Here is a 144,179-nt window from a genome sequence, read left to right as displayed (position 1 = left end):
TATAATTGAGCTATGAAAATCATTTACAAGTCATGCAAATACTGATTATTGTTACAACCAAAATTATGCTGTAGAAGTGTTAAGTGTGATTTACATCTTGGAGGAGGTAGGGTGCAAATCCTCAGTTTGCATAGGGGGGATATCAGTAAATAACATGTAAAATGAAGAAAGTATCTAGAAATAGCAAAATAAGCATGTTATTTAGGCTTATGGAGTTAATTTTTTTTTTTTACAAAACCCAGCTACAGTTGTCGAAAGTGCTTGTTTCTATGGCCTGTGAAATGTAGTGGGAGGAGAGGACTGTTGCTTCTTTGTAATGTGACTTAGAGAACTATATGAGCCTTTGAACTATAAGAAGAGCAACTTCAGTAAATATAAAGACAATGTAAACAACTTCAATATACATTAAGAAAAATAGATCTACTCTTAAATGTCTCATTTAGTTTGGAAATAAAGGATATTTCTTTAATAGTTTGACATGTCACAAGACCCCTTTGGACTCCAAACAAGCCTGTGCATTCCCATGACATCGTCACCTCAAGGAGAGGTGCACTTGAAAGGCTTAGCAGAGACCCCACTTCCCCCACTTTTCTTTTCTTTTTTAAATTAATTAATTATTATTTTTGGCTACGTTGGGTTTTCGTTGCTGCGTGCGGGCTTTCTCTAGTTGCGGCGAGCGAGGGCTACTCTTCATTGCAGTGTGCGGGCTTCTCATTGCAGTGGCTTCTCTTGTTGTGGAGCACAGGCTCTAGGTGCGCAGGCTTCAGTAGTTTTGGCACTCGGGCTCAGTAGTTGTGGCTCACGGGCTCTAGAGCCAGGGTCAGTAGTTGTGGCACATGGGCTTAGTTGCTCCGTGGCATGTGGGATCTTCCTGGACCAGGGCTCGAACCTGTGTCCCCTGCATTGGCAGGAGGATTCTTAACTACTGCGCCACCAGGGAAGCCCCTCCCCCACTTTTCTGAAGTGTTCTCTAGGGGTAACTCAGATAAAGCCAGCTATTCTAAAACTCTTGCATCTTGGTTCTGTTCCTATTTCACATGATTTAAGGGCAAGCTTAGACAGCTTGCTGTCCTTCTCTAGTCTTCTTTTTCTCCTTTAAAAAGATCACCTACTTTAAAACACTGATATGTCTAAAAGTAAACACTAAAGAAGAAATCGGGTCGCGTAGTGGGTGGTAAATATTTTGAAAGGTTGGGAAAGAATGCAGGAATTTAAGTGGCTGGGTTTGCTGAAACCATCTTCCCATCGTGAATTATATTTTACATGAAGCAGTGTATGAGTTCTGTCTTTCAAGTAGCTACAAGTGTACTCACTATAGAAATAGCTAGCTTCTAATGATCATGACAGTTTTTAGGCTTTGGATTGAAAGCATAATACAAATATCACCAGTGCTATTGACTGCAGAAAAGTGTCATGGTTAGTACTAAATTGTGCCTTGATTATTTTTTCTTTAAATTTATATGAATTTTCCATTTCTTTGTCTAGCTGAATTTAAAATGAAGCTAACACAAACTGTTTTAAAATTTGCTATTGAACTCATGAGTTATTTTTCAAGAGCCTCAGGAGTTTACGGAAGGCACTCTGAGACATAAATGAAATTTTATGGAAACATTTTAAATACATTTCTGACTACATTTATTCTGAATTATTCACCGTTAATTTTCCCCAAGGCAATTTCACTGTGACATGACACACACATTCTCTGTGGCCTATACATTCTTTTGTAATAGGCAGTTTGGGGTTGATGTTACTTTCACATATTTAACTTTACCTCGGTCTCTTAATCTAGCTGCAATGATGAGTCTGTAATTAAAATAAACTTTCAGTTTGTTAACCTTTCAGGTTAACATGATATCCTGAATTTAATATTTACACTCCATCTACTTGATGGAGTTTACAGATTTGAGCACCATGAAAGGTAGGACACAGAAGGTTAAAACAGAATCTTACTGAAGAAATCAAGAGAAGTAAATAATGTCAGGCACAAGAAATGAGCAGATTATAATGCATGGGAGAAAGTCTATTTCTAACGTTTCTCAAAGCGAAGGCTCCAGAGGAAACAATGTATTTGATAATGTTATCTTTTTTTGACAGCCCAATGCCCACACATAATTCATGCAGATGAAATATTTCCCTAAGCAGAATTGGCTCTCCTGGCAGTTGGAACAAAAAGGAGCATGCAGAAACTTATTGTGTATAAATGACATTAATTCAACCTAGAACCAATATTTTGAATTATGTTTCTAGGACTAAGGCAGAAATTCTGTTTCACAGGATGATTTTCAATTTTCCTCCCAATAAAAGGTAGAAGGGGAGACATCCAATAAAAGCACTTTGAGGTGGGGGAATGGAAGGAAGGGGATTTAATTGAATGTGATGCGAGTATGATCACCAGGAGAGAGGTGATGAAGCTGTGGTTAGTAACAAGTGACTAACCATGAAGGCAGGTCTGGGTATTGGTTTTTGTACCGAGCTACAGAGTGATATAAGCCTGAGTCTCGGGCAGAATATGAGGCCTGAAAATTCTGTGTGTGTGTGTGTGTGTGTGTGTGTGTGTGTGCGCGCGCGCGTACACACGTGCGCGCAGACACATCTAATAACAGAGGATAGAGAAGGCAGAGGAGAATGGACCCATGAATATCATTGTTTAATTAGTCAAAGTTTCCAGGTCAAGGGCTCCTGTGATTTTGATGTTCAGGGCCGGGACTTTCAGGCACCGAGATGGGTTATTAAACTTGCTTTTCACACCTTGATCCTGGCTTTCTTCTATTAAACAGAGACTTCTTTTGAGCATTTTAATGTCTGAAATCCAGATGAGATAAAGAAGAGCTAGGAAAGCTGAGAGAGCAGACAGGAACAGATTTTTCTAGGAAGTGGGAACAAGGGTAGGAGTGCGGCCAACAGTGAGAACATCTTGATTTTGAATCAGTGGGGTCCTCAACTAGGCGCTCTCAGGTGCCCCCTGTCCTCCACATAGTGGGATTGGTTCCAGAGTCAGGCATGGGGGAGCTGACACAGGTGGCCTTTGAGAGACTCAGTAATGAAGGTTAGATGTGGGGGTCAAGGTGAGGAAACATAATGTTCACTGTCATAGTCATCAACAGATATTACCCCCGGGCCTTGTCTTTACGGCACTAACAGTTGGAATTTTTCCATATGCTTTTTTTTTCCATATGCGTATATAAACACTGTGTGTTTATATATCTGTGTGCATTGTGGCCGCATTACCCAAAAATTTGCTTTTTAGGGGAGAGGATCTACAGTACCTCTCATACCTCGGACAGTTATTCTTTCTCTTTCCTATGCTTTCCTGACAATTGTGGAGATCTCTGATGGTTAATTTTATATGTCAGCTTGATTCGGCTAACGGACGCCCAGATAGCCAGTAAAACATTATCTCTGGGTGTGTCCATGAGGGTGTTTCCAGAATTTCCTAGGATTTGGTTTGGTAGAATGAGCAAAGAAGATCCCCTCACCAGTGCAAGTGGGCGTCATCCCATCCATTGAGGACCTAAATAGAACAAAAAGGTGGAGGAAGGGTGAATTTGACCTCTCTGCTCAAGCTGGGACATCATCTTCTCCTGCCCTTGGGTATCAGCGCTCCTGGTTGTCAGGCCTTCAAGTTTGGACTGGAAATATGCCTCCAGCTTTCTTGGGCCTCCAGCTTCCAGCCAGCAGATAGCTGTCTCAGCTCGGTGCTCTATAATCACTTGAGACAATTCCTCATAGTAAATCTCCTTCGATATATCTCTGTGTATCCTCTTGGTCCTGTTTCTCTGAAGAACCCTAATACAAGGTCTTTTAAAAATATTTCGGTTTTTGTTTTTGGTGGGAAAGAATTGTGTGTGCATATGTGAGAAATATCACAACATGTAATGTAATGTAAAATGTAATGCAAATGTAAAATGTAAAATTAACTAAATGAGCATTTCTGGGAACACAGTATTAATTTATTCCCCAAATAATATCCTGTCTTTATTATATGCTGGAGATAAATTAGTGACCAAGACAGGCAAGGTTTCTGCCCTCATGGAGGTTACATTCTTAGGAAATCTTTGGGTGTAATAAGAGTCAAAGCTAGAGATGGAGATGAGAGGATGTTTATGTATACAGCAACATTATACACACTAAGGGCCAGCTTATAGAGCTTGAATAATTACAACAAGGAGGAAAAGATGATTTATTTCAGGTAGGAGAGCTGTGTGAACAAAAGCACAAACACAGGATGTAATGAGGAATGGGCTTATTTGCCTGGGTCTTGTATATAGGAATAGTGGGAGACAACATTTAAGAAGTAGATAGAACATGGAAGTGACATGATAAAATTGGTGTTAGCACAGTTGATAGGGAAGTCAAATCAGGAAGTAGGAAGCTGAAAAAGACCAGGGCAGACTGAAGGCGATGCCAGTGGGAATGAAAAGTTAGTGAAACATATAAGACGTTTGAAAGGGAGACTCAATAGACTTCAGACTAGTGAACGTGAGGCCAGAAGGAAAGAGAGGAATCAAAGAGTACTCCAGCGTGTCAGACCTCAGTTGTAAGATAATGAGGTGACATTGGTACAAATGGAGAAATCCAGATGGGAGATAGAATTTAGATAATGCAGTCACGGCATTTGGAAATAGAAGAGTTTAACTTTATTTCAGCTTCATTCCCCCGCCCGCCCCCGCCCAAGTTTTCCTTATCAGCATTTTCATATATACAGAGAAGTTGAAAGACTAGTACAATTAGCACCTATATATCCCATACATCTAGATTCTAGATCCAACAATCTCCATTTTGCCTTATTAGTGTTATATCTATCTATCTACCTACCTACCTACCTACCTATCTACCTATGTTTTTGACTGAACCATTTGATAATAACTTGAAGGTGCAATAAAACTTCATTCCTAAATACTTTTGCATGCATCCCCTAAGAACATAAATTTCAGTTTTGAAGGAGATTAAAACCTAGGGTGTTTCACTTAGTGGTAGAAGCTGTATCAGAGCATCAGGTTATCTGATGGTCAAATCCACTATTTTTTCCTACCGCATAGCTTCTGTGTTAAATAAGTTTAAATAAGGTGTTCATTGCTTGGAGTGTTTAGACATATAAACTAGATTTGGGCAAGTAAGAAACAATATAAGAGTATAAAAGAGATCTAGTAAGATTTTATGGATAGAAGACTTTGAGAGCTCAAAAAGGAGAGGATGAATGCAAAGAACAATGGAGCAGAGATTTTATTTTCAGGGGAGAAATCTAATGGTTATATCCGGTGGTCCTTGGTGATATCTGACCATATGGGTCATATGGCCTAGGGAATTGGGAAGGTAGGCCAAGACCACATCCTGAGGTAGGCGTTTTTCTTTTTCTTTCTTTTTTTTTAAATTTAATTATTTGGCTGCGCCAGGTCTTATTTGCGGCATGCGGGATCTTTGTTGCCGCTTGTGGGATCTTCGTTGCCGCTTGCGGGATCTTCGTTGTGGCATGCGAGCTATTTTAGTTGCGGCATGCGGGATCTAGTTCCCTGACCAGGGATCGAACCCGGGCCCCCTGCATTGGGAGCATGGAGTCTTAACCACTGGACTACCAGGGAAGTCCCTGAGGTGGGCTTTATAGACCATCTCCTTTGTTTTTTGTAATAATCATAACTCCCACTGAAGAAAGCAGTATTTTAGATTGATATGGAGGTGTACCTAGTGGTGACATTATTTTACTACTGTATGTATGTATGTGTGTGTGTGTGTGTGTGTGTGTGTGTGTGTATATATATATACACACACACACACACACACACACATACACATATATATATAATTCTTTTTCAGATTATTTTCCATTGTAGGTTATTACGAGATATTGAATATAGTTTCCTGTGCTATACAGTAGGTCCTTCTCGTTTATCTGTTTTATGTATAGTAGTGTGTATGTGTTAATCCCAAATTCTAATTTATTCCTCCCCCCCTTTCTCCATTGGTAATCATAAGTTTGTTTTCTATGTCTGTGAGTCTAATTCTGTTCTGTAAATAAGTTCATTTGTATCATTTTTTTTAGATTCCACATATAAATGATGCCATATGATATTTGTCTTTCTCTGACTTATTTCACTTAGTATGATAATCTCTACATCCATCCATGTTGTTGCACATGGCAATATTTCACTCTTTTTTATGGCTGAGTAATATTCCATTGTGTATATATATATGTGTGTGTGTGTGTGTGTGTATATATATAACACATCTTCTTTATCCATTCATCTATCGATGGACAGTTGTGTTGCTTCCATGTTTTGGCTATTATAAACAGTACTGCAGTGAACATTGGGGTGCATGTGTCTTTTCAAGTTAGAGTTTTTGTCTTTTCCGGATATATACCCAGGAGTGGGATTGCAAGATCATATGATAACTCTATTTTTAGTTTTATAAGAAACCTCCATAATGTTCTCCATAGTGGCTGCACAAGTTTACATTCCCACCGACAGTGTAGAGAGGGTTCCCTTTTCTCCACACCCTCTCCAGAATTTATTATTTGTGACTTTTTGATGATGTCCATTCTGATTAGTGTGAGGTGATACCTCATTGTAGTTTTGATTTGCATTTTTCTACTAATTAGTGATGTTGAGCATGTTTTCATGTGCTTGTTGGCCATCTGTTTGTCGTCTTTGGAGAAATATCTCTTTAGGTCTTCTGCCAATTTTTTGATTGGGTTGTTTGTTTTTTTTGATATTGAGCTATATAAGCTTTTTGTATATTTTGGAAATTAATCCCTTGCTAGGATTAATCATTTGCAAATATTTTCTCCCCATCCATAGGTTGTCTTTTCCTTTTGTTTATGGTTTCCTCTGCTCTGTAAAAGCTTGTAAGTGTGATTAGGTCCCATCTGTTTATTTTTGGTTTTATTTCCATTACTCTAGGAGACGGATCCAAAAAAATATTGCTGCGATTTATGTCAAAGAGTGTTCTGCCTATGTTTTCGTCTAGGAATTTTATAGCATCTGGTTTTACATTTAAGTCTTTAATCCATTTTGAGTTTATTTTTGTATATGGTATTAAAGAATGTTCTAATTTCATTCTTTTACATGTAGTTGTCCAGTTTTCTCAGCACCACTTATTGAAGAGACTGTCTTTTCTCCATTGTATATTCTTGCCTCCTTTGTCATAGATTAATTGACTGTACGTGCATGGGTTTATTACTGGGCTCTCTATTCTGTTCCATTGATCTATGTGTCTGTTTTTGTGCCAGTATCATACTCTTCTGATTACCGTAGCTTTTCAGTGTAGTCTGAAGTCAGGGAGCATGATTCCTCCAGCTCTGTTGTTCTTTCTTAAGATCGTTTTAGTTATTTGGGGTCTTTTGTGTTTCCATACAAATTTAAAAATTTTTTGTTCTATTTCTGTGGAAAATGACATTGGTAATTTGATAGGGATTGCATTGAATCTGTAGATTGCCTTGAGTAGTATAATAGTGACCCTGTGACCTCTCAGTGGGTTGCAGTTGTGTTGTTAAAGTCCTGGTGAACTTGAGAGAGCTATTGGGAGAATAAATCTTGTTATGAGGAATAATTGAAGCTCTTGGTTATTCTCTTAATGTTGTGACCCAGGAGAACTTGACTTTTGGGGAATGGGCTTCCAGAGACTGATGTATGATTTATATGCTTAAAATAGTGAAAAAGATCCATAAAGTATTTACAATTGCAGGAAAAGGTGCTTTAGTTCAGACATTTTTAGTGCATTTACCTTTGCAATTGGTTTCACATCTTTTACTTGGTGTTCATTCAATACAGGCTAAGTGTTGGAAGACTAAAATTTGAATCATATAGAGAGTGCCCTCCAAAAGCTTACGGTCTAAGATTTGAGTGCTCCCCAAATTCATGTCCACTCAGAGCCTCAGAATATGACCCCATTTGGAAAGAGGGTCTTTTTTTTTTTTTCCTGGCTGTGTCGTGTGGCTTGTGGGATCTCAGTTCCCTGACCAGGGATTGAACCTGGGCCGCCACAGTGAAAGCCTGGAATCCTAACCATTAGGCCACCAGGGAGCTCCTGAAAATAGGGTCTTTATAGATGTAATTAGTTAGATTAAGTCTTACTGGATTAGGATGGGACCTCATCCAATGTGACTGATGTCCTTATAAGAAGAGAAGAAGACACACAGATTCACAGAGATATAGAGGGGATAATGCCATGTGAAGACAGAAGCAGAGATTGAAGTCATGTGTCTACAAGCCAAGGAACACCAAGGATTGCTGGTAACTACCAGAAGCTAGGAAGATGCATGGCACACCTTCTCAGAGTCTCCAGAAGGAACCAACCCTGCCCACACCTTTATTTCAGACTTCTAGCCTCCAGAGCTGTGAGAATAAATTTCTCTTGCTTTCAAAGACTCAGTTTGTGGTTACTTTTAATGGCAACCTTAGGAAACCAATACAGATTCTAAATCAAAAGATTCTTAACATTCAGGCCTTTGTTTGCTGTTATTGTTAATTTTTGATTAAAGTAGTCTGCAATGGAATCTAAGATACCACACTAAAAAAGTATCTGTGGTCTAAAGCCAAATGAAATACTATTCCAGAGTAGGTATTGACTCTGAAAATTATGCATATAGAGATCAATTTCCCATTTGATTTGGTTATCAGGAAGAGTTATTGAACAAAAATGTAACATACGTTTCTTTTAAATGAAAAAGTGCTGCTAATTGAAAAAAGAAGCAAAGTATTTTTAAACAGGGACAAAATTTTTTTCCCAAGAATCATTTTTATTTATTATTTAAACTTTTTTTGTATAGTATATTGGATGTTTTTTGGTGGGAATTTTCTACCATCTTATTGTTTTTTTCTTTTTCTTTTAAGACAAAAGTCAGGGGTTATACATTCTTATGAAGACAATATAAATACCATATTTGGAGTACTGTAAAATGGAGTTTTATAAAAATAGACTTGTGAGTCATGTGCCACAATGTTCACTGCAGCACTATTTACAATAGCCAGGACATGGAAGCAACCTAAGTGTCCATCAACAGATGAATGGATAAAGAAGATGTGGCACATATATACAATGGAATATTACTCAGCCATAAAAAGAAATGAAATTGAGTTATTTGTAGTGACGTGGATGGACCTAGAGTCTGTCATACAGAGTGAAGTAAGTCAGAAAGAGAAAGGCAAATACCATATGCTAATATGTATATATGGAATCTAAAAAAAAAGAAAAAACAATGGTTCTGAAGAACCTAGGGGCAGGACAGGAATAAAGACGCAGATGTAGAGAATGGACTTGAGGACACGGGGAGGGGGAAGGGGAAGGTGGCACGAAGTGAGAGAGTGGCATGTACTTATATATACTACCAAATGTAAAATAGATAGCTAGTGGGAAGCAGCCGCATAGCACAGGGAGATCAGCTCGGTGCTTTGTGACCACCTAGAGGGGTGGGATAGGGAGGGTGAGAGGGAGATGCAAGAGGGAGGAGATATGGGGATATATGCATATGTATAACTGATTCACTTTGTTATAAAGCAGAAACTAACACACCATTGTAAAGCAATTATACTCCAATAAAGATGTTAAAAAAATAACAACTAAAAAAAAATAGACTTGTGGAAATGATCACTTGAGAATTAGGGGAAAAAACCTAATATTTACAAATAAATAGTAGTCTCTTGGTCTATTTATTAAGCTCACTTTTACTCATCTATATAATGAGGGCCATGTCATTGTGACATGAGCTTCTTGGTCACTATAAAATCAGAGCAGCATTGATGTATTTGATTGAGTTGTTAATGATATATTACAGGTACTTAAGTTTTCACTTCACCTCATATCTGCCTTTAATTTTACATTTTTTCACCTCTTGTTCAGAGGGTTTTAGGGCTTACAATTCCCTGTGTGATTCTGACTCTGGAATGATATTCCCAGCACCATCACAACTCACCTTTGATAAGCCTCTCCTCTCTGGTACCTCGTGTCTGCTCAACATTGCAGCAATCTCAGGAAGGCTTTTGGCTCAAGTCTCTAGACTCTAGGTTGATGATTTAATCAAAGATGCAGCTGAGTGCTGGCCTTAGTTCAGAAATCCTGACTGAGCCTTCAAATCTATGCTGCCCGTACATTTTGTGCCTTTGTTCAAGAGGACTGACATTGTTTGGTCTTGTGCCAACCCTGATGTAGAACTGGGTCCGTTCACTGGCTTCCACAATAAAGCCAGTCACACCAAGCATATCATGAAGATTTGCGGCTCATGAAGTAAGGTCACGTACAGCATAAGCATTTACTTTGAAAAGCAACCATCACTACCCTTGCGTCTTAACTCAGAATTTTCCAGCCCCTACTGACAGCCGAGGCTTCTTTCTTTCTACGCTTCTTGTGTACGGTCTTTCTGGGTCCTTTACTTTTCTCCTGAGATTTACCCCTTGCCCTTATCCTCCTCCTCTTTCCCCTTGAATCTTCATATGCCTTTTTTGTCTTTATTACAGAGAGCAGTTCAATCCAAGCTTTTATTTCTAAACGTGGCCATGGCCAAGCAGAAAGCAAAGAACCTTCCAGATAAAAGACCTACTGCTTTTTAAAATTATTTATGAAAAATATTTTTTGCCTTTTAAGTTATAATCCATAGGCTCTGATCACTTTCAAAAGCAACTCCAACTGCAACAAACTCATTGAAAGAAATCACAGTGTATTAAGTTCTGTGTAAAGTGTCTGTTCTACTTTGGCAGTATGCAATGTGGGTTTTAAAATCTAGGGTGTCGGGCTTCCCTGGTGACACAGTGGTTAAGAATCTGCCTGCCAGTGCAGGGAACACAGGTTTGATCCCTGGTCCGGGAAGATCCCACGTGCCGCAGAGCAACTAAGCCCGTGGGCCACAACTACTGAGCCTGCATGCCTAGAACCCATGCCACCACAACGAGAAGCCCGTGCACTGCAACGAAGAGGAGCCCCTGCTCACTGCAACTAGTCCTGTCACATGAATTTGAACTATGATTTGAACCATCATCTATACTGCCAATCCACTAAAGGAGAATAAGTTTAGTAGGATGTGACCCAAGTATATTCAAAATTAATTCATCTTTCTGACTTATCCTGCTAATTACTCTGAAATCGGTCTTTGATAATATAGATTAAAAAACCTAGATCACTGACTTCTCTTTCAACGGTATAACACATTCTGGCTTTTGTAAGAATTTGGCTTCTGAATAACAAATAGTACTATGGTCCTTCATGCAACAAGGCAGTATTTCTCATTAAGATGGTCATTGACGGTCACCATCTGCAGATACTGCAGATATATGTGCTTTAAAAGCGTAGATGAATGTTAGTTATTGCCTTTTCCCTGGGGTACCCATTCTACTTAAATGTTTGCTTTGTGAATTGAGATGATGCTTGTTGGTTTTATAGGCTGACCAGATCACGCTTTACCAATATAAAGTGTCTGCTATTTCTGTACACTCGGCTAATTTCTTTAGTTGCTGTAACCATGTGGCTTCACTCCAGAGTTTCCTACGTTATGCTCTAGAAAGTCTCTTTTGCCTGCTATGGATGATATGAACTCAGCCAGATAACTGTAAAGGGGTTATTAGGGAGTTGTAAGGGATTACGATAATAATCACTTTCTCATGGGCTTGCTGAGCTGAATGGACATTCACATTGCTAGAGTTTTCATAACAAGGTCGGATTATGATCGAAGATTTAAAGCAGGGAATCTTCTTGTGCCATCTTGTGCTGCTAGACTGCAGTATTATCTCTGTAATTGAGTGATTTTGCCAACAGTGGCCATTCCAGATACTCAGTCCTTGAAGACAATTGGGCAAAAGTGCAGTTTGGCCAATTTTGATGTTTTGTGGTCATGCCAGTTTGCTCTGATGTCCTGCCAGGCATCCCAAAGGCTCTAAACTACCCATTTTCCCAATCTGAGGTTTAACCTCCTATCCAAATGCTAGTTGATGGAGAATATTCGTCCGAGTGACCATGTAACCATTGTAAGTTGCCTGTAAAGTTTATTTTGCGTGAATTAAAACATCATTTTTTGCTTTATTCAGTTCAAGTGAGCATATACCTCTTGTACTGACGAAAAAAATTAATTAACAATTTTTTTAGCGCCCAGGGCCCCTGACCCTGTTCTATACACTGGAGGATTATGGGGTGCTATTGTGTTACTTTCACTTAATAATTAGAAACGGTATTCGGGAAAACAACATTCTAACTGTGGGGGTGAAAAATGAATACAAGGGAAATAACCTGAGATGAACAGGCAGATGATCCAATCCAATCAGCCTATAAAACCACTGAGGTGGAACTGCCCCAACTGCGACAATGAATCAGATGGACAACACACAGTCTCCTGAGGTACACATTCCCCCTCTGACATATTAACAAGCATAGACACACCTGCTCCAGTCTCCTCGGTACTATCTAAGCCACGATTCCCAGATGCCTCCAAAGACAGGCATACCATTCAGATATTCTTTGTTTGCCATCCTGGCTCACTGTAAAGGAAAGGGCACAGGCTTCAGAAGAGGAAAATTGGGGTTTGTATCTCAGTTCTACGGCTAGCTAGCTGCGGTACTTTTGTTACGAGACCTCTCTGGACCTCAGTTTCCTTACCTGTAAAATATGGAGAACAATGCCAATGTCCATGAAATAAAGAACACTGTGCCTGGCACACAATGGCCATACACAATTTTTAATTCCTTCCTCGTTCTTTCCTCTTTTTCCTTTTCCATAAAATCTAAATTTTCACCGTAAGACGTTGAGATAAGAGCTCGTGCATTTCATCTGGCTTGGCCCACTCTTTGGCTTCAGTTGCCAAGGTGTGTACACCCATGCCTCATGCCCTCAGGAGGTCTTTGGTGGACTGGCACTCTCCTTCGTTAACCTGCTCCCTATGTGCCATGCCCTCCACATCGCAGTTGCTCCTTTAGATGTGCTCCTTGTCGTAGCCCCTTTGTCCTCCTTGTACATTCTCATGAACCCAGAACATGCTTCAGGCACACTTAACAAGAATGGTAACAAATCTCATATGTTAGGGCCACTTTTCATTTCTCAGATGACTGGGTAAAAGGAAAAGAGTATAAAGTCTACTTCTAAGGTATGCGGTATGCTTGTGGCAGCAGTGGCTGGATTGCAGAGCCAGGCGAGACCTGTTTACAGAATGAAAGACTTGGAACCAATGGAGGAGAAACTTAAGTGGGAGAGAAACTTAACAACAAGTGGAGGAGAAACTTAAGTATTTGCATATTTCACTAATCAAAGGTTAGAGGGAACATCTGGCATTGAAAACACCGTTGGAGCTATGATTGGTATGTGGGGGGACAGGTATGTGGGACAATACAGCATAATAAAGCGAAGTTTAAATCATGGCCTTCCTCATCCCTTGCTGTGTAAATTGGGGGAATTGATACCCTTCAATCTCCACATTTAAAGAAATGTGTTGAAAAGAGAGCATAATAATGATTTTACTTTGGGGGATGTTAAATGAATTAATGGTCATAGAATGACTAGCACAGTGCCTGGAACTTAGTAAGTGTTCAGTAAAAGTGAGGTGTTGCTGTTATCCAAGGCATTCAAGGGCAATAAGCAGAATCATGGAGAAATGCTGGGCAAACCAGAGTTCTGTACTCCTCATTGGATTCAGCTGACTTGGCCATCTTTCTTTGTTTTCAATATGGGCTGAAATCTGTTAGCTTCATTTGTTGATTGTAAGTGCTAGTTTAAGACGATTAAATAATTTCCAAGCAAATAATTTTCAACGGTTTGATGGTGTTACATCACACAGGAGGAGTATGCCACATTCAGCTAATGTTCTCAACATTGAAACAGTTTATAACTATTAAAAATGTTAGGGCTTCCCTGGTGGCGCAGTGGTTAAGAATCCGCCTGCCAATGCAGGGGACACGGGTTTGAGCTCTGGTCCGGGAAGATCCCACATGCCGCGGAACAACTAAGCCTGTGCGTCACAACTACTGAGCCTGTGCTCTAGAGCCTGTGAACCACAACTACTGAGCCCGTGTGCCACAACTACTGAAGCCCGTGCGCCTAGAGCCCATGCTCCTCAACAAGAGAAGCCACCGCAGTGAGAAGCTCGCGCACTGCAACGAAGAGTAACCCCCCCCCCTCCGCAACTAGAGAAAGCCCGTGCACAGCAACGACGACGCAACACACCCAAGAATAAAAACAAACAAATTAATTAATTTAAAAAAATGTTATATTTAAAGCATTAAAATTAGAGGAATAACCTGCAACCATATTCCTTCCATTTGCTAAGGAGATGAGTTTTGAAGAAAGTAATTAGCTAACCTGTGCCTAACTATATCTTCTTGGTTTTATGACTCAGGACCTTGTAAAATGAAGTAGGTGACACCTTCTAGCTGATTGCTTCAAAGATTTACGGGGCAATAACATTCTGTTTAGGTGTGTGAATTTCGTGTTGCTTGTTTTTAGATTTCTAAGTTTCCTTGCGTCTATGCCACAGTTAGCTGGCTTCCTTGCAGCCCAGACTAACCAGTGCTTTGTAAAAAAGAGAAAAGGGCTATTTATAAGCTTGCTAATAACTGCTTATGACATTAGGGCTGGTTTGAATACAACGGTGCAAAACTGTCTTAACTCTGCTCAGAAAATTCACTGTAGTTAACATCTCAAAGCTTGTCATTTTCTTGATATTGTGAGGTATTTCTGTGGATTTTAGGGGAACACAGGTCAGCAAGAGGGGCTGTCCAAGTCCCTGGAGACCATGGGCACGTCCTCAGAGTGGTGGGAATTAAGATATTACAAAGATGAATCCTTACCGTGAGAGGCTGGAACCCCCTAGTCTTGTGTTTGTGGATATTAAAGCAAACTTAGCACCAAACTTGTCCAATCCTAAAGAAAATCCTCATGTTTTTTCAGGCAGCCTGAGAACTTGGCCCAATTTTTAATTTTCTTTCTCTCCCCTCCCTCCCTCCCTCCCTCCCTCCCTCTCTCTCTCTCTCCCTCTCTCTCCCTCTCTCCCTTCCTTCCTTTCCTTTTAAAGTAGAGGTTTTCTGTAAAAACTTAGGCAAGAATCATCCTGTTCTGGCTTTTATTTTATGAAGTATAAAAACTTTTCATTAAGATCATTTAGAAAACAGTCATTAAATCAGCTGTGACCCTCTTGTACTTTTAATTAATTAATTTTATTTTATTATTTTTGCCTGCGTTTGGGTCTTTGTTGCTGTGTGTGGGCTTTCTCTAGTTGCATTGAGCAGGGGCTGCTCTTCATTGCGGTGCGCGGACTTCTCATTGCGGTGGCCTCTCCTGTTGCGGAGCATGGGCTCTAGGCGCGTGGGCTTCAGTAGTTGTGGCACATGGGCTCAGTAGTTGTGTTTCACGGGCTTTAGAGCACAGGCTCAGTAGTTGTGGTGCACAGGCTTAGTTGTTCCACGGCATGTGGGATCTTCCTGGACCAGGGCTCAAACCCATGTCCCCTGTGTTGGCAGGCGGATTCTTAGCCACTGCACCACCAGGGAAGTCCCCCCTCTTGTACTTTTACTTGTAAGTGTCTGTGGTTTGGTTTCCTAGTATCCATAGAATCCTGATGGAAACTTTTGACGGCTGAATGTCCTTTTAAGCTGTGCTCTGGCTGCTACCCAAATTCTTTCTCATTCTCTTATCTCAAGAATCCTTTTTTTTTTTTTTTTTTTTTTTGGGTGGGGAAAAAAGGGAGCCTTCAAAGGATATTCAGAGTGAGAATTTAAGAGTCATGTCTCGATATATATAATATAGGGGAGACGGGGAAGATGGTGGAAGAGTAAGACGTGGAGATCACCTTTCTCCCCACAGATACACCAGAAATACATCTACACGTGGAACAACTCCTACAGAGCACCTACTGAACGCTGGCAGAAGACCTCTGACCTTCCAAAAGGCAAGAAACCCCCCACGTACCGGGGTAGGGCAAAAGAAAAAAGAATAAACAGAGACAAAAGGATAGGGACGGGACCTGCCCCAGTGGGAGGGAGCTGTGAAGGAGGAAAGGTTTCCACACACTAGGAAGCCCCTTCGCGGGCGGAGACTGCGGGTGGCGGAGGGGGAAAGCTTCGGAGCCACAGAGGAGAGCACAGCAGCAGGGGTGCGGAGGGCAAAGCAGAGAGATTCCCGCACAGAGTATCGGTGCCGACTGTCACTCACCAGCCCGAGAGGCTTGTCTGCTCACCCGCCGGGGCGGGCGGGGCTGGGAGCTGAGGCTCGGGCTTCGGTCGGAGCGCAGGGAGAGGACTGGGGCTGGCGGCGTGAACACAGGCTGAAGGGGGGTAGTGCGCCACAGCTAGACGGGAGGGAGTCCGGGAAAAGTCTGGAGCTGCCGAAGAGGCAAGAGACTTTTTCTTCCCTCTTTGTTTCCTGGTGCGCGAGGAGACGGGATTAAGAACTCTGCTTAAAGGAGCTCCAGAGACGGGCATGAGACGCTAAGGCTGCTGCTGCCGCCACCAAGAAACCTGTGTGCGAGCACAGGTCACTCTCCACACCTCCCCTCCCGGGAGCCTGTGCAGCCCACCACTGCCAGGGTCCCGGGATCCAGGGACAACTTCCCCCGGAGAACACATAGGCAGTACACTGTATGACATAAATCACAGCAAGATCCTTTTTGACCCACCTCCTAGAGAAATGGAAATAAAAACAAAAATAAACAAATGGGACCTAATGAAACGTCAAAGCTTTTGCACAGCAAAGGAAACCATAAACAAGACCAAAGACAACCCTCAGAATGGGAGAACATATTTGCAAATGAAGCAACTCACAAAGGATTAATCTCCAAAATTTACAAACAGCTCATGCAGCTCAATATCAACAAAACAAACAACCCAATCCAAAAATGGGCAGAAGACCTAAATAGACATTTCTCCAAAGAAGATATACAGACTGCCAACAAACACATGAAAGAATGCTCAACATCATTAATCATTAGAGAAATGCAAATCAAAACTAAAATCAGGTATCACCTCACACCAGTCAGAATGGCCATCATCAAAAAGTCTAGAAACAATAAATGCTGGAGAGGGTGTGGAGAAAGGGGAACCCTCTTGCAGTGCTGGTGGGAATGTAAATTGATACAGCCACTATGGAGAACAGTATGGAGGTTCCTTTAAAAACTACAAATAGAACTACCATACGACCCAGCAATCCCACTGCTGGGCATATACCCTGAGAAAACCATAATTCAAAAAGAGTCATGTACCAAAATGTTCATTGCAGCTCTATTTACAGTAGCCCGGAGATGGAAACAACCTAAGTGCCCATCATCGGATGAATGGATAAAGATGTGGCACATATATATAGTGGAATATTACTCAGCCATAAAAAGAAATGAAATTGAGCTATTTGTAGTGAGGTGGATGGACCTACAGTCTGTCATACAGAGTGAAGTAAGTCAGAAAGAGAAAAACAAATACCATATGCTAACACATATATATGGAATCTAAGAAAAAAAATGTCATGAAGAACCTAGGGGTTAGACAGGAATAAAGACACAGACCTACTAGAGAATGGACTTGAGGATATGGGGAGGGGGAAGGGTAAGCTGTGACAAAGTGAGAAAGTGGCATGGACATATATACACTACCAAACGTAAACTAGATAGCTAGTGGGAAGCAGCCGCATAGCACAGGGAGATCAGCTCGGTGCTTTGTGACCACCTAGAGGGGTTGGATAGGGAGGGTGGGAGGGAGGGAGACGCAAGAGGGAAGAGATATGGGAACATATGTATATGTATAACTGATTCCCTTTGTTATAAAGCAGAAACTAACACACCATTGTAAAGCAATTATACTCCAATAAGGATGTAAAAAAATATATATATAACATAAAAAAAAGAGTCATGTCTTATAGGAGATACAGTGAAACTACTTTTGCTGTATTGAAACCCTCTGTTCCCTCATAGGCAGGAAGATGGGGGGCTTTTTCAAAAATAAGATGATCTCCCCAAATGGCTTTACCAACATCTATTGGTAAACTTTTGTAATAGAAAAGTAAGCCTTGACCACAGGAAGCAGGAAGATCTTTAGTGGTGCCAGAGAAGATGAGCAAAGTTTATGGCAAGCTTTTGGGCGCTGGGCCTAATAAGGAGAGAGGTTGCATCTGGGTTAAATAGCTACTCATTCTGTCGCCAGTGGAGTTGTCTTCTGTAGTTAAATGTGTGAACGCTTGCTCTAAATCTCGGTGTCCCAAGGTGGTTCCGGGAGCAAAGTCTTCTATAATTAATTGCATGTGTATTGCCATTCACTTGGGAGTCAGGTGATTACTCGCCTGAGCCTTACTCTAAGACATTACAATATCAATAGAACTACTGGTTTTAATTAAAACTTCAAAGTGTATGCCTGTTGAAATATTCATTATTGCACCGTTGATTGTGAGAATTCAAAGTCCTCTGTTTTTCATATAATAATACTAAGGCCAAATAACAGGAGACAGACTTTGCAGAATATTCTTCTTTCTTCCTAGAACAGTGAAATGTTTCCTCGTCTGCGTGCATGTGTGTGTGTGCACGCGCACTTAGTATTTCTGGTAAGTGATTCTGATTGGACTTTTCCTTTGAACACTTAAAAATGTTTGTCCACTGTCAAAGCTGGTAGACAAAATAAAATGAGACAAATGGGAGAAAAGACGTGAAAAGGCAGAAGTATAATCCTTTCATTGCCAGTTAATTGTATTCTAATCTTGGTTTAGTCCAACTGTTCTGTACTGTGTGTAAAACATATTGATCTTTAGTATAAAGCTCCACGTGAATATGCTTAATTAAGAGATTTAGAGGAAATAGAAGGGGAACTAACACTGTGTGGAACGGGGAAGCTGTTGATGGGACTGTTTTGGATGTGGAGACATTTGAAGGCTGTCGGTGGTTTATGGGCCAAATGTGTCAAATACGAACTACGAGGGACAGTAGGGATGATCCAGGCTAGACCCTTCATTTTACAGATTACATTCCTCATCATCCTCTCTGGTAAGTATTGTTTGATACACTGGAAGTGAAGAAATCTTCGATCAGGTAGACTATCTCATTCAGTTTGGCACTATTTTTTGAATCCAAGCTTTTCAGGTTTTCCGCACAAAATATAGAGAAGGGTGTGTGTGTGTGTGTGTGTGTGTGTGTGTGTGTGTGTGTGTGTGTGTGTGTGTGTGTGTGTGTGTGTGTGTGTGTGTGTGTGTGTGTGTCTGTGTGTGTGTCTGTGTGTGTGTGTGTTGTGTCTACAGTCTTTGTGGCCCTACTTTGCTCTCTGACATGGAAAATAAGGTTCTGAAACTTGGTGAGAAGCTAGTCATTAAATTATTGCTACTGTTTTTGAAGAACGTTGATTGTGCTGTGGTGTTCTTCCCCCAAAGCTTTTAATGTAGGGTTTTATTTTCATGGTTTTGAAGTTTTTGGTGGCTCCATTAGGAACATTTCTAGTGAGGCTGAATCATACTCAGACTATCACTTCCTCGCTGGGGAAAGGACAATGAAATTATTGGAATAAAAACAAGATGCTTCCGAAAAACAAAAATATGCGGTTTAATTTGGATGGATGTTCACGGCTTAAGCAGCAGCAGATGGAACAGGTAGGCTGCAGTGTCGCTACAGATTTCTTTACGGGAGAGAAAATCTGGTCTTGATTACTTCAAATCTAGGCAGTCTCTGGAGAGTGGTTTCAATTAAAACTTTCCCCGTAGCTTCAGAGACAAATCTTTTTCTTCTTTATTAAAGTTGGTTTGGGGAGGAAACTTTTGAAACCAGAAGGAGCCATATCATTAAGAGTTTAGATTCAGTATGTGGAAAGCAAGATTAAAAAAAAAGAAAATCCAGATTTTCTTTGTAGGTTTCAAGTGAAAGCAATACTTTAATTATAGCAGTATTTTCAGATAAGATAAGCAAATACCCGGACCAATGGGACCTAGTTAGAACATCAGAATAGGAGCTCTGACCCCGTTTGTAATTTGTTTAATGACTCAGGGTGAATATCATTCATCTTTTGACTTCAATCTCTTAACTAAATTAGTGACCTTCTTCCCTCTCTTCTCTTCTCTTCTGTGTCCTGTGCCAAAATTTCTTTTCACAAAATGACTTGTTATTGGTGTGGCACTAGACCTTGAGAAATCCCTTGATCCTCTGCTTTGCCCTTAACTTGAACCAAATTTAATTCCCAGTGTTGAAAAATTGCTATTCATCCAACAGTTTCGCAGTAGATATTCTTGACACTGTCTTTAGACAGATTAGAATTTTCACTTCTTTTTGGAAGACTTCAAAGGAGGTGGTGATTTGCTCTTTTAAACTTATCCCAACATTCAACAAACCTTCAATTTTTGAGTTTAATTTTTATTTACATTTTAAGGTAAGATTTGTATACAAAGAGATGTGCAGATATTAAGTGTATAATTTGGTGAGTTTTGACAAATGCATGCAACTGTGTAATTCATACCCCTAATCAAGTTGTAGAAATTTCCATCCCCTCAGAAATGTTGTTCATGGATCTTTTCAGTTAATCTTCCTTCCACAAATCAACAACTTTTCCAGTATTTTTCACCATCAATTAATTATTTCTATTTAGAATTTCATATAAAAGGATTTATACAGTATGATCTTTTTGAGTCCATCTTCTTTTGCTCAGTATAATATCTGTGACACTCATCCATGTTGCTGCCTAAATCAAACGTTTGTTTCTTCTATTTCTGAATAGTATGCTACTGTATAGATAGATCATAATTTGTTTATCCATTCTCCTATTGATATTTGAGTCGTTTTCCAGTTTGGGCCTATTACGTATAAAGCTGCTATGAACATTCTTATACAAGCTTTAATTTTAGTTTGTTTCTTTTCTTTTTTCTTTCTTTCTGTTTTTTGTTTTTTTGCTTTTGGTGCATTTTGGAAGGCAGTCCCTAAGGTAGCCGCCAAAGATCCCCACTTTCTGGGATTCATACCCTTGAGTGTCACCTGCACTCATTGACTCACTTCTTTTTTTTTTTATAGATTTATTTAATTTATTTATTTTTGGCTGCGTTGGGTCTTTGTTGCTGTGCGCGGGCTTTCTCCAGTTGCGGCGAGCAGGGGCTACTCGTTGTTGTGGTGCGTGGGCTTCTCATTGTGATGGCTTCTCTTGTTGTGGAGCACGGGCTCTAGGTGGGCGGGCTTCAGTAGTTGTGACTCGTGGGCTCTAGAGAGCAGGCTCAGTAGTTGTGGTGCATGGGCTTAACTGCTCCAGCTCAGTATGGGCTTAGTTGCTCTGCAGCATGTGGGATCTTCCCGGACCAGGGCTCAAACCCGTGTCTCCTGCAGTGGCAGGCGGATTCTTAACCACTGCGCCACCAGGGAAGCCCTACTCCTAGTGAATAGAATACAGCAGAAGTGATGAGATGCTATCTCTCACTCTCCCTTGACCTGTCAACTGTGGGGGGGAGCCAGCTTTCATGTCATGAGATGACTCTAGGGAGAGGCCCACATGAGTAAACTTGGGAGATGAACTGCTCAGGCCTTGGCAACAGCCACATGAATGAGCTCAGAAGCTAATTATTGCTGAGTTGCACCTTGAAATGACTGCAGCCCTGGCTGACACCTTGATTGCAACATCGAAAGACACTCTAGCTTGAACCACCCAGCTAAGCTGCTCCTAAATTCCTGACACCAGGAAAATAAGAGATAATAAATGTTTTTTGTTTCCAGCCATTGTTTTTGGGTGGTTTCTTACACAGCAGTAGATAGCTAGTACAGTCCACTCAGTGCCCCTGGTGTGGTTTTATTTTTTATTTTTTTCAGTTTTATTGAGGTATAATTGACACACAGCTCCGTATAAGTTTAAGGAGTACCACGTGATGACTTGCCATACATATACTGTGCAATGATTACCACAATAAGTTTAGTTAGCTTTCATCTCATATAGTTATGGAAAAAAAATTTTTCCTCGTGATGAGAACTTTTAGGATTTACTATCTTAGCCACTTTCAAATATATCATATAGCAGTGTTACCTGTCATCATGTCGTACGTTACCCAGTACTTATTCATCTTCTAACTGGAAATTTGTGCCTTTTGACCATCTTCCTCCAGTTCTCCCTCCCCTCCTTCTTCTGCCTCCGGTAACCACAAATCTAATCTCTTTCTGTATGAGTTTGGGTCGGTTTTTAGATTCCACGGTGTGGTTTTAAATCAGTGCTTCTATATTGATTCCTCGGTGGAGGATGGTTTCCTAGGAGCTCTGTGTTTCTCAGATCCACAGCTGGTAACAGAAGTTAGGGTCATCTTTTACAGAGAAAACTTTATGTCGTTTCTTCATGCATTTTTGGAAAGTGGCTAAAGAACTTGTTTGTTGTTTTTCTCAAAAGGGAGTTTTATTTCATCTTTATTGTGACGTAGCACAAACTCATTATTAAAATATTCAATTAATAAGGAAGAAATAAAGAAAAAAGTGAAAATCATCCATAAAATCACCACGTGAACACAGTAACTGCTAAAATTACACTGTTCGTTTCCCTAGATTTTTTTTCCCATAAAAAAAATATATGTGCACGTTCACACACACATTTTCACAAGTGTGATCAGACTAGCCATGCTCTTTTAAAATCTCCTTTTTTCCCCTTCACAGTAAAATCTGATGTTATTTCAATGCCAATAAAGGCAGACCTACATGATCATTTTAATGGTTTCATGGTGTATCAGCATTTATCCTATTCTCTGCCTTTGATCACTTACATTCTTTCCCCCACCGCCCCACCATTTTCTTTCTTTTTTCTTTTTTAACAATTATAAAAAACTGTTGATAATCATCCTTGGTCATTCTTCTTTCTGTACTTATCCCATATTTCCTTAGCATAAAATTTATCAAGCATATATTTCCAGAAGGGTCTTGGATAAATATTAAAAATTTCCATTCAGAAGGATGGCACTCAATATTCGAATAGAGCATCCCTCCCACTTCCCGTCCCCCGTAAGCTTGAAGACACTGACCATTATCAGACTTGTTAATATTTGGCAATGTGATGAACAAACATACTCTTGTCTTAACCTGCATTTACTTCATTGAAAGTGATATTGAACATACACTTTTTATATTTTTCTTGGCCATGTATTTTGTGAATTGTTTATATCATTCGTTAATTTTTGTGCTACGGGAGTATAGTTTTCTTCGCTGATTTGTAACTTTCCCCTTTCTCCCTCTCTCTCTGCATAGATAGATAGATATACACACATACATACACACACACATATTTCTTTCATATTGTAGTTTGACCTTTAATTTTAATAATAATGGGTTTGGTTGTAAAGAAATTTTACATATTAAATTAGTAAATTTATCATTTCTTAAACAGTTCATACTTTGGCATGATACTTAGTCTTTTCCACTGCAATATTATAAAAACACTCACTTCATTATTTCTGTTTTAAAGAGCTATTTGTGATTTCATTTTTTATATTATCATTTTGCATCTATATTTTACTTTTTACATTTTAAAAACTTATCATGGTTATATTTTTATATTTAAAATGTTTAATTGATCTGGAATTTATTTATTTTAATTTATTTAGACTGCGCCGGTCTTAGTTGCAGCATCCATGCAAGATCTAGTTCCCCGACCAGGGATTGAACCCAGGCCCCCTGCATTGGTTGTGCAGAGTCTTACCCATTGGACCACCAGGGAAGTCCCTGGAATTTATTTTTATATAAGGTGGGATATAGGGATCCAATGTAATTTTTCCCCAAACTATTGACCAATTATCCCAACATAATTAATTGAATAATCCTTTTTTGGTTACCAATAATTTTAAGCATGCCATTGTGACTTCCCAATTAATATGCATTGTAAATATGCATCTCCCCTCACATACCTCCCTCAGTACTAATTAGACTTTTACATGTCAATTAATAAATTTGTATTTTGAATTGTAAAAGTGTGTTTTCCCTGCATTTGTATCTTTTCCATGTCCTCCAAATGGGAGAGAACATCCAAAACCTACCTACGCTTTTTGTACGTGACTGAAGTTGTATCTCAAGCCATATTTATACATTGACTATTACTTCCTTATATGTAATAAAAGGATGTGGTATAGAAAAGAAGAGGATTTTCAAAAGTGCATGCTAATTAATTTCGCATTAAAGTTGGAATTGAAAATGTTTAAATTACTTTTTTCTTTAAATTCCCCTTTGAAGACATTTCAGTGAATTGAAATTTTATGTGTAGGATACAAGTAAACTTCAGCTTTCAAATATTTGGCTTTTTAACCACCTACATTTTATATGTTAGCTATTGGCCGCCTCAGCATATTTCAGTAATTAAATTCATACTTTTATACGTGAATTGAAAACATTTCAAGTTATTGAAGAATGAGTTGGCTTACTGGCAGCGGTTTGCATCACACCATCTTTGTTATTTTAATCAATTATTTCAATATTATTCTTCATTGCATGTTTGCTACTAGTATTTTAAAATGAGAAGAAAATTTGAAAAAACAAAAATGTCATTAATGTTGGCAAGATGCTTTGGTCTCATAAACTTAGTCATTTGAGAGAACAGCAGTATCGTGCTGGAAATGGTGATTCTTTCTCCTCAACAGCATGGATTTATGCCAGTAGACCATCTGAAGAAAAAGAATACAACTAAAGAAGATAAACAATATGTGAGAAGACTGTGTCCAAGACACAAAGTGTAATTAGCACTTTTATAATTTTTTTTTTCGTTTTCTGAGAACAGAACCTTTTAAAAACAGGTTGTTAAATCCAATTGACATGTTTCAGTTCTCATTTTACTTGACCTCGTAACATTAACCGTTTCTTGAAACCATCTCTTCTCTCGACTTCTGTTCTTCACATCTCCTCAGTCACTTCTCTTTCTCTTTGCATTTCATCCTCTTCTTTCCCGCTTTTACATGTTGGAGTTATTTAATGCTTGAATTTCAGTCATTTACATCTCTCACTCTATGCTGTCCCTTGATGATCTATTCTAAGCTTGTGGCTTCAGGTTTATTCTCAATACACATGACTTACAAATCTAAACTGTAGCCCTGAAGCCCCTTGTGAAACAGAAACCTTTATGTCTGCCTGACTACTTAACATTTGCTTGCTGATGACCCAAAGACACTGTAGGTACCTGATGTCCAACCAAACTCGAATTCCAATCTTTCTTCCAAATCTGTTTTTCTTTTCTGGCACCTTACTTCAGTTTTGCAAGCCAGAAATCCACAGTTATACTTCATATCTCACTCTCTCTCAACTCCATAGCCAATCCTTCAGCAAGTCTTACTGATTTTACTTTCCCAGTGTCTTCTGAGTCTATCCACTTTTCTTCCTCCCAGACAGCAAACGTGATCTGTCATCTCTCAGTCTCTCTGCCCAAAACTCTTCAATAATTTCTTTAACTCTTTTAGGATAAAGGCAAGGATTTTGTTGTTTGTCTGTTTGTTTTTAACTTTGCCTACAGCCCTACGTGGCGTGGTTTCTACATACCTCCCTAGTCTCCTTTTTCTTTTTTTAAAAAAATTGTATTGAGTTATAATTTACATACTGTACAATTCACCTGCTTTATTTGTACAATTCGCTGATTTTTGGTATTTTTACAGAGTTGTGTAACTATCACCACAGGCATCACAGGCATAGAGGTTTTTTTCTTTTTTCTTTCTTTTTTTTTTTGGCTGCACTGTGCGGCATGTGGGATCTTAGCTCCCCACCCAGGGATCAAACCCGTACCCGCTGCACTGGTAGCGCGGAGTCTTTTTTTTTTTTTTCAAATTTATTTATTTATTTATTTTTGGCTGTGTTGGGTCTTCGTTGCTGCACACAGGCTTTTTCTAGTTGTGGTGAGCGGGGGCTACTCTTTGTTGTGGTGTGTGGGCTTCTCATTGCGGTGGCTTCTTTTGTGGAACACAGGCTCTAGGCGCGCGGGCTTCAGTAGTTGTGGCTCGTGGGCTCTAGAGCACAGGCTCAGTAGTTGTGGCACACGGGCTTGGCTGCTCTGTGGCATGTGGGATCTTCCCGGACTAGGGCTCGAACCCGTGTCCCCTGCGTTGGTAGGCAGATTCTTAACCACTGCGCCACCAGGGAAGTCCGGTAGCGTGGAGTCTTAACTACTGGATCACCAGGGAATTCCCACGTAGTCTCCTTTTTCACCTGTTTCTCCCATGATCTCAGCGATCTAGTCTCACAGCACTTTTTTCTGTCAAAGGATTTTGCATAAGATGTTCTATCTGGCTGGGACATTCTTCTCGTTCTTCTTTCCAGAGTTAACTCCTTCCCATCTCATCTTTGTCATTCTCTCAGGGAAGTGCTCCCTGGGGAAGTCTTTTGTCTCTTTTCAAAGATCTCTCTCCTTGGCCTTGCACCCATTGTTTCTCAGAATTCCTAGGTCTTGCTTCTTGTCAGATATCACCACCTTCTTTTCTTTTCATATATGGAGAATTTGAGGTCAGCTACCTAATATCTCCAAGCTTGCACACCTCCAGCCATTTTTAATACAGTTGTCAGGCATGCCAAAGGCTGAAATGCTGGGGACGAAATGTCATTAGTTCTTAGCAAATTAAAGATCCTAGAGCTACACAATACACCCTTCTTAAAAAATAAGGTGTCATCAGAGAGAGATGTGTTGATCATGAATAGTTATACGTGTGTGAAACACTTCTTTGTAAAAGGTGGGTGAGAGAGGTGCATGTTTAAATCCTTATGGTAAAGATCTTGTTAGGAGGAAGAGATGAGCATAGAGAGGATAGTCTCTGGGGGTGAGTTTCCTGAAAATGAGGGAGGAGTGATGTATCAGATGTAGGTGGCATGGCTGGCCGTCTCTTTTGAAGCAGGAGGAAAGGAGGTAGAGGAGTACAGTTGTGGTAGATTGCTCCGTTCAGCTTGGTTGATAACCTCAGCATTTTATGTGAACGATCAGACATCGCCATCTTTTAAAACTGGACGAGAGGTAGGGATCAGAGGTTTGAAAAGCCTTTGCTGCAGGTGGGAGTTGAGCAGAGAAACGTGAGAGGATGTTTGGTAATCGTGGAGGTTCCAACTCAGGTTACCATTGTGAATTTATTATGGTACAGTGTGCCGCATCTGGTGACCTCGTCCAGCAGCACCCAGCTGACCTGGTGCAGGCTTAGAGAAAGCAAATGTTTGGTTTCATCCAGATTGGGGGTTTACTTAGCTGGATATGATGAAAGACAGATGGGCAATTGACTTTCACCTGTGTTTTATTGTTTTTTTTTAAATGCTAATTGTGGATTCTATTGTCCACTCAAGGAAGAAGATGAAAAAAAGCAGAAAGGCTAACAACTGGAGAAAGGTGAAAGGTCGATGGCTTTGTGTTAAATGAGGAAGAAGTATAATGAATAAAAAAGTATTTCATTTCCCATCAACGTTTGGAACTGTTTCCCACTGTTTATCTGAAACTTTAAAAATTGTTTGTTGTGAATCTCTTATCAGCATACTGTAATTTAGTTCCCATGTCTGGAAAATGTTACAGGAAGTGATAAGCTAATTCAATAATGTTTCATCCAATTCTAGATGTGAAATTTGACCAACCTCTAAAAAGAGTCTTCTTGAAAACCTTTCCTCATTGATTGGGTTCCTCTTACCTTTTCTTGTATTAGCAAAAATAAAGGAAAATAAATCAGTCAAGGGTTCAACAGCAAACAAATGGCACACTCAAAGGAAAATAATTTGCATTGAGGGTTTATTTAGAAAGGAGTTATTTCTAAAAGTGTGTCTGGATGTAGTGGAACCTCAAAGGAAATTGCAATGACCTGAAGCTAGTTAACAGCTGAGCTTTTAGCATCCCTAAGTATAAAAGGATGAGGGGAGGTTGGCTTCTATCTACAAGGATAGACAGTCCTGTAGAGCTGGCAACCTTTGGAACTGAAATGACCTTTAGTCAGTGGATATGACTAGGCCACACAGACCTTGGGGGTATAGAATATAAATACCCTGACCTCACTGTTCTCTTTCCCTCCAATCTTCTCAGGGTTTCCAATTGGCTGAACTCAACTGGAAAGGAATCCTGTTGATGAGGTACATACAAATTAGCTCTTTGAGGCTCAGAGCAAGGTGGAGAAGGGTAGAACATGGCTCTCAAGGGCCAAATAAAAGACATCTGGCACATGGATGGGGGAATAATAGTTTTATTCCTTTTCTAAAGTCAGATCATATTTTAATCTTTTGTTACTCTTAAAGTGAGGGCCTAACTATGCGATCTTCCATTCTCTAGTCTGTTCAATCATGTATTCAAAGCTTGCCGTCTATGTGGTGGATACTGTGTTAAGGATTGGATATAGAAAGATGCATAAGACATGGTTCCCACCTTTGAGATGCACTGTGTAGTGGTAAAGATAGATATAGGGACTGTATGGATATTGCGATTTTATTATGCTTATTATTACTTATTATGTTTACTATTGTTTGATATCTAAAGTCTGAAGAACGGAGAATGTAAATTTTTGCCTGTGCATGTGTGTATATGTTTAATGTGTATGTGTGTGTGAAAGTTGCTTGAGGGGAAGGAATGGGATTTCAGTCAGTCACGCTTATTACCATCTGACTAATTTAATTGAAACATCACTTTGATTACATCATTCTCTTTTCTTGAGAACCTGTAATGACTTCCTTTTAGAGGAATTCCCAGAAGCTTCTTTCTGCTTTTCAGAGGCCTCCATCCTTTGGTCCTACCCGACCTCTCCAGTTGCATTGTCCAGCCGCCCCCATTTGAGATCAGCAGGTTTTTCTGTCCCTCTTAGTGTTCTGCAATAATTTCTGTGATTTGTGTCCTGCCGACCCCTCTCTCCCCCAACTTAAGTACCTTTTAGTCTACTGCTGCTTATCATTCAAAATTGTGCACAAATCCTACCTTCTCCTGTTAAGTCTTTCCCAGTATTTTAATTCATAATCAACTCTTCCATTGCTCCATTTTGCTGGCTCTTATAGTCAGTTGTCCAGTGAATTTAAGCTTTAGATGTCTTGCATGTGCTGATTTTGCCTCCACAGGTATACTCTGGGCATGTCTATCACTCCCTCTGTGTTCCCTGCAGCACCCAGGAACGTGCTGAGCTTAATAAACACTTAGTTGAGAGTGTCCTGTGAAGGTACCAGGGAAAGTATGCCATTGCTCTTGGAAAAATAACTCAAAGGAGATGCTTTACCAATTGAGGACACTCACTGTGTATGAAAGAGCAACCATCATATTTGTTTGAATCACTTGTTCATGCTGTTTTATTGATGTCGATCTGCTGTGGAGGTTAGATCAGAATAGATAATAAATTATGACCTTTTGCCATAGCCTGTGTAAATGGAGCTGGCCTCCAACTTCAGATGTAATGTATTACCAGTGTGGAGTACCTCAACCCAAATTATGATCAGCCCACACTTCCTTTGGCTAGTGTTGTTGGGCTCTATATGAAGTCCTTTCAAGTTTCCTCTCTGTTAATTTCCTATTTTGAATCTATATGTGTGGAGTCTACCACGTAGGGCTCCATTAAAAGCATTCATGTAACTACTTCCTCTTCCCAGGCCTGGTTTGCTCCCTCCTGACCTCCTTTTGGAGACTTCACCCTCATGTTTAAGTCCCTCCTCTCCTACATGTATTTTCTTTTAGGTCTTCCAATTCACTATTTCTCTAGTATTCTTTTCAACCAAATTAGAAAGAGCTAAAATTCCAAAGGAGAGGACTATTTAAATAAAATATGCAATATCTGTAGGATTTAATAATGTATATTAGAATATTTAATCAGTGTTTATTATATGCTAAGAGAGAATCAGATGATAAACTGTGTACAATATTGTCTCAATTTTATAAAAATATTACAAACACATGTGTTTTCATAAAAACATAAGAATATTTACCAAATAGAATTAGTGGGTTTTAAGTGTTTTTTAGCAGACATTAATGCCTTTTTGCAAATATTTCTGGCTCTCTGGGTAGATGGTAGGATTGCACTCAGACATTTCCTTTGACTGTAAGTGTGACCATATGACTTGCTTTGGCCTATGAAATGGGAGTGGGATATATGTGTCACTTTCAGGTGGTACTTTATGAGACATCTCGAGATTTATGTTTCCCTCCATCTGCTACTATAGCCATAGAAGCACTCGTCCAAATGATGCTTCCATTCGCCAAGTTTCTGAGTGACCGATAAGTGAGGTGTAACCTTCGTTATGCTAACCTACAGAGACTTGGGAGGTTTTTTGTTACTGCAGCATAATCTACTACATCCTGAGTGGTTTCCAGATGGCACAAATAAGGAAGAAAGAGGACAGGAAAAACCCCCTGTGACACCACACTGTAGATGTGTGGTGCCTTTTCAGGGCAGTTGTGTTTTTGCATAAGCTATGCCAATTTGCCTGCTTTTTTTTTAATACTGAAAGTAATCCTGATAACTGTAAGTGATCATAAAAATGAACTGAGTCTTGTGAAGAACCATATTCCTTTTTTTCTGCCACAGTAGTCCCTTATCAACGTTGGTACATTGTCAGGAATACTGCTACTCAGGGTTGACTCTAAGCAGATGAAGGAGTAAGTGGTCTGGGGCGCCCTGAGCCTCTCCTTTCTGTTACCTTCATCTACCCCTTCCTTCTACTAAAAAAGCTATCGTGTCCTCGTTAGCAGTGGATAAGTGCATTTAATGCTCTGCCAGCTTAAGAGCACTTCATACGTGTCTTCATTATGTTCTTAATTATTTCTATTTTCCTTAGGACAATATTCAATTCCTAAAGTATTTCATGATAAAATGAAAGGTTAAAAAAGATACTTGTGTAGTTCTCTTCTTGTGTGCACATACAGTGCGTTAATAGAGGAAATGATAAAATTTGTGAGGCTTTGAATCAGTCATCTGTGCATATTAACTTAGCTCCACTGAACAGTGAACTCTAGAAGATCAGTAGGAATTTCTTTTGAGACATATAGGAGGCAAAGAATTTACAGAAACTATTCTATATTATAAACGATTATTGTGAAAGAACAGTGAGAGGATTTTAGTGTTTATTGCATCAACATTTTCTTTTGTTTTGCTTTCCTCTAACTCTCACCAACCTATTTCTATTCACACATTATGATGCATAAGCTTATCTACTCAATGTCAGTTGTAAAAGTGTGGCATGGCATTTTACAAAAATTGCAAAACACATATTATGCAAATTCTCCTTAGCATCTTGAACATTAAAAGAATGAAGAATAGTGTCTTCATAAATTCATTTTCAACTGTCAGAGCCAAGACTCATATGACCTTGCATCTCACAATTAGGATTGCAAAAGAACTAGCTTCGACAGTCAGCCAACTCCATAAGAGAAAGGAAAGAGCAATTTTAAAAGTCAAAAACCATGCCGTGAGACTGAGGCAGGCGATGAGGAGGTGGCTCTTCTTTTGCAAGCGAAACTCATCATTACAGAATGACACCTTTCAGGACTGAAATTTTCAATCCTAGAAAAAGTAATAAAGTGAAGTTGCCAAACAAAGATGGGGCTTTCATGCGAATGTCTTTGGTAATTAAGGGGAGGGTGCTAAATGTGCAATATTCCTTCTAAGCAGAATTGTTTCTAAATTCAGGGGTATGTTCACACTGCAGTCTATGAGGCAACAGCTGTTCTTAAGAGGACGCTGTCAGTGTTGATAAGTTACTTTTAAAACTAAATCTGTTTGCTGAGCTCATGTTGTTTGGGAAACTATAAAGAACGAAATCTTTAATGCATTTTTTTTTTCCTTTGAAAAAAGGGAAAAATCCTATCAATTGCAAGCAAAAGCAGTTTTAAGAAAAGCCCACAACCTAGAGACATCCTAGGGTAAGCTCATTTATATGAGGGAGGGAGGAAATCACAAAGCAGTTTGGAATTCTGAGTCCTTAATCTGTGGGTAACAACATAAACTCTGAAAATGCACTGATTGCGTTCTTTTAGCTCTTTGTTGTCGTGACTTAGTGCAGGACTGAGAATTATTTTGAATAGCTGCCCTTTTGTTTGTTTTTCGGGACACACTATTTATTGTGAGTCTGTTCGTCGAGAGTGATATTCTGGCCAAAACACTCTTGGACATCATCCTTTTCTTTATTTCATATGGTACTTTGGGCATTATTTAACTACCAGAGTAGAACAAAGTATGTAGTGTCTAGCGTCTGATGGGACTATACAATTCTGGCTTTAGGGAAAACATGTGAGAAATTATTTTCTCTTTTTAGTGTGGTAACGCTGCTTCATCCTACTCAATTCCATAATTGTTTAATCTTATTCAAGGGCCCAAACCACCCCACAAGGGAGACCCAGTCAATCACATTCTGTATTCTTGTAATTTTTGTCTTTTTTACAAACTAACCAGCTCCTTGTCTCATCAGCATGGGGGCCTTTGACAGGTATAGAATCAGAGTGCTGGAGAGTATATTTTGTAAGGTTTCCTAGTCTAACTTCTATTAAATACAAATTTCTGTCTCGTATGTTTGACTGATGATCTAGTCTCTGCTCAAACCTTACATTTGGGGGCAGTTTTAATCGTTAGACAATTTTCTCTTCTATTAAACAAAAATAGTTTTACCTGTAAATTTTTACCTACTAGTTATAGTTTTGCCCTCTGCACTAACAGAATAATCCCGCTTGGTTGCATAATTAAGGACTGTGAACCCAAACCTTAACACAGTGAGCGTATCAAGAGCTCAACTCGAGGTGGAAGCAGCTGCCAAGATGGTGAATCAGAAACAGAAAAAGAGGGACTTCGCTGGCGATCCACTGGTTAAGCCTCTGCGCTTCCACTGCAGGGGGCGCAGGTTCGATCCCTGGTCGGGGAACTAAGATCCCACATGCCGTGGCCAAAAACAACAAAAAAATAAAAAACCCTGATGACCGAGGAACCTTCATAGCATCTCTGAATGCAGACCTTCAGTCCTCTTCCATATTCTAAGAGAGAAATACAATTTATATTTGGAAGAAAAAAAACCCCTCGAATTTGGCATTGGAGAGTTAGAGCTTTTTTCCAGAAGAAATGATTGAGGGTGTTCAGCTTGGAGATAGTAAGGATCGAGGGAGACACGATCAGCTTTGTGTAAGGTATGTCCCATGTTGGAATGACTGTTGGGTGGAAGAGTAATTAAGCTTTTTGAATATGGCTCCAAAAGGCAAAATTGGAATCAGTGGCTGGAAACCAGTGGTAGGCAGAGTCTAGATGAACCAAATGATGAATATGGCCTGTTCCTCATTAGGAGAGCGTTTAAGATTGAATAGTTGGATGTGATGACCTCTAAGGAGCTATGGAACTGTTATAAATCTAACAGGAATGTAAAAGAAATAATAATATATTTAGAAGATATATAATATTGTGTAGTTATGAAATACAAGGAGTATCAAGGTGGGAGTGTAATGCAGAACTGTTAGATGAGGCTGAAAGGAGGGAGGAATTAAAGTAATTTGGTGAATTTAGGATAGATGATCTGGCTCATGAAAGGTAATGGAACAGTAATTTTTAAAAAAATCAATTTTGTCATGATATAATTTACATAAAATAAAATAGACCAATTTTATTCACATGTTGATGAGTTTTGACAGGCTTAGGCACTTAGGTAACCATCACCACAAAGTATAGGAGATTTCTACAGCTGTCCCCAAAAGTTCCTTTGTGCTCCTTCCCCTTCAAATCCCACTTCAGGCCCTGTCTGGCTTCTTGTAGCCAGCATAATGTTTTTGAGATTTGCACATATTGCTGTGTATATCAGTAGTTCATTCCCTTGTTGTTGTTGTTGTCTGTGCAGCTTGTGGAATCTTCCCCGACCGGGGATTGAACCCAGGCCCCTGCAGTGAAAGCGCCAAATCCTAACCACTGGATGGCCAGGGAATTCCCTCAATAGTTTATTCCTTTTTATTGCTGAGTAGTATTCCGTTGTATGGATATACTGCAATTTGTTTATCCATTCATCATTTGATGGACATTTACGTTGTTTCCAGTTTTTGGCTACTGTGAGTAAAGCTGCTATGAGCATTCGTGTCCAAGTCTTATTGTGGACATATGTTTTCATTTCTCTTGGGTAAATACCTAGAAGTTGAATTTCTGAGTCATAGAGAAAGTTATATTCAACTTTATAAGAAAACACCAAACTAAGCTCCAAAGTAAGTAGTGTATGAGAGTTCCAGTCCTCTCACGTCCTTGCCATCACTTGGTATGGTCAGTCTTCTTAATTTCAACCATTCTGATGGGTGTGAAGTAGTATATTACTGTGGTTTCAGTTTGCATTTCTCCACTGAATAATGATGTGCATCTTTTCTTATTGCCATTTGTATATCTTCTTTCATGAGGTTGGGCCCGCCTTTTCTAAGGTAGCTGTCAGAAGGCAGATATAACAGTGACAGGGTACTTTTGGTATCCAGAGCAGGGTTAGCAAACTTTTTCTGTAAAGGGCTAGATAGTAAATATTTCCAGCTTCGAGGTCCATATATTCTCTTGCAGCTACTCAGCTCTGCCATTGTAGCATGAAAGCAGCCACAGACCATACACCCCTGTGTGCTGATAAAACTTTATTACAAAAAAACCAGGTGATGGGTCAGATTTGGCTGAAGCCTGATCTAGAGAAATGGTATAAGTCCACTTTTTGTGGGAAATAGTGCCTCTGCTTATCACATCATTTTCAGAAGTTAGACACAGCCTTGAGGGGAAATGCTACTCTGCACTTAATTCTGCTAAACAAATGAGAATTGGTAATGGTGAGCGCTAAGGAAAAGAGGGCTGGCCATCCTCAGGATGGCCTTCATATATCTTGAGTAGCTTTAAAAAGTGTTAGATATATAGAAATGCAACGTTTATGAGAAGCAGGAAGAATTAGCGTCATCACCAGTAAGTGATGTTCATCACCAGTAAGTCCTTCTGAGTCTGTCTGCGAACCAGTCCAGAGGGGTATGGGTAGCTTTGCCTTTCATCACTCTGGTGCCAATTCGTACTGCAAGGAGTACTGAAAGGAGGTTTTTGCTCCGGTGTTCAGGTCATATACGTTAGAACTTTGTCTCAGAAGTCGTAAGTTGTTTTCCCCCTCTTGGTAATTCATTTACAGCACCTTTTATAAACTGTGAACCTTGCTCATGGTGAGTTTGGGTCTGAAGTGTTCATCTGAAGAAGAATCTATTCAAGTCTAAATCAGGGTTGGGTAGAAGAGGAGACATTTTTCTCTAGATAGAAGATCTATTTGATTTCTCTCATCCTTCAAGAGAGAGACCATGTTTTTCCTAGTTGACTCCTAATAGCTTTTCTCTTATCCATTCACTAGGTTCAACTGTTTTTTAGCAAATACAAAGTTAAGGTAGAAAAGCCAATGATGCAAAGGAGATGGATGGTCATATAAACAGATTTTATGATAAGCTTAAATGACCCCCTAGAAAATGGAAGCCAACCAATTTTATCTACTCAGACATTTTTAGTGTCTGAAAATCCTGAAATTTTTCCATTGGCCACATGCCTGCCTATTTGGCCATCCTTTCCTCCTGCCTGCTGTGCTCATCATTTTCCTTCTGTAAGGTTTAGAGAATGCAGTTATTTGCTGGCAGAAAATGCTTTCAGATATTCCTCTTTCCCTCTGCTTGAAACTACAATTCCATGATAATTCTTCTCAATTTAGAATTTTTTGTCAAATACTTACTGTATGACCAGCTCTGTAGCAAATTCTGTGGGGTATACAAAGATAATAAAACACTTGATTGCTATTTTCCCAGTGTTTAAAATCTAACCAGAAGTGAAACAGAAGAAAGTTTTATCTATTAATTTTATTGTACATATTGATTAATTTCCTTTAGGCTTGTAATTTTCTTGGCCTAAGAAGATGTTGAAAGTTCGAACGTTTTTTTTTTTTTTTTAATATCTTTATTGGGGTATAATTGCTTTACAATGGTGTGTTAGTTTCTGCTTTATAACAAAGTGAATCAGTCATACATATACATATGTTCCCATATCTCTCCCCTCTTGCGTCTCCCTCCTTCCCACCCTCCCTATCCCACCCCTCCAGGTGGTCACAAAGCACCGAGCCGATCTCCCTGTGCTATGCGGCTGCTTCCCACTAGCTATCTACCTTACTACGTTTGTTAGTGTGTATATGTCCATGACTCTCTCTCGCCCCGTCACAGCTCACCCCTCCCCCTCCCCATAACCTCAAGTCCGTTCTCTAGGAGGTCTGCGTCTTTATTCCTGCCTTACCCCTAGGTTCTTCATGACATTTTTTTTTCTTAAATTCCATATATATGTGTTAGCATACGGTATTTGTCTTTTTCTTTCTGACTTACTTCACTGTGTATGACAGACTCTAGGTCTATCCACCTCATTACAAATAGCTCAATTTCGTTTCTTTTTATGGCTGAGTAATATTCCATTGTATATATGTGCCACATCTTCTTTATCCATTCATCCGATGATGGGCACTTAGGTTGTTTCCATCTCCGGGCTATTGTAAATAGAGCTGCAATGAACATTTTGGTACATGACTCTTTTTGAATTTCGGTTTTCTCAGGGTATATGCCCAGTAGTGGGATTGCTGGGTCATATGGTAGTTCTATTTGTAGTTTTTTAAGGAACCTCCATACTGTTCTCCATAGTGGCTGAACCAATTCCCATTCCCACCAGCAAGTTCGAACGTTTTGTTAGGATTTTGTGTCCAACTCATTTATCTATTATGATTAATTTTCTTTTTTCAATCATCAGAGAAGGCTAGAGATCATGGTCGTCTTCAAGGTGGGGACATATCTTTCATAGCTTTATTCATGAAAAGCATGGTGCGTGGTATATCTCAAGATAAGGTTCTTGAATTAATTTGAATTGGCAGAGGTGTCATTGAAAAACATAGACTTGTTTTGGGTGAAATATTGGGTTTAGAATCACCCAATAAGTGAATCAACCAGTGTAACTGATTCACAACGTAAAAGAGGGAAAACATATTTAGAATACGTTTTTGTTTTCATGTGTAATAAATCTAGTGGTAAAGCACTTTAGGAATTGTTACTTACCAAAATATTTTGAATGATTTAGGGAGTTAGGAGTAGCCAAAGTACTAAATATAAAGATAATGAATACAGATACCGATAAAATATGTAGAGACGTATAATCTAGTCAGAAAATGATTTATTCAGGTGGAGAAAGAGGGTGAGACAAAATGAAATCGTTCCTCACCTGTACCAGCCTGTGAGGAATAGAGCCATTTGCTGGTTTTAGGTGCCAGACCCAGAAGTAGCCTCTGCTTGGCATGAACACTGTGGACAGATTAGAACATCTCAGTGAACGTTCTGAGTAAGACTTCTTGAAATTTATTGCATCTGACCTTCAGAACTCTGACATTTTTCTTTTCTTCTTACCACAATGACTCTGAACATTTCATTTTGTAAAGTAGATTTTGTGCACATTGTCTGTGGAGTCTAGGTTAAAAAATAAATCAGAGATCACTTCAGGCTTTATAGGTGTGTATATTTACTCCTTGAGAGCATTAATAACTCAGAGAATGGACGCATCCCTTGTCCACTCCCATCTCATCTGACTGTGTCAGTCCCTCACTGCCTGCCTTAACTGATGCTATGAGGATGGGGGAGAAGCTATGTCCTCCCCCCTCCTTACTCATCCCCACGCTACTTATACTATACATCTTTGTAATCCTGAATTAGAGAAGAAGGTATAAATTTTGCTCTACAAATTTATTTATTCATTTTCTCTTTCAAGTTGTTGGTTTGAAATTGACATTTCAGTATAGTCTATTTTGCCTTCGAGTGTAGAGCTTAGAGAATGTTTTTCTCTTCCAACTCTGCGTGGGAGGTCAGTGTGATTATAATGCAGATACATACACGTGGGTAGAGAAATGCACAGGATAACCTTAACAATTCCATAGGCCTGAGATTTCCAGGCCTTTACAGCAGAAAGTCCTTGAAATTGTCATTGAGCTTTGGGTAACCTTTCAGGATAAGATTCTGCTGCCAGTGAAACATAATGGGTTTTGTCTTTATTTATTCTACTTTATTAAAATGAATATAAGTAATCTCTTATAATGTGTTATCTTTTTTTACCAAAGAATATACTTGACAGGGGTGGAAAGGGTAGCAAAAAATAGCCTTATTGGTCCTCTGATGAATATATGCAAAAGTAAATCTTTCTTATGTAGCTCCCTTGAATAAGCATGGCTTAGCTATTACACCATTATATCTAACCTTCCAATTCAACTACGTTATATACATATGCACTGAAAAATAATTTTGAGATGTATAGTCAAAAAACATTTCAAAAGTAGAAATGCATTTAGACTTAATAGATATTTAAGTGACTTGGATTGTGGAAGACTGTTCTGGGGAGTTACAACACAAAGTATTTATTCGTCTATTAATAATGCAGGTATTAATAAAATATGACTCAGTAGATTGTAATATCTGAAAGTACATTAAAGATATTTTTCAGGGTAAAATACGAGATTATTAGTTTCAGGGCTTTGCGTGTGTTTAAATGAAGCAGTGGGGCATCCCTGGTGGCGCGGTGGTTGAGAGTCCGCCTGCCGATGCAGGAGACACGGGTTCGTGCCCCGGTCCGGGAGGATCCCACATGCCGCGGAGCGGCTGGGCCCGTGAGCCATGGCCGCTGAGCCTGCGCGTCCGGAGCCTGTGCTCCGCAACGGGAGAGGCCACAACAGTGAGAGGCCTGCATACCGCAAAAAAAAAAAAAAAAATGAAGCAGTGGAATTGTTCTCAGACTTTACTTAAAACACTGAAATGCTCAGAGTGAGTGGAGAGCATAATTTGATTTATGTATTAGAAATCTTATCCCATTGTTTGGGTATAATAGGCAGGATGAATGGAAGCCGAAACAATCTGGAAAGCAGAAGTGGGTGGCAGGTAGGGGCCAAGAGGCCAGGCAGCATGGAACTCTGACATCTAAGGAAGCTGGGGTGGATGGATTTATGTGTAGAGTTAGAGAAGGTTGAAACCCAACAGGAGATTGTAGCTCTGGAAGGACCCGAAAATAGCTCCGGACTAGCAGTCCTTGTTCCCACCTTATTGTGCATGAGTCCCCTGGGGATCCAGTTAAAATGCAGATTTGACTCACCAGGTGTGTGGGGGGAGTGTGTGTGGGGGGGTGTGGGGGGAGGGGGGATGCACTTCTAACTGGCTCCCAGGTGATGCTGATGTTGCTGATCCTGGACCAACTTTGAGCAACAAAGGACCAGGGGGCATTTTCCAGCCACTTAGGGAAGAGATCTACAGACACTGAAAGGACCAGCTACAATTTGCATTCTTAAGCCATAGAATATGGCTGAGGAGAAACCATTCTCCCGTCTCAGGCACCCCTATGACTGCTGAAAGAACACGGAAGCAATGACAGAAGTGCCAACAACTCCTACAGTGGCAGCACTGGGCTCTCTCACAGGCTCATGAATAATAGTAATAGTAAAAATAATAATAATAATGATAGCAGCTTATGTTTATATGGGGTTTGCTGAATCCAAGCATGATGCTAAGTGCTTTCCATGCAGGTTTCATCTTCATCCTCACACCCACCCTGTGAAAGAGGTACCATTATTATCTATAGTTTACAGATGAGGAAATTGAAATTTAGGGGATAAGTGATGTGTCAAGATCACATACAACCACTCAGGATTCAAACCAGGATTATGACTACAGAATTCATGCTTTCAAACATTTTCTAAGTGCTTGCTATGTGCCAGAAACATTTAATTAAATCCAACATTTGAGAGGGGGAAAAGGGTGTCATTGGAGATAACAGAAAATAAGGTTCAGAGAGGGGAAATGATTCACCCAGGTTAGAATTATTTGTGTTAGAGTAGGGATTCAAAGTTGGGCTGTGTGACTCCAAAGCAGAACAAGGTTGGAGTAATAACAGAGAGGAAGCTCCAACAGCCACAAAGGAGTGTTTAGGAGTAATTTGAGAACCATCAAGAAGGAGAGGATCTTGGGAACTTGTAGTCCAAGTAGCACTATCTTGGGAGGCTCAGGAACCAAAGACATTTTGGTTGCCATCTAAGCCCTTGCGTTTCCCTCTCAGCGCTGGCATCACCTTGGAAAACAAGGTTTGCAGTATCATCTAGAAAAGAATTACCTATTCGAACAACTATATACAGTTTAATAATTCCACTTGTCCCTTACTTTACCTCTCGCAAATTAATGTTAACCAGTATTCTCGGCAATAGAGCCGGTCAGCCAAGGAAGGTTGGATGAATGTAGATGTATGTCTACATAGGTATACAACTGGAGCTTATTCAAAGTTCATTTGCTATTTCAAAGTTGCAGCCAAAACTGTTTGCATTTAAATCAATGTAAGCAGTGGGCAAACTACTGCATGAGTAAATTTGTTTCTAAAAAAGCTTTATTCATCTATCTATCTGTCTGTCTGTCTATCTATCTATGTATCTATGTATCTATCTAATCTCCTCACAAAGAATGATGCTGAGGATAAAGGATTATACTCTACCAAAATATATGCATCTAAATTAGCTTGTCCCTCTAAATCATGGAGTAGCACAGTATGAATAACTACCGAATTTCTAGATTTGGATTCACGTGACTTTTCATTTTGAAAGAATTTTAGGTTTACAAAAAAGTTGCAAATGTAGTACAGAGTTCCCATATACCCTTCACTCAGTTTCCCATAAGGTTCATATCTTAGCACTGTACTACGATTATCAAAACCAGAAGGTTAATATTTCTACACTGCTATTAACTAATCCACAGATCTAATTTAAATTTTTCTCATGGTCCCACTAATAACTTTTCATTGTTCAAAAAAACCTTTTGAACTTATTCTCAAAGATTGTTCTTAATGATGACTTAAGGAATAAGGAGAGGAGCAGAGACACAGGGAAGAAGGCGTGGGTGCAAATGGAGAATGTGTACACACGTGCTTTGCTGGCGTGGGTTGACTTGTATTCCCTGAAAGATGTTGAAGTGCCAATCCCCAGTACCTGTGAATGTGGCCTTATTTGGAAGTAGGGTCTTCGCAGATGATCAAATTAAGATGAGGTCATTAGGGCGGGCCCTTATCCCATATGACTATATTCTTATGAAAAGGAAATTTGGACTCAGAAGCAGACACACACACAGTGGAGAATGCCATGTGAAAATGAGAGTTATGCTGCCATAAGCCAAGGTACTACCAGGAGCTAGGAGAGGAGCCTGGAACAGACCTGTCCCTATTGCCTTCAGGGAGAGCATGGCTTTGCTGTCACCTTGATCTCAGACTTCTAGCCTCCAAAACTGGGAGACAATGAAAATCTGTGGTTCAAGCCACTCAGTTTGTGGCACTTCGTTATTGACAGCCTTAGCAAACTAATACATTTGCTATGCTTGAGAAACCAGCTGAGGCTTGGGTACTTCTTTCATGCGCGTACTGTTTTTCCTGTGGCAGTTAAGACACCTGGAGAAGTAACCAGCCAGGCAGAAGCAAGGGACTGAGGGAATGTGTGAGCAGACACCGTTAGGGACTGCTATCACACGCAGAAAAGCACAAGGGAGAGTCCCAAGGGAGAATCACAGAGCTGAGGATGGTAAGTGGTGAATCAGGTAGGGATCATGTGCAGGTTGGGTGGAAACCACTGTCAGCTTGGTGGTGGCAGTATGGGTTCTGGACCATCCTTCCTCATGAGACTTACAGTTTTTATGATATACCTTCCTTGTATTCCTTCTGCTATCCTAGAATCCAGAGTAATCATACGCGTCTCAGCACCCTTAAGGACATTTCAAAGGATCTGTTACAGATTCAAGGTCATATTAATAAAAAAAAATTATAAGGTGTTTGGCACAAATGAAGCGTCACTTCAATAGTGGTATAGATTCTCAACATGACTCTGTAGAATCAGACAGCAGAGTTCTGTTTTTATTAATTTTGGGGGGGTGACTGTTGAAGACTTAGAAAGTTCTTTCCAAATTTGAGTTTTTATGATTTTTATCATATGTCTATTTTAAACATCACTTGTATTTCTGTAGAGTCACACATGGTGTTACTCTATTACCAGATGTTTTATACTGCTTTATCAGGTGGGTTATGTATTGGGAAGTATAAATAGGAATGGACCAGAGCATTCAACAAAGCACAAAAAACCCCATGTATAGAAAACTCAGTGGGTGAGAGGAAGCTAGAATTGTTACTGTGAACTCATCAATTAATCCAAGGATCAGGAATTCCTCTTTTATGAGCATTATTTATTTTCACAAAATTAGGCTGATAAAAATAAGAAATCTTTTTTTGGGGGGGAGGGAAACTGTGTGCGTGTGTGTGTGTGTGTGTGTGTGTGTGTGTGTGCGTGCACGTGTGCAGACACGTGCATCCACAGAACTTAAGAGCCCAGTACTTTTCTGTAGAAATAATCTGTGATTTTACTAGAGCTGGCCCTGGCCTTAAATACTCGTGTCATCTTTGTGCCACGCTTGATACTGGAAGACTTCCCAAGGCCAGAGTACCTCTCTAGAAAGTGAGACTGGCGTATACATGTGCTTCTGCCTCTTCTGGGGCAGGGGAGTCATCTGGGAATAGCCCTCAGCCAATGTTAGTCACTGAGTCTTTTGGCATCATCATGGGTGTGTTGAAGAGTGATTCTGCAACTTGTTGGAAACTTTTAAGCAGGCTTATGCTCAGGGGGAGATGGCTGTAGAAATGCAGGCACCTTGGGGGTTCGGTTGGCTCCAGCAGGTCTTATGATAATGGGACTGGTTGTCCGGGACAGCCTGGTTCTTTCTGGAGCCTAACAAGTTCAAATGGAACTGAACCAGTTCGGGGAATGAAGCAAGTAACAGCTGTTTGACTTCCTGCTTTCAGCTAGCTGTGAAGCTTCCAATTTACCTGGCAGTGTGTGTTGAATAAATAGGAAAATTTTATCCAAAATTTTTACCTCGGAGTTAAAATTCCGGGAGGAATAGTTAGCTTTCCAGGAGTCCTCTTCAAATTGTAATAAACCACCTGCCTTCAGCAGGCAGAATCCACAGAAGGAGAATATTGGCCAACACAACTGCTCACATTTAATTTAATTTAATTGCTCACTTTCGCCTCCTCTAAGAACTCCATATTACAGACTAAGTGGTCATCTTCTTACTTAATTGTTAAGGTGTTAGTCTTGGGTCTCTTGAGTTATATTTATTTTTCTTGAAGAAATGTGGATATGATAAACTTATTTGTGGATGACCAGAAAGAACGATATGAAAGCTCTACTTAGAATCTATTTGATACAAGAAATAATTTTGGGAACCTTATGACTGAGTGTCCAGATTGATAACTGGTTTTAAGAAAACACAAATTTTATATAGGATTACAGGGGTTTAATATGCAAAGAGAGATAGAAGGAAATTAGGCAAACTAGAAGGAAATTTCTAGGTATCTGACATCTTCAAGCAGAATATCATAATTGCCTGGCATCTGCATAATATATATCTTTTATACTATTTTATACTATTTCTTCTGTTTTTCCTGCTATTGATTTTATTTATTTACTTATTTTAAATTTTAAAAAAATTATTTTATTTATTTATTTTTGGCTGCGTCAGGTCTCCGTTGCTGCGTGCGGGCTTTCTCTAGTTGCAGTGAATGGGGGCTACTCTTTGTTGCGGTGCATGGGCTTCTCATTGTGGTGTCTTCTCTTGTTGCACAGCACAGGCTCCAGGCGCGTGGGCTTCAGTAGTTGTGGTGTGCAGGCTCAGTAGTTGTGGCTCACGGGCTCTAGAGCACAGGCTCAGTAGTTGTGGCGCATGGGCCCAGCTGCTCTGCGGCATGTGGGATCTTCCCGGACCAGGGCTTGAACCCGCATCCCCCGCACTGGCAGGCGGATTCTTAACCACTGAGCCACCAGGGAAGTCCCACCCTGCTATTGATTTTAGAATGCTATTGCTCTCTTCTCACTTCTGCTTTGTCTATAAATGTAGGTAACCCGGGTGTGATACTGTGATTTGTAGTCAGAAATATATATTGGTCTCTACCCCTGGCTCCTGCCACAGGGCTCCTGAAACCCTTGTAAATTCCTGGGTGATAGGAATATCTTTTGTTCTAATAAGCAACTCCGGCTGGGCTCCTTGTTGGGGACTGGTCACTGGAAAGACCAAGACGTGATTAGAAGCTTGGAATTTTCAGCCTGTTTCCCCATTCTCTTGAAAAGGAAATAAGGCTGAGAATGGAGTTAATGATGGATCATGCCTGCCTCCATAAAATCCCCAAAGTATGGGGGTTCAGAGAGCTTCCGGGTTGGTGACCATATGGGGGTGCCAGGAGAGGACATGGGAGCTCTGCGCCCCTCCCCACTTACCTTGCCCTGTGTATCTCTTCCATCTGGATATTCATCTGTATCCTTTATCATGTCCTTTGACATAAGTAGTAAACGTAAGTGAACTGTTTTCCTGCATTCTGAGAGCTGCTCTAGCAAATCAGGCAAACCTGAGGAGTGGGTCTTGTAGGACTGAATCCTTTACCTGTGGGACGTGATGCTACGTCCGGGTCGTGTCAGAATTGTTGAATTGTAGTACACCCAGCTGGCGTCACAGAGAATTGGTTATTGTGGGTAAAAACCCAACTATATTTGGTGACCAAAAAATGTTAGAAGTGTATTTTGTGTGAGTAGTAAAGGAAACTCACAGTAAAGAGAAAGTAGGGAAGACCTGGGTTTTTCCTTTATACCAGTGGAAACCAGAGTGTTTCCTTATACTGGGGTGAGCAAATGTGAAATGCCAAGGTGCAAAACTGCACTCGATCATACCACACACTGGTAGATCACACAGATGGTCACTCGCTCCCCCACTTTCCTCTCAGCCCTAGAAGACAGGCAATACAATAATTTCTCCTGCTGTTCTTTGTAGTAGATACATCTGTGGTTTTTCCTAAACCGGGGCAAACTACATTCCTTTGAGGCAACTGAGACAGCACATGGTTGTCCCTTATGTCGAATGAGATTTGTCCTTGTAGTTTATGGTGCGGTGGACATGATATTTCCAAGTGATGTTTTTACGTGTCCAAAATTGTGACTATTTTTTCTCTAATTCAATTCATCCTATTTCTATTTGAAGCCCCTGATCTTTCCAGTGGCACAAAACTGAAATGCAGTGAGCTCTGGGCAAGTGGTTATTTAAGGTTCGAATGCACTTCATTAAGAAATTTCCTTCTTTCTTCTCAAGATGGCAGCCAAGTTCCAGGTTGACGTAGCACCACTGCCTGGTGGCACCGGGCTTCCAAGCTGTGGTCACGTGACCTGCGCTGGTATCTACTGAGGTCGACCGGGCTGCATGTCTTCAGCTGTGGTCACTCTTCCTCGTTGGCATCAGGCGAGGTGTCTGTGTGCCCACTGGTGCTCTGGGTCTCATCAGTACCACAGGAGAAGATATTTGGCTTTTCCCCAGGACGTGCAGTGGTGGCAGGGAGCAATTGCAAGTCTGCAAGACTGATTCAGGCCTACTGCGCTTTGTGCGGTGGTGACTCAGGCCTGATGGACCAGATTCCTTCTCTGCTCTCAAAACCTTGTCTCTCGGTTTTATGATACTCACTACACCTCACGGGGATTGGTTCTATCATGATAATCACTCTTGCAGGGTAATGGTAGCCTCATGTCTTACAGCCTCAAATCATGGTGGTATGGGCGTCGTGTAGGTTAAAAAGAAGTACAGGATGGGGTGAGTTTGTGTGGTGGAGTTTACAGGCATATCAATTAATGCTGAAAAAGTTCATCCTGCCGTAGGAGGTTTACCAAGTGAACTCGAGGAGGTCTCAGCTGCTGTAGGGGAAGGATCCTGTTACCAGGAACCAAAATAAATTGAATGGAATAAATGTGTGGATATAGGAGATGTCACGTAGAGGTGCTTGAATTGGGACACTGGATAGGGAAGGTTCGGGTTTATATGGGCAGGAGAGGAGGGACTGAGCATTCTGCACAGGGATTGAAAACAGAGTAAATAGAAGATTGCAAAGCAAAACTGAGAGTGTGTGTTATTTCTAGGCATCACACACACACACACATTTATTTTTTTGCTAGAGTAAATGGAATTTTTGCCCATTATATTTTCCAGCTGGTTACTGCTGGTATGCAGAGAAACTAAGTTTTTAATATGGACATAATATAAATGACAGCTTACTCAAGTCTCTTGTGTTTTAATCGTTTTTTTTCTCAAGCATGCTAAGTTTCTTCTCTACCTGAGCCTTTGCGTGGCCTGATCCCTCTACCCGAAACATCTTTCTCGCAAGTCTTCAGATATCTAATTCCTTCTTGTAAATGACGGTGCCGTATAATGATCGAGACTGTACGCTCTGAAATCAGACTCTGTGGATTCAAAGACCGCCTCCACCACTAAATAGCAGGGTTGTGTAGCCTCTCTATGCTTCAGTTTTGCCGTCTATGAAATGGAGACAATACACTTATCTCCTACAGCTGTGAGAATTAAATGAGTCAATCCGTAGTATGCGACACATAATAACTAGTCGTCATTACGGTCATTCATGAGTTAGTTATTTGTTCACTCTTTGTCTTACTTACTGTGTAATTTAAGTAGTCAAAGAGTATTTATATCTCTATGAGTTATTCTTTCTTTCTTTTTTTTTTTTGCAGTGTGGAAGTTAACTAAAAACTCACTATTGCCAATGCCCACCACATTGATTATATAGATGTTGGTGTCCACAGTACTCACACAGTTTCATTATTTTGAGAGTGAAAAGACATACTAAAGCAAGTTACTGATATTATCACAAAGCGCTACAGCAGCATGGCTCTGATTATACCTGAACACGGGTTCTCCAGTTTTCTTTGGGATCGAATGTCAACATTAATATGCTGTTACCTTAAGCTTTATTTTTATTCTCAGAGGCAACGTTCCTTAACAAAAGACACATTGTATAGGTTATTGTAAGCTTCATTACCCTGGACCCTGGCTGCTCTTTATAATTTAGATCAACATTTATTGACCATCATGATCCAATTGACTCATTTGGATTCAGTCAATATGATCAAACTGCTGTAAATCTCAGTGGAATAAATTTATACTCAGACCTTAATGACTTATTAGATCGAAAGCTTTATGAAGCAATTCAAGCAATATCTCATTAGCTCCATTAGTTCTATCATTCATTTGACTTGGAGGTTCTGGCCTTGGGTGAGTAGAAGCTAGAAGCAGAGTTTAAGCAAAGTTTTATAATTACATTGAATTCGAAGGTGTTCTAGCGGGACTTCCCTGGTGGTGCAGTGGTTAAGAATCCGCCTGCCATTGCAGGGGACACGGGTTCGAGCCCTGGTCCTGGAAGATCCCACATGCCGTGGAGCAACTAAGCCCGTGCGCCACAACTACTGAGTCTGTGCTCTAGAGCCCGTGAGCCACAACTACTGAGCCCACGTGCCACAACTACTGAAGTGCACGCGCCTAGAGCCTGTGCTCCGCCACAAGAGAAGCCACCGCAATGAGAAGCCCAAGCACCACAACGAAGAGTAACCCCCGCTCGCCGCAACTAGAGAAAGCTCCGCATGCAGCAATGAAGACCCAACGCAGCCGAACCTAAAAAAAAAAGTTCTAGCAGAGCTTTTTTTCTTTCTTTATTTTTTTTTTTTCTAGCAGAGCTTTTGACATCAAGCATTGCAAGCCACAGAACGGATAAGGATTAGAGGCCAGCATTTCAAAATGGTAAGTCTTCTGAAGTGGTTCAGAATGAGCCTCCCCAAGATGTGCCACCTTGGCCTGTGGATTATTTTGAACTAAAGGCAGTGGAGACCCTGGGGGCTCAAGAGAAACCACTGCTCCTCCCTTAGCTAACTGGAAGAATTTAAACTGGGGGTCTTTCCCAGAATGAGAATCACTACCAGAGATCAGTTTTATCTGAGTTATCCATCTATATAGCGGGGTAAATATTTAATTACCAAACATCTACTCTTATTCTTCTTGTCCTGTGAACTGCCCTCCTCCCCTTTGAAGCCCCAGACACCTTTCTCATTCCTTAGCTCAGGATGGCATATATACCTCACTTTACCTTTCTGTACTGGAACCTCTCGTGTATGTGGGGTTCCTATACGTACAACATTTATCACTTTGTTTTTCTCCTGTTAATCTGTCTCATGTCGATTTGATTATTAGACCAGCAGAAGGACCTTTGAAGGGTAGAGGAAAATTCTTTCTCCCCAATACTTTCAACACATACATTTTCGAGACCTGACAGACTAAAGGCATTTGTGTACAATTACATTATTGTGCCTTTTTGTGTACTCCCAATACTTTTTTTTTTTTTTTTTTTGTAATATGCGGGCCTCTCCCGTTGCGGAGCACAGGCTCCGGACGCGCAGGCTCAGCGGCCATGGCTCACGGGCCCAGCCGCTCCGCGGCATGTGGAATCTTCCCGGACCGGGGCACGAACCCGTGTCCCTTGCATTGGCAGGCAGACTCTCAACCACTGTGCCACCAGGGAAGCCCTACTCCCAATACTTTTTAATCATAATATTTAATTTAATTCGTCCTGAATCCACGTCCTTTATGCATTGTTTATGATTGTGAATATACATTCTGCTTAGCAGGGCTTTGTGATTTGAATAGTTGCATGCATTCAATATTAATAAAGAGCTGGTCTTTATTAGGATTCTCCACCTTTGCATCGTAGAACACTGCTTTGTGTATGGTAGTTGTCAAGATACTAAAAGAAAAAATATTGCAAGAAAATTTAGAGGCTTCACTGTAATTTTTTTTATTGTTTTACATGATATGAAATAAAATGCAGACTTATTTCACTATTTTTGATTGGGGGTAGGTGCTTGGGGGAAGGATGTGACATTTAACAGGTAGTGTTACTTTCAAAGTGTTTTTGGATTTAGGAAAGAAAGCTCAGTATAGCAGGATCAAATTAGAAATGTAGGGACTTCCCCGGGCGGTCCAGTGGTTAAGACTGCGTGCTTCCAATGCAGGGGGTGCGGATTCGATCCCTGGTTGGGAAACTAAGATCCTACATGCCACGCGGCACAGCCAAAAATTTAAAAAAGTATAAAATAAAATTAGAAATGTAAATAAAGCCACCATGTGAGCGTTAGAATAATTTCATAATGTTCTGCCTTCCACTACCAGTGGTTCTCGACCAGGGGTGATTTTCCTTACCCAGGGGACACTTGACAATGTCTGGAGACATTTTTGGTTGGCACAACTGCTTGGGGGTAGAGGGGTGGGGTGTTACTAGCATCTGACGGGTAATGGCCAGAGATGCTGCTAAAAACATCCTCCAGTGCACAGGACAGCACCCACAACACAGTTACCTGCTCCAAATTTCAACAGTGCCAGGTAAGAAACCCTACTTTGGAGGAAGCACCACCTTTTTCTTCAGCTCTGGTCATTCAGAAGGAGCATACAAGATTCATTTTCCCAGCTACCTCACATTATGCACCCCTGTTTTTAAATTCCAATTTGTCTGTGTCAGATGCACAGCAGTCAGTCTGCTTCTCTGTATGAGGGAAATTGTTTTCTGCTAACTGATAACCTCATCTTAGCAGTTTCTTTTCCAGCACATCAAAGCTCACAGTCAGACTCGCAGCAGCTAGTGCACTTTTGAGTGGCTTTATGACACATAAAGACCCTCTTTGGCATTCATACTGTGCTGCTCTATTGTTTACAAGCTAGCGGTAAATTATTTATGGATATTGCTGGAGATAGGACTGACTCGGTCTCTGCTTTTTAACCCCAAAGCTGTTTTTTATCTGGTGGCGAGATTTATGGGAAAGCTATCTTGGGGGGTTATGTTCTCTTTGCATTTATGTGACAGATTTTACAGTACCAATCCCATTGACTTTTTATTACTTTAAACTTGTTCTGGAAATTATTATTAACTACGTCATGAACTCAACAGATAGTCTTTTTTTCCCTTAGAATTCCCACTTTAATGTCATTTCAGGAAGGCTCTTCCTGAGTCAGTATAGAGAAAAACTGAGAAAAATCTCCTTTTGGATCCAGTGCAAAGCAAAAGACCTTTAGGTTGCTCTGGAGCAGGGATCTCTTAAAGGATTTAGTTTGTCCGAGAGTAGGTGTTTGTTTTATATTCAGTTGATCACCAAAGTAATAATTGTAGGGTGCGCAGTTACTTCTGCCAGAATCAATGTTCTTCAGTTTTGGGGTTTTTTTAAATACACAGAATATTATTTTTTAATGAGTTTCCACTGACATTTTCAACCACTGCCTCTGATTTTGTTCTTCATCACCCTTCCCCTCAAGTGGTAACATCTTGTTCTTAAATTTGCCAGGCATTTAGGAGATAGACTCATTTCTAAAATATAATAATACAGAAAGTATACGTAGAAGGCAGTGCTAATCAAAATGTGCAACTTAACCCAGAAACTTGTAGCTCTCTCTAGTAGGTCTTTGCTTTTTATTGTGGCTGATAAATTATCAATTGAAAATTAAAAGAATGACTTACTCATGAATTAACAAGGGATAAACTATTGGATGTCGACAAGAATGTCCTTCTTATTGGATTTCATTGATAGACTGAAAGTTCATGCCAGTAGTTTAGGCTCTAAGGAAACTCAGAAACCAGGTTAGAAATAAAGGACAAAAGTTGAAGTCTACTTGGAATCAAGTCATTAGTCCTTGGGTATTTCCTCTGCCTTTCTAGGTTCTTCTGGCTGGTTTAAGAATTAAATTGACATGACATGGATTAATAGAAGAGAATCAAACAAAAGTTTAGTAACATGTACACATGCAAGAGACCCAGGAAAACTGAGTAACTCCTGGAAATGGTTGAAGCCCTCACCTTAAATACCATCCTCAGCTAAAGACAAAAGAGGATGTTGAGGGTGGGGAATGTCAGTTATGGGAGGTTCCCAGGAAAAGCATGGTAAACAAGGGTATGGTTGTAATGCAGATTTAAGTCTTGGCCTTCTCCAAAGATAACAGTTTCTAGAGATTTGGCCATCCTCCACTTCCTGGTACAGAGAGGAAGACACCCTTACAAATGGAGATTTTCCTTAACAAATGTAAATTTCTCTTACAAAAGTGTAACTCTTACTTGGTTTTCAGAATTTTCCCTTGTCTTCTGTTTCTTGGAAAGTAAGCAGCTTAAAATACAGTAATTAATATGCCAAAGAGACATATTTTAGGGTGGCAAATCTGCTCTACTGCAGTATGCTAAAGATATTGGCAACAAGGAATAAAAGAATTAAAGAAAAGGTAAGCATAGTAATACTATATTTAAATGATTTCTTTGTTTTGTACAGGCATCATATTAGAGCCTGGAGATTTCCTAGTTTAGAGGTTTAGTTAAAAATACAATATGATTCTCTGGATTTCTGCTATAGAGAGGTTTAGGGGGTCATCTGGCCTATTGGATCCCCCAAGAATCTTGGTCCTTGCATGCAACTAGATTTTATAGGATGAACTCTTTCCTTGATGAGGAAGTAAAATTCGTAGGTAAGGACTTAAAAAAAATTACAGTCTCACGAAAATAGCATTTCTAAAGTATAAATCAGCCAATATATAAGGCTGGTTTATATGTGATTATAGGACTGTAGATCTGGGTCCTTCAATAAAAAAGAAAACAAAGCAAAGCAGATAAAATGGGGGGAAAAAGCCTACCAATACAACAATAACAATAACAAAAACTCAAGTTTAATATTTTTAATATATTGAACAACATTGGGATGACCATACATCCTGGTTTATGACTGTTGATTATTTTTAGTGCTCCTTTTCACTATCAAAAATGTTCCTGTTTCCCAGCTGGCACAGTGGTTAAGAATCCGCCTGCCAATGCAGGGGACACGGGTTCGAGCCCTGGTCTGGGAAGATCCCACATGCCACGGAGCAACTAAGCCCATGTGCCACAACTACCGAGCCTGTGCTCTAAAGCCCACGAGCCACAACTACTGAGCCCACGAGCCACAACTACTGAGCCCACGTGCCACAACTACTGAAGCCCACATGCTTAGAGCCTGTGCTCCTCAACAAGAGAAGCCACTGCAACGAGAAGCCTGTGCACCGCAAGGAAGAGCAGCCCCTGCTCGCTGCAACTAGAGAGAGCCCGCGTGCAGCAACGAAGACGCAATGCAGCCAAAAATAAATAAATAAATGAAAATTTATTAAAAAAGAAAATGTTCCTGTTTGGATGAGAAAGTATGTGGTTACCCAAAGAAACATGGATGAGCTCTATGTTTGAGATTACTAAGTTGATTTCCTGCTCTTAAGGTAATTCAGTTCACCACAACAGTCCTTTTATCTGCCTCTCACAAAGATAAACCATCTTTGAATTTTTTTTTATCCTTGATGTTTTAAATGACATTTAAGACCATTTTTTACAATCTTGTTGTATATAAATGATTTTAATTATTTGAATGGGTTCTATTAAATATAAGGTTGTAATTTAGTTTTTGATAGATCATTACTTCTTTTGTCTTTGCAAGGATTTTTACAGTTTTACTATGCTGTAAAAACAGTAACTAACAAATTGTTGCTCAATTGATTTTGAGAAATTGGTCTTTTAAAGAGCTTGTGTAGGAAAATTATATTTAAGATTCCTGACAGTACCTGTTACTGAGTCCACAGTTGTATTTGAATCAGTGGTTTTTCATTTATTTTGAGTCTTGAAGGGGAGCAGAATTTTCCACCCCAAAATATGTTTCCTTGGCATAAGGATTATTTTAAGCTAGTTATTTTTAAGAAACAGCAGACATAAGAAAGGCTCTGAAAACTGCGAAGTTACCCTTTTGTAAGAGACATTTACATGTATAAGGGAAATCTCCTTGTGTAAGGACATCTCCCTCACTGTACCAGGAAGACAAGGATGACTCTAAACCTCTAGGAACTCTTATTAATGGAGAAGGCAGAGACTTGAATCTGCATCACAACCTTACCCTTGTTTACTGTGCTTTGCCTGAAAACCTCCCATAACTGGCCTTCCCCACCCCCAGCACCTTTTGTCTTTAGCTGGAGATGGTATTTAAGGTGGTGGCTTGGGCCACTTTGAGGAGTTACTCAGTTTTCCTGGATATCTCCCATGTATACAGGAGGTATACATGTCATTAAACTTGTGTATGTTTTTCTCCAGTTAATCTGTCTTTTACTACAGGGGGCATTTCAGCCAAGAACCTAGAGGGGTAGAAGGAAAATGATTTTCCTCCTCCCCTGCAATCTCATTTATCAAACCTCTTGAGAATCTGATAAAAGCTAAGAATATTTTCCCAGAAAATGAAATAATATACACATAATATTTTCCAAAAGTTTTGTTGGGTTCAAGGACCCCCTGATGCCCTTCAAAGCATTTTAGTTTAGGAAACCCAGTCCTAGACTGTGAGAAATTGGAGGATAGGAATTGTGTTTTTCCTTCCCTTTCTTTTTTTTTTCATTCTTCTCTGAATCTCCGGTACTAGCAAATAGTTATACTCTATAAGTGTTCATTGAATGATGGTGTGAAAGAATTTTAATCTAAAATGGAACCAGGGGATATGAAATGGAGAATCTCACACATTTGCCCTCAAAAGAAAGAAACTTAAGAACTGAGAGATTGACTTTGTTACTGAATGGAAGTTTGTGTGCCCGATGCACAGTGAGGCCAAAGAAACCGAAGTGTCAGTGTTTGGAGCAGAGGAAGGTTTATTGCAGTGTCAAGCAAGGAGAACAAGTGGCTAGTGCTCAAAAAACCCAAACTTCCTGATGGTTTGGGGGGAGAAGTTTTCATAGGCAAAAGGGCATAGGGGTGAGGGCTGCCAAGGCCATGTGACTTTCTTCTGATTGGTTGGTGGTGTGGTAACAGGGCAGTGCTCCAGGAATCCTGTGCTCAGCCTGAAGTTACCATCGCCCACCTGGGTAGGGGCCTTAGTTCCTGCAGAAGGATTCAATGATTCTGTTACGTATATTTCTTCAGGAGGAACCAGGACCCTGCCCCAAGGCTTCTTGACTGCTCTTCTGTTTCTGCATTCCCTCCATTCCCTAATTAGAAACTGTTTGAATTGCCCTTTGGAACTCAGGGAAGGTCTGGGAGGCTGAGTGAAGTCCATTTCCTACAAACAAGAAATGGGAGACATGGAAAGTATTTGTACCCGGGAGGGCCCCACAGGGTCCTGTTCAGTTTCAGCTTCCATCAAATGCCTGATTTATAGAAGACCGAGGCTTATCTCCTATACAGTGAACATCTGCCGAGAATCTCTCCCCATCCTCAAGCCAGTGAACTTACTGCTTACACACTGGCTTGACTGCCCCCTCTTTGTGCTCCTTGCCTGTAAACACAATTCACCACAAACCCTCAATGGATTCGGCTGTAGCTTGCTACAGCATGCATTTCCTGAAATGCAATTTCTCTGCTATTCCCGAATAAATTCCAATTCTGGTAATTTGAGTTTGACTCACGTTTACCTCTTTATTAAGGTTGACAGTAGAATGAAAGGATGCCTTTTGGGATCTGAGTTAGATACTTCATAGGTTTCCACTTTTCTTTCATCTTTCTTCCTGCGTTTTCTCCTTTTTTTCCCATTTTCGTTTGTTGGGAAATATTTCCCATTCTGTAAACTTTGCAGCAGATCATATAGCAGAAGTGCTAGCTCCACCATTTACAAGCTCTGTGTCCTGGGGTCATTTACTTAAGTATCTTTGAGCCTCACTTTCCTCATGTGTAATACAATATGTACTTCATGGAGTGATTGGAGTCCCTTTAGCTCTATAGAATGATTACCTATAAACCTTCTCAACTACCCGCCCACAGAAAGTGAATTTTCTCAACAAACCATTTTTGTGCTGATGAAAGTGAGTTATTCTTGTTTGTTATTATTATGTAGAGATACATAGACTTGGCAAAGAGCTGCTCATTTATCTCAAATCCACTCGTGTGTCCTGATAGGCAGGCCTGGTGCGCTTTAAGAAAAGTTATACTATCTCTGATCCTATTCGAAACCAATGTATTTTTCCAGTTGACCATGTTATATATTGTCCAAAATTCCCATAGTTCCCAATAATTCCCACTTCCTTTTTTGGGGTAGAAGTTAACTTTTTGAGCCAGTTACTAAACAGAGGCCCAGGGAATAGACAAAAGACAGGTTTTAACAATGATGAGGGGGTCAGATGGGGTGAGAGCATGTGTGGTACACCTTGGGGCAAATAACACAGTGAGCATAGGGAAAACACTGGGCAGAGGATAGCAGGAAGCTATAGAATTTGAGAGGCATACAGTTGTTGGATTATCTATAGAAAGAGATCAAAGACAAATCTTCCCCAAATCAGCATGGTACTTCCTGGCCTATTAGCCTCTTTTCCCATTTTTCAAGGTTATGAGTCTCATATTGGGTATATTAGTTGAATAAGACCCTTGCAGGTAGCAGACAGAGAAATAAACTACGTTACTAATGTGATTTCGCTTTAACTGAGACATCCTAATAGTAATTTCTGAGTTGAGCGCAAAAGTCTGTACAGTGCACTCGGAACAATGAGGATAGTGGATCAAAGAGAGCTGACATCATTTTTCACCTTTGAGCCTTAGTTTTCTCATTTCTCAAATGCAAATAACCTACTTTGAAGTGATTTCTGCGTTACATGAGACAGTTTCAGAAAGTGGCTTGTTCAGGGACTGGCACATAATAAGCACTAGATAATTACCTGAAATGTGAGATATAGTGCCTTTAAAAAAATTAAAGTTTTACTATAATTCAAAAAGATACATGCACCCCTATGTTCATAGCAGCACTATTTACAATAGCCAAGACATGGAAACCACCTAAATGTCCACCGACAGATGACCGGATAAAGAAGATGTGGTACATATATACAATGGAGTACTACTCAGCCATAAAAAAGCACGAAATAATGCCATTTGCAGCAACATGGATGGACCTAGAGATTATGATACTAAGTGAAGTAAGTCAGAAGGAGAAAGACAAATATCACATGAGACCACCTATATGTGGAATCTAAAATATGACACAAATGAACGTACCTATGAAACGGAAACAGACTCACAGACCTAGAGAACAGACTTGTGGTTGCCGAGGAGGGTTGGGGGACGGATGGATTGGGAGTTTGGGATTAGCAGATGCAAATTGTTACACATAGTATGGAAAACAACAGGGTCCTACTGTATAGCACAGGGAAGTATATTCAATATCCTGTGAGAAACCATAATGGAAAAGAATATGAAAAAGGATGTATATATGTGTATAACTGAGTCACTTTGCTGTATAGCAGAAATTAACATATTATAGATCAACTATACTTCAATAAAATTAATTTTTTTTAAATTATAAAGTTTAAATTTTGACTAGGAGGCTTGGTTTTCTATGAATTCAGTTATTTCTATTTCTTTTTAACTTGTCTATTTTATAGTAGTTCTCAACCTTGGCACATACTGTTCACGTTTTGGGCTCTTCAAAATGGTAGCTATCCATGGCCATTCTTCATCTGTACTGTTAAAAGTTTCCCTGATGATTCTAATTATGTTCTTGTAAATTAATCTAGGTTTCTTGCATATTTTAATCTGTACTCCCTCTCTTTGGTTTCCTAATCTCCAAATAGCCAAATGGAAATGAGAGTGAAACTAACAAGTCAAGGTAACTTCACTACCACCTCTATCTGCTATTACAGTGTGACATGCATTCTCATCTCCTGTTTCATTTGTTGGTGCTCTTCCAACTTCAGACTCCACAGGTAGTGATGAAATCACTTCATCATGCTTTTCTGCTTTTACTGATGACGTTGAGCTATGAGAGACGTTCATATTCGGATGTGATTAAGTTTCTGCAGAATATGTAGATATCTTGAATTTAATAGAAAGATTTCATATATGCTTGCTCATGCAAATTCTTTCTCTGATAAACTAAACGTCAAGAGGATACTCTTCAAAGGAGATTCAAGGGATGATCTTTTTTGTTTTTAGAAGGCTGTGGTTGAGCTTAGGTTATTTGAAGATGAGGTTCCTGTGCTCAGGATGTTGCTTTTTCCTTTATTATTTTAATTTTAATTTTTTCTTTTTACCTTTTGACCTCTTTATTTTATTTTTTTTTGACCTCTTTATTTTTAAGGTGGCAAAAATATCATAAACAGGTAGACTCAGTTAAAAAAACCCACCATTAGTCTTCAATATAAAAACTAGAAAAATATTGTTTTATGTATGGAATGACTCTGACTTAGTGAAACCAGTTGAAAAAAGCATTAAGCGTAGGTCAAAAGATTTTAAATGAATCTTTTGGAAACTTAAGATGTTTTTATTATTTTCCTTTGCCCTACTTGGGCAAGATTATACTTAATTTATTGTTTTATTGTCTTGTTTATTATTATTAATGTGGTAAATATACAAGTAAATAAGTTTATTATAATCATTTTAAAAGTGTAATTTTTAAACCTTTTTATTGTAGAATTTTTCAAACTTACACAAAAGTAGAGAGAATAATATGATAAAATCCAATGTAAATCCAGGGTATTTTAAATTTCAGATATTGTGTCATTTCACCCTTGAATTCCTCAGCATTTATAGTTACTGCCATTTCTCCCTTGAATACCCTCAGTATTACATTTCTGTTATAGTTATTGGTTGCTGTATAACAAACTACCCCAATACTGGATGATTCCATCTGGGTTCAGCACTGTGGCTTGTCTCTGCTCTATGTCACGTCATTGGGGCTTACTCCTTCCTTTTCAGTTGGGTATCAGCTAAATTTGGGCTTTGGAATCCAAATGGCCTCACTTATATGTCTGGTATTTGGTAATGGCTGTACGCTAGAGCACCTTGACTTTTGTTCACGTGGCCTGTCACCTTCCAGTAAGCTAAACCTGGCTTTTTCATTGCAAAGTTGTCTCAGGATTCCAAGAGAGAGAAAACAGATGTCATAAGTTCTAGCCTTGGAATTCGCACACTACCATTTCCTGTTGGATTCTACTGGTCACAGAAATTCCCAGGGCCAGCCTAGAGTCAAGGGGAGGGAAATAGATTCTACCTCTAGATGGGAGGAGGGGCAAAGTCACGTTGCACAGAGGCATGTGAGGAATGAGAAGAATAGTTGCTGCCATTTTAAAAATAGAGTTTATTCTTTAGAGCAGTTTTAAGTTCACAGCAGTGTTGAGCAAAAAGTACAGAGTCCCCATATACTCCCTGCCCCTACACATGCACAACCTCCCCCATTATCAGCATGTCCCACCAAAGTGGTACATGGTTGACATTGATGAACCTACGTTCACACATCATTATTATCTGGAGTCCATAGTTTCCATTAGGGTTCACCTGGGTGCTCTACATTCTATGGGTTTGGACAAATGTATAATGACATGTATCTGCCATTATAGTATCATACAGAGAAGTTTCACTGCCCTAAAAATCCTCTGCACTCTCCCTATTCATTCCCTCCCTCCAATCTCTGGCAACCCCTGAGTTTTTACCACCTCCATCGTTTTGCCTTTCCTGGAATGTCATATACTTGAAATCCTATAGTATATAGCCTTTACAGATTGGCTTCTTCACAGAGTAATATGCATTTGGGGTTTCTCCATATCTTTTCATGGCTTGATAGCTCATTTCTTTTTTAGTGCTGAATAATATCCATTGTCTGGATGTATCACAGTTGATCCATTCACCAACTGAAGGACATCTTGGTTGCTTCTGAGTTTTAGCAGTTATGAACAAAGCTGCTCTGAATACCCATGTACAAGTTTTTGTGTGGACGTAAGTTTTCAACTCCTTTCAGTAAATACCAAGGAGCACAATTGATGGCTTATAGGATAAGACTATGCTTAGTTTAGTAAAAATCTGCCAAGCTGGTTCTAATGTGGCTATACCATTTGGTATTCCCACTATAAAAGATGAGTTTCTCTTGCTGCACATCTAACTGATCTTTTTGTTTTAAATATCACCATTCTAGTAAAAGAGTTAACGGAGTTAACAATATTTTCTTTTTAAAATTAATTTATTTTAATTTTTTTTATAGTACGTCCTTGTTGGTTATCTATTTTAAATATAGCAGTGTGTACTTGTCAATCCCAAACTCCCAATCTATCCCTCTCCACCCCCCACCCTTCCCCCCGGTAACTGTAAGTTCATTCTCTACCTCTGTGAGTCTGTTTCTCTTTTGTAAATAAGTTCATTTGTATCATTTTTTTTTAGATTCTGCATACAAGTCATGTCGTATAATATTTCTCTGTCTGACTTACTTCACTTAATATGATAATCTCCAGGTCCATCCATGTTGCTACAAATGGCATTATTTCATTCTTTTTAATGGCTGAGTAATATTCCATTATATATATGTACCACATCTTCTTTATCCATTCGTCTGTTGATGGACATTTAGGTTGCTTCCATGTCTTGACTGTTGTAAACAACACTGCAATGAATATTGGGGTGCATGTATCCTTTTGAACCATGTTTTTCTCCAGATATATGCCCAGGAGGATAACCTCTACTTTTAGTTTTTTAAGGAACCTCCATACTGTTCTCCGTAGTGGCTGTATCAATTTACATTCCCACCAGCAGTGCAAGAGGGTTCCCTTTTCTCCACACCCTCTCCAGCATTTATTGTTTGTAGATTTTTTTGATGATGATGGCCATTCTGACAGGTGTGAGGTGATATCTCCTCGTAGTTTTGGTTTGCATAAAATTTATTTTTAAATGTTCTTATTTTTAATTTACATAGAGTAATTTTGTGTTTTTGTGCATATACACTTCTCTGAGTTTTGGCAAATGCACAGGGTTCTCTAACACCCACCACCATTAGAATAGAGAACAGTTTCCTCACCACCAAAAATTCTCTTGTGCTGCCCACTTGTAATCAAACCCTCCTTGTACTCCTAACCAATAGAAACTACTGATTTGTTATCAGTCTTGGTAATTTTGCCTTTTCTGGAATGTCATTTAAGTGGGATTATACTGAATGTAATCTTTTGAATCTGTTCTGTTTTTCACTTAGCATAGCACATTTGAGATTCATCCATGTTGTGTGTATCGATAGCTTGTTGTTTTTTGTTTTTTCTGAGTAGGATTCTATTGTAAGGATGTATGGATGTAACCAGAGTTTTTTTTTTTTCCATTCATAAGTTGAATGACATTCGGGTTTTTCTAGTGTCAGGGGATTATAAATAATGATGCAAAAATACTTATATACAGGTTTTTGTGTGAATATACATTTTAATTTCTCTAGGGTAGATATCTAGGGGTTTAGTCATATGGTAGGTATATATTTAAAGTTTAAAAATTGGCAGACTGTTTTCCAGTGTGGCTGTACCATTGTTCATTTACACAGTGTATGAGAGATCTAGGTGTTCCTCGTTCTCACCAGCACTTTGTATTGTCAGGCTTTGTTTTTTTATTTTAGCCATCGTAATAGGTGTATAGTGGTTTGTTATTGTGATTTAAGTTTGTGTTTTCCTAATGACTTAATGGTCTTGAGCAACTTTTCTCATGCTTATTTGCATTCCATATACCTTCTTTGATGAAAATATGTGGAAGACATATAACTGGCAGACTTTTAGACCATTTTTTGTATTGCGTTGCTTTCTTATTGTTAAGTTTTGAGAATCCTTTATATATTCTACCTACAGATCCTTTGCTGAATAAGTGATATGCTAATATATTCTCCCAGTCTATAGCCTATCTTTTTATTCCTTTAATAATGTCTTTTTAAGAGCAAAAGTTTTTAATTTTGATAAAGTCATCTTTATCTTTTTTACCTTTTATGGATCAGAACTCTTTGCTTAACCCAGGATCATGAAGATTCTCTCCTAAAAGTTTTATACTTTAAAATTTTACATTTCTGCCTATGATCCATTTTGAGTTAATTTTGTGCAAAGTTTGGGATACAGGTTGAAGTTCTCTTCCTTTCTCTTTCGTGTGTGTGTGTGTGTGTGTGTGTGTGTGTGTATGTGTATGTGTATCCAGCTGTCCAGCAACATTTCTTTAAAAGATTATGATTTTTCCTTTGACTTTGAAACTTATCAATTGACTATATATGTGTGGGTCTATTTCTGTGTTCTCTAATTTGTTCAATTGATCTATATGTTTCTCTTGATTATGATAAGCTTACAGTAAGTCTTAAAATCAGGTAGTGTGCATCTTCCAACTTTGTTCCTTTTTTTTTAATTTTATTTATTTATTTATGTATTTTTGGCTGTGTTGGGTCTTCATTGCTGTGTGAGGGTTTTCTCTAATTGCAGGGAGCAGGGGCTACTCTTCGTTATGGTGTGCGAGCTTCTCAATGCAGTGGCTTCTCTTGTTGTGGAGCACGGGCTCTAGGCGTGCGGGCTTCAGTAGTTGTGGCACTGAAGTGAGTGCTTAGTTGCTCCTCGGCATGTGGGATCTTCCTGGACCAGGGCTCAAACCCATGTCCCCTGCATTGGCAGGTGGATTCTTAACCCCTGTGCCACCGGGGAAGCCCCCAACTTTGTTCTTTTAATAGTAATTTCTTAATATTATTTAATATCCATTCCATTTTCAATTTTTTTCTAATTGCCTCAAAATTATCTTTGTCCAGTTGTTTTGTTTGAATCAGGATCCACTTTCACAGAATGAAATTGGTTGCGTCTCTTAAGTCCCTTAAGAAACGTTTTCATGCTACAAAATTATTACACGTTTCATGTGATAAGAAAACATGGCAGGGACTTCCCTGGTGGTGCAGTGGTTAGGAATCTGCCTGACAGCACAGGGGACACTGGTTCGATCCCTGGTCTGGGAAGATCCCACATGCTGTGGAGCAGCTAAGCCCATGCGCCACAACTACTGAGCCTGTGCTCTAGAGCTTGCGAGCTACCACTACTGAGCCCATGAGCCGCAACTACTGAAGCCCGTGTGCCTAGAGCCTGTGCTCCGCAACAAGAGAAGCCACCGCAGTGAGAAGCCCGTGCACCACCAGCAAAGAGTAGCTCCCTTTTGCTGCACGCAGCAACAAAGACCCAAAGCAGCCAAAATATAAATAAATTAATTTAAAAAAAGAATGAAAGAAACTGTGACATTTATCCAGTAGCATGTCCCACATACTGGTTTTGGCTCATTTGTTTTTCCTTATTATGTCATTCAAATTGTTCTATTATTCCTCATACATCTTTTGAACAGGTAATTAGATTTTCATTTCATTTGAGTTTAAATTTTGGCTAGGTGACTTCACAGGGTACTTTCTAAGCTGTACATCAAGGACCTAATGTCTGGTGTCCTATTTTAAGTGCTGCTCTGCTTGATCAGTAGGTTCAGGTGTTATCAGCTTCAGCCAACCATTATAAAGTTCCCTGTCAGCCTCTTATCTAATGGATATAGTGGCCATTCATGCTATTTCACTAGATTTATTGTTTTATTAATGGTTGCACAATGGTGATATTCTGATTTTAGAATTTATTTTGCATTTATTAGATGGAAGGTTTATATACAGAGGGACTTTACTCATCAATTCTTGGGTTATCCTAAAATATACTTAGCATTGGAGAGGCAGGACAAATGTTTCTTTTCTTGATTTATCAAGTTTCAGAGAGATGAGTTAGTGCCCTGGAAACTTCTAATTGTGACAAATGATTTTTTTTTAAATATATTTTTTAATAAATTTATTTATTTTTGGCAGGGTTGGGTCTTTGTTGCAGTGAGGGGGGGCTTTTTTTTGTTTGGGTACGTGGGCTTCTCATTGCGGTGGCTTCTCTTGTTTCGGAGCTCAGGCTCTAGGTACGCGGGCTTCAGTAGTTGTGGCATGTGGGCTCAGTAGCTGAGGCTCGTGGGCTCTAGAGCCCAGGGTCAGTAGTTGTGGTACACGGGCTTCGTTGCTCTGCGGCATGTGGGATCTTCCTGGGCCGGGGCTCAAACCCGTGTCCCCTGCATTGGCAGGTGGATTCTTAACCACTGCACCAGCAGGGAAGTCTGACAAATGATTATCTTTAGTATCATTATGAACTTACGGATTTGTATACACTTGACATATTTAAATCCGTTGAAGTCATTATTCTTTTTGATGTTCAGATTATCTCATGTTAGTCTACTGGAAGCTTCTTCATCTTGACATTAACCCATTAGTTTTTTTTTGTTTGTTTTATTTATTTATTTATTTTTTTTGGCCACGTTGTGGCCTGTGGGATCTTAGTTCCCCCACTAGGGATCGAACCCGTGCCTTCTGCAGTGGAAGCACGGAGTTTTAACCATTGGCCCTTCAGGGAACTCCCTTAACCCATTAGTTTTTAACAGCTTTCTTGCTTTCTGGCACAGTAATGTCCTAAGCTAATCTTGTACATTTCCTGTTCCACTCTTTAATTCAGCCATTTCTCCAAGAAATCCTTGGAACCTTTAATTGAAGATACAATTTAGAGACTATATTTTGGGAACTATGGTAAAATAGATAAATTTTGAGTGTTGGCTGTCTGGTGGTTTTTAGGCTGTTTATTGTAAAGTACCATAAAAATCCTTAAAGAAAGTTTGTAGTCATAATGTCCTCATTATCTGTTGTTAAGACTCAACTGAAAGGACTGTTCCTGGGGTAGGAATTTACCAACCCCAAGTCCTAAAATGGCTGCCCTGAATTCCTGTAACCATTTATTAGTCTATCTGTGGCTGGAAAGGGTTGGAGCATTCTGAGGGGACAAATTCAGTAAGAGATTTCTTTGAGGCCATAATTCACTGCAATGTAAATACAAATGTCCCTGCCAATAGGGCTGCACGTGTCCTTACCTTATAAGGAATGGCCACTTCTAACTGTATATCAAGGTTTAGTTTATATCGGGTCACAAACTTTCCCTTCAACAGTGCCATACTTACTGTCATATTTGCTCAGTGGAAATTTGGAGAAAAAGACATGCTCCAGGATTAAATCTGCTGTGAGTATACAAATTTTTATTAAGCTAGACAACAGTATGAATGCAAAGACTTTAAAGTGACAATTTTTGTATGGAACTAGCTATACATTTCGATTTCATTACCTTGAATACAGTTATGCACTACTTTGAAAAATGTGTTTATTCTCCTATTTGCATTTGGAAATGACCTTTCACTCAGTACTGATGCCAGCTGCAGTGCAGAGCACTGTATAACTTAGCGGTCCTGTGACAGTATTCAGGCAGGTGCTGTATGTTGCTCATTTCCAAGAAATGAGAAAGGTTAAAGATTGCTGCATTCTGTGATTTAAAATTCAAATGGGGAGCTTACTCTTGTTCTATGAACCACATCATTATCTATAATTGGTATGTCCTTTGCCTACCTGATTTTTTCTTGGTTTTTTTTATCACTTGTGCAGAATACTAGAATAAAGAAAAAGTATATATGAGAAGTTTCTCCAGTATTAGACTCCCTTCATCTATATCTACATCTGTATCTATGTCTACATCTGTACCTGTATCTACATCTGTATCTATATCTAGCTAGCTAGATGACTAAGAATTTGGTGAGGTTTTCATTACATTTCTTTTTTCATTGTTTGCTAGTGTTTATCACTTATCAACCAGCATCCCAGAATACTAATAATTTCTTCTAAACTATTTACGGAAGCCATTCATAGAAAGTAACTATACGGGCATCTGAATGCTGACATACATAGGTACTTGATGTCAAACCAAACCTGTAATGTAAAAAATATTTGCCGCAATAAAGACATATATAGTACACCCTCCATCCGGTCCTCCATTGTGAACCTTGATCACTGGCCTGTGCCCCCTGTGATTTAACCAGGTTTTTATATTGATGGTGACATTAACCCAGTAGTTTTGTAGGAAGAACAGAGCATATCTGTTTATTATCCAGCATGGTGTCAGAGGCCTTTATAAATATTTTGGCTCTGTGTATATTTTAACTGAAATAAAATAAAGTGCAGTTAAGGCTTTAAAAACAGCTCCATTGACTCAGCCCTCATACCACATGACAATGCATTGTGTAGCACTGGGGTGCACCATTCCCCTTGTCTTTGCATTTTATTTATGAATTTTACATGAAATCATTACCATTTCTGTATTCAGTATTTCTGCAGTGGCGGAAGCAGGGATCTAAACAGGCTGTTACATCTCAAAGACACATTCATTAGGCCTGAATTATGAGTTCAGCACATCCTGAAAATAGGAACTGCTCAGAACCTCCTCACAGCTGTCGTTTTGCTTCTCTCCTACAACTGCCATCACCCTGTACAAAATGACGACTCTATTCCACACCCACCAGATGTTTTTGCCCCCATTTTATGGTGTCAGCCTTGAATACAGAAATCTTGGGTTTTATCAAAACCAGAATAGGCTGCTTTTAAGGAAGATGAGGAAGGAAAACACAGGGTTGTTGACATTAATATAAAGGTTCTAGAAAAGTCTGTCTACTGGTTTAGTCACTCTTCAGAAGGTAGAAAAAGATAAGTATTTTATATTGTGAAAAGATTAAGAGGTCTGACTAACATTTTTGAAAAATGGTGGCTTATACCCATAAAATATTACGTGTTTTGGTCCTAAGTGGAAGGTAATAAATATCACCACCAATGTTCTTTGGAACCAGTCATTAAAATAATCTTTATTAATTTTTATTAATAGTAATATATTCATTGTAGCATCATGATACAGTTTTATGAGATTCTTATTCAAATACAAATACGTCTTGAAAGATATCAATTATCTACTTTATATTGTACAAACTTAATGTCTTTGCATGGGAAATATTTATGCTGAAGGCAAAAAAAAGGGAGTAAAGGAGTTCAGCGTTTCATAAAAATAAGTAAAGAATGGGCTTCCCTAGTGGCGCAGTGGTTGAGAGTCCGCCTGCTGATGCAGGGGACACGGGTTCGTGCCCCGGTCCAGGAAGATCCCACATGCCGTGGAGGAGCTAGGCCCGTGAGCCATGGCTGCTGAGCCTGCGCATCCGGAGCCTGTGCTCCACAACGGGAGAGGCCACAACAGTGAGGGGCCCGCGTATCGCAACCCCCCCCCCAAAAAAAAAAGTAAAGAAGTAAAAGTAAAAAGGAACTTAGAATTAATATCTAGCCCTTATGTCTCCTTGTTCATCCATGTTCATTCATGTTAATATAATTAACAGTTAGTGTTTATTATTTGTGAGACACTCTGGTAGTCGGAGATAATTACATCACAATGTGATGAAAGCTGGAATATAGGAATGAAAATGAGCATTTATCATGTCTGATGTGTTCCAAGCACTTTTTAAAAAAAAATTTTTATCGGAGTATAGTTGATTTACAATGTTGTGTTATTTTCAGGTGTACAGCAAAGTGAATCAGTTATACATATACATATATCCAGTTTTTTGGTTTTTTTAGATTTTTTCCCATATAAGCCATTACAGAGTATCGAGTAGAGTTCCCTGTGCTATACAACTGGTTCTTATTAGTTATCTATTTTATATATAGTAGTGCCAAGCACTTTTTATGTATCCTATTGTATTTAATTCGTGGAAAAATTTATCTGAAGGAGAAATTTATATACTTTTGTTATAAAGGAAGATATTAGATTAATTGCCCTTTTCAATGTTGTGGAGCAAAAATGGGGCAGACCACATTCTCTTCAGATCTGTCTACTCTATGAGATGATGCTCCTTCTGTAACAGGGAAGAACAAAATCTGACTCCATGTTGGATCTGTTCCTTTTACTTTTACCTTTGCTCTCTGTTGCTTTTTGTTACTATAATCAGTAAAAGGATACTGTCTATAACTTTAAGCAAACATAATGACCTCCCTCAGGGAACCCTGCCCCTCTGCCTAAATGTTAAGCTAAAGTGCCTTTATTCAGCTCACCGGGAGACACCCTGACCCTGCCCACCTGTGAATGGCTGCAAGAAAGAAGAAATTAACACATCCCCTTCTCAAGGCTGGCCAAACCAGATGTTTTGCAAGACTTATGGCCATTTTACTTTATTTCCTCACCTCCTCCCCCTCTCTGTTCTAAAAAAGAAACTAGCATCCAGACCCATATGATGGTATTCTAGGACATTAGTCCGCCATCTTCTCAGAGGCCCGGCTTTCCGAATAAAGTCACTATTCCTTGCCTCAACACTTCGTCTCCCGATTTATTGGTGTGTCGTGCGATGAGCAGAGCAAGCCTGGACTCGGTAACACTTCAGTTGAGCAATGTCATGAAGAATAAATAAGAGTTTGCCAATAAGTACACATAGAAGGAAGGACGTTCCAGGTCAAGACTCATGTAAAAGAAAAGCCATTGTTCTTCCTGGTAATTGCCAGGAGTTCGGGGAGGTTGAAGTGTAGGCTGCGTGAAGAGTAATAGGGAGATGGAGCCTGATGCACTAGCTCACAACTTAGAAAGTGTTTCAATAAATATCAGTTTTATTGATGGATAAATCACAGGAATATAATTTTCAAGGTACAGTTGCATGAGTTTTGACAAATGTATACTCCTGTGTAACTATCAATGATCCAACCAATGATCAAAAATATAGAACATTTCTATTACCTGAGAAAGTTCGTTTGTACCTCTTTGTAGTCAGTACCTCTACCCTTTCCCCAGGCCCAGGCAACCAGTGCTTTGCTTTCTATTACTATATATTAGTTTTGCCTTTTCTAGAATTTCATACAAACATATCATGTGGTATGTATGCTTTTATATCTGACTTACGTTGCTCAGCATAATGACCTTCAATCATGTTGTTGTATCAGTAGTTCATTGCTTTTTATTAGTGAGTAGGGTTCTACTGTATGGATGTACAACTGTCTATGTATTCAATTGTTGAGAGATACCAGGGTTCTTTCCAGTTTTTGACCCTGATAAATAAAGCGTCTGTTAATATTTGCATACCAATATTTGGATGGGCATACATTTACATTTCTCTTGGGTAAATCCCTGATTATGTTTGTGTGGTATCTTGTTTTCCATCCTTTTACTTTTAGTCAATCTGTATATTTTAAGTGGGTTTCTTAAGGAAAGCACATAGTTGGTTCTTGCATTTTTTATCCATTCTGACAATCTGTGCCTTTTAATTGGAAATTCAGGTCATTTTTATTTAATTTAATTACATATTCATCTAAGTTTAAATCTGCCATCTTGCTATTCATTTCTATTTCTCCCATCTGCAATTTGCCCTTTTCTACCAACTTTCCCCATTTTCTTTTAGATAAATTGAGCATGTTTTGGTTTTCCATGTTATTTCCACTATCTGTTTCTTAGCTATAACTCCTTGGTTTATTTTCTTAGAGGTTGCTCTAGGGCATATGGTATACATTTTAATTTATCAATTTATCAGTTTACCTTCATATAATATACCATTTCACAAACAATGTAAAACCATTACAATAGTATACTTTGATTCACCCTACTGTCCTTTGTGCTATCGCTGTCATACTTTTTATTCTATATATGTTTAAAACTTCACAATAAATACATTATTTCATTGTTTCTCAAATCTTTTTTCATTTTAAAAGTAGAGGAAAAAAATCCTTTTATACTTACCCATATATTTACCATTTCTAATAGTCTTCACTCCTTTGTGTAGCTCCAAGTTTGTATTAGTCAGAGTTCTCCAGAGACACAGAACCACAAGGATATATAAATATGAGAGGAGATTTATTATAGGAATTGGCTCATGCACTTATGGAGGCTGACAAGTCCCATGATCTGTCATCTGCTAGCTAGAGGCCCAGGAAAGCCTATAGTGTAATTCAGTCCGAGTCCAAAAGACTGAGAACCAGGACTGCCAGTGTCCCATGGCGGAAGATGGATGTCTCAGCTCTAGCAAAGAGAGGGAATTGACTCTTCCTCTGCCTTTTTATTCCTTCTAGGCCCTCAACAGATGGTATGCTGCCCATGTGCACGGGTGAAGGTGATTGTCTTTACTTAGTACTGATTCAATGCTAATCTCTTCTTCTTCTGGAATCACCCTCACAGACATACCCAGAAATATTTTACCAGCTATCTGAGCATCTGGTAAGCCTAGTCAAGTTGACACACAAAAATTAACCATCACAAAATTAATCTGTTATTTCGCTTCTGCCTTTAAAACTTAGATAACATTTTCCTATAGTACAGGTCTGTTGGTGATCATTTCTCTCAGGTTTTGTGTGTCTGATGACAAATATTTATTTCACCTTAATTTTTGAAGGGTATTTTCATAATACCTAGAATTCAACACTGACAATTTTTCTTTCCACATTTAAAAAATGTTTAACTTTCTTCTGCCTTGCATAATTTCAGATGAGAAGTCTATGATATTTTGTATCTTTGTTCCTTTGTTCCTCTAGCTGCTTTTTTGACTTTTTCAATGTTTTTCTGTCAATTTATAAAATGGTGTGATTTTCTTTGTGTTTTTCTTTGGGCTTGTTAAGTTTCTTGGACTAGTGGGTTTATAGTTTTCATCAACTGAAAAATTGTTGGCCATCATTAATTCAGATATTATTTTTGACTCACCAGTCCCCCATTCTTCCTGTGGCTATAATTACATATATGCTAGACACTGCTTGAAATTGTCCTACAGAGCAATGAGACTATGTTTATTTTTAGTCTTTTTCATTTTATGCTTCATTTTGAATAGTTTCTTTCTTTTTTTTTTTTTTTGTGGTACGTGGGCCTCTCACTGTTGTGGCTTCTCCCGTTGCGGAGCACAGGCTCCGGACGCGCAGGCCCAGCGGCCATGGCTCACGGGCCCAGCCGCTCCGCGGCATGTGGGATCTTCCCGGACCAGGGCACGAACCCGTGTCTCCTGCATCGGCAGGCGGACTCTCAACCACTGCGCCACCAGGGAAGCCCAGTTTCTTTTTTTTTTAAAGATCTTTTTTAAATTAAATTTATTTTTAGTTTTGTCTGCGTTGGGTCTTCGTTGCTGCGTGCGGGCTTCCTGTAGTTGTGGCGAGTGGGGGCTACTCTTTGTTGCGGTGTGCAGGCATCTCATTGCGGTGGCTTCTCTTGTTGCAGAGCACGGGCTCTAGGCGTGCAGGCTTCAGTAGTTGTGGCATGCAGGCTTCAGTAGTTGTGGCATGCAGGCTCAGTAGTTGTGGCACATTGGCTTAGTTGCTCCACAGCATGAGGGATCCTCCCGGACCAGGGCTTGAACTGTGTCCCCTACATTGGTAGGCAGATTCTTAATCACTGCGCCACCAGGGAAGCACCCATTTTGATAGTTTCTGATGCCAGTTATTCAAGTTTATTGATCTGTTATTCTTTATAATATCTTTTATTCTGCAGCATCTAATTTGCTGCTAATCTTCTCCAGTTAAATTTTCATTTCAGATACTGCATTATTTATCTTCTGAATTTCCATCTTGCTCATTATTTTATGTTCTATTTCTCTCTTCATTATGTTCGTATTTTCTTTAAAATTCTTGAGCATGTTTATAATACCTGGTTTTTTTGTTTGTTTTGTTTTTTACTTAGGTAGATGTTGGTACCATTAATGAGTAGGATAGGCTCCTACTCTTTTTTTTTTTTATGCTGGGGGTAGGAGTTTATTAATTAATTAATTTATTGTTGCTGTGTTGGGTCTTTGTTGCTGTGAGAGGGCTTCCTCTAGTTGTGGCAAGTGGGGGTCACTCTTCATCGCGGTGCGCGGGCCTCTCACTAGCGTGGCCTCTCTTGTTGCGGAGCATAGGCTCGAGATGTGCAGGCTCAGTAGTTGTGGCTCACGGGCCTAGTTGCTCCGTGGCATGTGGGATCCTCCCAGACCAGGGCTCAAACCCGTGTCCCCTGCATTAGCAGGCAGATTCTCAACCACTGTGCCACCAGGGAAGCCCTATAATACCTGTTTTAAAGTCACTGTCTATTAATTGTATCATCTCTGTTATTTCTAGGTCTGCTTATTTTGACTTATTTTTCTCATTGTTATATGTAACATTTTTCTGCTTCTTTATATATGTATTAATTGTTTTCTAAATTCCAGACATTTAAAATTGTATGTTAAGTGTTAGATTTGTTCTGGCAGACAGTTTAGGTATTTGCCTATCAGCTTGAGCCTTTAAAGGCTTGTTTTTAAGCTTTTCTTTGGACAGGTCTTTAAAGTGGCCTCTCTTCTAGAATTTGTTTAGCCCTACTACTAACTCACAATCCTTTGGGATTTATACCAAACACTTTCATGTATTTAACAAGGTCTTTCCTCCTGGCCTGGTGGGTAATTGAACAATTCTCAGCCCCTAGTGTGTCAGCTGCCATAATTGTTCTTTGGTAGCAATTATTCTTTGCCTGACCTCACGGAGTTTTCATGTTGCATGTATTCAGATCGATACTCACGTAAAAAGTCAAGAGGACAAACACAAAGATTTCTGGAGGATGTTATCTGTGTAGCACTTTCTGGTTTGTTGCTTTGTTCCCCAAATTCTAGCTACCTCAGCCTCTCCAAATTTCATTTTTGACTCCTCAGTGAGATTACCAAACATTGTTTGGTTCCCCCTCCCTTTGTCAGTTCAGAAATTTCCTCTGGGCAGAGAGCTGAGTCAGTCATAGAGCTCATCTTATTTATTTCCCTTCTCACACAGATCGCATTCTTGTGCTGTCTGTTGTTTAATATCATAAAGCAGTGATTTCTTATATTTTTCCCCAGTTTTATCATTGTTGATGGTGAGAGAGTAATTGTTCCAGCAGCTATTTCTTTGTAGGCAGAAGCAGAAATCCATGTAGTGAGTTTTTACATGGAATGATCACTGTACACATTGATCCCAGACAACAAAGCCCTATATGATAAGAAATCAGTGTAATTAAATCATAAAAATTGCCTACATTTCTGATTTTTTGAACCATGGGATAGTGAATTAGACCAACCTGCTAACTGAGGGCAAATAAAAATAATAAAAATAAATTACAAAGAAAACCTCTTAAATACATTGGAGAGCAAACAAGCTAGTGAAGAACCACCAGGCCCAAATGAGTAAAAGTTGAGAACGTAGGAAGTTAAACGTGACCTTCAAATATGCTTTTGTTTTTGAGAACATTGAGACTGTTTGCCCGTCTGGAAGAAACAGCTATGAAATTGAGAGCAGGTTTGGTGGTCTTGCAGAATGATCAAAATATATGTCAACGGTCAATAGAAAATGAGCAAATACTTAAGAGGTACTTCAGAAAAAGGAAATTTAAATAGCCATTACACATATGAAAACCTGCTAAACTTCACTGCTGATTAGAGATAGACAAATTAAAACCACAAAGAGATACTAGTATATACCCACTAAAATGGCAAAAATTAAAACTTATAATGATATTAAGTGTTGGCAAGGATCATGAGCAATGGGGACATGCATAGTTTACTGGTGGGAGTATAATTTTCATATAACCACTTTGGAAAATTTTACATTTGAAGATATGCATAGTATATGATCTAGTCAATTCACTCATATGTATATACTTATGCACCTGTGCTTCACGATTCATGTACAGAAATGTTCATAGTCATGCTATTTGTAATAGTAAAATACAATATCTATCCTTGAAAGCAACACCTTTCTGTCAACAGGAAAATGAATATCAAATATATGGTATAGTCATACAGAAGAATGTTATGTAACCATAGAAATGTATAGCTACATGCAATATCTTGCATGAATCTTAAAAACATGTTAAAAAGAAACCAAAACGATCATATGCAGTTCGATTCCGTTTATTATATATAAAGGTACAAAATAGACAAAACTAAACCTTATTGCTTAGGGTTACTTATATAGGTAGTAAAACTTTAAATAGAGGCAAGACTATGACCACAGCTAAAGAACAGTGACTATGTTTAGGGGAAGAGGCAGCAGTGTTTTGAAGGAAAAGGGGCACATGGTATTTTCCAGAATCCTGAAAATGTTTTATTTCTTGATCTGGGTGGAGGTTACACAGATGTTTAGTTTTTAATTATTCATAAAATTATACATTATATATTATGCAGTTTTCTGTACACATGTTTTCATCCTAAGAAAAGTTTTTAAAAAATGGTATTGGTGTCAGTTTAGGCCAGTTCTATCCAATGGAAAAATATTGTGAGCCATGAATGTGAGCCACCTAGGTAATTTAATTTTCTAGTAGTCATTTAAGAAGGTAATAAGAGGTGAATTTAATTTTAATAATATACTGCATTTAACCCAGCATATCTAAAATATCATTATTTCAACATACAATCAACATTAAAAAATACTAAATTTTATTACATTCTTTTTATCATTAAATTGAAAGCCGCCTCCTAGAGTAATGAAAATAAAAACAAAAATAAACAAATGGGCCCTAATCAAACTCAAAAGCTTTTGCACAGCAAAGGAAACCATAAACAAGATGAAAAGACAACCCTCAGAATGGGAGAAAATATTTGCAAATGAAACAATGGACAAAGGATTAATCTCCAAAATATACCAACAGCTCATGGAGCTCAATATCAAAAAACAAAGAACCAATTAAAAGGGCAGAAAGGGCTTCCCTGGTGGCGCAGTGGTTGAGAGTCTGCGTGCCAATGTAGGGGACACGGGTTCGTGCCCCGGTCCAGGAAGATCCCACATGCCACGGAGCGGCTGGGCCTGTGACCCATGGCCGCTGAGCCTGCGCTCTGCAACGGGAGAGGCCACAACAGTGAGAGGCCCGCGTATCGCGCAACAAAAAAAAAAAAAGGGCAGAAGACCTAAAGAGGCATTTCACCAAAGAAGACTTACAGATGGCCAAGAGGCACATGAAAAGATGCTCAACATCACCAATCATTAGAGAAATGCAAATCAAAACTACAAGGGCTTCCCTGGTGGCGCAGTGGTTGAGAGTCCACCTGCTGATGCAGGGGACGCGGGTTCGTGCCCCAGTCTGGGAGGATCCCGCATGCCGCGGAGCGGCTGGGCCCGTGAGCCATGGCCACTGAGCCTGCGCATCCAGAGCCTGTGCTCCGCAATGGGAGAGGCCACGGCGGTGAGAGGCCCGCGTACCGCAAAAAAAAAAAAAAAAAAAAAAAAACCAACTACAATGAGGTGTCACCTCACACCAGTCAGAATGACCATCATCAAAAAATCTACAAACAATAAATGCTGGAGAGGGTGTGGAGAAAAGGGAACCCTCTTGCACTGTTGGTGGGAATGTAAATTGATACAGCCACTATGGAAAACAGTACGGAGGTTCCTTAAAAACCTAAAAATAGAAATACCATATGACCCAGCAATCCCACTACTGGGCATATACCCTGAGAAAACCATAATTCAAAAAGATACATATACCACATTGTTCATTGCAGCTCTATTACAACAGCCAGGACATGAAAGCAATCTAAGTGTCCATCAACAGATGAATGGGTAAAGATGTGGCACCTATATACAATGGAATATTACTCAGGCATATAAAGGAATGAAACTGAGTTATTTGTAATGAGGTGCATGGACCTAGAGTCTGTCATACAGAGTGAAGTAAATCAGAAAGAGAAAAATAAATACCGTATGCTAACATATATATGGAATCTAAAAAAAAATAAAGGTCCTGATGAACATAGTTGCAGGGCAGGAATAAAGAGGTAGACACAGAGAATGGACTTGACGACATGGGGTGGGAGGGCGAAGCTGGAGCGAAGTGAGAGTAGCATCGACATATATACACTACCAAATGTAAAATAGTTGGCTGGTGGGAAGCAGCTGCATAGCACAGGGAGATCAGCTCAGTGCTTCGCCATGACCTAGAGGGGTGGGCTAGGGAGGGTGGGAGGGAGGCTCAAGAGGGAGGGGATATGGGGACATGTGCATGCATATGGCTGATTTGCTTTGTTGTGCAACAGAAACTCACACGGTATTGTGAAGCAATTATACTCCAATAAAGATCTGTTAAAAAAAAAAAAAAGTAGTTAGGTGAAGCTGTATTTTTCTGGTTTAGATTTTCTTTAAAATTGTTTTTCAAATCTGCTGTCATTTTTTCATATCAACTATGTTTTCAGATGTCTGTTAAAATTTATCAGTCTGTTTGATCTTTGCTAATCTGGATGGACAAAAGTTTCTTATTATTTCCCTGTTTATTTGCAGATTTGTTTGAAACTTTTTTCATATGTTTTATGCCTATTTGTAATTATTTTATGAATTGCTTGTTTACTTTTATGATCCATTCTTCTATTGAAGTGTTTATTTTTGCAATTAATTCACGGGAGTTATCTATATAAAAACTTTGCATTTTAGAAAGATGGCAGAGATAAGGGTTCCTGAGACAGCAGATAGGAAATTTACATCTTAATGATACAGGCAAGTTTCTCCTAGGATGTCTTTGTTTCCCCTTTTAATACTTACAAGCCTCTTAAGATAAATAGGGAAGGTTTGGGGAGTGGTAAAAGGATTGGTGGGCTTTGGATTATTTTTGGACCCACACTTCTGGTCCTGTAAAGACTACATCTGTGAAACAAGGTCAGTTTTGTTTTTTTTTTTTTCCAAAGACTTGGGTGGCTACCTCAATGATATTGAAGGACTAACATACCCATTTACCTGTGTTGGAAAGTTTTATTTTTCCTCATTTAGCTTAGGGGAGAAGGCCTCTTCCAAAATTCCCATCAGGCTCTGAATATCAGCTATGGGTAGTTTAGTCAGACCAGTGGCCTCCTATTTTGGTAATCTATTTACAGACACTTTTGAGGATCTTCCCTAGGTTTAAGAAATCTGTGAGGGCGGTTCCCTTGCCCCTCAAGGAACATAGTGGCCCCTAACTTAGTTAATAAATCTCTTCCCATTAAAGGGATGGGACAGTCAGGCACAGACAGAAAGGAATGTAGAAACACTGGCCATTGATGTTGCACAAAAGGGGTTCCAGGAATGTGTGCCCCTGCCCCTTCCCTGACACCTCCATTACATACTCTTTATAGTTACTAAGGTTTTCAGTCCTTTGGGTCGAGACCAAAAAGGTTGCACCAGTATCTATAAGCTAAATTCTATCCAGAGGCCTGCCACATCAATGACCACCCAAGGCTTGACATTAGTTATGTAGATGGTACCCCTAGGCAGAGCCACTTTCAGCCTTGGGCTCCCTCAGTCTTCTGATTGAGAAACCATCAATGGCTGAGGGGCTCCCGTCGCTGCTCTCTGGCATCTGGGGCATTCCCTCTTCCAATGCCCTGGCTGTTTGCAAAGAGCACATCGATTGCAATCTTCCCTCCAGTACCCCTTTTGTCCACACTGGGTACACTGGTCCTGTCTGGGTACCCATGGGCCTAGTGGTCTGCCAGGGCCAGATAGGCCTGGAAAAGCTGGTCTCCTAGTTAGTGGTCTTTGAGCAGACAAAGCCACTGCAATCATTTGGGCCTTTTGTGTATTTCTCTTGAGTGCGTTCAGCCTTTTCGACCGTATCCCTATCATTGAAAACCGAATAAGCCAATTGGAGCAAATCGTTCATTGGGGTCTGAGGACCAGCAGTTGCTTTCTGAAGTTTGCACCTGATGTCTGGGGCAGACTGGGCCATGAAATGCGTAGCCAGAAGGGTCTGTACCTTGGGGGAGGAGGGGTCCATGTTCGCTCGGGATCCATGGCCCTGTAGGGTGAGGTCCCCTAGTTGGCATTCTAGAGATTGTAAGAACAAACGGTTTTGTACTTCTCCAGCAGCTTCCATGACTGGGGTAGACTGAGATGTTTTCTGTGCCACCGTGGTGTTTGCCACAGAATATGGCAATATCTAATATCTATTATATATTAGATAATATTATCTATCTAATATATCATCTATTTATCTAATATCTATTAGAAAGTCAGTCAACTTGTTCCCCACCGTCATTGTTACCTGGGGCTCTTGTGGGGAAATTAGAATTGGATGCCTCAAGTCCAAGGGAGTCCCCTGGACTCTTACAGGATATTGGCGCAAGGGAAATTGCCCTGCTGTGGAAGTGGCTCCTGGTCCAAATTGTGTGCTCTGTTGGTTCTTAGATGGTGATACTAAACCAGGTTCCTGGGTTCCAGGGGTTAACATAGAAACTACTATTTGATCCCCATGGGTAGGGGAAACAGGAGGCGGTGAATATGTTGGCGGCATGGGGGGGCAGTTGGAACAACTGCAGGTGCAGCCTGTTCAGCTGTTGGGGGAGCTGGATAGGCTGGAGGAGGGGGGTTTAAGTTTTGAAATAATACGTCCCCACTCTCATTTTCTCCCTCTTCTCCTTGTAGAATAGCTTACCCATAGGTTTTCTTTCTGACTGCTGCACCATAAGGTGGCAGCTCTCTGACCCTTTTCCTCCTGATGCAATAGCATAAATGCTTCTACATATGGAATCTCATGTCTTTTCCCCACTCTTTTGCAAAACACTTCTAACTGCGAGATCATAAAATAATTGAGTGACCCATTCAGGGGCCATCGTTTTTCTGATCCTAACATATATTGGATCCACACCCTATTACAATAGTATATCATGTCTTTCTTAGTCATAGGCTCATAGCTATGTTTTGCCCGTTTATCTAATATATGCCACAAAGCTCTCCTTCAGGATAGATGGAGTATTTCCCATTTCTATAAGCTTGAGAACGTCAAAACACAAAAGACGCAAGCAAATTCCAACACAAAAAGCACAAATAAATTCCAACGTCGATGCACACAAAACCAAAAGCAAAACCAACAAACCGGTTCCCAGGGTCAGGGTAGAGTCCAACAACGATTCCCCTCTCCAACAGGGTACCCCAACCAAACAAATTGGCTTGTCCTGTGAAGGAAAAGCCCAAATTGAGGGGGGAATGTGTTCCCGGCGTGCACGCCAGAGCAAGTTACCTTTCAAAATCAAGTCGGTCGACTCATAGACTGACTTGATTCGTAGTTGAAGCAGTTCCTTGCTTCAACTGCCAAGCGCTGGGGTAGCTGGTGCCCCTTCGGGGCATTTTGAAGGGAAAATCCTTAGGACATATGGTTCCGGCAGCTGCTAGGGCTTTGCCCCAATGTTCCCTGACGGGGACCGGCTAGCCACAAGCTGCAGGGCTCCTGGCTGGCTAAGCCAGATTTGTTACTGAGTCCAAGCTCGCTCTGCTCGCTGCACAACAGATCAATAAGTAGGAGACGAGGTCCTGAGGCAAGGAAGACGACTTTATTTGCAAAGCCAGCAGACCGAGAAGATGGCGGACTAGGGTCCCCATAAAACTATCTCATCAGGGTCTGGATGCCAGTTTCTTTTATAGAATCAGAGAGGGAAGTAAAGTAAAAAGGCAGAATGGAGAGGGAGAGGCCGGGAGGAAGCAAAGTAAAAAGGGCCAACAGTCTTGCAAAACGTCTCCTGGAATGACCAGCCTGGGGAGGGGATGTGTTAACTACTTTCTTGCAGCCATTCACAGGTGGGTAGGGTTCCCAGAGGCAGGCCGTTATGTATGATTATAATAACAAAAGCAATGAAAAGCAAAGGCTAAAGTCAAAGAAACAGATCTAACATGGAGTCAAAATTGGCTCTTCCCTGTTACACTATGTGTCTCTAATCTCGCAGCAGACTAGCCCAGGCTTGTTCACATGGCAGTAGTTTCCAACGAAAGGAAGAGTCTCGATTCACAAACATTTTTCAAATCTCCCAAGGACCAAAGCAAGTCATATGAAGCAGCTCAGAGACTGTGCGAGAGGGGAAGGCTGAAAGGGACAGATAGAGGGAGAGGTCAACACACTGTCGACAGTTATTGCAATAATCTACCACTAAAATTGTGCTTTTGTTTGGAGAATATTTTCTTTCTGGAATTTTTTTGCAGGTCCTCAAATGAACATCTCATCTATCTCATCTTCTCTCTCAATCACTCTTGTTCTTGCTGGCGCGCGCGCACACACACACACACACACACACACACACACACACACACACACACACACACACACTTTCTGTCATCTAACAGAAATGCAGTATCCTTGATGGAGAACATGTAGACCAGTAGCGTGCTTCAGAATGAAGACAGTAAAATGTTCATTTCTCGCCCCATCTGAGCTCTTTGATATGCCAGTAGGTATTGGAGACTATACAACCAGATTGCTCTCAAAAATAAAATCCTTAAATTAGCCTTTTAAAGGGAACAAAAACTGCCTGTGGACTAGCCGTCAACAGAGAATTGCTGACCACAGCAGCTGGAGCAGCGAGGCACTGCCGGGCAGGAGCCGCAGCCCAAAGGCCCTCCACCCTCGCTTCCGTAGCTGTTCAACAGGGGGCCCAGGCAGCTTTCAAGTTTGAGTTTCTATTTGTGCTTTGCTTCCGTGTTAACTTCCAATTTAGGCTTTTTAAATGGAAACTCAATCTCAAAATCAGTTTGGATGCCAGAAAAGCAGTTTTTGAAGAGGCAAGGAAACGAAGACATTATATGTATATAAAAAATGGATGAGGAACTGTAATAAGAATTTCAAGAGGGACTCTTATTCTAGGGTGCTTTTGTTTGTTTGTTTCCCTACGACGGTCTCTTCTTTATCACTAAATAACTCAGAAACTTTGATTAAAAAGTTTTAGAGGTTATTCCAGAAATGTATATTTAGAAAAACATAAAAACTATATGATCAGCTCATTTGTCTGAATATGAAGTATCGACTGGATCTCTGGCTTAACATGTTTAAAATACATGTTTAGATTCAGTCCTTCGTTTGGTGCCCTCTCGGGCCACTTTCTTATTCAGGCTAGTGTTCACCAAGACATTAATCCAATAATTAAAAGGAGAGGTACTAGGCCAGTCTAAACAGTATTTTCCTTCTGAAGACACTCAAAATAATAATGAAAAAAAATCTCTGTCAAACAAATCATACCTACAGATATTAATTCCTAGCTTAAGCACTTTTTATCCTTACAACAATTAAGTGAATTTGATAAGTTCCCCCTATTTTATAGAAGAAGGAACTAAATCTCAAAGAAAGTAAGCATTCATTCTTAGCTGGTGGAGTGGTGAGGCGAACTCTAAAACTCATACTCTTTCTATTGCTCACTCCTAGTTTCCCTTAAAAATCAACAGAAACATCCTCTCTCTTATATGTAGAAAATGGTAAGCAGTTGTTTGTTAAATTGAACTAAATTAAATGTTTGCCTTTTCCGTATCGATCACCTTGGCCGAGGTAATATACTACTTCCATTACTTTCTACTAAAATTACTTCTTCAAGAATTTGTCATTTTAAACTTTTTCTTTTCTTTGAACACATAGTTCATCTTAAACAGCAGCAGAAGAGGTGTCTTTTTAACTTGAAACTCATCATGGACAGATTTTTTTGTAAAATACAATAAAAATTAATCACTAGAAAAATAACAAAGACATAAAATACAATCCAGGTTTTAAAAAAGATTGTTCGATTCAATAGACGTCAAGTTACATTGCCAAATTACTAAGGAAAGTTTGCAAGTGCACTTACTTTCGGTTTGTATCCCTGTCTCCTTGAGGACTGGTAATACATAGTTGCTGAATCCACATCAATCCACTAGTCCCTGAAGCCACTTTAACTAGTACTTTCCTATACAATTATTGCCCTCACAGAAAACACCTTGTTTAGTGCTCACCTTGGCGACACATATTCTAAAATTGGAATGATATGGGAAAAATAAAGCATTTCATATATTTATGAAATGATAAAAAGTCTCCAGTATCTATTGTGAAGTAAAAATAAAGTGCAAAAGAAGTGTGGATAGTATGCTACACTTCGCGTAACAAAAAAGGGAAGTAATAAAATACATAAGCATCTGCTCATTTTTCTAAAAATTTACCCAGGAAAGATAAACTGGATATCAATGATTAATTACCTAAAGCTGGTTGGTAGAAGTAGAGTTATTAGGACATATGTCAAAAATTGGAGACAGATTCTATACTATATATTAATGCTATAGAGATGTTAAATTTCCTGAGGTTTTTTTTTAACTTTCCTTTTTTTAATTAAAAAAAGTTTTTTAACATCTTTATTGGAGTATAATTGCTTTACAATGGTGTGTTAGTTTCTGCTGTATAACAAAGTGAATCAGTTATACATATACATATATCCCCATATCTCCTCCCTCTTGCATCTCCCTCCCACTCTCCCTATCCCACCCCTAATTTCCTGAGTTTTATAATTGTACTGTGGTTGTGTATTAGTATGTTCTTGCCCTTAGGAAACACACACTGAAACATTCATGTGTACAGGGCCCTGATGTCTACAACTTATACTCAAATGCTTCAGGGAAATAATGTTAGCAATTAATGTATCTGGCTGAGTGCTGTGAAGATGTTTTTGGTTTCATTCTTGTATCTCTTCTGTAAGTTTGAAATTCTTTCCAAGTAGACGGGATACTTTGTTAACTTAAAAGATAGATATTCAAAACTGAAAAAAGGAAGAGAAAAATCAGTAGCTAGCTTTTTCATCAAATTCACCAACTGCCCACACTTACTACTGCATTATACTTTTTATTTTAAAATACAGTTGATTTACAGTGTTTCAGGTATACAGCAAAGTGATTCAATTTTATATATATTCTTTTTCAGATTCTTTCTTTTCCGTTATAGGTTAGTACAAGATACTGAATATAGTTCCCTGGGCTATACAGTAGGTCCTTGTTTGCATTGATACACTTTTAACCTTGAGACCTTGGGAGGAATAATACAATAAATTTTTAGCCTGCATTTACCCTGACAGAATTGTGTGCAGTATTTAAAAATCATGCACTAGGGCTTCCCTGGTGGCGCAGTGGTTGAGAGTCCGCCTGCCGGTGCAGGGGACACGGGTTCGTGCCCCGGTCCGGGAAGATCCCACATGCCGCGGAGCGGCTGGGCCCGTGAGCCATGGCCGCTGAGCCTGCGCGTCTGGAGCCTGTGCTCCGCAACGGGAGAGGCCACCGCAGCGAGAGGCCCACGTACAGCAAAAAAAACACTAGACGTTGCATCTAATTAATCTCCTGCCAGAGGCTTAATCTGTGAAATTCAGCTGCCACGGAAATAATTTGACAAAGTGGCTTCAACTGTTAATAGTAAGGCTATTTGAATATGTGGCAGACAGGGCTTCCTAAATATTACCCCTCACGCCTACAGTTTCTAAGAGTGGGTTTCAGATACTTGAATTCTTTAATATCCTCTGTTTGAATAAAATAAAACCATGGAAGGTATTAGATACTTTCAGCCAACACATTTGTCAACAATCAGCTAAAAATGAGACATTTTGAGAATGGAAAATTGAAGATGTTTCTAACAGTGGGGAGTGGCCCTGAGGACTACCTCATGAGGTTCTGTATGGTCAGGCCACTCAAGATGGCTGTTCTCTTGCTCTCTGTACACGCCCTGCCCGACCAGTGCCTGCTTCATCTACACCCTAGGCAAGTGACTGGCCTTCCTAGTACTTGCCCCGGGCCCCAGCTGGTGACTGTTCTCATCAAAGGGGCGGTGAGGGGCGTGCTCCTCTACTCGTTTCCCTGGTAACTAATGAGCCCACCTGACATCAATTCCCCTATAAGTAGTAATCTCCCCTTTCCCCTTCCAGGAGTGAAGACTGCCGCCTCGTCTTGCCTGCCGTCCGTCCCATATGGTGAGGTGTCGCTCCAGGACTTTGCTTCAGACAGGTCAGCTCCCCCATCCGTTAAGCCATTGATGTCTCTGTTGCTGACTCTGGGCTCTTTCTTCGGTCTTGAGGCTGGGCAGGTGCAGGCCTTGTAGGCCTGCGGGGTGCAGTCCAACAGGTTCTTAGGGCCTACATGAGGCTCAAGAGCAGGGTGACAGTCAGCAGCAGGAACGTGTGCCGGGAGAGGTGCCTGTTGCGTGCTTGACATGATTAGAAAGATGAGCTTAAAATTAAAAGCAAACAAAAATGCACAAGCAAAACCTAGCTCTGTGAAAACAGCCAGGTCAAAATATTTGTTGTGTCGAGTAGGGGAAAGGAATCAGGCCCAGAAGGGAAGAAAGGGTGTGTGTTTAAGGTGTTGGGAGAAAGAGAGTGTGTGAAAAGCTACTTGTATTCTAAAGGCTCTGAGACCAGAAGAGGCGGCTGCAGGGGGCCCACCTGTGCAGTCAGAAAGGGTCGGTTAGATGGTTCTTTGCCTCGCATCAGCAGTCAGGTGACAGCTCTCAGTCACCTTGTTGTCTGGGATTAGGGGTCTTCACATGATGTACAGGGTGACTCCACCTGGGTCACCTGGTTCCAATGACTGTTGCTGTTTTGTATCTGGTTTTATCCATTTACCAGGGCTTGTTTCTTGTCTCCGAAGAAGTTTCCTGCCCAGGTTCCAATCACAGAAGGTTTCTCCCTATAACGAATTGGTTAATGCCGTCAACATTTTAAACAGTCTGAGATGAAAATACATTAGTTTAATGTCTATCATTATTATCTCCATGACAGCTTAGGGCCTCCTAAGGGATTGCTAATGGTACCAGGTCTCAGAAAGCTCCAACAGAGGAGAGGGAACCAGCGACAGACATTTCCAAAGAGAAATTAGATGATTTTTTACAGATCAGGGCTACAGAGAAGAAGAAATTGTAGTTTCATGCCGCGGGGCTCTGTGTTCTATCGGCCCCACCTGTAAACTGAAGCTTAAGCCCAGGTCTTTCTCTGTCTCAACAGGAAATTGAGCTTCATTCTCCTTAAAGTCAGTTGACTGGTAAAAGAAAAGAAATGATCATGTCCTTAGCACAAAGAAACCAAGATCACTGAAGTGAATAATCCAAAATTGAGCAGTCTAATGTAGTAGCCACTAATACATGTGGTTATTTAAATTTAAACTTTAATAAATTAAAATTAAGTAAATGTCAAAATTCAGTTTATCAATTGCACTAGCACGTTTCGTATCTTCAGACCACATGTGGCTACTGGCTACCATATTGGGCAGCACAGATAAAAAACATTCTATGATAGTGGAGAATTCCGTTGGATAGCACTAATGAAGACTTTATTCATGCATGGTGAGATTAATGCCTACATTTATTGGAGCTCTGATTATGTGTGTTCAGTTTGAGCCCTGAACCCTCTTCACTGATGATCAGATTTCCCAACAAAGAATTTGCAGCAACCATGTGGCAATTCCTCACTCCCATGGGTACCAAAATTCTTAGGGGATTCACAATACTTGAAGAGCCATCTCTGCCCGTAAAGAAGTCTGGGCATCAAATAATGTCCTTCTATCTACAGTGCAAAGTAGTCTTTCAGGCATAAAATCTTGTGGCCGCAATATTGTTTGTGAAGAAGAGAAAACTTATTAATTTGGTTAAGGCCCCATGTGTGTCTACTTGACACTAGGGGGGAGGGCTAATAGCACACATTATTCCTCTTCACTTAAATAGTTTCATACTCAGAGTTTCTTCATAGCTACCAGGTGACTGAGTTTGATTGCCAGTCATCCTCTAGCTTTCGAGTCTTGTACTAGAAATTCTTTCAGCTCAGCCATCTCATCATCAATTCCATCCAGAGAAGGCTCATCGTTGCCAATTCGGGATCCTCCAGGAAAAACAAACTAAGTGGAACTCAATGCTCTAGGGCCTTAGAAAGTCATAAAAGTCAGTGCTTGTATATTTCTTGTTTATAGAAACTACATAGTCCTATCATAAACTTCAGGCTTTCTTGATTGGCTCAGCCAGCCCACCTCTCTGCCTGCCTTCTCTCCTCCTAGAAATATTTGTTATAACTTACTGCAGAGATGACACATTATTAATTTATTAGGTCTTTGTGTGAATGTCATCAGCCATGATCTTTTCCAAGTATGTTAGTAGTTTAATCGTTCTCTGTCATTGATGAATTAAAGTGCTGTAGCTCATGCATAAGGACTTTCAAGCCAAAGAAAATATGGTGGTGCATTTTTCTCCTGTGTTTTCTTCTAGAAGTTTTGTAGTATTAGTTGTTCCATTTAGATCCTTGATGATTTCTTAACAGTAAAGGGATTCCTTTTGTAATATGATCTCTTTGGTGCATCCAAAAAAGACATCCTTTATAATATGAAGGAATTTCCCTCATGTTCCCTGTTTGCCTAATGGACACCTTTGAATCCTCATCTTCCTTGATGTCTCAGCTGCTTGAATAATTTCCTTTCAACCCCTGGGTTCTTATTCTCTTTCATCTATTCCTCCTCCTTTTCTGACTTCTACCTATTTTCTGCGATCTGCTGCTTGTCTTTCTCTGTGCTCTGATTTATTCTCTTCTCGTGGTCTTGAGATAAACGTGGCTGCTTTAGGGGAATAAATAATCATGAATAACATGGTTAGTTATGTACTAAAATCAGGCTCCTGCTATTTGAATACTGAGGTGTGTGGCAGAGAATAAATTTGCAGGCCAGTAAAACACCTAGCCAGCGCACGTCGAGCACTGCTGACAAATGCAGCAGGAGGAGAGCCACAAGCCTGCCTTCTTGTAGTCGACTTGGGCCTGACTGAGTGGCGTAGCTCTTCACGGAATCCTGTCCCCATAAGGGGAGCCTCGCAAGGCTTCAAGCTATGCATGCCCATTTTTGTAGTCTAATTTTGTTAAGCAAAAAACTCATCTTACCTCCTTTGGAAAGAAATGAGGGAGGGAAATTGGGGATGAGTCCAAGTTATTTTCCCAGCGTTGTTCTCTCCGGGGGAATGGAGCAGAAGTGAAAATATGGAAATACGAGGAGAGGGCACTAGGCCTCCTGTTAGAACCATTTCTCTGTTTATTACTTACAAGTATATATCTGCAGCACAGACCTGTCCTCGAATTTTCCAATTTTAACTGTTGCTGTGACTTTTCCACTGAGATGTATGGCTGGCAGCTCAGGGTTAGCATGTCCATCTTGTTAGCATGTGTCCTTCTACTTGTTAAACTCTTCATAGTATGAGTCACCTCCACCTACCTGATTGCTCTGGCAGGAAATCTGGGAGTCTTTTATTTCTCTCTTTCCGTCCTATGGGCTTCATGTCCAAAATAAGTATTTGTCTCATCCGTTCATCTCTGTCCCTTCTGCCACCAGCCTTTTTAAATAAATTTATTTATTTATTTTTGGCTGCGTTGGGTCTTTGTTGCTGTGCACAGGCTTTCTCTAGTTGCAGTGAGTGGGGGCTACTCTTCGTTGCGGTGCATGGGCTTCTCATTGCAGTGGCTTCTCGTGTTGCGGAGCACAGGCGCTAGGCACGCAGGCTTCAGTAGTTGTGGTGTGTGGGCTCAGTAGTTGTGGCTCGCGGGCTCTAGAGTGCAGGCTCAGTAGTTGTGGCACACGGGCTTAGTTGCTCCGTGGCATGTGGAATCTTCCCGAACCCATGTTGCTGCATTGGCAGGCGGATTCTTAACCACTGTGCCACCAGGAAAGTCCCTGCCACCAGCCTTTGCAAAGCAATTATCACATGTCATCTGGACTATTACAGTATTTTTGTGTTTCCTTCCCTGCCTCTATCCTTACTTTCCGCCAATCGGTGACCCATGCAATAGCCACAGAGAACTTTTAATCATGTAAATCAGATTTGAACGAGCCTCTGCTTTAAAAGCTTCCATAGCTTCTGATTTTCCTTAGGATAAAACACACTTCCCCTGATTACTCCATATCTCAGGAGCTTCTTTGTTTCCTTTTTTACCTTCCATGCAGTCATCATTTTCTTTCAAGCAGTGTCTTAAGTAGATGTCCTCCACTCCTCTACTATAATGTCAGCTCTGTGAAGGCAGAAGCTGTCTTTCACCTGGTTCATCACTGTGTCCCCAAAACTGGGGACCTTATGTGAGTGAATGCTGGGCTGTGGGGGATGCTTTGGATACATGATTTCATTTGATGCTCACAGCATCCTGAGGAGGTTGCCAATATCTCCAGCTTAGATGTGAGGGAAAAAATACCCTGAGACTTAGCATGGCTCAATAACTTGCCCAAGATCACACAGCTCTTTAAGTTATAAATATACACATGTGGTATATGAACCCATCCACTTTTGTTGGCCCCAAATTCTGCGTACCCCACCACTTGCTATTCTGTTATGTGCACGTGTAAACTGGGAAAAAAAGTAAAACATCTGCCCAACCCTTTTCTTTCCAAATGAAGTTACCCAACAAACAGCTAGGCTCAAGAAACAAGACAAAGCAAAGCCAAAAACAGAAAAGAATAACTTTCCTTTCTATAGGGAATATTTTAACAGGTCGAATAATTAAATTTTAGGGGACTGTCCTTGCCTCTGAGAGTAGAACATTTGCTGTTGAAGAGAAACAGCAGAAGCACAGTTGAATACAATGCAATATTACCACAAGCTGCAGAAATGAGCTCACCCTCAGATATTTAGAATCGAATCCATTCCTTGATTTATAATTTTAAAATTAGGAAACGATTTGAGGGGCACTTACTGTGTGTCAAGCAGTATGACTTTGTGTTATAAGAGTTACAAAGACACCGGCTCTGCTCTCAAGGAGTTTAAAATCCAATGAGAAATGTGATGTTGTCAAAAAAGCTACAGTGAAGGTTGGACACAGGAGCCAAGTGAAAGAGCTCCCAATGGCCAAAACTAGAACAATTTGAACAACAAAAACTAACGTAGTATTGGATTATAACTAAAAGCGTTAAATACCTGTGAGTCCATATTGATATTAAGTTAATTATCAAATAAATATATGTGAATGAGAGCTGACAAATATGCAGGAAAATTCCAAATAATTGATGTTTGAAAATTGATAATTGAAATCAATTATCAGTTGATATTTGAAAATTCCAAATAATTGATGAAGGCCCACTCAAGGAGTCAGGACCTTACTTTTTGCCCCCTCAAATGTGGGCTACGCTGAGTAATTTCCTCCAAAGAGTGTAGTGTAGAATGGAGGGGAAGAAAAAAGAGTAACTTTAGAGTGGAGAAACGTGACGAACACTACCTCAGCCATGTGGTCAAGGTTAACATTAACAGTGATGTCATTTTGACAGCATGTATCCTTTGTAAGATGTGTTGAAGTGGAGCTTTACCTCTGTGGCCGTCCTCTTCAAAATCTATAACTCCAGACTAATCATGAGAATTATATTAGACAAATCCCAATTGAAAAATACCCTTAAAGCTAACCAGTATTCCTCAAAATGCTCGACCAATACTCCTCAAAACTGTCAGGATCATCAAAAATAAGGGAACTCTGAGAAAATGTCACAGCTAAGAGAAGCCTAAGGAAACATGATGACTAAGTGTAGTGTGACATCCTGGATAGGATCCTGGAACAGAAAAAAGCATTAGTTAAAAACGACTGAATAAACTATGAACTCTAGTTAATTATTGTGTACTAATACTTGTTTATTCATTTTAACAAATGTACTGTAAAAATATATGGTGTTGCTCCTAGTGGAAACTGGGTGTAGGGTGTAGGAACTCTCTGTACTGTCTTTGTGATTTTTCTGTAAATCTAAAACTGTTCTAAAAAATAAAGTTTTTTCTTTAATTAAAAAAAAAAAAAATCTGGGGACTTCCCTGGTAGCACAGTGGTTAAGAATCCACCTGCCAGTTCAGGGGACACAGGTTCGAGCCCTGGTCCAGGAAGATGCCACATGCCATGGAGCAACTAAGCCCGTGTGCCACAACTACTGAGCCTGCGCTCTAGAACCCGTGAGCCACAACTACTGAGCCCACACACTACAACTACTGAAGCCTGTGCACTGCCACGAAGAGTAGCCCCCGCTCGCCACAACTAGAGAAGGCCCGCGTGCAGCAACGAAGACCCAACACTGCCAAAAATAAATAAATAATAAAATAAATAAATTAAAAAAAAAACCCAATGAGAAAGACAACTGGGCAAAGAACTAAATGAGATACAAGTCAGAATAAAATAAGAACTAAAGTAGAGGAATAAGCCAAGCATCTTTTTGACGCACAGTTTGTATTCTGAGTACTGAATGCACTCATGCATAAGATACCTGATAAGCTTGACGATTTCGTTCAGTCGTTTTGTTTTACTAAGTCAAATGCTTCACACCTTACATTTTTATTTGCCACGTGTCTCTCTGTATATGAGACTGAGAACGTGTAGCGTGCCGTTGAAGACAGAGAGTTGTGACGGCACCGACCAGCGTCCCAGTGTCTGCGGTGTCTACAAGCTCTGTCTCCTGGGGCAAGTTCATTAACTCTGTAAGCCTTTCCTTCCTTATTGGTGAAAGAAGATAATAATAGCATCTAACTCCCAGGGTTTGGGGGAAGGTTAAAGGAGACGGTGTCTATAGAATTCTCAGGGTTTTTGGCACCTAGTAAATTCTGAATGGCAATGGCTGTTATTATCGTGATGGTAATGCACATTGAAGGTGGTATCGAATTCCTCTCTTTTTAAATTTATTTGGCTGCGTCAGGTCTTAGTTGCGGCTCGCAGTCGTTGCGTTATGCAGGATCTTTTGTTGCGGCATGGGGGCTCTTCGTTGCAACACGTGGGCTTCTCTCTAGCTGTGGTGTGCAGGCTCCAGAGCGCGCAGGCTTAGTTGCCCCGCAGCACGTGGGATCTTAGTTCCCCAACCAGGGATTGAACCCCTGTTCCCTGCATTGGAAGGCGGATTCTTAACCCCTGGACAACCAGGGAGGTCCGCTATTGGATTCTTTATAAAATACAGAAACATGCGTGGTGTGTTTTTTTTTTTAAAGCACCTGACCCCTCCCCCCAAAAATCACATACCGTTAAGCTCTAGTTCTTGCTCTACTGGTTTCTACTCAAATGCCTTTAGTGATGTTCATCCTTGATCTGTTCCAAACAGAGGTACTGTGGTGACAGTAAGGCAGTGGAGGTAGAGACCATTCCACACACACGGGTTTGTTTGAGAAGCTACTTTCTCCACAGATAAACTAAAAGGTAATTAAGTGTGTATACTTAAATTTGTTGTTTATCAAAGGTTACAGATCCTGAGAAGTAAAAAAAAAAAAAAAAGTCTGCATTCCTAGTGTATATGATTGCTTTATTCTCATAAAACTTCCAATGGCCTTCATAAATTTCATAAGTGAGATATGTCAAAGGACTAGCCGTGCCCTTCCAAGGGGATCTGAATTTCTTGTTCAATGACTATGTGCTAATGTCTCCCAAGTGGAAGTCTACAGCCAAGATCCCCTTAGGTCCCCCTCATTTGTACAAACAGCTCCTCTATCATAAACTCTTCCAACTCCCTTTGTCCAAAGCAGGTGTTCATTGTTTGGTTACACAAGCCAGTTAGCCTTATGCTTCCATATTAGACAGTGGCTTTTTTTAAAAAATTTTATTTTATATAGCATGTTCTTATTAGTTATCCATTCTATACATACTAGTGTATATATGTCAATCCCAATCTCCCCATTCATCACAGGAGTGATTAATCAGGAGTGATTTTGCCTGCCAGGGGACATTTGACAATGTCTGGAGATATTTTTGGTTGTCACAACTCGTGTGTGGAGGGAGTGCGTGGGGGCGGGGTGTGCTGCTGGCATCTAGTGCGGAGAGGCCAGGGGTGCTGCTTTCGTAAACCTCCCACAACGCACGGGACAGCACCCCTCCTCCACCGAACGACCTGCCCCAGAAAGTCAAGAGTGCTGAGATTGAGCAGCTCTGATATTTAGGTGATTTCCACCTGGAGGCCCAACGAGAAACCTGGGAGGCATCTTTGATTCTTCGTCCAAACACACGATATATAGTTTTTATATATAGGACAATCCAGCAACAGAAAATGTTCTATCTACTCGTCCTTTCAACCTTCCATTACCATTTCAAGCCAAAGTAACTATAGCCTCCAGCTTCTACAGTTTCCTCTCAACGGGTCTTCATAACTCACTCCTTCTAATCCACTTTGTTTTGTTTTCAGAATTACTTTCCTAGTGAAAGGTTGTGAATGTATCTATTCTACTCGTGATATTTCAAGATTAAACTAAAACTGTTAAGGACAGACTCTAGAAGGCCCTTCATCATTAAAAACCACTAGTCCATCTCTCCAAGACTACCTCTTGCCCAAACTCTATCTGCACCCTAGGCCTCTAGGCTCCAGGCGTGTTGGAGGGCCTGCCATGCTTGAGAGCTCTCCCTCTATTCCCATCCTTTGCTTTCTCAAGCCTTTGTGCCTTTGGCACCCTGGGCCCTCTTATGGAAATGTCCTCCCAGCAACTCCCAGTCATCCTTCTAAGGTCTTGCTCAGACATTGTCTGCTTGGGAAGCTTTCTCTAACCCTTATGTGTAGATTCAATACCCCTTCTTTGTAAATTCCTCTGTAATAATATTTATCATACGTATTGTTGTCCTAGATTGCGAGCTGCTTGAAAGCAGGTCTGTATTTTAGATCTTAGTGTCCCTAGAACCTAGCAGTGTCTGGAAAATAGTAATTGTACTTAACTTTGTTGAAAGAATAGAATCAAACTAATGTTTATAGAATGTTAATAAATTGAAAAAAGCATGGCTATATCAGAGTGTCAGCAGGAAACAGATGGAATACTCAGATTAGATAATTTGAAGATAGCGTAATAAGGGAACTCTATACATGGGGGTAGGAACCAGGAGAGAAGGTGCAGTGAATTGGGGCTAGGTATATCAGGGAGGTTGATGGTACCATGGCCTGTATGAGCAAGGGGTGCGAGCCGTTACTGGAACCTAGGGGCTGGTAGGGGTGGGCAGGGAGAGAGAAGGAGAGAGAGAAGGAAGGAAGGAGGGAGGGAGGGAGGATGAATGAGAGAATGAATGAATGAATGGAAGAATGAGAGAGAGAGGCAGCTTCTGGATAGTAGCTGTCAGATCTCCTGCAGGGACTCCCTTTGGCTGAACCCAAACAAAAGCTGGAAGGAAATGGAGCATGTTGACGTAGTCCCCACAGATCAGGCTGTAGAAGGGTGGAGAGTAGACCTGAACAGGGTAACTGGGAAATATCCAGCACCATGACATAGTGAAGACAATCACGGTTTCGAAGTCTGACAAACCTTAGTTTCAGATCCAAGCGTTTGTCTTCTCTAGTTGTGTGATCATGGGTAAGACGTTTACGTATCTAAACTTCAGTTAGTAGTCATTGTAACAATGCCTCTTCGAGGTTATGATTAAATGATGTGTGTATATATGTGCCTTATAGTTTGTCTAACATAGGGTAGGCGTAATAAAATCAAGATGTCATGTTTTTATATTTTAAAAAAGTTAGATTTTTTTTCTAAACTGAGTTAAAAAAAAAAAAAAAAAAGATCGTGTGCCTTATCTTTGCCAGTCCTCTCAAGTCCATCCACAGATGGTGGAACTATAGCAGAACTGGTGCCATGAATGGAAAAATGTTCCAAATCATCCCGAGTCAGTATTATCCTCACGAGCTTTTGTGTATATGTACATACAAAATGAAGCTGGAAAGCTCAAAACTGCCTGCATCTGTACCTCTACTAGCTGTTTGTTATTTTACAGTGATGCACAATTTGCTGGAGAAGTATTTACATTTTCCTCATACAGGCTATATCTGCTTTCAGAAGTTGTCCAGTTTAAATAGCAAGAATTCATCCATTGAAGATACACAATTTGGTCAAAACATCTGTTTAATATTCTGTGCAACGAACTTCATCTATTCTTCATACAGAAAGAACACATTCTTATAATAAACGTTTTTTTTTTGGTCACGGCAATCACGCAGCTGCAGGAAACATGGTTTATCATTAGATAATCACATCCTTGGGGATTGGATGCACCCGACTGTGTCTTATGGTTTCTGTGTTGGAAATTTAATTTTCTCATAAATGTCAGAAGTGTTGCCTTGCCGCATATTGCTTAATTAATAATTAAACCATAATTCCATCCTCATAAACTATATTTAAATCTATATGCTATATGTCTGTATACATAATACGAGCGGGGCTAAACATAGCTAACAGAATCTTTTGTATTTCAGATAACTGCATTTACATCTCATACCCTAGTATTAACTTGTACTCGTTGGTACATTATTCCGTCAGTGAAAACATCGGCTCATAAAAATAATTTTATTGAAGAAACATAGCCCAATTCTTAATATCCTCCCCCTGCTTTCTAATATGTATCATCAGCCCAGATTTTTAAGAGATCAAGCTAAGGGTAGGAATGACTGTGAGTAATAAGTAAAAGTTAACTGATCACTTTTGAGATGGGCCCTGAATCTGAGTCATGGTTATGAACAGACTAGAAATATTTCGGTCATTCAGAAATGATTGGCCACGTGTGTTGTTAAAGCAGCAAGTGACCCATCGTTTTCCTGTATTTAAAGTGGAAGATATCTGTCACTGCTGTGGTCAGACTGCTGAGAGCCTGAAGATCTGTGAGGACCTTCCTGTTATATCAGGTGCAATTTAACTCAGTTTTTGAGCAAGATGGCCCCTGAGCGTGTGCCTCCAGGGTGAATCCTTGTCACTAGGGGGCAGCAGAGTGTGGGGAGTTCTGAGCTGATGAGCAGGGTTTAGAGGTGGACAGCTAAGGCCGCTTCACACTGGAATTCGTTTTAGTTGGTAAGAAACCAAATGGTAAATTACAACGAAGTTACTTTTTTTTAACTATTCAGTATTTCTCTCATTAGCATCTCTTCTCGCTATGGGACAGATATACTAGTCCCAGGAGGAGGATGAGAGCCACACAGAGCAGAGCCATTCCCCGCTGACGCCAGCCTAAATCAGTTGAATTTCCAGCTGGCAGCAGACACAGGGGTGAGCCCAACCTAGATCAGTCGACAGTCAGCTAAATAAATGTTTCTTGTGCTATGCCATTGAGATTCGCTGGTTGTTTGGTTTGTAGCATGATTATGACCATAGTTAACTGCCCCTTGCCTTCTTGATCTTAGTCTCCCCTACCAACATTCGTGTAGATTTGTTGGATAGTAATGGTGGTTACCATTCACTCTATCTATTACCCTCTATGTGCCAAGTTCGTTATGTGTGCTAGCTCTGATTCTCACATAATTATTACCCAATGTTAGAGATAAGCAGAACAAAGTTCAGAGACATGAAGTTCATCTAATTGCTTGCTTGACATGTCCACCTTGTGTTCTTACAGGCATCACAAACATTTGTTCAAAACTGAGCGCCTTATCTCCCCCTACCTCCGCCCTCCACAACCCCCAGTCTTCCCCACCTCGGTTAATGGCAGTTCCGTCTTTCCGCTACAAAACCTTGGGGCTGTATTTGATTTTTCTCTCAGACCTCAAATCCAGTTTATTGATAAATCCTATTGACTGTACCTTCATAATTATTTCTAGAATCAGATCACTTCTCACCACATCCACTGCCACCACCCTTGTCGAGATCATCACCTCTTGCCTGGATTATTGCGTTAGTCTCTCTCTTTTTTTTTTCCCGGTACGCGGGCCTCTCACTGCTGTGGCCTCTCCCGTTGCGGAGCACAGGCTCCGGACGCGCAGGCTCAGGGGTCATGGCTCACGGGCCCAGCTGCTTCGCGGCATGTGGGATCCTCCCGGACCGGGGCACGAACCCGTGTCCCCTGCATCGGCAGGCGGACTCCCAACCACTGCGCCGCCAGGGAAGCCCTGCGTTAGTCTCTTATCTAACCTGGCCACTTTCACTCATGCCCTTCTGCAGTTGATTCTGCACCTAGAACCTAGAGTAATCTTCTAAAAATATTTGTTAAATCATGTCACTCTTCTGTGAAAAACATTCTCAGAATAAAATCCAAAGTTCCTGCAGTGATATGTAAGACTCTACACAAGCTTTCTGTAATGGAATATAAGCTTTGTGAGGACAGGCGTTATTATATCTTGCTCGCTGGTATTTCCACGGGGGCTGAACGATGCGCAGTACGATTGTAGGTGATCGATAAATATTTGTTGATTGAATGAAGGCAGGTAACCTTGAGTACAGGTTATTCATTTAGATGGAATGTAAATTCGGTTTGATCTAACTTCAGTAACATTCCAGTTTTTCATCACTCAGCCTATGTTCAACTTTTGTGTATTATAGACAAATATTTTAGTCCTTTCCCTAATGACTTGTTTGTCTTCTTCTTTCTTCTGTTCTTTAATAAATTTTACCAGGTGAAAAATGGATTGGTAGCTGTGGTGAGGATGGGGGTAGCTTGCTAAGATGTTTTGTTTGCATGATATTAGGATTGGAGAGTGAAGGGTATGACTGTTATCTCCTCTCTTAGTGGCAAAAAATGAATCTACAAGGTGAGGCGGGGCTGAAAGGGCTCCCATGAGGGAGCTTGCCTCCCATCTTTGATAGTGACTTTTAGTTTTATGTAACTACAAAAATTTCCATTATACAATCTGAAAGCAGTGTTTTCTAAGCTTGTGACAGAATGTCTCACAGCCTTCTACCAGAAAATAGGTGGTCTACTTACCTTTCAATATTTCCTTTTATTCTGTCGATACCAGAGATGGAGCTCACTTCTTTTGTAATAAGCCTTCATGTTTTAGAGATCATTATTAAAACACCTCCTGTTTTTCTTTTCTTTCGGTTTAAATTATGTCAAATCATTTAACCTTTATTCCTCAATTCTATTTCTAAATCTTTTAATCATTTTCATTACTTTGCTGTAAGTCCTCATCAATTCTTCACATATTAAAAGTTGAAGGTCCTCTATTGGTATTCTTCAATAGGGTATTTTTCTATTTTAGTGTTGAATATATAAGCACAGACACGATTAATTACACAGACTCTTCTGAACTGAATACTTAACCGGAATACAGATATATTCATAGTGTAAATACTATATAATGCTGCTTTATGTCATAGTGATATTTTTGACTTTTAGTTTTTATATTATTATTCAGTCAACTTTAGAACACTTAAAAAAACCTCTCTTTATGTACATACCATACTCTAAAACTTTAAAAAATAGTTTTAAGTAGCTTTCCAGGGCCTTATGATCTGTGTACCATTATAGTTTTTAGATTTAGAGCACTAAGCTTTTTTTTTTTTTTTTTTGCGATGTGCGGCCCTCTCACTGTTGTGACCTCTCCCCTTGTGGAGCACAGGCTCTGGACGCACAGGCTCAGCAGCCATGGCTCACGGGCCCAGCCGCTCCGCGGCATGTCCCGGACCGGGACACAAACCTGTGTCCCCTGCATCGGCAGGCAGACTCTCAACCACTGCGCCACCAGGGAAGCCCTAAGCTTTTAATTTACGAGTGAAATGACTATTGCAGTGATATTGCAAAAAAAGAAAAACGCTTTGAGGAGTCCCACCAAAAAGAAGAAGAGGTAATTCTATGATATTTGCATTGTTTCCACATACATTACCAAACCACTTCCTTTCCACTAGGCTAAGAAACACTATGGAAACAGAATTCTCAGAGATTCCTTAAAAATATAACTCCCTCCTCCACCCCCTGTAGCATAAAAACAATGAGTCAACAATTTGTTCATGCTTACTTTCTGATCTTATGTTTTTAAGAATTAAAGAGATAATGCGCATGCCTGGTATTAAAGGCCAATTATGGCATAATCTCTTTTACATAGATTTAACCAATAAAAGAATTCTTGGATTATCCTTAAAATACAGGAAAAAGACATAATTGGTGCACCTCGATTAGCTTTTAAGACTTGCGGATTTATTTGATGAGGAGAATATAACTTGCTTGAATTGTCCATTTTGACATCCCTCCTCTCTTGACTAAAAATGAACTAAGAACTATGTTTTTGGGGAAAGGGAAGAGACAATTTTTCCTAAGTCCCTCTTTGGCTTTGAAGAAAGATGATTTCTGAGAAAGAGGCTTTGCATTTGTTTCTAGAAGAATTATTTTACAACCTGATTTTCTGTAAATGAAATTGTTGTTGAGTCAGTTTACTTAGAGGCGCTTGATCCTATGTTGAAATCTCTTCTTCCTTAAACATCATTGAATTGCCATCAGGAACATCCCTGAAAACTTCTATTAGCCAATGTCTGGCTGATCATATCCACTTTTTGGAATCAGTATATATCATGGAACTTGGTTTTATAGAACAGGGCAGAGATGGTACATTTTGTTGGTTTTGGAAGACAAAATTTTTTATTGTTTCAAACGAGAAAATTCCAAGACATGGACTGCATCCAATGCAATCTTCAACCTACGCTAATCTTGAAAGTTTATTTTTAAATTAAAAATCGTCAAACGAGCCAGTGTCCTTTATCACCAGAGAGTAGATGGAAAGTATACCTAAGTAAAAAAAGAGAATTTTTATGCTTAATATTAGATATTCGGAGCAGTGCTGCTCAATAGAAACTTCTGTGAAGACAGAAATGTCCTGCAAGAGGGAAGAGATATGGGGATATATGTATATGTATAGCTGATTCACTTTGTTATAAAGCAGAAACCGACACACCATTGTAAAGCAATTATACTCCAATAAAGATGTTAAAAAAAATACAAAAAAAAAACAAAACAAAGAAATGTCCTCTATCTATGCTGTGTAATATGGCGGCCTCTAGCCACAGGTGGCTGTCAAGAACTTGAAATGAGGCTCATGCAACCGAGGAATTGAATTCATAATTTTATTTCATGTATAATTTTATTTCAGTTTAATTTAAAGATAAATCATCCCATGTGGCTACCATAATGGACAGTGGAGAAGTAGAACAGTGACTGATTAGGACCAGTCCCCTAAACATGCCAGTGAACAATCTTGACCAGACTTTCTTATTCAGAACTCACATGTGCTTTCTTGGCAAAAGATTTGATCATTACTAGAGTTTCTTTGTTGACTTGAGCAACCTTATGGGGCCTGTGATCAGTGAGGAAGAGAGTCTCAGAGAATCCAGGCAAATAAAGAGGCGGAGAAAGGTCAACTGGACTCTAGACCCACCTTCTAATTGCAGAAGACATAAATGTAGCTGTAAGCAATATTTTAATCTTAGAAGCCACCATGCTGTGTAGGACTCTACAAAGACGCATTTTACCATCCAGGGTTCTTAAGATAGTGAGTTTTTAAGCCGAGGGATGGTGAGATACCAAGGGCTGCTGTTAGCATTTCATTTTCATGAGTTTCTCAGGGCCCAGTGGGAAAAGAAAGCAAATGAAGCCTGCTTTGGTCAAGGTCCCTTTTGTTCCAAATTTGTAGCTTGCTAGAAGAGCCTGTTGCACTCTCCGTGGCAACACTGAGAGGGCACTTTTAGGCAGGTGTCCTTACTTGGGGCTCATGGACCAGATCTATTCTGGTTATCTATTGCTGCATAGCAAACCACCCCAAACTTCGTGGCTTAAACCAACAATAAGCATTTATTTGCCTCACACACCTGCAGTTTGGGCAGGGCTCAGTGGTGACAGCTCATCTCAGCTCCATGTGATAAGGGCTGGGGCAGCCAAAAGTCTGGGGATGACTTAAAGTTTGGGGGCCTGAAATCATACAAAGGGTCATTTTTCTTGTTCAGGTGTTGAGGCTGGCGATTGGCTGGAACACCTCCATGTGGCTGCCTGGCTTTCTCACAGCATGGCAGTGAGTTTCCAAAGCAAGCCAGGGGGTCCAGGCAGATGCTGCGCTGCCTTTTGTGACCTAGCCTTGCAAGTTACACATCACCACTTTTGTGACAGTCATGACCCCATCCAGATTCAAAGGCCAGGGCTATCTATCCGACCTCTTTATGAGATATGGATGGTTGCTTTTGAGACATCTTGAATTTGTAGGCAGATTTTGTTTTCATTTCCTTTTTCCTGTGGGTAGCATCCGTAACTTAATATGATTCTCAAAGTAGTTTAGAGAGATAAACAATTTTCATAACCCAAGGGGGAAATGCAGACTTCTTCACCACCTAACTAGGGGCACAGTCTTGGAAGTTAAGGAATAGTATAATAGATGATACTGCTTGATGTTATGTAGATTAGTGTTTCTGAAGCTTTAGTGTACGTACAAATCAGGATCTTGTTAAAAATGCAGACTCTGAATCAGTAGTTCTGGGTGGAGAGCAGGCCTGGAGTTGGTCTTGAAATTCTGTATTTCTAGTAAGTTTCTGGGTGATGCCGCTGTTGCCGGTCTGAGGTAGGCTACACTTGGAGCAGCACGAATATAAGCATTTTTCCCCTCCCGCAACTTTGGAGCTTTGTATTGCTAGAGATATTATCATATATTATAACCCAATTATTAATAAATAATTTTAATTACTAATAATTATGCAATCAAGTGGTATAACATGAGCAAAGTGCTAGCACATAGAAGCTACGAAGGATTCATTTCTAAATCCTTCATCAACCCAGATGTTCTCCTGGAGTGACACACCAGCAAGGTCAATGCTGTATTCACGGCAGCCACACACAGTCTGGGCCGTACGCTGCACACCTGTAGTGGCTGCCATTTGCATAGACGAGGATGTGAGCATTGATTTCTGGAGTTGTGAAATATAGTGGCCTTGAATGTTCTCAAAAAACAAAGAAAAGAGAAGCAGTGTTATTTAGAAAAGTCATCCCAATTTTCTCTACTGTTGTTCCTTCCATTTGTTTTGTTTTGAATTATCCATCCCGATTTGGGTCCTAGTCTTGTTAATTCACTGACTTCTAACATCTAGAATTGGGTAATACTATCTGAAACCCAGTTTCCCCCCTTCATTCCCAGTTCTTACCCTTTTATCAAAGTTCTTGGTCAAGGACAGTAGGTACTTAGATATTGTTTGTATAAGCAGTAGTACATATATACAGGGCTTTTTTTTCAACTCCTGCTCTAGATCACACAGTGGTTGAGGATGAGGGTGTCTGGAGCCTTGTTGATGGGGTTGGAGGCTGCACGACCTTTGCTGTAGTCTTGTTAATTTCACATTTTCCTCGCAGAAGCTATCCACTATATACAGAAAGAGTACTCTCAATTTTTAAAATTAAATAATGTGCTATGGAAACAACAGTAACAGATTTCTTGAAATAATTACATTTTGATTTGGGAACTTTGAGGTATATCAGGCGCTCTGGTCCCGGAAGGGCATGGCTGAGTAATGACAACATTGGAGCAGCTGCCTCATTAGTATAACTGAAATGATTTTAGCAGAAGTGTAACTGGTTTATAATTTACAGTCGCATCTCACACGTGTGTGTGTGACTTTCTTTCTTTTGTACAGAACCTTAGTTCACAAACCCCCATTTCTACCAATGTTTCCAACCGAAAGTAACTTAATTACTTCCAGATTTAAATGTGGTTAACTCAGAATTTAAACTCAGTTAATTTAATATTTTCCATTTTCCTATTCTCACCTCTACCCAGGGATATTCTAAGGCCTTGGAGAATTTACATTCATAAATTGTACATTCACACATTTCTCTGGTTGTATCAGTTAGCTATTGCTGTGAAATAAGCCACCCCAGAACTCGGTGGCTGATACAATAAACATGTATTACTGCTCATGAGCCATCAGCTAGATGTTGTTCATGGTCTCGGGGGATTCACTTAGGTATCTGCAGCCCTGCTGGGCTAGGACTCACTCACACATCTGGGGTTCATCTTGTCAGTCGTCAGGTCTAGGATGACTTTCGCTGGGTTAACTGGGCTCTCCTGCACGTGATCTCGCATCCTCCAGCTGGGTAGCCTGGACTTATTCAGGCGGTAGTGGCAGGGTTTCTAAAGAATACGTAGAAGAGCGAATAGGCCCTTGAGGTTCAGGCTCAGAATCACACACTCGTGGCTGCCCTTCGTTCTATTAGCCAAAGTCAATCACAAAGCCAGACCAGTTTCAAGAGTTGGGGAGATAAATTCCACTTCTGGATGGGAGTTGCTACAAAGTCACATTGCAAAGACTGTAGATACAGGGAGAGGTGAAGTATTGTAACCATTCTTGCAATCAATTGACTGCACTGGCACTGGGGGAGAAGCCGCAGGTTTTTTCTGAAAACGCCCATCCTTGCCCACCTCTCTCTATTGTACTTTGGCCCCCCAGGTTGTTGAACCTCAAGCCCTTTGCTTAGATCTACAACTGGTGGTCTAGATTTCCTATGATGCCCTTTGATCATGATGGCGGCATACTCTGTGTTCTCCTTATCCTGGTGCGAGATTCCTTTTGGGTGTCCACTCTATTTCTTGACCAGTTTTAAGCTACCCGTGCACTACGTTTAACTTCATTCACAGTTATTGCCACACAACTTACTAAACATTTTACTGAGTTATCTCATTTTGGGGGGGTCTGTCTCTACCACTTAGAGTGTAATCTCATTCAGAGAGGGATTTTTGCCCTTTTTAATTATTGCTATATCTCCAGCACCCAAGACCAGTTCCTGGAACATGATAAGCCCCCAGAGAAGTTAGCTGAATGGGTAAACGATCACATGGGAGGACTCAGAGAGTTCTCCCCTTCATGTCCATCTGCCTACACATCTTGCTCATTTTTTTGATTCTCTACTACTTAACTCTCAGCCGTGTAAACAATTGCTTGATAAGTCTTTATAATAAAAAAACAAAATTTGTCTCTCAAGTTTGTGGCTCTTGAAATTGAGAACTAAGACTTTTGGAAATATTGTCTCTGCTATTTTTCTGTTTCATTTTTACTTCCGGTAAAAATGTAATTGATCATGAAAGAGGATCAATTAACTTCTCGACTGTATTCGTACTCCCCTTGTGGTTGCCGAATGGTGGAGAGAAAAGTAATGGACTCGAGGAAACTTACCCAGGAAAAAACCCGTTCATTAACATCTCAAAATATTATCCTGCTTTGCAAGTTAAAACTTTGCCATTTCTAGCCGATTCCAATTGTGATGCTTACTTAGAAGACTGAAAGTTTAGCTGAGCCAAGCAATTTCACTGAATTAGTTTCATTTTTCAGAATTTAAGGCAAAAATATCATGTGTAAACTAATTTGTAATGGATGAAATGGCACTAAGTTGAGTATCAAAAATCACACACGTGTGTTTTTGCTGTTCTTATACTACGTTTGTAAAATTTCATTAACACTAATTGAAGGAAACCCCAGTCTGAAATACTGGGTAAATATCAATAACTATATTATGACAACCTACAAGTGCACACGAAGAATAGATTAAATTTCCTATACACCATGTTTCCCAAAATCTAGTCCCACAATTACTGTCATCATGTCGGGTGCTCTGCCTTCTTTGGTTTGCCTTTCTGATCTGTTTTGAACGATGTCAGGATAACTTTCCTCAACTTCACATTATATCAGGCCACTGGCTAAAAACTAGAAGTATATCAGTTATTACCCATTAGATATAATCTAGATTTCTTCAGTCTGTGTTCAAGATTTGCTACAGGATGGTCCAAATACCTTTTCTTACTTTATATTCTGTTTTTGACCACCTCCATGTGACAAGTTTACTACACGCTGTCGTGAAACTCAGTCTATGATGTGGATGTGAAGTGGCCCAGAGATAGATAATATTGTATTGAACCTAGTAGAAGATGTCACAGCAGCACACAGTGGACTCTAGAATGCACTCTATATTAAAGCCTGTCCTAACTGATCCAAGAGAAGAGGTATGCATATTACGGCGGTCATAGAATAATCCAGACAAATGCATTTGGATGGGTTTTCTTCAGTGCCTCGGGCTCACAACTACTCACCCCTTCCCAGGATGCTACCAGTCATGTGATTGATGCTAGTTTGTTCACATGAGCCCGGTCAGCCAACCGATTCTTCTTATTGTTGTCAGAAGCATTCTTACTTATTCAAACAAGAAAGGAAACTGACATTTATTGAGAACTTTGTGTATGACAGTTTCAGTCCCACAGATTTGACAGAATCTATGCCCATTGTACTTCATGTTAGTGGTAGGTGTTTGGTCCTTCTTTTCTTACTTATTTTTCCTCTTTTGCATGCCATCAGCACAGGTAAGCTGTTGACTGTAGATAAATGTTACTTAAGATTTAGATTGTGAAATGCCAATTTACATTCTGAATTATGACAACTTCCAAATCTTAGAAGATTTATGTAAATTATTGTTCTTGGGAGTGTTTGGGTCTGTATGCATAGATCTGATCAAACTTTGGCTTTTCATTTTCTGAGAGTGAGGAAGAAGGTTTTAGTTAGCTGTGTCACTCTATAATTTTTTCTTTTTGCCAGTCTTTATGCATGTTTTATATTTATGGATGGACAGCAAACAGTTAATTTCTAGATTTTTCCAGGAGATGAGCATCTTGGTTGCTGTTTTTGTTTTTGGCAAGATGCAGTGGAAATGACAGAAAAATGTAAGAATGATAGGGGAAAATAATTCTAGTTGTTAGGCACATACAAACAATAGGAAGGACAATACTTATAAAATTGAAGTTGCTACACTCAAAGATGTTGTAGAGCAGTAAAAGTTAAGAGAAGCCAGTATTTGAGGGAATTATGGACAAAGACATATCTCCTTGTATATTATTTGAAGCAAGGGGGACTTGCACAGAGAATATAATGTTGTTAGAGCTATAACATGTACTCTCTTTCAGAAAAAGACAACTGATTTGTATCATAGCTTCTGAAACTAAAATTTTACTTTAAAAGAATCTCACATTTTGGGAACTGGGTATCTGTAAGACTATTTGCCACTTAGGGACAGAAATTGCCTCTTTCTACTAATTAATCATCAGCCATCTACCGAGTACTTCCTACACATAAGGGCCTTTGGTGGACGCTGGCCCCATCCAAGGACAGTGGAAAGCACGCCTCTTCGTAAGGGGGTGTATAGTCATCTGGAGAGGATCACTTGAACAAATTTTCCCTTCTTTTCCAGAATACTCTTATTTTTTACTGTTCTTTCTAGATCTCGAGATACTTTTTGCCATTCTCCTCTTTTGGGGCCCTCTTCCTCCACCTTTCTCTTGTTGTTGGTATTTCTCAGGTTCGATGAAAATCTCCATTTGTGTGATCTCGCCCTTTACCTCTGCTTTACCTACTACCCATGCGCTGATGACACCAAAAGTCTTCTCTCTAAATTGAACACAAGTGGCCTAAAATCCTGTGCCATATAACTAGGGTGACGAAACTGGAACATCTGGGGGGATTGAAAATAGTGCTATTAATTTTTTTTTTTTTCTGGGGCAGTGACCATAAACAGAAACCCCCCTGGGCAAATCTGTAGCTATGGTCACCCCACATGTGCCCAGGAGCCCATTGGGGAGCTCTACTTGGGTGCCTTTCAGGCACTAAAATATGATGGGCTGAGAGAACTCCATTTCCTGCCCTTCTGTTTCTGCTCCTCCTGCATTTTCCACCTCAACACAATCATCCCTCCAGTTGCCCGAGCCAGAAATAGGGTCAGTAGCCATGACTTTTCCCGATCCCTCATCTTCTCTTTTATGGGTCACCAAATTCCATCATGTGTTTTTCTTAATAATGACTTCTAAATCTGTCCCCTGGGTCCATGTCTCCATGCCTGTTGCTGTTGATTTAGTTGAGGCTCTCAGTTTCTCACCCGGATTACGAAATAACCGATTAAAAGTTTTCCTGCGGACCTTTTGACATGAATTCCTTGAATCCTTTCTTCAGATTGCCTGTAGATTGTGTGTGTATCTATGTACATTGCTCCTCAGTTTTAAATCTTCCAGACTTCCTCCAAATTTCTTTCAGGATGACATCTAAATTCCTTAGTAGGACATTAAAACCCCTTATGACTTGGCTCTTGTGGGCCTCTCAGCCTCCTTTCTCATCGTTCCTCACCTAAACCACACCTTTGTGTTTGCTCCTCCCTCAGCACCCGGACTGGCCTTCTCTCCCCCATTCTCTCATTCAGGATCATTCTTCACATCTCTTACTGGCTGCTACTTCTCCAGGAAACTGTTCCTGAACCTTTGTTGAACATCTGCATTTATTCTTCCTTAAAGAGTAATTCTGATTACAGTTTTCCCTCAAATATTCAATTATCTATTTATTATGTTTTTTACAATTGTATAATGTAGATACAGTGAAATACACAGGTCTTCATTGAACTATTGGATGAGTTTTGACAAATGTATGCACCCATTTATCCAACACTCCATCAAGATATAAAACATTTATTATCACCCCTGAAAGTTCCCTTATGCCCCCTTCTAGTCCACCCCCATCAACCACTATTCTGATTTTTATTGCCACTCATTAATTTTGCCTGTCTCTTACTTCATAGAAATTACTTGTTTTCACTAAGCAATAAGCCAATATTCATGTTTATAAATGGTATTGCTTTATTAGATTTTTGGTGGACACAGTTGATTTAAATGTCTAATGTTGATGAAGAAAACTTTCTAAGTATTGATATTTCATAATGTGCTTGCTATAACCAACAGAAATTATGGTCATTGTATAGTCTGGTTTTACATTTTCATAGACTGCTTAAGGCCTATGTTTTGGGAATTCAATAGTATCTTCTTCTTCTGTTATAAAAATGAGGAAGAGAGTGGGTGTCTGCCTCATTCAGCAAGATGCTGCTTAATAAGGCATACTCGTAATGTTAGAAAATATGCTAGCTATGAACCAGAATGCATGTAACTTGAGCAAGACTCCTAATGAGCTCTGTAGGGGCAATTGCGCATTAGAATTCCAAATAAGGAGAAGCTAATTGTCAGCCAAATTTACAGTCAAAGGAGAAGGATTAATGATTATATTAACGTCAAGATGGGAACTATATTGCATATTAGGATGAAAACCTAGTGTGTTCTCACACATCACTTCTCAATTGAGGCCACTTTTATAACAGAGACTTCTACCCGGAAGTGGAGCGGGGGAAGACTTTGTCAAATTGCAAAGCAAAGGGATTCAAATGAAGGCAAGAACTTTATCCAGTTCATCACCATTAATTGTTCCACAGCACTAAGAACAGAGTCTGACATAGACACTTAATAAATAGTTAATGAATAAATCATTTTGGTTATTCCTAATGTATGGGAGTAGCTATTGCATTTTTGAGTATCCTGCCACATTTAATAATCTTCTGAGGAAAAGAAGTACTTTCATTTCTTAAAATAATATCTGTTCAGCTCTCCAGTGAAATATCGTGTGTAGAAAATGGAATAGTTGAAATGTTTGGAGGGGCTAATGAGCCTTGCTGGTATTACTGAAGAAGAAGTCTTGATAGTTTTAAATGATCTGCATTTGGAGCCAGACTCCTTCCACCTGACACTAAGGTTAAAACAGCCAGCAGTTTTTTCAACTCTTGGCCAAAGCACTGAATTTCCACCCAACTATAGTTCAGTCCCCATTCAGTAGCCATCTCCACACACACAGTGCCTTTCAATTGATAGCCTCTGAAGGGCTATACTTTTGGAAAAAAATAATAATTTTCATTTTCCTCAATGTAACCCATAAACCAGACGAATACCCCATATTTTTATGAAATTGCTATAGAACTGAGAAAATAGGTATCGACTGAGGCAAAGGACCAATTCTAACACTTCCTTTTAAGAACGGGGTAGCAGTTTGTCAGACTATCTGGAGTTGTAGCTTAGCTGGTGAATGTTGCAGATTTCAAAGTCACTCTGCCTCTAAGGACTTTTCTGAAAGTAAATTCTACATTAGTGGGTGTCATTGCACAGTTGTTTATCCCAAAGAGAATGTGTTGTCTATTCAGGTGAGCAGGTACTTTGTGTATGCTTCCTTGGGAAGTTTAAAGCCCATTAAACTAATAATTATACATGTTTATTGAATATGTTAAATGTGTCATTTGGGAGTCTGATATGGGATAGTGGATAGTGGAATTAAGAAAATAAGATTAATCAGTTGAGTGGACCACAGAAGAAAAGTAAGAGGTGGGGCTCGCTGATAAAGTCATTTGACTTCCTCAGATTTCAAGTCCCTTGTTTGTAAAACGAGAGGGTTATGTTATTCAGTCTTTGAAATCCCCATATCTCTAACTAGCTGAGATGTTGTAAGCATCCTTGCAATGAGAATAAGAAAGATGGAAGTTGGCTTTTTAGAAAGAATTATGAATCCACTTAAAAAACCAAAGAGACTAAACACTGGTGAATAGGACCAAAAAAAAAAAATCTTGGAGGAAATTTGAAAGTCTATAAAATAGTCAAGGAGGTTAATTCCTTGGTTCCTGTTAAGCTGTACTGTAAGATATTCTGTTTGGGTCTGAGCAATGATGAAATTACCTTAACATTTCTTTGAAATGAGTATTGGGTAATTAAATATGGGACTGTTCTATTTCTTTAGCAGGAAAGTCATCAGAAGGGGAGAGACCATGGGGTGAAGGCGGGAGAGTGAATAGAATCTGGGTGGTTAAAACCAAGCAAGTTCACATCAAGACTGAAAGGGCCTGTTTTTAGGGCATCACAAGTTCCTAAAGCACTTGAAATACAACACAAGTCAGCTTAGTTACTTTATAATTATCAATTTGTTTTGGCCAGGGAAATGAAGTGTTCTTATGGAGATCTTTTCTGCTCAGCAAGTAGAGTTGAAATGTAGGAAAACAGAGCGATGAAAGAAGTTCATGCTGTGTGTAGGGCTGAAGCATTGCCATTACCGAGCACCATGGGCCCCATGGGCTGGGGTAGGTGACTCTTAAGCATTAGTTCATATTTTTCCAATTAAGCATAAGTTGTGTTTCTTTATGTGTTACAAAAGAGTTAGTTATTTAGTCCCCATAAGGAGTATTTTATCAAAAGCAACGATTATAGCCAGAAACAAAGGAGTCTGTAACTGGGTTATAGGCCCTCCCCCCATTCTAACTGGATTCAATTCCATATATAGCTAATTGTGATGTAATGGTGATAGCTTTTGGAATGAAAATAGTTGTCAATAGAAGAGGAAGCTGGCAAGATATTATGAATGAAAAGATGAAATGAGCAGATGTATAATATAAGCATTTAATATTTAGCTTGACTTTTTTCTTAGCCTGTTATTTGTTCAGTCTGTATGAGTTTGTCTTTCTGGGTCTTAGTTTATACTTATAGCCCTGAGACTTACTTGGAAGAGATACATCAAATAGGTTAGATATCTTCAAATTTCAACTTTAGATGTAAGTTAAAGATTATTTGTTATGTCACAGTGTTGTTTTAATCTGAAATCTATGTTTTATGCCTACTAACATCTACATTATCTATCGCCCTCAAAAGGAGAAGGAGTCTCCCACGTACATCATTCCAAGATAGATCGGGATCTCCAGGTTATACAAGTGGTAGATCAGGTGATGATCACTCTGTAAACATATAAGATATGCTTCTCTGGTTGATTCATTCAGGCTTTGCTCTTACACGGGCACCAAATCAGATCCAATAGCCCATTAAATGGGAGTACAGTCTGGTTGTGGTGTCCACCATTCCCTTATTTGCAGTAGAACATGATGGTTGTGAATTTAATTTTGTGTTTCGGTTCAAGACCCACCGCTTCTACCAACTAGTTATGTTTCTCCTCTGAAAAAGCAGAGGTAAGAATAATGCAATCAGAGGACTATTGTGGATAAAGCAAGGAGATAGTAGATAAAGGACTCAATAGACCAGCTGACATATACTAAAGTCTCAATGGATCTTAGCTATGATTGTTGCCAAGGGTAATCTGACCAGCCAGACAGGGAATTAACCCTTCCCTTCATGTTCCCTACACTGTTTCATGTGCATGTGCTTCTCAAATTTGGGTCAAATTAGAAGTTCTTCCTTGTGAGAATCCTACTTGAGGGCATCAAGAGAGGGAAGTTTTGTCTATTTATTTTTCAGAAGGCAAAATTAAATCCTGAGTGGCATGGTGCAGTTAGTTTGGAGTTGTGGATGCTGTGTTCTCATTCGATCTGATCATGCAATTTCTCTGTCCCATGTCATGTCACTGCTGCTTCTTTCACTGTGGCCAGTTATGGGATGGGGAGGATGTCCAGTGCCACAATATTTCCAAAATACTTGTGTAGCAGAGTAATATTTTTGAAATATCAGCCTATGCTTCTTTCTCTTGAATTTCCTCCTATCCTTATACTCCCCAGTGTTTGGATGGTTGGGTTAACTCTGTGTTCACAGCAGATGGCAGAAGTCAGTTTTTGGTGTTTGGATTTCAAAAGCTTAAATTTTAGAGGGGACGAAAAAACCCGGGGCGTAAACAAACATTTTGGAAAAATTGTAAGTCCTGGAGTAGGTCTTTCCTCCTCTCAAGATTAGCTAGATGCCCAAAATGGGGCAGGAGGAATCAGAAGCTTGGAAAAAGAAGCTTGGTTTGGGGGTTCCCAGATAAGGGGCCCTGCGACCTATTAATCCCCACTTTCCCTCGAATCTTGCCTAGGTTTGTGGAATTCAAGGACAGAGGACGCTTGTAGTTCACGCCTGTCTCCTCCCCTTCCTGGAGGGAGCACAGCAAAGTGGGAGACATGATTGTGTGTTAAAGATAGTGGATTTGAGACCCTGTCACAGAATTTCCTGGTGCCCCATGCAGGGCACGAGCAGCAGAATATGTTCTATGCCCCTGACAGTGGCATGAACCTGGCACAGGTAGCTGGTGCCTCTGAAGAGGCCTTGCAGTTGAGACAAGGGGTTCAAACAGTGACCTGTGTGGAAAAACCACACACATACACCCAAATGATGGCATTTTGGACCTCACGGTAGAAACCAGCATGAGAGAGTATTGCATGTCACCCAACACCTTGTCACTATGCAGGCCACCTACCTTTGGGACATTTCCTGGCATTTCAATTTCTATCTAATGGTAGACTGGGAACTCAAACTGTGGTGTACGTTCAGATATAGAAAGACCTAAGTTTGTGGAATGAGATTATTATCTGCTCAGGTACAAACATAGTTTGGGGACCTGAACACTGAAGGGTATGCCAGTAAAAAAGCTGAACATGCAGTCGGATTTAGATTGTATTCCGAGGTAGAACAGAAGCAATGACAAAGGAAGTGGGAGAGAACTGTCATTCGCATGAGCACATCCATTCCCAGTGTGTGTGCAAGAAAAGACACACGGTTGGCTTAGGTCTGTCATGGTGGCTTCAGTTCATTTAAAAGGCAGATGAAGCTAGTTTCATCCTGGCCTGTGTTACCAAGGAGAACAGGAGAGGTAAGGAAGCTCTGTGGCAGAAGCCAAATGAGAGCCGGGCTCTGCGCTGTGTGGGCCGGCTTCTTAGAACGTGTGTGTGCTGATGGACTTGACATTAATGAGACGACCGATGTGCTCTCAGCTTGCAGCCACAGCTAGTTCTGAAGAGGGAGCCCTAATTTGAAACAGTATTTCTCCAACCTGAATGATCACAGAAATCTCCTGGGCACTTCTTAGAAATAGGAATTCCTAGGCCTGAGTCCAGATGTCCGGGGTCGAGGCTTTAGAGTGATATTTTCAATATGTGTGTCAGGTGACCCTGAAGAGAATGCAGACATAGACCAAGCATAATTTGGACTTAGATACAAAATGTCGCCTAAGTATATCAGAATGAGTGACAGTTTGGGGTAGGGCCAAAGACTGGCTCTGGAGAAGATTGCCTGGGTTTGAATCTGTGCCTTCGTTCTCTCTTCTGTATGATGGGGACAGGAAATGCTAACTCTTGGGCTTGTCGTGTAACACGATAGAAGAGCACCTGGCACACGGTGAGCCCTTAATCACTGTTAGAGATCATTGGGATGCTTTTTGAACACTCCACCAGGAATGAAACCGTAAGGGCGTGTTCATTGAAGAGTAGCAAGAGCTAACATGTCTATAGGTCCTTCTTGGTTTTAAAAAGTATGATCTTATTTAATATTCATAAGTTTGAGACCTGGGCTGCGGGAAGCCCATTTAGTCCGGGAATTTCAGCTTCAGGAGAGCTGGGTAACATATGTGACGTGCCCAGCTGGAAATCCTTGAGTGCATCTCGGCGCTTGGGGTGATGACACGATGGCAATAAGTACTGAGCTGAGCTTTTCAAACTTTAATGTTCATAGGAATCCTCTGGGAGCTTGATAAAATATAGATTCTGATTCAGTAGGTCTGAGGTGGGCCTGAGATCTAGCATTTCTAATGACCTCAACGTGATGCTGACACTGTTGCCCTGCAGACCACAACTGGAGGAGCAAAGCATTCCTTTAAGCATCTTAGCGTCCCTGATGTATATCTGGCATATGAACTGCACTTAGGCTTATGAGGATTCCCCAAAGGGCAGTAGACCTTTGCTTCCTAGGAGCAAACATAAATGATTTCTTGAGACAAACAATGTAGCCTCAGTAAACTCTGTTATCCATGCGGTACAAGAGAGACCAGCTTGTTCTAATTAAGCAAATTGAATGGTGTTGTATGCACCATGCATGATCTTCAGTGTTTAGAGCACTGAAGTTCAGTACTATATGTGTAGCACAAAAGCTGCACTGGATATAATTTACTATTACTGGTGAGGAGGTATTTTAGGGTCTTGTAGATATGTTGGGATCATTACCCTGGCAAAGAGTAGAAGAGCTGGTTAATAGAGATGTCCAATTGATAGAATGCTGCATAAACCGGCTTTCAGGATACTTTTGGTGATGATATCCAGATGAACTCGGAGAGATGACACACCAGAAATACATGGACCAGTATCCCATTATCAGTCTTTGAACGATCCCGTTAGATTCACAGTTTATCTCTTCTGTGGCCTAAAAGCCAGATGAACAAGGACAAGCTATTACTTCAATCTGCAGTTGAAAGGCTGTGTGGCGTAGAGATTCACTGGGTATCTGCTTCAGTCTCAATCATGTTAAAAGTAAATGTTCAACTACACACACTCTTAAAAAGTGTACTGGAGAAGAAATTTAACTGTGGGGATGTTTGTGTATGTTAAAGCCTTCAGATATGTAGGAAAATACATCTGAGTGTGTGAGAATTGAACTACAGTTCATTGGCCTTTAATAAAGTTATTTAGCTCTAATCCTTAGGTGGATAGAAGAAAATCAGAAGTGCTTGACTCAGCTAGATGCCAAGTAAAATGAAAAGGACAAAAAAAGCCTAGAATTCAAGGAAAATAATGCTATACAAGCTTTATCAAATCCTCCCTACCAACACTGTAATTCTCAATAAACCTCAGCATGACAGTTCAAAATAAAACAGGGATGTGACAAGACAGTAATTCTCAGAGCATTAGAGTAAGGTTCAGTAAGTTTCCCTTCTCAGTGTTTTTTTTTTTTTTTTTTTTTTTTGTGGTACGCGGGCCTCTCACTGTTGCGGCCTCTCCCGTTGGGGAGCACAGGCTCCGGACGCGCAGGCTCAGCGGCCATGGCTCACGGGCCCAGCTGCTCCGCGGCATGTGGGATCCTCCTGGACCAGGGCACGAACCCGTGTCCCCTGCATCGGCAGGCGGACTCCCAACCACTGGGCCACCAGGGAAGCCCCCCTTCTCAGTGTTTTCCCTGGGATTCTCCGAGGCACCTGAGAGAGCCAAGGAAGGGTAATATAATTTATTTTTACCTGTCCAGGGACTGATTTCTTTTCTTCCTTTTGTGGCCTCTTAAGGCAGCCAGCATTGTGATTATTGAACTTCTCTTTTAACACCTTAACCATGAAGTGGGAAGGGAAGTATGAGTTACTGTGATAACAGCAGTGCCGTATAACAAGCAACCGAGAAATATCCCCACCAGTATGCATTGATTTTGCTCATGAGTCTGGTGATTGGCTGCGAGTCAACTGGTCTAGGCTGGGCTCAGAGAGGGTAGCTGCATCTTCCTTCTGGGAGTCTTCTGCGAGTCATATAGTGATGCTGAGGTGCAAGTGGACAGGAGAAACACCCACAAGGTTTCTCAGTGCTCAAGCTGGGAAATGGCACACTGTCATGTCTGCCCTGTTCTCTCGGTCAAAGCAAGTAACATGGCTGAAGTCAAAGTCAAGGGGTGGGGAAATAGACTCTTTTAAGAGGATGATCTGCAAAGTTAGAGTGCCCAGGTACGTGGATGGTGAAGACTTGGGTTGTTACTGTAATATACCTTGGGAGAGAGAAGGACCTGAAACTTATATCTGTTTTAAGTAAAAAATGACCTGTGTGGGGAGGAAGAGAAGACCAAGATGATAGAGTTGCCCAACAAATTACAGGCTGCTCAGTTCAGTGTGAGTTTCAGCTAAACAATAATTGTTCCTGTCTAAATGTGTCTCATGTGCTATTTGGTGATTGGCTGGAGGTAAACTGGTTTCTATGGGGTCCATGCCATATTTTGGACATACCTGTACTACCTAATTCTCCGTTGTTTATCTGAAATTCAAGGTGAACTCAATGCCATGTTATTCTGCTGATCTATATCTGGCGATCCTAAGGCTGAAGTTGCCGAGAGTGAGAACTGTGCCTCCAAGAAGCCAAGGAGGGGTGACTCTTAGAAAAGCTTTGAAAAACTCTCTTCTTTCCTGCCTCCCAAGATACTCTACCACATTCCTACCTTTCTTCTTATCTGTTTCCCTCCAGGGACACAGTTTTTGGCAGAGAGATATTTGGCCGGTGCCAGGACGGTAACCGGCTTGCAGCCTTTCTGATAGATTGGGCAGCCGAGTGGTTGGTCCCACACCCATGCAGTATCCGCTGTTCAGTGTTTTGATTTTCACTCCTGGTTATTGGCAGACATGAAGGCACCTGAGTGTGAGTTCATGATGTAGCCACACTGAGAACGCTGATAATTTGGTGCTTGACGAAGCATTCATCTTTTTTTTTTTTGGCCTTGCCCCCTGGCATGCAGGATCTTAGTTCCCCGACCAGGGATCGAACCCGTGCCACCTACAGTGGAAGAGTGGAGTCTTAACCACTGGACCACCAGGGAAGTCCCAAGGCATTCATCTTTTAATATGCCCTAAAATATTTATTTAAAGGTGAGACTAAGCATTGTAGGAGGAAAGAGCAAATTGGATGACCCCCTCAGCAAATGGAAAAGCTGGATGGTTACAGGAACTACGCTTCTAGAAAGCAATTTAAAATGTATCTGTGCTTACCTGACTATTACTTTTCTATTGCTAAATAATAAATTGGCACAGACTTAGTGGTTTGAAACAGCCCTCATTTATTGCCTTACAGTGGTCTGGGTCCAGCATGGCATGGCTGAGTTCTCAGCTTAGGGTATCACGGGCTGAAATCTGGGTATCCACCAGGCTGTGTTATTTGGAGACTCTGAGGGAAAATCCACTTCCGAGTGCGTTCTTGTTACTGGCAGAGGATTCAGTTCCACTCAATTGTAGAACTGAGGTCCCCATCCTCGTGCCGGCTGTCAACAGAGGCCACTCTGCTCTCGAGGCCACCTTCATTCCTTGACACGTGGCCCCCTTCATCCTCAAGCCAGCAACAGCACCTCAGATCTCTGACTTCCTCCTCTGCACCCAGCCAAAGAAAACTCTCTGCTTTTAAAGGGCTCGTGTGATTAAGTCAGATCCATTTCGATGCTCTCTGTAGCTTCTTTTTTGGCCGCACCACGCGCAGCTTGCAGGATCTTAGTTCCCCAACCAGGGACTGAACCTGGGCCCTCAGCAGTGAAAGCGTGGAATCTTAACCATTGGATCACCAGGGAATACCTTGCTTGCTGTATCTTTTTTTTTTTTTTTTTGCGGTACGCTGGCCTCTCACTGTTGTGGCCTCTCCCGTTGCGGAGCACAGGCTCCGGACTCGCAGGCTCAGCGGCCATGGCTCACGGGCCTAGCCGCTCCGCGGCATGTGGGATCCTCCCGGACCGGGGCACGAACCCATGTCCCCTGCATCGGCAGGCGGACTCTCAACCACTGTGCCACCAGGGAAGCCCACTTGCTGTATCTTAAGATCAACTCATTACAAAATTCCTTTCCAGCAGTGCCTAGATTAGTGTTTTCTGGAGTAACTGGGTGAAGGTGTGCGTACATCAGCGGCCGGGAATCTTGGACTAGCATCTCAATTCTCGCCTACCCCCAGTGACCATGTCTTATAAGGGGGCTTCACAACATTTGTCCCACCCCGGAGATTCCTCTCCCATCTCCAAATCCAAGTATTCCATTTAGCCATGTGCAACACTGTCTCAGAAATGATTGCTTCTTTCTTCATAACATTAACTTCCCAGGGATGGCTTCAGCGCCCCTGACTAACATATCCCAGATGGAACTCTGCCCTACCGTTTAGTGACTCTCTGTTTGGTCTGCTGCAGTAATATTCTTTTGTCAGCTACTTCATTCCATTTTATATTATATGTACCTGGTAGTCAGGAAGAATATTAAAAAAAATTTTGTCCATCTCTCCCACTTTCCCATAGCGAAGTGGTTTGAAACTACTGGGATCTTATGATTCACTTTCCTTCAGTAAATTTGTGGCACATATTTTTTCCTCTAGTTCTGTCTCATTTTTGTATGTATCTTATACATTAAAAAATTCCACAATGGCATGAGCTACCCACGTAATCTTGCTGCTGGAAGAGAGGTTTGCTGCCCTTATGCAGTTGTTCATTGATGTCAGCAATTGACTCCATGTTAATTTCTTCTTTGACGATTAACAGCTCAAATTTATTTGCAGACATTTCATTTTGCTGCTTGCACGTGGATGATCTATTTTTCCTCAGGACTCTGGCTTTTACAAACACCATAATTATGTCCTATTGCATTTATTCCAGAAGATGGCGCTGCTGCTGCTTCTTCAGCAAAAGAGCATAGTAAAATAGGATGCAGAAAGCCTCGGTGGATATTTTAGCGTTTCGAAATAATACAGCAAGCATCCATATTGACAAAAATATATTTAAAAGATGGCATTTGAGAATACCTACTACATTACTTTTCCTCCTTATGTTGAGTTTAGTTTTATAGAAGAAATCACAGCTCACTCATTAAAAGAATTGGGTTGAGGCAAAAGGGGTAGAGACCCTCTGTGGTGCTCTGTTGTCACAGTCAGGACTCACTTGGTGACTGACTTGAACAGTTACTCTTTTTAAGAGGACAGCAGTGGTGTCTGATACTAGACACACAGATGCCCCACAGAGGCTGTCTTAAGTGATTCTACTTTATTTTTTTTAATTGTAGTTAATTTACAGTGTTGTGTTAGTTTCAGGTATACAACAAAGTGATCCAGTTACATACATACATATATATATATATATTATTTTTCAGATTCTTTTCCCTTGTAGGTGATTCTGCTGTGAATGATGATGTCACCGATGGTTTCACTTAACAAACTGTACACACTGTCATTCATAGAAAGTTGAGCTCTTGCCTTAAATTATTTACCTTTTAAAGAGTTCTTTTTAAAAACTACATTAATACTATGAAGTAGTCAATAAATGTCAGAGATTGAACATTCTTTTATTCCTGGAAACCTCACGTTGAAATGTAAAATTTGGTATTCAGCTGTTTAGGTGCTAGATGTTTTTCCAATGGATCAAATCCTATTAACGAGTACTGTAATATTCTTCCCCTGTTCTCCTTTCATTTGAGGCCATAAGGAAGTAGAATGGAGGGAAATAGGGACTAAATGTTTACTAGTGACATGTAATCACGACATAAAGTGATTTCTACCTAAAATAAGAGGCTTGGGAACAAAGGAGTGCCACTGAATGCTTCAGGAAGGTAGGCTTTTAAAATATCTTAATTCCGTGATTACTTAATATACTGGATATTTTTATAGATATTGATGTTCACATCATGGCACATCTTTTTTTTTTCTAAAAATTTGATACACTTTAATCTACATCCAATGAATCTGATGGTATCTCATTAGACATCCTGGTCTCATAGTGTCTAGTCATTCACTTGTTCTTTAAACAAATACTTATTTAGTGTCTATTTCACGGCCAGCGCTGCTCTAGGTTCTACATAGTCAAGAATCCCTGCTTTGATGGAACCTACAAGATAGTGGAGGGAGGCATGTTTTAGTCCTAACCTCCAGTATCTGTGAATGTGACCTTATTTGGAAATAGGTTCTTAGTAGATGTAATCAAGTTAAAATGAGGTAGTACTGGATTAAGGTGGTCCCCAGGCCAATGACTAATGTCCTTATAAGAAGAGGGAAATTTGGACACAGATACCAACACGGAGGGGAAACTAAATTTCTATTGTTATAAGCCGCCCAGGTTGTGGTAATTTGTTATGGCAGCCCTGGGAAGCTAATACAACAGGTAATAAAAATTCAAGTAGCAAATTATATCATATATTAAGAGGTAGTTTTGAAAAAATAATGCTAGGAAGGGGGATAGAGAGTATCAGGCAAGTTGCAATTTTAAATAGAGAAATCAGAGAAGACCTTGCTGAGAAGGTGATAGTTGAGCAAAGAGTTAAAGGAATTGTTGGAGACAGGCAAATATCTGAAGAGATTGATTGATCAAGGCAGAGGAAAGAGCAAGTGCAAAGGCCCTGAGACAGGAGAGTTTCTGGGTTGTATTGGTTTCCTAGGGCTGCTGTAACAAATTACCACAAACAGGGTGGGATAAAACAAGAGAAACTCATTCTGTCACAGTTCTGGAGGCCAGAAGTCTGAAATCAAGATGTCAGCAAGGCCACATGCTATCTGAAGGCTCCATAAGAGAATCCTTCCCGGCCTCTTACAGCTTCTGGTGCTTCAAGGTATTTGTTGCTTGTGGTTGCATCAATCTAATCTTTGCCTTTGTCTTCACATGACCTTCTCCTCTGTGTCTCTGACTTTGCCTTCCCGTCTGTATATCTGTGTCTCCTCCTCTTCTGTTATTTATAAGGACATATCATTGGATTTAGGGTCCACCTGTATTGTCCAGAATGATCTCACCTCAAGGTCATTACCTTCATTATATCCGCAAAGGACTTCCCCCCCCCCCCCACTAAGGTTGTATTTACAGGTCACAGGGACACATCTTTTTTTTTTTTAAATTAAGTAATTAATTTATTTTTGGTTGTGTTGGGTCTTCGTTGCTGCACGCGCGCTTTCTCTAGTCGTGGTGAGTGGGGGCTACTCGTTGCGGTGTGCGGACTTCTCATTGCGGTGGCTTCTCTTGTTGTGGAGCATGGGCTCTAGGCGCGTGGGCTTCAGTAGTTGTAGCACACGGGCTCAGTAGTTGTGGCTCACGGGCTCTAGAGCGCAGGCTCAGTAGTTGTGGCGCACGGGCTTAGTTGCTCTGTGGCATGTGGGATCTTCCCGGACCAGGGATCGAACCTGCGTCCCCTGCATTGGCCGGCGGATTCTTAACCACTGCGCCACCAGGGAAGTCTGGGACGCATCTTTTTGAGGCCGACCATTCAACCTACTTACACGTGTGTTTGGGCGACAGGAAGGAGGCCAACAGGGCTGGAGCCGAGGGACGGAGAGGAAGAGAAGTAGGAGATGCTGTTGGAATAAAACCCGGGTAGAAAGTGGAAGGATCACGTAGGGCCTCAGAGAACGCTGTACAGACTCTGGCTGTCACTCTGAGTTAGAAGGAATACATAGGTTATTCATTAGTAGTTGATTACCTGACAAGTTTGAGTTTTAAAAAATTGGGGAAATACAGCTAGAGTGTTTAGTTGTGTGCCTTTGTAATTTATTCATCAAGACTGAAAATCTGTAATGCTTTTCATTTGTAGCTCAAGAGAAACTGAGAAGGTAAACAATTTTCCTAAGGCACATACTAGACTAGATTACCACCGTTCACCGGTGCGTCTTTGAACCTGTCGTATCTCAGTTGGAAGAGGGAAAATAAGCCCCCCAGAGGTGCAGATCAGCTCCCACTGCCTGTTTTCTGCCTTTGAAGGTAGAAGTCTCTTAGCTCAGAATTCCAGATCAGAAAGCCAGGTCAGTGCTTTCATGCAGCCTGTGTTTATTGTGTATAATTTCCATTTCTACCTGGAGGAGAAGCACTCAGATTCCACCCCCAGTGCAAAGAACGTCCTTATAGCACTGGCCAGTTTTTCCGTCCACGTTGACTCTGCATTTACTACCTGTGATCTTCTGTGCAGGGTGGAACTTTCAACACGGTGTTATTGGGCATTTCAGGCCTGTTGTACAGTAATGCTAAGACATAATAATAATAGGGCAAAATACAGTATTGAGGACAGCTACTGTTATTTTCTTTTTTTAAAATGAAGTCCCTGCCACTACCAATGGCTCCTGAGACCTATTCTCAACCCAGCAGCCAGAATGATTTTTTTTTTAAACATATGTCAGTTTATGTTACTCCTCTGCTCAAAAACCTTCTATAGCTCTGCGTCTCACTCAGCATCAGCGTCATAGTCCTTACAACGAACTTCGAGATCCTAAGGGATCTGTCCCTGTTACTCCTTAAACTTCCTCTCCTGCCACTCTTTCCCTCACTCACTGCTGCTGTCACATGGCCCCCCCTCCTGTTCCTGGATCTTGCCAACGCTGCTTCAGCCTCAGGCCCTTTGCACAGCTGCACGGAATATGTATGCTTCATTCCCTCTCTTTATTCGGGACTCTGCAGAGAGGCCTGCCTGCCTCGGTCAACCTGCTTAAAGCAGCCACACTCTGCTGCCACCAGCTGTTCGTTCCTTGTATCCTTACCTTGCATTTCGTTTCCCCAAAGCATTTATCAATGTCAGCTTTACTAATATATTCTTTATTCCTTTCTTAAGCTATGTGACATAATGGAAGTCACATAATGGAAGCCTGTGACATAATGGAAGCTGCTTCATGCCCAGCACTGGAACAGTGCCTGGCACATATTGGGTGTTCAATAAATATTTGTTTAATTAATGAATATAATATGCTTGACACACTATGGCATGCTACTAATACATTATCTCACTTTATCCTCACAAAGCAAATATCACGTTATTACCCACATTTTACACATTAGAAAACGGAAGCTTAGAGAAGCTAAGTAAATTTCACAAAATTACAAAAAGTAAGTGGCAGAGATGGAACTGAAATCTGGGCAATCTGTCTTGCGAGTCTGGCTGTTATATGCCTCCATTTTGTAGATAGTATCATAGCACAGAAAGTTTGGGTCATGTTTTCAAGGTCACAATACTAGACTGCAGTAGAGCCCCGGTTCAGATCCAGTTTTGATGAATCATAAAGTCCTTATTTTTAATCACGATAGTAACTGTGGTGAACCTAATCCATGGCTGATCTTTTCTAAAAAAATACAGTAAAACACCCCACATAACATACATTATACCATCTTAACCATTTTGAAGGGTACAGTTCAGTAGTGTTAAGTATATTCACATTGTGCACCAGATCTCTGGAAGTTTCTCATCTTGCAAAACCGAAGCTCTATCCCCATGAAGCACCAACTCCTCATTTCCCCCTCCCCCAGCCCCTGGTAACCACCCTTCTACTTTTTGTTTCTATGAGTTTGATTACTTTAGGTACCTCACAAGAGTGGAATTACACAGTTTTTGTCTTTTTGAGACTGACTTATTTCTTTATTTCACTTGGCATGATGCCTTCAAAGTTCATCCATGTTGTAGCATGGGATGGGATTTCCTTCTTTCTTAAGATTGAATAACATTCCCTTGATGTACGTACCACATTTTCTTTATTCATCCTGTGATGGACATCGGGTTGCTTCCATCTCTTGACTATTGTGAACAATGCTGCATTGGACACAGGCGTGTAAAGATCTCTTTGAGATACTGCTTTGAATTCTTTTGAACATAAACCCAGACGTTGCTGATCATTTCGAAAGTCCTGTAACTGTTCCAAAAAATATTAGTGGGATTTCATAACTCCTTTTTTGGCCCTAATTTGTTTGTTTGTTTATTTATTCATTCATTTATTTATTTCCGGTACGCGGGCCTCTCACTGTTGTGGCCTCTCCCGTTGCGGAGCACAGGCTCTGGACGCGCAGGCTCAGCGGCCATGGCTCACGGGCCCAGCCGCTCCGCGGCATGTGGGATCTTCCCAGACCGGGGCACGAACCCGTGACCCCTGCATCGGCAGGTGGACTCTCAACCACTGCGCCACCAGGGAAGCCCTATAATTTATTTTATGTAAATGTTTTTCATCTCTTTGATGCTACGACTATATTCTTTCAGTATTAGCAGCCAAGTAATCTAACATCCAGCTATTCTAAAACGTCAGACAAGTCTAATTGTTCATCATTTATTTTTAAGGAAAAAGGACTCACCCACGATTTATTTTACATTTTATTGATTTGTCTGCTCAGCTCCTTAGTGATAAATCCAATGGGAAATTCTGGTGATAACTGCCATTTGTTCTTAACCCAAACTCTAGATTTGCTCTTCCTATTCTGTTAGAATAGCCTTAGAAGTCTGAACTTTCATGGAATTTCCTAGTATTTTCCCCTCTCTTTCCTGCCTTTGGAAATTTATTTAAAATTAAAAATTTTTTTGATTTGATACATTTATATGTTGTAATATGATTGCCTTTGTAATGATAGTTAAAACCTCTATCATGTCACATAATTATCATTTCTTTTTTGTGGTGGGAATAATTAGGATCTAGTCTCTTAGCAAGTTTGATGATTATAATACAGTATTGTTGTCTGAATTCACCATACTGTGCATCAGATCTCCAGGACTTGTCTACTAGTTGTAAGTTTGTACCCTTAAACAACATCCATCCTATCCCCCCTACCCCAACCCCTGGTAACCACCATTCTACTCTCTCTGTTTGAATTCAGCTTGTTTAGACCCACATATAAGTGAGATCATATAGTGTTTGTCTCTCTCTGTGTGACTTACCTCACTGTCCTCAAGGTCCGTCCATGTTGTTGAAAATGGCAGGATTTTCTTCCTTTTTATGGCTGAATAATATTCCATCGTAGATATTAACCACATCTTCTTAATTCACTTATCTGTTGATAGGCATTCAGGTTGATTCCGTATCTTGGCTATTGTGAATAATGTTGCATTAAACAAGGGAGTGCATATATCTTTTTGATATCCTGTTTTCATTTCCTTTGGATATATACCCAGAAGTGGGATTGCTGGATCATATTGTAGTTCTATTTTTAATTGTTTGAGGAATCTGCATACTGTTTTCCATAACATCTGTACCAGTTTACATTCCCAGTGACAGTGCACAAGGGTTCTCTTTTTCCGTTCACTTGCCATCCCTAACTCTACTTGTTACCGTTTGTCTTCGATAACAGCCATCCTATCAAGTTTGTAGTGACAACTCATTGTGGTTTTGATTTGCATTTCCCTGCTGGTTAGTGATGTTGAACATCTTTTCATCTACCTGTAGGCCATTGGAGAAATGTCTATTCAAGTCCTTTGTCCTTTTTTTTTATTGAGTTACTTGTGTTTTCACTATTGAGTTTATGAGTTCCTTATATAGTTTGGATATTAACCCCTTATCAGATACATAGTTTGCAAATATTTTCTCCCATTCTGTAGGTTGCCTTTATACTCTGTTATTTGTTTCCTTTGCTGTGTAGAAGTTTCTAACAAATAAAGTGTAAGTTTGTCAAATAAAGTGTAAATAGTAGAGGGAATGTGGGCATCTTTGCCTTATTCCTTATAGCATTCATACTCATAGTATTTCTTTATTAAATAAAATCCTGGCTTTGGTTCCTTCATATATGTAATCAGATTTAGAAAAATAATCACTGAGCTTTTCTTTTCATCGTAAATGGATGCTGAATATTGTATTGTTGAGTACCTTTTTAGCATCTGTGAAGTTCATCACATGCTCTTTCTCCTGAGCCCTGTTAATACAGTGGGCTGTTTTAATAAGTTGCACGTTTTGAAAAAACCTTACTTGTCTATGATATACTATTTTTTAGTGTCTTAATTCTGTTTGCTAATATTTTATTTTGAAATTTTGCTTTGATAGTCATAAGTGACAGTGGGCTATGTGTTTCATTATTGTCCACTTTCTCTTAAGTTTTGGTATCAATGTTATATTCCCTTCTTAAAAACACTTCGTAAGTGTCCCTTCTTTTTCTATGCTTTGAAACCGTTAAGTGGCATTTGTGTCTCTTTGTTCTTTGCTGAGTTGGCTGTGTTCCCTTGTATCTGGGCTTGGTCTTTTTGGTGGGGGGAGTTATTTGATAACTTTCTCTATTTCTTCTACATTTGTTGGTCTACTTAAACTTTCTCTATTAGGATTAATTTTAGTAAATTATATTTTTAAAAAATTATAAATTTAACCTACATTTTTCTGATATATTTGCAAAGAATATGGGATTTTTCGATCAGTTAGAATCCTGGCAAGAAACAGATGGTATAGTTAACCTGGGCATTTTGAGGAAAGTTAAATTAAAGGGCAGTGTACAAATATGTGGGCAAAGTTTAAGGAAATCAAAGAGGAATATTACAGAACTCTGGGCTTGTAACAATGGGGAGCTCTCACCAATCCAGGGATGGGGTAAAGAGAAGGCATGATTACTGGAACCCACAGGGGGTGGTTTTATAGTGAGGGCCACCTGGCAGGAGCTATAGCTTTTGGAGAGGAGTGCAGCCAGTCCAAAGTAGCCTAGTTGGAGGGTTCTTAGAGGGAATAAATATCCCAATTGCATTTCCTTACCATTCTCTGATTTTCCATTTAGCCAAAACCAGATGGGAACCAGGGGACAAGAAAGCTTGCAATGTTTATGAGTCAGCCCTCCCTCTGCACAGGGCAGGGAAAAGAAAGTAGGGAGGGATAAATGGGAGAAATCCAGCACAGTTTTTAAAATTTAATCTTTTAGTGGTTATTTTACCCATGCCATTTCTTATTTTGTGTATTTTGTGCTTTATTTTCTTGATTAGGTTAACTAGTGGTTAATCTGTAGCTTTTTTTTAAAAAGCTTATTTCTTCCACTATCTTTCGGTTTTCAACCTAATTGAATTTTGCTTTTATCTTTATTATTTTCTTTCTACTTTCTTTCCATTTCTTTTTTTTTTTCTTTTTTCTCACCTTTCCAGTCGGGTGATTGATTAATTTATATTAATCCTTTCACTTGTATTTTTAAAAAATTTATTTTATTTATTTATTTTTGGCTGCATTGGGTCTTTGTTGCTGCACGCGGGCTTTCTCTAGTTGCGGTGAGTGGGGGCTACTCGTTGTTGCAGTGTGTGGGCTTCTCATTGCAGTGGCTTCTCTTGTGGCAGAGCACAGGCTCTAGGTGCACGGGCTTCAGTAGTTGTGGCACACGGGCTCAGAAGTTGTGGCTCATGGGCTCTAGAGTGCGGGCTCAGTAGTTGTGGTGCATGGGCTCAGTTGCTCCGTGGCATGTAGGATCTTCCCGGACCAGGGCTCGAACCCATGTCCCCTGCATTGGCAGGTGGATTCTTAACCATTGCACCACCAGGGAAGCCCTCACTTGTATTTTTATCAGTATATAACAAGGCTAAGAAGTTTTCTGTGTGCTGAGTGTATCCCAAGACTACTACTTCTGTTGTGTCTATTTCACGCCTCTTCCTTTGGACTTCCTGTGTTCAAAATTTGGTAACTGCAGATATTCAAAATTGTAAATAAGACTTTTAAGGAACGCTGAAAATCAGCGATCCTTTGCTGCATATCACCAAATACCCATTTACAGGATGAATACAAAGAAAACAGCAGCCCTACAGTTATGAGAATTGGTGCTTCTGGGTTGCAATACAGTTATCAGTGACAGCATTACAGATGGAGTGAGAAGTGGTTAATGCGCAAATAATCTTGGTGAAAGTAACAACAGAGTGTTCTGGAAGCTGTATTTGATGCCTGAAACCTGGCTCCAGGGAAGAGAAGATACTAATACCACAGTGTCACAGTAGAAATTGCTTCCCAAAATGTGATAATAAAAAGAAATGCTATATTTCTTAATTAATATGTTGTTTTACGTTGGGGATTTTACATATACTTATGCATTATCATATTAATAAATATTCAAATGGGGCATTTGAATATATCAATTCCATTCCCCAGACATTTTTAATATATTCAAGTTGGAAGAATTACTTTTTTTTTTTTTGGGTATGTGTATGGGGTGGGGAGGTGGGTATCTTCAAGATGGGAAAAGAAGATAATCACCTTAATTTGAGATTTCCTTAAGAGCATGCATTTAAATATGAGTTCTGTCTCTTAAACTCTTTTCTTGGGAAAAGTTATTTAGCTTCCAAAACCATGGTTACCTCACTAATAAGTTGGGAATATTGAGTCTGACCTAGTCAGATGTTGTTAGAATTAGCAGTTTTACATGTAAGTACTTATCACAGTGTTTGACACATAGATATTAATTCATGTATTAATTAGAGGTTAGTTAGGATATGATTATTACTGTGTGTTTGTTCCTCCTTTTACCCTTTTCCCTACTGGGGTTCCATGAATCATGTCTTACTCTATCCTAATGTCCCAATGCAGTGTTGAGGACAGAGTAGTTACTCTAGGAATATGTTTTGGAAGGATCTTTTTTTAGCCCATGAAGGCATAGTGTAAGCCAGGAGTTTAGGGAGGGGGAAGGGAGGAAGCAAGTACAATAGTGATAGTGCAAAAATTAAATTGGAAATAGAAACCAAGCAATTTGAAGGCAACCCATTAGACTACAGCTAGCTAGGGAGCTTATGGAGGCAGCGTGATATAATAGAAAGAACAAATGCTTTGCAATTAGAGCTGCATTTGTATTCGATTTTCTTCACTTCCGAGCTGTGTATCTTTGGGGAAGTTATTTGACAACTCTGAGCTTCAGTTGTCACATCTAAGATGTAAAAGTAAAATAAAAGGATAAGAAAATGGCTGGAGATTACAATTGAATAATATTTTTCTGAGGATGAATTGAGATATTATGTGCATGTCTGTGTCTGTGTAGTACTAACAGTACTTTGCAGGATAGAGGAAGCATCCAATAAGTCTTTCTTTAAAGAACTTCCTTCTGAACGTGAAAAAAATTTAGATCCCAGTTTTAGTGAAACTAAGTTGACAAAGAAGTGCTTCTTTGACAGTGAGCTATAAGATAAGGCCTATAGTCATTTTTCATGAAGTTCATTGTGTGATTTTTCGTCTATTTTTTGTCCTTTTCCTGTGATCTACACGGTGACATACAATTTTGATAAGGAAGAGTTTAATTTTTCATAATTCGAGTGCTCTAAAGAAGAGACAATATAAAATATAATGGACTTTTTCTGACTTGCTTTGGAAAGAGAAGAAAGCGAATATTTTTGCTGTTAAATCTAATAAAGGGAAAATTGTGATCCTTAAGACCAAAACATGATGCTGCTTTGCCACAGTCAGTGATACACGCACTTAGAGTAGCTTGGAGCTAGCTGTGTGCATTTGCTCAGCTCTCCTTGTGACCAAACATATTTTTCTGATTAATTTCATTTAAAACATTTGGTTTATCATTTTGACCTATATTTGGTATATAAGTAGTGTCAATATAGGCTTGCTAAGTAAATGTTTTCCCCCAACTCTGATACTATTCTTTGGGAAAAAATAGCTTTATTACTTTTTTAATGTGGTAGAACTCCCCCATCAAAGGATGATAATAAACCATGATGTTAATAGTGTGAGCAATTCTTTGTCATCTGTGCAGCCATTATGCTGAGAAATAGCTGACAGAATGAACCACATTTCTTGTAATGGTGTCAGTATTTTGTTATAAAGCAAATAAACCCTCCACAACTAAGCCCAACTAAGGGGTATGTGTCGGGGGGAAAAAAAAAAAAAGATGTTTCAGGAGCAGAATCTCAGGTGCTTTAGATGTTCTTTTTTCCTCCTCTAGATGTTTTTTTTACATTGATGAACGAGCCATTGTGCTGATTATTCTCTGGAAGTTACTTACTGACAGTTAAATACACTTCCTAATATTGATTATCTTGAAGGGGTACAGTGAGTTCATAAAACTGTTTTCTACTTTATTAAGCTTTAGAAGTTTAAGAGATGGTGAAGCAAATTTCAGACTTAGTCAAGAAAAGAACATAGAGAAGGCTAAGATGTCTGATGTATAAAGGTTCCCAGAAACTTATATAAGTATTAAGGAATCAATATATGCATCTTCAGAGTTTGAAGTACCGATGGAGGAAAAGAATAAAAGAGTGAACAAGGGCAAAGTGAAAAATTAAGTGATAACTCATGCTGAATTTCAATGTGTAATATCAAGAAAACAAATACAATATATTTGTGAAGTTCATGGGAATATAACTTAGGGTTGTAATATTAAAAGTTAATAAGAAAAACTTAGTAATGTTACCCATTTGTGAACAACTCAGGGAAATGAGGGCTAGAAAATACGTTTCTAGTCATAGCTCTATATAGTGTTATTAAAAATGTTTGTTTCTCAACTCAGGTCCAATGGGAAATATGTATTGGAAAGCCTAGTTAAAATAAGGCATATATATATATATATATATATATATATATATAAAACATATATATATATATGTATGTGTGTATATATAGGAGTGAGATCAAACTATGACCTTTAAACTTAAGTATGGAAATTTCATATAATTAGATACCGGGTGGCCTCTAAGATCATGGTGGTCAAATCTCTAGCACCACTCCAGGATTGTAGTAGTTTGTTCTATTTTTTTCAAAGTTTCACTTAAATTTTCTCTCCATGGTTTTGGTACCGCTAGTTTTCATCAATAAACGCTGTCACTAAAAATTATTGTCAAGCTGACTTTTTGCACTAATGGTATAATTTTAGATCTAGTCATTTCCTTCTTTCTAACCTTACAGATGGGCTTTTTAATATCACCTATCTACCCATAGCTATCTATTCGAAGCTAACTCGAAGGAGTAGATACAGGATTCATTTTGGTTTACCTCCTTTTTAACAAGTAATTTGGAACACCAGAATGGAACTCCTGAGATGGCACAGACTTCATAGCCTCAGACAGAGTGATGTATGGATAAAAGGGGTTGGCACGTACAACTTGGTGACTTACGAGAGCTCGCCCAAACCCCAAGACAATCGAATTTTAAGTCAGGTCTGACTCATCTAAGGCACTTGGAAAAAGATACTCAATTATTAGCTCTTCTGAAGATTGGTTCAGAATCTTATAGTGGATGCACCCCAAGGGGGACTGAGAGCGTGAGGTGGCGATTCCTGGAAACGCTTGGCCCATAACTTCAGTGGGAATATCTGAGTTCTCTTCATACCTTGTCTAGGCACTACCCTCTTCAGAAGGCTTTGGTGCAGTGATCACGGTAAGAACTAATTTGGCGTGATCACAAGAGGAGTGCATGAAAGTGGCTGAGCCCTCCCTTTCATGATAGATTTTCTACACAGTGGAGCCCAGGACAACTTAAATCACAGATAAAAGCTACCATTGAAGATTAGTATCTGAAGAACGTCGGTATAAATCAGCCCAATGCATTCTTGTCAGAGATGACGAAAGCCAGGCTCGGGGTAATTAAATTAAAGGGTCACACACCCACATAGTGGAAAATTCCAACTCTAATCCTTATCCCCTGACTCCTCTTCTTGGATCCTTCTTGTATACATCATTCTCTCGATTCTCTGGGAAGAATATTAATCAGTTCTAAGCCCCAGTTCATCCACAGCTTCTTCAATGCTGCTATTACTACTACTAACTCTACTACTAATTGTAGCTAACACTGATAAAGCGCTCACTGTATGTCAGGCCCTGTTCTCAATTACTTACATATGTTAGCTAATTTCAGCCTCACAAAAATTCCAAGATAGATGTCATAATAATCCCCATTTTATAGGTGAAGACATTGAAATTTAAAGAGATCAAGCATTGTGTCAAGGTCATAGTGCTAGTAATTATTTTAATAAAATAAATCCCTTAAGCATTCAGATATTACACTCCGATTAAATTCTTGAGAAATGGAATTGTATGATAGAATTTGTGAGCTGCATCTGTCTTGACGTCTCCCCTGCCCCATCCCCCTCCCTCCCTCCCTCCCTCCCTCTCTCTCCCTCTCTCCCTCTCCCTCCCTCCCTCCCTCCCTCTCTCACTCACACTCACACACACACACACACACACACACACACAGAGTCAATGATGTATGTTTAGAATGTGACTGAGTATGTTTAATTAAGACTCTCCTCATAGGACCTGTGCCGGAAATTTGTCTGGCGAGCAAGACTGTGTGATTTGCTCAGCGGTTCCAAGAATACGCTTTTCAACCCTGCATTATTGTTTCTCTTTTCACCTCTCTCTCTTCCTCCTTTTCATTCTCCTCTTCCCTCCCTCTGTTACACTCTGCCTTTTCCATTTTTCTCCTTCTCTTTTTCCACTTCTTCTCCTTTCTTCCAAGTGTTTTTGTCAGAGTTCCTGTGACCCTCCTTCCTAAATATTCCCTTTATAATCATCTGAGTCATTTGTTCCTTTTCCACAAGAGTTAATTACTTAGTTTCCTTTCTTTTTTTTTTCCCCCCTTACTGGAGACATAACAACTAAAATGCTGAATCAGTCTCTCAGATAACTTGCTGCTTTTTTCTTTTGGATGTTGACATTAATTACAGTAGTCAGGGCCCCGTCTTTACTTGTAACAAATGCAACCCAAACCCTTTAATCCTTATCTGCTCAATACCATGCCTTCTGAAGATGAGTGAATTTGTTCAGGATGCTGAGAAGCGGATCTGTTTTTCTGCCTTTCCTCTGCTGTTTTCAGCATTTTAGAGTGCTGTAGCTTTCAGACATAACTGTGCTTAAGGCTTAAGGAAACCAAAACATGCACCATGAAAAGGACAGAAATGAAAAACTCCTAATGTTTCCAGAGGAATGATGCTAAGAAAAAATCATTCGGAGGAAGATAACTCTTATTATGTTAATAATGACTTATAAATATTTTGATAGATTTGAAGTTTGGCTGGGGGAAATAGTGACTCAAGACTGTTCTAGTAAGGATATGAAACAGAGAAAATGAGAGTGGTTTTGAATTAATTATCATGTGATAGAATTTCTCTAAGAAAAATAATGCATAAATGTTTGTAAAGAGGTAACAGAAGTGGGAAGTTAATCAGCTCATGTCATCTTTTACATTTGCTTTCCTAAAACTGACGTATTGAGAAATATAAAAAAAGGAGATGAGACTCCTCTTCAAATGAATACTATCAATCACGTTAAAAGATTCAAAAACTGGATGAAAATTACTCAAAGGATTATGATAAAGAGAGCAGGGGAAGGGATAATTTGTCTTGAAATGATGCCGACAGGGAGAGAGAATGTGGCAATGCGTGGAAGCGGAAATGGGCTGACCTTTTGGAAGAGGGGTGACTAAGGTTGGACACCCAGAGCTATTTTGGGGGAAATCAGTCAACAGATGTTTCTAGCATCATTTGGCAAATGTAAAGTTCAAATTGTTACTTAGAGCTGAGGTGGGCAGCATGATAACAGAGAACAGAAGCATTAGAAGTAGCTATTGGCCGCCCTCATCTGGAATAAATTTGCATAGGCTTCTGCAAGTATTTGAGAATTAACAGCCGTTATACTAGTGTTTACAAACAGAGATACTCAAGAGAACTAGCAACTGCTGGGGCCGCTGGTGGTGAGAGGAGAAGGAAGGGAAGGTTCAGTGTTTCCTGTTGGTCCGGAAGAGTTTTAGGACAGTGAATCCGTTAATAGCATAATATTTAAAACTCTGCTTCGAAGGTTTATCCATAGCTCAGGGACATCTTGTTAGTTAAATTAGAATTTTAAAAGCTTCTTTTGAGAGATGTAGACTTTTATAAAAGAAAACATCGAGTAACATAATGTACAAAAATTAATTCATGTGTTTATTTTTACTGGGATTTGTTTTAGGGGGAAGGAAGAGTCATAAAACATCTTCGCTAATTGTTCAGAATGTCTATATTCGTAAGTTGAAAATCATGAGATTTTATACCAGTAAATGTCTCATGCTGTTTTACCATAAGTATCAGTCATTGAATCTGAAAGTTTTTCTAGATATGGAGGTGGCAGTTATAGTATTAATTTTACCCAGGAAGAAAGTCGTTGGCTGAAAATCACCCCTTAAATCAGTGCAACAGTTGGGATTATTGTCGCCCAGAGCTCTGTGTCAGCTCTCATATTCCCTTCCCGTGCTGTTTCTCAGGAATGTGTTGTATCTGTGCCGTTTTAGAGGCCTTTGCCAAATTCAAAGGTTCACGGAGGCATGACACAACTGCGTTGAATCATTTATTATTGTTTAAAATCAGGTGTTTTCACCGTTTCCAAAGAGGGGTCATAATAAGGAAAATGTGAAATTATGAAAAATTGAGATAAGTTGATTGAACTAAATAATAAACCTAGTAGATGATGCTTTCTAAGGCTTGGGAGTCATGCTTCAGAGAAGACGAGTCTGTTGATACGCGAAATTAATATGTGATTACAGTGAGACTGGAAATCAGTGGAGCAAGTATGGATTGATGGATTGGCTGGTGGATGGCATTAAAACTAGCTTATTTTAAACTTACTTTATGTAAAACATTATAAATATATACAGTCAAGGTGGATTAATCACTAAATATGAGAGGTAAAACTATACAGTTAATAGAAGAAAAAATAGAAGAGTATTTTGGGAACTTAGGGGTGGAAAGAGCTTCTTAAATAAAATTCCTAAAGTTTGTGCCATTCTGAAGAAAAATCTGATAACATTTAGTGAAATTAAGTGTTTATATACCATATGTCCTTGCATCTCTATCCAGGATATATAGCTCAGAGAATTCTCATGCAAGTCCATAAAGAAAATATTTAAATAGAAATTTGTCACAGGATTGTTTTTGGTAACAGGAAGTTGGAGATAACTGCTTATCATGATAATCATTTTGCAATAGATACGTGTATCCGATCACCGCATTGTACACCTTAAACTTACATAATGTTATATATCAACTATATTTCTATCAAGCTGTAAAAAAAAAAGTTGGAGGCAACTTAGATGCAGACCTCAGAGGGAAGTGATACGTACAATGTGGTTGATGCATTCTATGCAGTGGTACATGTAGCAGTTAGACTCAACTAGACCCATGGCTACAAAATGATCAGTAGCTCTTAAAAACGATAGTGCTAAGTTAAAACAAAAAGAGAAAACAAAAAAAATAAAAAGAAAAAAACAAAAAAAGAGAAAAAAAATGAACATGCATGCATATAATACAATACACAAAAAAGAATGAATATCTAACATATTAGGAAATGAGTCAGTGGTAGGAGATGGAAATAGTATACTGGGATAAAAGAGGATCAATACACAGAACAAGAGATTGGTCTTCTAGGGATGAATGATGATCATGTTCAATGAATTACAGAGTATGATTAATTCAAACTCTTGCACACAAAAAGCAAACAACCTAATAATTAATGACTTATAAATGCAGATGAAGTAGGTATCATTTGGACAGGAAGAGGTTTGTTTATTCTAATGACCTCAAGTAAAGCAGGTGGCACGATGGCGAGGGGCATCCTGGTAGGATGGAGAAAATTTGAAAGATGCAGCATAAAAAAACGGGTTCATTCTTCAGTTCTGGCAGCACAACGTCAGCTGTGCACATTATTTAAACTGAGTCTCATGGTCCTGATTTGTATGTAACAATGATGCTAATGTACCACCCACAGATGACAGTGGTGCTTTATGCATTTTTGAGGGTCAGAAAAATAATATTATAAATATTTACAGTTCATAAATGGGTTTTTTAAATGATGGCTTCAATTATTTTGTGTATGCTGCTAGTTCCCACAACTGTCCAGCAGTGACTTTCATTTCTATTCAGAATCATATATTTAACTTCTGGCTTGATATCTCTACTTGGATATTCAACACACATCTAAAACTCAGAATGCCCCAAAGTGAATCATTATTCTCAGTTCTTTGTGCCGGTTCTTCTTAATTTTCTCCTCAGCGAATTATATTACTAGCCACATATTTCCTACGACAGACTCCTCAGAATTGAACCCTGTCTTTCCTCTCTCGTTTATCCCCTCTTCCAAACAATAACGATGTATGTTAATTACAACTTCTTTTCTTTTCTTTTCTTTTCTTTTTTTTTTTTTTTGCGGTACGCGGGCCTCTCACTGTTGTGGCCTCTCCCGTTGCGGAGCACAGGCTCTGGACGTGCAGGCTCAGTGGCCATGGCTCACGGGCCTAGCCGCTCCGCGGCACGTGGGATCCTCCCGGACCGGGGCACGAACCCGTGTCTCCTGCATCGGCAGGCGGACTCTCAACCACTGCGCCACCAGGGAAGCCCACAACTTCTTAATTGTTCTTCTTCATCCTCAAAACAACTATCTTGATTTTGTTACTATTAGCAATTGCTTAAATTACCTCAAGGTACTCCTAACATTTAAAAAAAATTTTTTATTGCAGTATAGTTGATTTACAATATCGTGTAAGTTTCAGGTGTATGGCACAGTGATTCAGTTATATATATTGAATATATATATATATATATGTAGTCAGTTACATACATATGTTTGTGTGTGTGTATATGTGTATATATATATATATATATATATATATATATATTCTTTTTCAGATTCTTTTCCCTTATAGGTTATTACAAAATAGTGAGAGTAGTTCCCTGTGCCATATGGTAGGTCCTTGTTGGTTATCTGTTTTATACATAGTAGTGTAAGAAACTCCTAACATTGACCTTCTTTCCCATAACCTTTCCAATCCTTTTTGGAATAGTTTAGAATGATCTTTCTAAATCCAAATAATACTTCATTTCCCTGCTCAGAAGCCTTCCATGACTCCCCATTCCCCAATCCATAATGTCTAATCTAAACAGCTTATTATGCTCTGACCTTTGCTTATCACCCTTCAACCTTTACATGAGTGTCTTTCAAACGGTAAATCACGACACCGTGGTGTCTCGTGACCTTTATGTTTTGGGTGAAACATAAGCAATAGGAATAGAAAACAGAGTGCATTGCTTATAGTCTGGCTAAGTGTTATGTCGTGACCTTTTGATTCACACATCCATACATAGACACACCCATACATACACATACATACTCTAGATGGAAATTTTATTTTTTATCCTGATGCCCAGACTCCTCCATCTTACCGTTATTTCTGTGTGCTGACAATCCAAGCAGACTGCTTGTATCTCCCAAAACATATGTGGTTTTTCTTTCCTTTGGGGATTTCTATCCCCGCTTCCAGAAATGCTCTGCTCCACGTGACCTGCACAACTCTTTCTGATTTAGCTTCAGAGTCACCTCTTCAGGGAAGTTATTTTTGATCCTCACATAGTCCCCAAAGCAAGACATAATGTCATTTCTATGTAATCCTCCAATATTCCATGCTTATACCTATTTGCCCTCCATTACACTATATTATAATGTCCTGTTTAGGGATCCTTTTCTCATGAAACTGATAGCTCCCTGAGAACAGGGAATGTGTGTTACTATCATCATTTTGATTTCATCTTCCACAAAACTGATGGATCAGGTTTAATCCCCCAAATCCCTCCCAGCTCTTAATTTCTAGATAAATCTAATTCTTGGACTTGACATTTTAGGTGATATTTATGATAAATTGCATAGGTATTGAGTGATCTAATTTGGTCCTCATTGTGGCTGAGCTATTACTTATGATTTGGCAGTTTAGACATGTTTGTGTCAGTTACTGATTTAATCTCATACAGTTGTGACATGGGACATTTCCCCCAATCATCCCCAATTGTTACCAAAATATAAGATGGAAGAAAAAATGTTAAGCTTCTAGGATTGGATGCGAGCACCTACGCTCTTTCTGTAGGTTGGCAAACATGCTGATAAAATATGAAAACCTGACTCAGACATGTGTCCCCAAATATCTGGTTGTCTTGTATAATGAAGATAGTAAATCTCATTGCCATTTCTGTTTTAATCCAGATGCTCTGTTTTATATGCACACACTTAACAGTGCCCTTGCGCCAGAGATACTTTAAATGATAAATGATATGTTTCTCAACATCCAATCATCCGAATACCTAATAAACTATCCTTCCCTTAGTATTTTCAATAAACTGAAGTTACTGTGTTTCCCTAAGGGAATTTAGCAACTACAGAATTAATGACAGTGCCAGAACTACCAATTTTGTTGAGGCCAAGAGCAAAAGGGGAGAAAAAAGCTTTAGAAAACGAACTACTTACCTAATGAAAACAAATCAATGGTTAGAGAAAGGACATTGTTATAAATGCCCTAGCTCTGCTGACTAAACATCCATTTTTCTTTTTAGAAGGAAAAAAAAATTCCAAGAGAATCCTTCAGGGCAGACAGTTTCTTCTCTGGATTTTGCTAATACATACATACATATATATATATATATATATATATATATATATATTAAATAAACTTATACTGCCAGACACTGTTTGAAATCCATTGACTTTTAGCACTAGTTTTAAAATGCCTTTGTAGTTCAGTTATCACTTTAAGTCCTAGGTTTATTCAAAGAACTGTTGGAGCTTTGAATGAAAGCGCATCCCGTCTTGTCGCCTCGCCCTCTGCAGCTGCCATGCTCTTAGATAGAGTAGTCCTCTATCTAAGGGCCGTTTCCTCTTTCCTATCTAAGAGTAGTTCTCTCTGATGACCATACCCTTTCCTCCTGCCTTCTGCAAGAGCAGTTTCTTACCTCCTTAAGTCAAGACCATTCTCTCCTTCTCTTGAGGAAGCCAGGAGAGAACCTAAAAATATTTGTTTCATTTTGCCTCAACCTCCATCCATTCATTCATTTAGTGAATATTTATTTAGCACCGACTATGTGAAAGTCTGTGTTCTAGGCACTAGAGATCAGGGGACAGGCAAAAATGCCTGCCCTTGTCAATCTTACATGCAGTGGACTCCTGGCTTTGCATAATCTAAATGATCTGTTAGTAGACTTTCTTAAATGTAAGTGCCTTGTACTTGTGAGATAAATCCAGAAGATATTTCACTCAGGAAGACCGAATTTAATGAAGTCTCGAAAAGCTATATCAGTTAAGGTTGAGTTATGTCATATTAAGATACAGGGAGGTATAGTACTAATTCCTCTTTGTATTCCTATGACTATGATGTTAAATGTTTTAATATATTGCTAACACACACACAATTTGGTTCAGTTACACACACACACACGCACGCACACACACAAGTGGCACATATTTGCAGTTATATGATCTGGATTCCAGTTTCACAATCCCTGTTCATAATTGGACACTTTCCTGGAAGCTGACTCTTTATTATGCTTTTGAAAACTGGAGTTCTCTTTCTCTCTTAAAAGAGTGGTAAAATTCCTAGATTTACAGAATAATTAGGGGGCCATGCCTGTTCTCTTGAGGCATCCTTCATGCTACATTTCTGAGAGCTTAGCAGGTCATTCAGCTTCCTTTCTAAGCATCCCAATGATGGGAATTTCATTTCTTTATATGCAACTCCATTCTCATATTAGTCTTAATAGTTTTTTCTCTACTAATTTGAAGTCTGCTTTCTAAAATATTCACATATTGGTTCTAATTCTTCCTATAAAGTACCCCATGTGCCAGCTTCCCATGGTTTTCCCTTGGCTCTTCTTACTTGGGGGGTCATTCCATATCCCTCATCTTTCCTTTCCTGGCATGGTTTCTAGATCTCCCTCGTTTTGGTCACCTTCCAGGATGATGTGAATAGACTTTCTATAGTTCAGTATTCCTGGTAAACTGTGGAATGCAGAGCTGGACATATCATCCTGGATGTGGTCTGTCTAATATAACTCTTACCACCAAATTCTCGACAGTCTCCATGCATGTATATCCTCTATGTGTGCTGTATGTTCATAACTTTTTTCCCCAACAAACCCCAGCACAGTGAGCTTGTGGTGAGCTACACATACAACATATAGAAACCTTAGGGTCACCATGAAAAGCCGACAATAAGGTTAAATCCACAAGGTCTATAGTGACTTTGTTAGTTATTACCGCAGGGATTCGCTGAGCCAGTTACCTTGTTGTTCAGCATTCACCAACCATCACAAGTGCCGACAAGGAAATTTGCACCTCTGGGTCCAGCAAAATGTGAATTATGAAAAAAAAAAAGGGTTTCAGTTGTACTTAAGGGGTAATATATTTTTTAAAAATGTATTCTCTAAGGACACTCTAAATGAAGAGACCAGCTCTACTCTTGAATATATTAAATGTTTCTGACCATGTTACTATTATGTTCCAAAGATAAAGCCAGGTTTTGAAGACTAAAACAAGAGAATCCAGAGAGAACAATAAACAGTTGAGGAGTTAATCATAAAAAGAAATGGTTCTCCTTGAAGGTGTGTGGTGTGTCTTAGTCACTTCAGGCTGTTACAGTAAAGTACCATAGACTGGGTGGCTTATAAACAACAGAAGTTATTTCTCACGGTTCTGGAGGCCAGGAAGCGCAAGATCAAGGCACCAGCAGATGTGGTGTCTGGTGAAGGCTCCCTTCCTGGTTCATAGATGACCTTCTTCTTGCTGCATCCTCAAATGGTGGAGAGAGTGAGAGAACACTCTGGGTCTCTTTTATAAGGGCACTAATCCCATTCATGAAGGCTCCACCTCATGACCTAATCATCTCCCAAATACTCCACCTCTTAATACCGTTACATTGGGGGTTAGGGTTTGTTTGTTTGTTTGTTTGTTTTTTCTTGCGGTATGCGGGCCTCTCACTGTTGTGGCCTCTCCCGTTGCGGAGCACAGGCTCCGGACGCGCAGGCTCAGCGGCCATGGCTCACGGGCCCAGCCGCTCCGCGGCATGTGGGATCCTCCCGGACCGGGGCACGAACCCGTATCCCCTGCATCGGCAGGTGGACTCTCAACCACTGCGCCACCAGGGAGGCCCGGGGGTTAGGTTTTAACATACAAATTTGGGGGGAGGGCACAGACATTCAGTCCTTAACACATAGTGTAGTAAACACCACTAAAGTGTGTTTCTAATGATCCTCAAAATGACAAGGCCAAGAAGAAAAGTGAAGCTTAAAAAGTATAAACCGTCATCATTAAAAAGCATCCATGATATTGGTTGCAGACAACAGAGTAAAAGCTATGTAACTTTGGGGAATAATTAGCTGGTCATTTTTGCATACACTATATTAACCTGCAATCAAACAAGGCAACACACTGAATTATATCAGAACTGATATAACCAGGTGTGGGTAAATGGCAAATGTCAGCTTTTAAGCTTTTTGTCCTTGCATTATAAAATTCAAAATATCAAACATGTTCTATGAAGACAGATCTAAACAGACCTGTCTTGTGGGCGTAAAATTTTTGTAACGTCACGGCTAGTCCTGAACTAGATCTCTTTGGGTATCTATTAGATGGCATTTATATGGAGGAGAGATTTTTTTTTCTAAAGGAGAAGAGAGGCTTTTCTTTTTGACACCCCAGAGTAGCAGTTGGCATGGAAGTGGAGGGTGAAGACAATGGAAAATACAGGATGGTGCCATTTCTCTCATTTGCTCTGAGAGATTTGATTGGTTTTTTTTTTGAGATCTGACTTTGTTATCAAATGAAATATGTACATTAACAATTCAAGCAATATAGGAAATAATAATCTATAAATTTGAATCAACTCAAATCGTCACCAGAATTCATCAGTGTTAATATTTTGGGAATCATTACAGACATCTCTTATATTAGGTTAGCCCTCTGTGTCCATGGCTTCCACATCTGCAGATTCAACCAACTGCAGATGGAAATTGTTTTTTAATTCCAGAAAGTTCCAAAGAAACAGTACTGGAATTTGCCACACACCGGCAACTATTTACGTAGCATTTACATTGTATTGGGTATTACAAGTAATCTAGAGACATTTACATTATGTGGGAGGACGTGTGTATATTTGCATACATATGCAAATGCTGCAACATTTCATATGAAGGACTTGAGCATCCACAGGTTTTGGTGTCTGTGGAGGAGTCCTGGAACTCATCCCCTGTGGATACTGAGGGACAAATTGTGTACATACAGATAGAAAAATGGATAGAGAAATAATTTTATAAAAACTGGGTCATATTATATATGCTAATTTAAATAAAACTATTAAATTTGATTTGATTAATTTAATTAAAGACAAGGAAAATGAAGTGAAACTGAAGTTATTATTTGTATACTTCAAGACAAGATGCACCAGTTCCTAAAATATCCATTTAAGACCTAGACAAAAGGTTGTATAAAGCAAATAATTAGCTTCCATTATGCCCTTTTTACAAGCTAAGTTTCATTTTTAGGTGGTATTAGTTTTACTCTCTTTTATTAAAGATAATGTAGTTAACATTCTTAAAATTTATTCCACCTTTTGATATATATATATATATATTTAAATTTATTTATTTATTTATTTATTTATGGCTGTGTTGGGTCTTCATTGCTGTGCGTGGGCTTTCTCTAGTTGCATTGAGCAGGGGCTACTCTTTGTTGCGGTGCACAGGCTTCTCATTGCGGTGGCTTCTCTTGTTGTGGAGCATGGGCTCTAGGTGTGTGGGCTTCGGTAGTTGTGGCACATGGGCTCAGTAGTTGTGGGTCGTGGGCTCTAGAGCACAGGCTCAGTAGTTGTGGCGCATGGGCTTAGTTGCTCCACGGCATGTGGGATCTTCCTGGACCAGGGCTCAAACCTGTGTCCCTTTCATTGGCAGGTGGATTCTTAACCATTGCGCCACCAAGGAAGTCCCCCACCTTTTGATTTTTGTAGTGCATTTATGTTTTACTTTGCAAAGATTTACAGTAGCATCTTTAAGTTACACACTGATTTTACAAGCTAACCTTTAATCTTTACAATCACAAGCAAATTTATTAATATTTATTATGTTTACAGATGCTAGATATTTAAACAAATTGAAGTAAATTCTGTAGGCAAGAAGAAACTCTTTAGAATTCTCAATCCCTTTTCCATTCACCCCTGGATTTTATTGTTTTGAATTCCCAGAGAGCTGCATAGTGAATCAATGCACAATATTAAGACAGTGGAATCAACACTGCAGGAGAACAGAAATAGTTTTGAATTCTCTCCCCAATCGCTCATTCACAGTAGTATTTGATAACTCGCTTAAAGGCAGAATTGTTTGAATACCCAGTTATCTGCATATAGATTTCCTTTTGTTCCTCCATGTGTCTAGGGAGTAGTTTTCAAGTAAGTGTTAGTATTTAGAATATTTAACATATTAGGTTGTAGGCACAAAACCATGTATGTTGAACTCTATTAGGGTTTTTAAGGGTAACTTTAACCTTAATATGACTTATCTTTCACATGTATTAACCTCCAAGTTGAGAAGTCACAGTGCTTTATAATATTTAATGTGTATATACACATATATGTATGTATATATATGTGTGTGTGTTTACATATATGTATATATACTTGTATTTGTGTGTGTGTGTGAAAGAGAGAGAGAAGGTGACAGAGAGAGTGTGTTTAGTAATTGCTCTGATCATTTAAGCTTCTATATTTAGTTTCAATGTTCCCCATCAGTCCTTTTTATCTCTTGGTTTCCTGAACTTTTTTGTAGAGTAGTTTTTCAAAAAATGTCTTTAGGAATTGACTTTTTAATGTTTAAAAATGTCTTTCTGTTGCTGATCTTCTTAAATAACAATGTGTCTAGATATCGTAGGCTTGATCCTCAGAACTAGTAGACGGTGTTCCATTGCCCTCCGGCATTGACTACTTCTGTGGAGAATCTGAGGAAAGTCTGTATTTCCCCCTTGATAGGTGACTTGATTTTTCTGCTGGATGCCTGAGAAATTCTTTATTTACATTTGAAAGCTTATTGAACCTTTGCATTAGAACCGCTTCAAATTTTTGGTGGTGTGATCTTTTGATTTTAAGATTCCATTCTTCATTCTTTTATATAAAATCTTCAATAGTTATCACTGAATTCAGTTTCATGTTTGAATTATTGTATTCTTTATTTGTGGAATGTCAGTTATACATATGATTTTCTTTTCAGACAAGGAATCTGTGGCAGTTACCCCCGGTACCTCTGAATATCAAATACTGAAATTGTCTTTTTCCTGTATTAACATGGGAATGGCAGCTTGGTTAAGATGAAAAATTTTACATCTCTTCTCCTCTTTCTATATTGTTTTTTTTGCTACATGGAAATAATCACAGATATACCATAGTAGAGATAATAGTATAATGGACTTGATGTATCTATTTCTCAATTTTAAAAGTTATCATACATAATTGATGCTGTGGGCCGTGGTAGAGTCAGAAGGACTGGAATTACCCTTCTGCATAAATAATTACAAAACTGGAAAAATATATGTGGCAATAGTCTTTGGACATTGGACGGCAGTAAATTCAGGACTGTGATCTCTGTGAAAAGCGAAAAAATTGACATAAGCCTAAGCCTTGTGACTGCCCTGGCCTGTTGCCCTTTGCTGTCCCACCTTCTAGTGACAGGGATCCCAGAGCAGGGAAGTTTCCATGATTTGAAGAGACAGAAAGGCCGAGGTGGCTGGAGCTTGTAGGGCAGAGTATGAGTGAGGAGAAGAAGCTTCATGAAGAAAATGCTTCAGAAACCTGCGCAGGAGTCCCCTGGAGTCCCTTCCGGAGAACTAAACTGTGTGGGGGGAGAAATTCCATGAAGCTGAGTAAAAATCAACCAGAAAGCTGCAAAGCTGAACAGCTCCCAGAGGTCACACAGGGCTGGCAGGAGCAGACCGCTGTCCCAGTCCCAGCTGTCTGTGTATTCCTGGCATCAGCCGCTAGATGTGGTAGTGAGCAAGCCTTCAGATGCTTCCAGCTCCCAGCCTTGGAGCTACTCCGGCTTGATCTGGGGTGGCAGCAGTGCACGGCAGCTTTGCGCGGCAGCTTGAAGCAGGATCTCAGTTCCCTGACCAGGAATCAAAGCCAGACCGTGGCAGTAAGAGCACCGAATCCTAACCACTAGACCACCGGGGACTAGTGCCTAGAAGCAGGGCCCTGGCTCTTGTCTTCTTTGGAAAAAGAATTTCAGCAAAGAGACAGCAATTTGTAAAGCAGATAGAGCATTAGGAGCAGAGTACGTGCGGAAAGACACACAGGCGGGCTCAGCGGGAGTTGTGTGCCTTTGGGGACAGTTTTCTGGGTTCCTTCTGGCCAGTCATCTTGCTTGTCTGGCTCCATTTCCGTATCTTGTCTGACTCAGGGCCCTCCCAGATGCGCGTGTGCATCTGTTAGCCAGGATGGATTCCAGCGCGAGGGTCTCTGGGAGGTTGGCAGGCTATATTATGGGCTAGCGCCCTCTCCTTTCTCTGACCCCTGAGGAACTTTCTGTGCATGTGTAGTTCGGGAGGTCTGCTTGACCTCAAGAATGAGAAATATGTAGCCTCCTTATCTTTTTACCCAAGCAGGGCTCAGCTCCTCTCTGCTCCTGCCATTATCTTTATCGTGACATGTCTATCCTCAGGAGACAAATTCCAGCGGTTCAGCCTGGATCCCGTTTATCTCCTGCTGCAGGCTGATCTGTGTGGAGCAGAGACAGGCTCTCTCAAGTGAGCCCTGCCCAGGTTGAAAATTCATGAGCAGAATAAATGTTTTCAACCAAAAAAATGTGCTGCCATTTCTTACTCAGCACTAGATTTCCAGAACACAGCATATATGCTTTCAGTTTGCAATTGCTACATGCTTTTCTCAGTTACTGTGTTCTTTCCGAACACCAAGGTAAAAGTGGTTCCCTGGAGAGGGATTCCTCTCTCTCCTGTAACTCACACTTACCTCCCATGCTTGCCCTTCTAGGTCAGGGCAACCTCCTAATTCCAGGAAGTGCTTCTCTACATCAGAATGATGCTAAGTGCCTGGTAAGGAGATGGGTCTCTGTCAAAGCACTGCCAGAATGTTTTCTATTTGGTGAGTCTCTCCCGCTAGAATAAGCTCTGAATGAAATTGTCCTCAGAGCAAAAAAGTGCTGTAACAGAGTCCTCCCCTTTCCCCCTGCAACTGTTCCAAGTTCAGAGGTACTGATGGCGTTTTCTGGGTCTTCCTTTACTTATTTCCTACCATACAGCCCTCATTTTCTTAGCCAGAGCGGCATTGTCCCTAAGTGACTTTTCTTCAGTCTGAAATTCATGTCATACATTTGAAACTATTTTCTAGTTCAGCTCCTGAGGAAGAATGTTCCTTACTCTGTTTCCCTTTGGGCATAAAGGTCACTTTTTTTCACCTTATTCTTACGCTGGCTCATTAGCTAGGATGTCCTCTATTTCCCAAGTAATCTATTATGACCATATATTGTTCCTTCAGTGGGGATAAACGCACACACACAGTATGGGAAAAGTTTTATATACTTCAAAAACCTACTACAAAGAGAACTTAAGAGCCAAAGATAAACTGGGAAGTTATTACCTGCAGATATGATAGAATCAGGGCAGGCCCTAACCTCAGTACTATCAACGTTTTCAGTGGGATAAACTGTGGTTGTAGGGCCTATTCTGTACATTGTAGGATGCTTTAGTAGCATCCCTGGTTCCTCCCAACCAGATGCCAGGAGTAGAACCCCCAGTTGTCACACACAAAGATGTCAATGCCAGTAGCCCATGTGGTGTGCAAAATCCGCCCCCCAGTTTGGAACCAATGATTCAGGACTCGTCTCCTTTATTAGCTAGGCTGTGCTCTGGTATATCTCTTAGGTTACGTAAGGTCTCAATGTAAAATGTTTATTTTTACTCACATCACAGTCTTTGCAGGTCAGTTGCCTTTTCTCTGTAGCTTTTCCCCTAAGAAGGCTGTCTGGGACGGCTTCCATGTTGATTATTTAGGCCTCTGCATGGCAACTTCAGGTTTGCTTATTGCAGTCTTGCCACCTTGAGTTCTTCCCTTCTTGCTATATGGATGAGAGAGAGAGAGAGAAGAATTCACAACACTTTTAACGGCCTCAGATGAGAAATGATGCATGACTTCTACTCATGTTACAGTTGGTGACCTAGCAGTCATAACACCCCAATCTAAGTGAAATGAAGAAAATAAAACTTCCTGTGTGCAGAGGAAGGTAGTGGTGTGGTAAACCAATCTCACTGTTATTGCAAAGCATATCTTATCTGAAAATGGTCCCTTGAAAATAATTTTAAAATCTTCAGTTTTCAGTGTCCAATGTGAAACATTACAAAACCTATAGAGCAGTAATTCACCAAAGAAATACAAATGAATAATAAATATATTAAATTGTTCAACCTGCTAATAATCAAAGGAAAAATTTAAAATTTTTTTCTCCTATAATATTGACAGATGTTAAAGTATAGTAATAGTGCTGACATACTGATGGGGATAAAATAAGATAGCACTCATATATTGCTAGTGAGATGGTGAATTAGTAAAAGCTTTGTGGAAAAACACTGTCACTATGTATCAAAGACCTTATAATGCTCATACTTTTTAAAAATTGAGATATAATTAACACGTAACATTGTATTTGTTTCAGGTATACAACACAGTGATTTGATATTTGTATATATAGTGAAATGATCACATTAAGCCCTGACACCTGCTTTTTAATGTTTCTGCTCCTCCCTCACTACTGATTTGACAACTGTAACACTGTTTCCAGCAGGATATTAACTTTGCTTCAAATTGAAGCTTTCATTCTGTGGCTTTGGGAAATCAGATAACTCAACCTGTTCAAAATCTATGCTGAGGGTTTCCCCGGTTCGGGAGGATCCCACATGCCACGGAGTGGCTGGGCCCGTGAGCCATGGCCGCTGAGCCTGCGCGTCTGGAGCCTGTGCTCCGCAACGGGAGAGGCCACAACAGTGAGAGGCCCACGTACCGCAAAAAAAAAAAAAAAAAAAAAAAATCTATGCTGAGCTAGCTGATGCATTTCGGAGGGTTCCTACTTGAGTATCTGTACTTTGTGAGAGCTATTTTTGTGTCTTAGTGACTTTTAGTTTTGAACGTGGTAAGGTTTAGATATGGCCTAGAGCAGTGGTTCTCAAAGGGTGCTCCCAAACTGGGCTCATCAGCACTGCCTGGGAATGCGCATTCCTAGGCCCCGTCCCAGATCTGATGAACCAGGAACTCTAGGGTGTGGGACACAGCCCTCTGTTTTAACAAGCCCTCTAGGGACCTCTGACACACGTTCCAGTCTGGGAGCCGCTGGACTAGAGCCTCGTGTCTCAAAGCATGGGTGGTGAAACACTAGAAATTACAGTTATGTCTGTTAGTCATCTGGAATCTCGGGCTATGCTTCAGAATTACTCGATCAGACTCTACACTTCAAGATCCCCAGGGGTTTCATGTGCACATCACAGTTTGACAAGCACTGAGACTCCCCACCCCTGTGATCCAGTTACTAGGTTTTCTTCGGTTTCAGTTGATTGGGGATGTAACCCATGCCTTGGTTATGTTTTCTTAATGGTTTATTGAAGCAGAATATACACGCACCTTATAGTCATGGTATTTTTGAAAAGTCCCTCAGGTGATTGCAATATGTAGCCAGGGTTGAGTACCCGGAGTGAGCGGGGAAAGCATAAACATCCTGTATTCTTAAT

The sequence above is a fragment of the Pseudorca crassidens genome, chromosome X, assembly GCF_039906515.1.
Source record: "Pseudorca crassidens isolate mPseCra1 chromosome X, mPseCra1.hap1, whole genome shotgun sequence".
NCBI classification, from domain to species: domain Eukaryota; kingdom Metazoa; phylum Chordata; class Mammalia; order Artiodactyla; family Delphinidae; genus Pseudorca; species Pseudorca crassidens.
Note: the sequence above shows the minus strand (reverse complement) of the source record.